The 128,234-nt window shown below is 43.1% G+C and overlaps 1 protein-coding gene across 1 annotated transcript; it reads right to left on the bottom strand.

Moving 5' to 3' along the window:
* Positions 1–25,690: 25,690 nt before the first annotated feature.
* Positions 25,691–102,974, bottom strand: LOC121556161 (kappa-type opioid receptor). The gene is made up of 6 exons (XM_045213958.1): positions 102,880–102,974; positions 54,745–54,871; positions 54,321–54,546; positions 52,564–52,569; positions 28,709–29,134; positions 25,691–25,710 (listed from the first exon to the last, which is right to left on the bottom strand). Exons 1-6 carry the CDS (start codon positions 102,972–102,974, stop codon positions 25,691–25,693), a joined length of 900 nt encoding a protein of 299 aa, XP_045069893.1.
* Between the last annotated feature and the right edge of the window lie 25,260 nt (positions 102,975–128,234).

The raw sequence follows: 128,234 nt of genomic DNA, 5'->3' as shown, positions 1-128,234 counted from the left end.
CCAAGACAAAGCAAAGCAGTATGACAAGGAAATTATAGTCCTAAAAATGCTTTCCAGTTTCACTGACTCACCCAATGATTGCAGCCCACTCGCAGGTGATGGTCGATGCATTCGTGGCAAAAGCCTATCGCTCTTTTGTTTTACTAACAATATTTGGAAATTGATCAAGTATTTTGGTAGGCTACAGCAGACAGATTAGTAATCTCTTTTCAGCAGGAGCCATTTCCTTAACAGCCTGTGTTTTCCTGCGATTGTATTTGAAATATTGCGAAAGGCCTGTTTTGTCTGCATGCCGTTTGTTCACTGACAGATTTGCCGTTCCCGACTAGGCTATGCCTTGTTGTTAGGCTACACACAATCCACAGCTAGGCTCCAAAAAAAGAAGCTATTGATCCTCTGTGGCTAAATTATAGGCCGTCTCGTGGTGTAGTAGGCTATTCTGAATGACGTCTCGTGGTGTAGTCGGCTATTCTGAATGACGTCTCGTGGTGTAGTCGGCTATTCTGAATGACGTCTCGTGGTGTAGTAGGCTATTCTGAATGACGTCTCGTGGTGTAGTCGGCTATTCTGAATGACGTCTCGTGGTGTAGTAGGCTATTCTGAATGACTTCTCGTGGTGTAGTAGGCTATTCTGAATGACTTCTCGTGGTGTAGTAGGCTATTCTGAATGACGTCTCGTGGTGTAGTCGGCTATTCTGAATGACGTCTCGTGGTGTAGTAGGCTATTCTGAATGACGTCTCGTGGTGTAGTAGGCTATTCTGAATGACGTCTCGTGGTGTAGTAGGCTATTCTGAATGACTTCTCGTGGTGTAGTAGGCTATTCTGAATGACTTCTCATGGTGTAGTCGGCTATTCTGAATGACTTCTCATGGTGTAGTCGGCTATTCTGAATGATTATAGGCCTTCTAGTGGTGTAGTCGGCTATTCTGAATGACTTCTCGTGGTGTAGTAGGCTATTCTGAATGACGTCTCGTGGTGTAGTCGACTATTCTGAATGACGTCTCGTGGTGTAGTCGGCTATTCTGAATGACGTCTCGTGGTGTAGTCGGCTATTCTGAATGACGTCTCGTGGTGTAGTCGGCTATTCTGAATGACTTCTCGTGGTGTAGTCGGCTATTCTGAATGACTTCTCGTGGTGTAGTAGGCTATTCTGAATGACGTCTCGTGGTGTAGTCGGCTATTCTGAATGACTTCTCGTGGTGTAGTCGGCTATTCTGAATGACGTCTCGTGGTGTAGTAGGCTATTCTGAATGACGTCTCGTGGTGTAGTCGGCTATTCTGAATGACTTCTCGTGGTGTAGTCGGCTATTCTGAATGACTTCTCGTGGTGTAGTAGGCTATTCTGAATGACGTCTCGTGGTGTAGTCGGCTATTCTGAATGACTTCTCGTGGTGTAGTCGGCTATTCTGAATGACGTCTCGTGGTGTAGTCGGCTATTCTGAATGACGTCTCGTGGTGTAGTCGGCTATTCTGAATGACGTCTCGTGGTGTAGTCGGCTATTCTGAATGACTTCTCGTGGTGTAGTCGGCTATTCTGAATGACGTCTCGTGGTGTAGTAGGCTATTCTGAATGACTTCTCGTGGTGTAGTCGGCTATTCTGAATGACGTCTCGTGGTGTAGTCGGCTATTCTGAATGACGTCTCATGGTGTAGTCGGCTATTCTGAATGACTTCTCGTGGTGTAGTCGGCTATTCTGAATGACGTCTCGTGGTGTAGTCGGCTATTCTGAATGACGTCTCATGGTGTAGTCGGCTATTCTGAATGACTTCTCGTGGTGTAGTCGGCTATTCTGAATGACTTCTCGTGGTGTAGTAGGCTATTCTGAATGACTTCTCATGGTGTAGTCGGCTATTCTGAATGACTTCTCGTGGTGTAGTAGGCTATTCTGAATGACTTCTCATGGTGTAGTCGGCTATTCTGAATGATTATAGGCCGTCTCGTGGTGTAGTCGGCTATTCTGAATGACGTCTCATGGTGTAGTAGGCTATTCTGAATGACGTCTCGTGGTGTAGTAGGCTATTCTGAATGACGTCTCGTGGTGTAGTAGGCTATTCTGAATGACGTCTCGTGGTGTAGTAGGCTATTCTGAATGACGTCTCGTGGTGTGGTCGGCTATTCTGAATGACTTCTCATGGTGTAGTCGGCTATTCTGAATGACGTCTCGTGGTGTAGTAGGCTATTCTGAATGACGTCTCGTGGTGTAGTCGGCTATTCTGAATGACGTCTCGTGGTGTAGTCGGCTATTCTGAATGATTTCATTTATTTCTGAACAGTAATTCTATAACTTTGGCAAATGTACCAGGGGTGCTGCAGCTCCGCTGCTGTGATTCTATAAGGAAATAAATGATGAAGTGCAACGCTGGAGAGATGACAGTTGCAGGCATGTCACCTTGTTTTTCTTGGGCACTGGGATGATGGTGGTCTCCTTTAAGCATTTACATTACATTTACATTTACATTTACATCATTTAGCAGACGCGCTTATCCAGAGCGATTTACAAATTGGTGCATTCACCTTATAGCCAGTGGGATAACCACTTTACAATATATATTTTTTTTCTTTCTTTGGGGTGGGGTAAGGTGGGGTAGAAGGATTACTTTATCCTATCCCAGGTATTCCTTAAAGAGGTGGGGTTTCAAGTGTCTCCGGAAGGTGGTGAGTGACTCCGCTGTCCTGGCGTCGTGAGGGAGATTGTTCCACCATTGGGGTGCCAGAGCAGCGAACAGTTTTGACTGGGCTGAGCGGGAACTGTGCTTCCGCAGAGGAAGGGGAGCCAGCAGGCCAGAGGTGGATGAACGCAATGCCCTCGTTTGGGTGTAGGGACTGATCAGAGCCTCAAGGTACGGAGGTGCCGTTCCCCTCACAGCTCCGTAGGCAAGCACCATGGTCTTGTAGCAGATGCGAGCTTCAACTGGAAGCCAGAGGAGTGTGCGGAGGAGCGGGGTGACGTGAGAGAACTTGGGAAGGTTGAACACCAGACGGGCTGCAGCGTTCTGGATGAGTTGTAGGGGTTTAATGGCACAGGCAGGGAGCCCAGCCAACAGCGAGTTGCAGTAATCCAGACGGGAGATGACAAGTGCCTGGATTAGGACCTGTGCCGCTTCCTGTGTACGGCAGGGTCGTACTCTCCGAATGTTGTAGAGCATGAACCTACAGGATCGGGTCACCGCCTTGATGTTAGCTGAGAACGACAGGGTGTTGTCCAGGGTCACGCCAAGGCTCTTCGCACTCTGGGAGGAGGACACAACGGAGTTGTCAACCGTGATGGCGAGATCATGGAACGGGCAGTCCTTCCCCGGGCGGAAGAGCAGCTCTGTCTTGCCGAGGTTCAGCTTGAGGTGGTGATCAAGCAGGTGGGGAGGTGGGGACTACAGCCTGGGACAGACTCGGAGAGGGAAAGCAGCTGGTTGTCCGGAGCAGCCAGAGGAGGTCAGAGACCTGGCAATGTGGTGCTAGGACAACAATCTCTCCCTCAACGTCAGCAAGACAAAGGAGCTGATCATGGACTACAGGAGGGGCAAACGCCCCATTCACATCGACAGGGCTGAGTGGAGCGGGTCGAGAGCTTCAAGTTCCTCATTGTCCACATCACTAAGGAATTAACACGGTCCACACACATTAACACAGTTGTGAAGAGGGCCCTGTGTAGCTCAGTTGGTAGAGCATGGCGCTTGCAACGCCAGGGTTGTGGGTTCAATTCCCACGGGGGGCCAGTATAAAAATAAATAGTATGCACTCACTAACTGTAAGTCGCTCTGGATAAGAGCGTCTGCTAAATGACTAAAATGTAAATGAAGAGGTCACATCAGTGCCTCTTCCCCTTCAGGATATTTGGCATGGGCCCTCAGATTCTCAAAAGGTTCTACAGCTGCACCATTGACAGCATCTTGACTGGTTGCATCACCGCCTGGTATGGCAACTGCTTGGTATCCGACCGCAAGGCGCTACAGAGGGTAGTGCGTACGGCCCAGTACATCACTGGGGCCAAGCTCCCTGCCATTCAGGACCTCTATACCAGGAGGTGTCAGAGGAAGGCCCCAAAAAATTGTCAAAGACTCCAGCCACCCAAGTCATAGATGGTTCTCTCTGCTACTGTTCTTTCTGCTAATGCACGGCAAGCGGTACCAGTCCACCAAGCTAAACAAGACTGCTAAATAGCTAATCAAATGGATACCCGGACTACCTGCATTAACACTTTTTTTAACTAACTCTCTTGCATTGACTCTACCCACACACTGACTCTATCCACACACTGACTCTATCCACACACTGACTCTATCCACACACTGACTCTATCCACACACTGACTCTATCCACACACTGACTCTATCCACACACTGACTCTATCCACACACTGACTCTATCCACACACTGATCCACACACTGACTCTATCCACACACTGACTCTATCCACACACTGACTCTATCCACACACTGATCCACACACTGACTCTATCCACACACTGACTCTATCCACACACTGACTCTATCCACACACTGACTCTACCCACACACTGACTCTACCCACACACTGACTCTATCCACACACTGACTCTATCCACACACTGACTCTATCCACACACTGACTCTACCCACACACTGACTCTATCCACACACTGACTCTATCCACACACTGACTCTATCCACACACTGACTCTATCCACACACTGACTCTATCCACACATTGACTCTACCCACACACTGACTCTATCCCACAACTGACTCTATCCACACACTGACTCTATCCACACACTGACTCTATCCACACACTGATCCACACACTGACTCTACCCACACACTGACTCTATCCACACACTGACTCTACCCACACACTGACTCTACCCACACACTGACTCTATCCACACACTGACTCTATCCACACACTGACTCTACCCACACACTGACTCTACCCACACACTGACTCTATCCACACACTGACTCTACCCACACACTGACTCTATCCACACACTGACTCTATCCACACACTGACTCTATCCACACACTGATCCACACACTGACTCTATCCACACACTGACTCTATCCACACACTGACTCTACCCACACACTGACTCTACCCACACACTGACTCTATCCACACACTGACTCTATCCACACACTGACTCTATCCACACACTGACTCTATCCACACACTGACTCTACCCACACACTGACTCTATCCACACACTGATCCACACACTGACTCTATCCACACACTGACTCTATCCACACACTGACTCTACCCACACACTGACTCTATCCACACACTGACTCTATCCACACACTGACTCTATCCACACACTCTCTATCCACACACTGACTCTACCCACACACTGACTCTACCCACACACTGACTCTATCCACACACTGACTCTATCCACACACTGACTCTATCCACACACTGATCCACACACTGACTCTATCCACACACTGACTCTATCCACACACTGACTCTATCCACACACTGACTCTATCCACACACTGACTCTATCCACACACTGACTCTACCCACACACTGACTCTATCCACACACTGACTCTATCCACACACTGACTCTATCCACACACTGACTCTACCCACACACTGACTCTATCCACACACTGACTCTATCCACACACTGACTCTATCCACACACTGACTCTATCCACACACTGACTCTATCCACACACTGACTCTATCCACACATTGACTCTACCCACACACTGACTCTATCCACACACTGACTCTATCCACACACTGACTCTATCCACACACTGACTCTATCCACACACTGATCCACACACTGACTCTACCCACACACTGACTCTATCCACACACTGACTCTATCCACACACTGACTCTATCCACACACTGACTCTATCTACACACTGACTCTATCCACACACTGATCCACACACTGACTCTATCCACACACTGACTCTACCCACACACTGACTCTATCCACACACTGACTCTATCCACACACTGACTCTACCCACATACTGACTCTATCCACACACTGACTCTACCCACACACTGACTCTATCCACACACTGACTCTATCCACACACTGACTCTATCCACACACTGACTCTACCCACACACTGACTCTACCCACACACTGACTCTACCCACACACTGACTCTATCCACACACTGATCCACACACTGACTCTATCCACACACTGACTCTATTCACACACTGACTCTATTCACACACTGACTCTATCCACACACTGACTCTATCCACACACTGACTCTATCCACACACTGACTCTATCCACACACTGACTCTACCCACACACTGACTCTATCCACACACTGACTCTATCCACACACTGACTCTACCCACATACTGCCACCACACACACACACACACACTTTCACACTCACCACATACGCTGCTGCTACTGTCTATTATCTATCCTGTTGTCTAGTCCCTTTACCCCTACCTACAGTATACTGCTGCTACTGTCTATTATCTATCCTGTTGTCTAGTCACTTTACCCCTACCTACAGTATACTGCTGCTACTGTCTATTATCTATCCTGTTGTCTAGTCCCTTTACCCCTACCTACAGTATACTGCTGCTACTGTCTATTATCTATCCTGTTGTCTAGTCACTTTACCCCTACCTACAGTATACTGCTGCTACTGTCTATTATCTATCCTGTCGACGTTCCTATTGATCCTAGACTATGGGGACATCGTCTATATCAGGGGTGTCAAACTCATTTTAGCTCAGGGGCCACATTGAGGAAATTCTATTCCCAAGTGGGCCGGACCGGAAAAATCATGGTATATATAACTTAAAAACAACAACTTCAGATTGTTTTCTTTGTTTTAATACGATCAACATACAACATAAAGCTGGAGCCTGAGGACAGTGTGTCCAAAATAGTACAAGCACAACATCACTATTAATCATAAAACACGTCAAGTTTATTTGAAAATTCTAAAGAAAAAGAACACACAAACACACAATGCCTCAGTGATTAACAGAACTGTTTCACAGATCACAGAACTATATCAGGGTGTCATTTCTCAGGCAGAAATGTAGATAAAAATAATGAAATCATGTTCCCCAAACAAGTGCAAGAACCACAGAGTCAAGAATAGGTTAAATATACAAATAAAATAAAATCAATTAAAAACAATAGCACATCAACATAAAAACATATAAACATAAAGCTGGAGCCTGAGGACAGTGTCCAAAAGCACAACATCACTATTAATCATAAAACACCTCAAGTTATTTGAAAGTTCTGAGGACAAAGAACACACAAACACACAATGCCTCAGTGATTCACAGAAGTATATCACAGATCACAGAACTATATCAGGGTGTCATTTCTCAGGCAGAAATGTAGATAAAAATAATGAAATCCTGTTCCCCAAACAAGTGCAAGAACCACAGAGTCAAGACTAGGTTAAATATACAAATAAAATAAAATCAATTAAAAACAATAGCACATCAACATAAAAACATATAAACATAAATCTGAAAGCGTTGCTCAAACTCCCGTAACAGTCCCGTTATTTTATCTTTGAACCGCTTCATGTCTGCCACATGTTGGGTCGCGCACACATTTTTCAGACAGGGGAAGTGAGCTGCATCACCACCGGCAAGTTGCGTCTCCCACAATGACAGCTTCAACTTGAAAGAACGTATGCTGTCATAATACTGCGTGGCAACTTTGTTGCGCCCTTGCAGCTGTTTGTTCAAGTTATTCAGGTGCTCTGTAACATCCAACATAAATGCAAGGTCCTGCATCCATTCTGCGGAATGAAATTCTAAAACTGGTTTGCCCTTTTCTTCCATGAACTGTTCAATTTCTTCTCGTAAATCAAAGAAATGCCTCAGCACAGCACCTCGGCTTAACCATCTTACCTCAGTGTGGTATGGCAGGCCATAGATGTGGTCTTTCTCTCTGAGACGGCTGACAAACTGACGGTGATTCAGGCTTCTGGATCGGATGAAATTAACAGTTTGGATGACCACCTTCATGACGTTATCCATCTTTAATGACTTGCAACACAAAGCCTCCTGGTGCAAAATACAGTGAAAAGTCAAAAAATCACGTCCTCCATTTGCAGATTGCACTTTCTCTCTGAACTTTGTCACAACGCCTGCTTTTTTTCCCGATCATTGAGGGCGCACCATCTGTAGCCAGGCTGACAGCGCGGGACCAGTCCACTCCGACCCTGTCCAGCGCGCCGACGAGTGTGGTAAAAATATCAGCTGCTGTCGTTGTATCTGTCATCGGCACCAACTCCACGAACTCCTCGGTGACGGTCAATGTGTCATCAACTCCGCGGATGAAAATGGCCAGTTGTGCAACATCTGTAATGTCCGTGCTTTCATCAATTACAACCGAAAACGCAATAAATGACTTTACTTTTTGCTTCAACTGGCTGTCCGAATCCACTGAAAGATCGGAAATCCTGTCTGCAACTGTGTTTCTTGTCAGGCTGATATTTGCAAAAGCCTGCCGCTTTTCAGGGCACATAGTCTCTGCTGCCTTCATCATGCATGTTTTTACAAATTCACCCTCACTAAATGGTTTTGAAGCCACTGCGATTTCATTAGCAATGAGGTAGCTAGCTTTCACTGCAGCGTCACTGATGTCTCGGCTGTGAGTAAACACAGACTGCTGTTTCTTCAGACCCGTCAACAGTTCATTCACCTTCTCTCATCTCGCTGTCCTTGAAAGTTGTCATATTTGTCGGCATGAAGACTCACATAGTGGCGACGAAGGTTATATTCTTTCAGCACTGCAACATGCTCTGAACACCAAACATACAGCTTTCCCATTCAATTCCGTGAATAAATAGGATGACCATTTTTCTTGGAACACTCTGCACTCTGCGTCCACTTTTCTCTTTTTTGACAGAGACATATTGGGGCAATGAGGGTGCCAAAGCACATAATGTTAAAAGTAGAAGCCATAATAAATATCGCGGGCAAAACAAAGTAGCTCATTGGCTGCACGTGCTTGACCTACTTGCTCTGCCCCGGTATAAACAGTTTGCTTGCTTAACACAATTGCTATTGCGCCATCCAGTGGACGCAATTGGAACAGCAGTTTATTTTATTGAAAAATTGCAGCGCATTTGTATACGTCCCGCGGGCCGGACGTTTGACACCCCTGGTCTATATGAACCAAGCTGCCACTTCATTAAAGCTGTTATATGCAGTTCATCATAGCTCTCTGCATTTTATTACAGGCGACAGGTTTAGTGCTCATCACTGTGTTCTCTACCAGGAAGTTGTTTGGCCCTTTGATGTCACGTACGTTGATACATTGCTATGTGTTCATTTATAAAGCCCTTTTACAAAAAGCCCCACTGTACCTAACATCATTACTAAACTTTAGAAATACGAGTTACCACACCTGGTCTCAGGGATGGCTAACTCTGGAAATTCCTTTGGTCTCTACTGAGTTAGGTAAATCAGATTTTAGTTTTCTTGCACCTTATTTGTGGAACAATCTTCAAAATGTTCTTAAATGTGATGTTCTGGTGCCTCTAGGGTGATTCAGAAAGTTGATTGAGGACTTTATTACTGATGAATGGGTTTGTTTTTTATGACAGTGTTTTTCTTTCTGCTTGTATTTTGTATTTATTTTGATGTGTATATTTTCTGTCATTTATGTAATTCAGGGCTCATCTGTAAAATAGTCATTGGTCTCAGTATGACTCCTGATAAAATAATAATGCTAATATATTAAACCACTAGTGAATTGATCGCGACGCCATCTGGTACAGTGTTTAATGTCCCATTGGAAGGATAAGCGTAATCGTAGGCCATCTAATTTATTTTCCAATGATTGAAGATTGGCTAATAGGATTGATGGGAGTGGCAGTTTACTCGCTCGCCGTCGGATCCTTACAAGGCACCCCGGCCTACGTCCACGATATCTCCGTCTCCTTCTCCAGCGAATGACGGGGGTTTGGGCCTTGTCGGGTGTCTTTAGGATATCCTTTGCGGCCCCTTCGTTGAAGAAAGAATCTTCGTCCAATACGAGGTGAGTAATCGCTGTCCTGATATCCAGAAGCTCTTTTTGGTTATAAGAGACGGTGGCAGAAACATTATGTACAAAATAAATTACAAATAACGCGAAAAAACACACATAATAGTACAATTGGTTAGAGGGCTGTAAAACGGCGCCATCATCTCTATGATGTGTTTTTGGTGTTAACCTGTAGACCCCAGGAAGAGTAGCTGTTAACCTGTAGACCCCAGGAAGAGTAGCTGTTAACCTGTAGACCCCAGGAAGAGTAGCTGTTAACCTGTAGACCCCAGGAAGAGTAGCTGTTAACCTGTAGACCCCAGGAAGAGTAGCTGTTAACCTGTAGACCCCAGGAAGAGTAGCTGTTAACCTGTAGACCCCAGGAAGAGTAGCTGTTAACCTGTAGACCCCAGGAAGAGTAGCTGTTAACCTGTAGACCCCAGGAAGAGTAGCTGTTAACCTGTAGACCCCAGGAAGAGTAGCTGTTAACCTGTAGACCCCAGGAAGAGTAGCTGTTAACCTGTAGACCCCAGGAAGAGTAGCTGTTGCCAAAATAACATCGAAGTGGATTTCAATAAAGCAACATCCTAAACAACTGTAATTATGAATCTGAATCAAAATAAGGGCTAATAGAGTTAGGGCTAGGGCTAGGGCTAATAGACCCTACCCCTAACCTAACCCTGGTGGAGTAGATAACCCTACCCCTAACCTAACCCTGGTGGAGTAGATAACCCTACCCCTAACCTAACCCTGGTGGAGTAGATAACCCTACCCCTAACCTAACCCTGGTGGAGTAGATAACCCCACCCCTAACCTAACCCTGGTGGAGTAGATAACCCCACCCCTAACCTAACCCTGGTGGAGTAGATAACCCCACCCCTAACCTAACCCTGGTGGAGTAGATAACCCCACCCCTAACCTAACCCTGGTGGAGTAGATAACCCCACCCCTAACCTAACCCTGGTGGAGTAGATAACCCCACCCCTAACCTAACCCTGGTGGAGTAGATAACCCCACCCCTAACCTAACCCTGGTGGAGTAGATAACCCCACCCCTAACCTAACCCTGGTGGAGTAGATAACCCCACCCCTAACCTAACCCTGGTGGAGTAGATAACCCCACCCCTAACCTAACCCTGGTGGAGTAGATAACCCCACCCCCTAACCTAACCCTGGTGGAGTAGATAACCCCACCCCTAACCTAACCCTGGTGGAGTAGATAACCCCACCCCTAACCTAACCCTGGTGGAGTAGATAACCCCACCCCTAACCTAACCCTGGTGGAGTAGATAACCCCACCCCTAACCTAACCCTGGTGGAGTAGATAACCCCACCCTAACCTAACCCTGGTGGAGTAGATAACCCCACCCCTAACCTAACCCTGGTGGAGTAGATAACCCCACCCCTAACCTAACCCTGGTGGAGTAGATAACCCCACCCCTAACCTAACCCTGGTGGAGTAGATAACCCTACCCCTAACCTAACCCTGGTGGAGTAGATAACCCTACCCCTAACCTAACCCTGGTGGAGTAGATAACCCTACCCCTAACCTAACCCTGGTGGAGTAGATAACCCTACCTGTGGTGGAGTGGTCTCTGTTGTAGATAACCCTACCTGTGGTGGAGTAGTCTCTGTTGTAGATAACCCTACCTGTGGTGGAGTAGTCTCTGTTGTAGATAACCCTACCTGTGGTGGAGTAGTCTCTGTTGTAGATAACCCTACCTGTGGTGGAGTAGTCTCTGTTGTAGATAACCCTACCTGTGGTGGAGTAGTCTCTGTTGTAGATAACCCTACCTGTGGTGGAGTAGTCTCTGTTGTAGATAACCCTACCTGTGGTGGAGTAGTCTCTGTTGTAGATAACCCTACCTGTGGTGGAGTAGTCTCTGTTGTAGATAACCCTACCTGTGGTGGAGTAGTCTCTGTTGTAGATAACCCTACCTGTGGTGGAGTAGTCTCTGTTGTAGATAACCCTACCTGTGGTGGAGTAGTCTCTGTTGTAGATAACCCTACCTGTGGTGGAGTAGTCTCTGTTGTAGATAACCCTACCTGTGGTGGAGTAGTCTCTGTTGTAGATAACCCTACCTGTGGTGGAGTAGTCTCTGTTGTAGATAACCCTACCTGTGGTGGAGTAGTCTCTGTTGTAGATAACCCTACCTGTGGTGGAGTAGTCTCTGTTGTAGATAACCCTACCTGTGGTGGAGTAGTCTCTGTTGTAGATAACCCTACCTGTGGTGGAGTAGTCTCTGTTGTAGATAACCCTACCTGTGGTGGAGTAGTCTCTGTTGTAGATAACCCTACCTGTGGTGGAGTAGTCTCTGTTGTAGATAAACCTACCTGTGGTGGAGTAGTCTCTGTTGTAGATAACCCTACCTGTGGTGGAGTAGTCTCTGTTGTAGATAACCCTACCTGTGGTGGAGTAGTCTCTGTTGTAGATAACCCTACCTGTGGTGGAGTAGTCTCTGTTGTAGATAACCCTACCTGTGGTGGAGTAGTCTCTGTTGTAGATAACCCTACCTGTGGTGGAGTAGTCTCTGTTGTAGATAACCCTACCTGTGGTGGAGTGGTCTCTGTTGTAGATAACCCTACCTGTGGTGGAGTAGTCTCTGTTGTAGATAACCCTACCTGTGGTGGAGTAGTCTCTGTTGTAGATAACCCTACCTGTGGTGGAGTAGTCTCTGTTGTAGATAACCCTACCTGTGGTGGAGTGGTCTCTGTTGTAGATAACCCTACCTGTGGTGGAGTAGTCTCTGTTGTAGATAACCCTACCTGTGGTGGAGTGGTCTCTGTTGTAGATAACCCTACCTGTGGTGGAGTGCTCTCTGTTGTAGATAACCCTACCTGTGGTGGAGTGCTCTCTGTTGTAGATAACCCTACCTGTGGTGGAGTGGTCTCTGTTGTAGATAACCCTACCTGTGGTGGAGTAGTCTCTGTTGTAGATAACCCTACCTGTGGTGGAGTGGTCTCTGTTGTAGATAACCCTACCTGTGGTGGAGTAGTCTCTGTTGTAGATAACCCTACCTGTGGTGGAGTAGTCTCTGTTGTAGATAACCCTACCTGTGGTGGAGTAGTCTCTGTTGTAGATAACCCTACCTGTGGTGGAGTAGTCTCTGTTGTAGATAACCCTACCTGTGGTGGAGTAGTCTCTGTTGTAGATAACCCTACCTGTGGTGGAGTAGTCTCTGTTGTAGATAACCCTACCTGTGGTGGAGTAGTCTCTGTTGTAGATAACCCTACCTGTGGTGGAGTAGTCTCTGTTGTAGATAACCTTACCTGTGGTGGAGTAGTCTCTGTTGTAGATAACCCTACCTGTGGTGGAGTGGTCTCTGTTGTAGATAACCCTACCTGTGGTGGAGTAGTCTCTGTTGTAGATAACCCTACCTGTGGTGGAGTGGTCTCTGTTGTAGATAACCCTACCTGTGGTGGAGTAGTCTCTGTTGTAGATAACCCTACCTGTGGTGGAGTGGTCTCTGTTGTAGATAACCCTACCTGTGGTGGAGTAGTCTCTGTTGTAGATAACCCTACCTGTGGTGGAGTAGTCTCTGTTGTAGATAACCCTACCTGTGGTGGAGTAGTCTCTGTTGTAGATAACCCTACCTGTGGTGGAGTAGTCTCTGTTGTAGATAACCCTACCTGTGGTGGAGTAGTCTCTGTTGTAGATAACCCTACCTGTGGTGGAGTAGTCTCTGTTGTAGATAACCCTACCTGTGGTGGAGTAGTCTCTGTTGTAGATAACCCTACCTGTGGTGGAGTAGTCTCTGTTGTAGATAACCCTACCTGTGGTGGAGTAGTCTCTGTTGTAGATAACCCTACCTGTGGTGGAGTAGTCTCTGTTGTAGATAACCCTACCTGTGGTGGAGTAGTCTCTGTTGTAGATAACCCTACCTGTGGTGGAGTAGTCTCTGTTGTAGATAACCCTACCTGTGGTGGAGTAGTCTCTGTTGTAGATAACCCTACCTGTGGTGGAGTGGTCTCTGTTGTAGATAACCCTACCTGTGGTGGAGTAGTCTCTGTTGTAGATAACCCTACCTGTGGTGGAGTAGTCTCTGTTGTAGATAACCCTACCTGTGGTGGAGTAGTCTCTGTTGTAGATAACCCTACCTGTGGTGGAGTGGTCTCTGTTGTAGATAACCCTACCTGTGGTGGAGTAGTCTCTGTTGTAGATAACCCTACCTGTGGTGGAGTGGTCTCTGTTGTAGATAACCCTACCTGTGGTGGAGTGGTCTCTGTTGTAGATAACCCTACCTGTGGTGGAGTGGTCTCTGTTGTAGATAACCCTACCTGTGGTGGAGTGGTCTCTGTTGTAGATAACCCTACCTGTGGTGGAGTAGTCTCTGTTGTAGATAACCCTACCTGTGGTGGAGTGGTCTCTGTTGTAGATAACCCTACCTGTGGTGGAGTAGTCTCTGTTGTAGATAACCCTACCTGTGGTGGAGTAGTCTCTGTTGTAGATAACCCTACCTGTGGTGGAGTAGTCTCTGTTGTAGATAACCCTACCTGTGGTGGAGTAGTCTCTGTTGTAGATAACCCTACCTGTGGTGGAGTAGTCTCTGTTGTAGATAACCCTACCTGTGGTGGAGTAGTCTCTGTTGTAGATAACCCTACCTGTGGTGGAGTAGTCTCTGTTGTAGATAACCCTACCTGTGGTGGAGTAGTCTCTGTTGTAGATAACCCTACCTGTGGTGGAGTAGTCTCTGTTGTAGATAACCTTACCTGTGGTGGAGTAGTCTCTGTTGTAGATAACCCTACCTGTGGTGGAGTGGTCTCTGTTGTAGATAACCCTACCTGTGGTGGAGTAGTCTCTGTTGTAGATAACCCTACCTGTGGTGGAGTGGTCTCTGTTGTAGATAACCCTACCTGTGGTGGAGTAGTCTCTGTTGTAGATAACCCTACCTGTGGTGGAGTAGTCTCTGTTGTAGATAACCCTACCTGTGGTGGAGTAGTCTCTGTTGTAGATAACCCTACCTGTGGTGGAGTAGTCTCTGTTGTACATAACCCTACCTGTGGTGGAGTAGTCTCTGTTGTAGATAACCCTACCTGTGGTGGAGTAGTCTCTGTTGTAGATAACCCTACCTGTGGTGGAGTAGTCTCTGTTGTAGATAACCCTACCTGTGGTGGAGTAGTCTCTGTTGTAGATAACCCTACCTGTGGTGGAGTAGTCTCTGTTGTAGATAACCCTACCTGTGGTGGAGTAGTCTCTGTTGTAGATAACCCTACCTGTGGTGGAGTAGTCTCTGTTGTAGATAACCCTACCTGTGGTGGAGTAGTCTCTGCAGCATTGAAGTGGTTCATTTGACAGCATGTTAATGATTCCTCTCCAAGGCTACGGGGGGCCAGTATGAAAAATAAAAATAAATAATTTATGCACTCACTAACTGTAAGTCGCTCTGGATAAGAGCGTCTGCTAAATGACTAAAATGTAAAATGTATTGTTTAAGAGCAGTTGAAGGCTACTGAAGGATTGTTGTATGGCATTGAAGCTCGTTTGGAGGTTTGTTAACACAGTGTCCAATGAAGGGCCAGATGTATACAAAATGGTGTCGTCTGCGTAGAGGTGGATCTGAGAGTCACCAGCAGCAAGAGCGACATCATTGATATACACGGAGAAAAGTGTCGGCCCAAGAATTGAACCCTGTGGCACCCCCATAGAGACTGCCATAGGTCCAGACAACAGGCCCTCCGATTTGACACACTGAACTCTATCTGAGAAGTAGTTGGTGAACCAGGCGAGGCAGTCATTTGAGAAACCAAGGCTATTTAGTCTGCCAATAAGAATGCGGTGGTTGACAGAGTCGAAAGCCTTGGCCAGGTCGATGAAGACGGCTGCACAGTACTGTCTATTATCAATCGCGGTTATAATATCGTTTAGGACCTTGAGCGTGGCTGAAGTGCACCCGTGACCAGCTCGGAAACCGGATTGCATAGCGGAGAAGGTACGGTGGTATTCGAAATGGTCGATGATCTGTTTATTAACTTGGCTTTCGAATACTTTCGAAAGGCAGGGCAGGATGGATATAGGTCTGTAGCAGTTTGGATCTAGAGTGTCACCCCCTTTGAAGAGGGGGATGACCGCGGCAGCTTTCCAATCTCTGGGGATCTCAGACGTTATGAAAGAGAGGTTGAACAGACTAGTAATAGGGGTTGCGACAATTTGGCGGCTAGTTTTAGGAAGAAAGGGTCCAGATTGTCTAGCCCAGCTGATTTGTAGGGGTCCAGATTTTGCAGCGCTTTCAAAACATCAGCTGTCTGAATTTGTGTGAAGGAGAAGCGGGGGGGCATGGGCAAGTTGCAGCAGAGGGTGCAGAGTTGGTGGCCGGGTTAGTGGTAGCCAGATGGAAAGCATGGCCAGCTGTAGCAAAATGCTTGTTGAAATTCTCGATTATTGTAGATTTATCGGTGGAGATAGTGTTTCCTAGCCTCAGTGCAGTGGGCAGCTGGGAGGAAGTGCTCTTATTCTCCATGGACTTTACAGTGTCCCAAAACTTTTTGGAGTTAGTGCTACAGGATGCAAATTTCTGTTTGAAAAAGTTAGCCTTTGCTTTCCTGACTGCTTGTGTATATTGGTTCCTAACTTCCCTGAAAAGTTGCATATCGCGGGGGCTTTTTGATGCTAATGCTGTACGCCACAGGATGTTTTTGTGCTGGTCAAGGGCAGTCAAGTCTGAGGAGAACCAGGGGCTATATCGGTTCTTAGTTCTGTATTTTTTGAATGGGGCATGTTTATTTAAGATTGAGAGGAAATTACTTTTAAGGAACAACCAGGCATCCTCTACTGACGGAATGAGATCTATATCCATCCAGGATACCTGGGCCAGGTCAATTAGGAAGGCCTCCTCGCTAAAGTGTTTTAGGGAGCGTTTGACAGTGATGAGGGGTGGTTGTTTGACCGCGGACCCGTTACGGACGCAGGCAATAAGGCAGTGATCGCTGAGATCCTGGTTGAAGACAGCTGAGGTGTATTTAGAGGGTATGTTAGTCAGGATGATATCTATGAGGGTACCCATGTTTAAGGATTTAGGGTTGTACCTGGTAGGTTCGTTGATAATTTGCGTGAGGTTGAGGGCATCTAGCTTGGATTGTAGGATGGCTGGGGTATTAAGCATATCCCAATTTAGGTCACCAAGCAGTACAAACTCAGAGGATAAATGGGGGGCAATCAATTCACATATGGTGTCCAGGGCACAGCTGGGGGCTGAGGGGGGTCTGTAGCAAGCGGCAACAGTGAGAGACTTATTTCTGGAAAGGTGGATTTTTAGAAGTAGAAGCTCAAACTGTTTGGGCACAGACCTGGATAGTATGATAGAGCTCTGCAGGCTATCTCTACAGTAGATTGCAACTCCACCCCCTTTGGCAGTTCTATCTAGACGGAAAATGTTATAGTTGGGGATGGAAATTTCAGAATTTTTTGGTGGCCTTCCTGAGCCAGGATTCAGACACTGCTAGAACATCAGGGTTGGCAGAGTGTGCTAACGCAGTGAATAACTCAAACTTAGGAAGTAGACTTCTGATATTTATGTGCAAGAAACCAAGACTTTTGCGATTACAGAAGTCAACAAATGATAGCTCCTGGGGAGTAGGAGTGATACTGGGGGCTACAGGGCCTGGGTTAGCCTCTACATCACCAGAGGAACAGAGGAGGACTAGAATAAGGATACGGCTAAAGGCTTTAAGAACTGGTCTTCTAGTGCGTTGGGTACATAGAATAAAGGGGGCAGATTTCCGGGTGTTATAGAAAAGATTCAGGGCATTATGTACAGACAAGGATATGGAAGGATATGAGTAAAGTGGAGGTAAACCTAAGCGTTAGGTAACACTGAAAGAGATAGTATCTCTAGAGGCATCAATTGAGTCGGTCTCTGAGTGTATGGGTGGAGGGACAAAAGAGCTAACTAAGGCAGGTTTAGCTAGGCTGGGGGGTCTACAGTGATATAGTACAATTAGAAATAACCGAAACAACAATAAACTAACCATGTTTGGGCTGAGGCTAAACATAAACAGGATGTAGTACCGTAAAAAGGAACAGTCCAGCAGATATCAGCTGTATAGCTGAGTTATCATAAGGTCCGGTGGTGAAGTGCTAGTGAGTAAGAGGCCACGGCTAGCGTGTGCTACGTCCGTTTTGTTGTAGCCAGCTGGTAGCGAAGAATCCGGAGTTAAAGGTCCAGTGATTCCGGCGGAAAAACTGATATGTTCTGGGTCGATAACGCGCAGTGCTGACTGGCCGAATATCCGGTGATCAAAGTCCAGTGATTAAAATTAATCCCGCGGAAAAAAATCAAATGTTCTGGGTGAAACACTGCTAGCTGTGGCTAATAGCAAGTAGCTAGTCCAGTAGCTAGTTCAGTTTAGTGAGTAAGCGTGTGCTAACGGGCCAGGGCTAGCAGATGGATGGAATCTTCGTGGTTACGTCGTAACCACATCAGACAATTTCGTCGGCAGACCAGTCGTGTAGGATCGGCGGGGCTCCGTGTCAATAGTATGTGGTCCCGTCCGGTTGATAGAGAGGTAGATAGCCGGGAGATGGGCCTAGCTCAGGTTGATTAGCCAGACCACAGCGTCCGATTTGTTGTAGCCAGCTGGTAGCGATTAATCCGGAGTTAAAGGTCCAGTGAATCAGTGATTCCGCGGAAAAACTGATATGTTCTGGGTCGATAACGCGCTGTGCAGACTGGCCGAATATCCGGTGATCAATGTCCAATGATTAAAAATTAATCCCGCGGAAAAAAATCCAATGTTCTGGGTGAAAACACCGCTAGCTGTGGCTAATAGCAAATAGCAAGTAGCTAGTTAGCTGGCTAGCTAGTTTCAACTGGAGATTCTAGATTCTAGATAAAGGTAAGTCAATAATAGAATCCGTTCCACATTGAGTGAGGCGGGTTGCAGGAAAGTATATATTTCCTGCAGTTAATAACCTACAGTTGGATGTAGTTATTTCACAATGTTATTAACCTACAGTTGGATGTAGTTATTTCACTATGTTATTAACCTACAGTTGGATGTAGTTATTTAACCTACAGTTGGATGTAGTTATTTCACCATGTTAAAAACCTACAGTTGGATGTAGTTATTTCACTATGTTATTAACCTACAGTTGGATGTAGTTATTTAACCTACAGTTGGATGTAGTTATTTCACCATGTTAATAACCTACAGTTGGATGTAGTTATTTCACAATGTTATTAACCTACAGTTGGATGTAGTTATTTCACTATGTTATTAACCTACAGTTGGATGTAGTTATTTCACCATGTTATTAACCTACAGTTGGATGTAGTTATTTAACCTACAGTTGGATGTAGTTATTTCACCATGTTAATAACCTACAGTTGGATGTAGTTATTTCACTATGTTATTAACCTACAGTTGGATGTAGTTATTTAACCTACAGTTGGATGTAGTTATTTCACCATGTTAATAACCTACAGTTGGATGTAGTTATTTCACTATGTTATTAACCTACAGTTGAATGTAGTTATTTCACTATGTTATTAACCTACAGTTGGATGTAGTTATTTCACCATGTTAATAACCTACAGTTGGATGTAGTTATTTCACCATGTTATTAACCTACAGATGGATGTAGTTATTTCACCATGTTATTAACCTACAGATGGATGTACAGTACCAGTCAAAACTTTGGACACACCTACTCATTCCAGGGTTTTACTTTATTTTGACTATTTTCTACTTTGTAGAATAATAGTAAAGACATCAAAACTATGAAATAACACATATGGAATCATGTAGTAACCAAAAAAGTGTTAAACAAATCAAAACATATTTTATATTTGAGATTCTTCAAAGTAGCCACCCTTTGCCTTGATGACAGCTTTGCACACTCTTGGCATTCTCTCAACCAGCTACACCTGGAATGCTGTTCCAACAGTCTTGAAGGAGTTCCCACATATGCTGAGCAATTGTTGGCTGCCTTTCCTTCACTCTGCGGTCAAGCTCATCCGAAACTACCTCAATTTGGTTGAGGTTGGGTGATTGTGGAGGCCAGGTCATCTGATGCAGCACTCCATCACTCTCCTTCTTGGTCAAATAGCCCTTACACAGCCTGGAGGTGTGTTTTGGGTCATTGTCCTGTTGAAAAACAAAGGATAGTCCCACTAAGCACAAACCAGATGGGATGGCGTATCGCTGCAGAATGCTGTGGTAGCTATGCTGGTTAAGTGTGCCTTGAATTCTAAATAAATCACAGACAGTGTCACCAGCAAAGCAACCCCACACCATAACACCTCCTCCTCCATGCTTCACGGTGGGAACCACACATGCGGAGATCATCCGTTCACCTACTCTGCGTCTCACAAACACACGGCGGTTGGAACCAAAAATCTCAAATTTGGACTCATCAGACCAAAGGACAGATTTCCACCGGTCTAATGTCCATTGCTCGTGTTTCTTGGCCCAAGCAAGTCTCTTCTTATTATTGGTGTCCTTTAGTAGTGGTTTCTTTGCAGCAATTCGACCATGAAGGCTCCTCTGAACAGTTGATGTTGAGATGTGTCTGTTACTTGAACTCTGTGAAGCATTTATTTGGGCTGCAATTTCTGAGGCTTGTAACTCTCTAATGAACTTATCCTCTGCAGCAGAGGTAACTCTGGGTCTTCCTTTCCTGTGGCGGTCCTCATGAGAGCCAGTTTCATCATAGCGCTTGATGGTTTTTGCGACTGCACTTGAAGAAACTTTCAAAGTTCTTGAAATGTTCCGGATTGACTGACCTTCATGTCTTAAGTAATGATGGACTGTCATTTCTCTTTGCTTATTTGAGCTGTTCTTGCCATAATATGGACTTGGTCTTATACCAAATAGGGCTATCTTCTGTGTACCACCCCTACCTTGACACAACACATCTGATTGGCTCAAATGCATTAAGAAGGAAAGAAATTCCACAAATTAACTTTTGACAAGGCACACCTGTAAATGCAAATGCATTCCAGGTGACTACCTCATGAAGCTGGTTGAGAGAATGCCAAGATTGTGCATAGCTGTAATCAAGGCAAAGGGAGGCTACTTTGAAGAAATGTGATTTGTTTAACACTTTTTTGGTTACTACATGATTCCATATCTGTTATTTCATAGTTTTGATGCCTTCACTATTATTCTACAGTGTAGAAAATAGTACAAATTAAGAAAAACCCTGGAATGAGTAGGTGTGTCCAAACTTTTGACTGGTACTGTAGTTCAAAAGGCACTCGCACATTTGAGCTATCTTTGTTGCAGGTGAGGTTAACAAGAGAATAATATGATTTCTTCTGTTTCAGCATGACAATGCCCCAGGGCACAGCGAGGTCCATACAGAAATGGTTTGTCAAGATCAGTGTGGAAGAACTTGACAGGCCTGCACAGATTACTGACCTCAACCCCATCGAACACCTTTGGGATGAATTGGATCACAACTACAACATCAGTGCCCGACCTCACTAATGCTCTTGTGGCTGAATGGAAGCAAGTCCCCGCAGCAATGTTCCAACATCTAGTGGAAAGCCTTCCCAGAAGAGTGGAGGCTGTTATAGCAGCAAAGGGGGGACCAACTCCATATTAATGGATGTGATTTTGGAATGAGATATTCGACGAGCAGGTGTCCACATACTTTTGGTCATGTAGTGTATGTAGTGGTGTTTTAGACTGGCTGGGATGCGAATACTGTCATGTATGTGTCAATGTCAGGGACAGATCAACATCTTTCTACTTGTTACCATAGCAATGTTGGTGCAGGTGCAAAGCCCCTGGATGTGGTCTTCTAATACAGCACAAAGAAAACACATTGACAATATCCTCACATTGTCTTTATTGTGTCTGTGTGGAACTATGTGTTGACATTCAAAGCTTCCAGCATACAGGTAAAGTACAACATAGTTAGTAAGCATTACATTACACACAGTGTTGCTCAATCTGCTTCTGGAGATCCACTTTGTATATTGGACTTCACCACAGGAACCACGTGGAGTGACAACTAGTTGTATCCCAAATGGCTGCCTATTCCCTATATAGTGCACTACTTTTGAACAGAGCGTTTTGGGGCTCAAAAGTAGCATACTATAAATAAAGGGAATGAAGTGCAATTTGGATGCAGCTAGTGTAGGAACACAGTGGTTCCCCAGGTCCAGGACAGAGCCACGATAACACACATCCCTTACTGCCAATACCCTACACACATCCCTTACTGTCAATACCCTACACATCCCTTACTGTCAATACCCTACACATCCCTTACTGTCAATACCCTACACATCCCTTACTGCCAATACCCTACACATCCCTTACTGTCAATACCCTACACATCCCTTACTGTCAACACCCTACACATCCCTTACTGTCAACACCCTACACATCCCTTACTGTCAACACCCTACACATCCCTTACTGTCAATACTCTACACATCCCTTACTGTCAACACCCTACACATCCCTTACTGTCAACACCCTACACATCCCTTACTGTCAACACCCTACACATCCCTTACTGTCAATACCCTACACATCCCTTACTGCCAATACCCTACACACATCCCTTACTGTCAATACCCTACACATCCCTTACTGTCAATACCCTACACATCCCTTACTGTCAACACCCTACACATCCCTTACTGTCAATACCCTACACATCCCTTACTGTCAATACCCTACACACATCCCTTACTGTCAATACTCTACACATCCCTTACTGTCAACACCCTACACATCCCTTACTGTCAATACCCTACACATCCCTTACTGCCAATACCCTACACACATCCCTTACTGTCAATACCCTACACATCCCTTACTGTCAATACCCTACACATCCCTTACTGTCAATACCCTACACACATCCCTTACTGTCAATACTCTACACATCCCTTACTGTCAATACTCTACACATGTCAAACTGGTTCAAATTCTGCTACAATAACTTCACTGATATACAACATGTTAATAGTAGAAACAGCATGATTCAATATATTCACTGATATTGACTGAAAGAAATGCATCATATTAATATGATAAAGAGTAGGAACAGAACTGGAGAGTTGAAGTAACGTAGTTCATAGTTCTGGTCCGTCAGTCTCTCAGATATAACTACTACACATATTAGTTAAGACAGTCAAAACAAACATGTCTGCTTTCTGTTCATATTATATGTTATATGTCAGGTTGTCTTTTTCCTGGAAACTATGATGGTACACAACTGAACGATGAGGTTGGTAATAATTGTCACGGAATCAGCCGAGGCTGCCCCTCCTCCTTGCTCGGGCAGGCTTCGGCGTTCGTCGTCCCCGGAGTACTAGCTGCTGCCAATCGATGTTTCGGTGTTTGTCTAGTTTGTCCTGATTGTTTGCACCTGTTTTCCATTATGTTATATTGTATTCCCTTTATAAACCCCTGTCTCTCATTGGTTATTGTGTGAGATTGTTTTCCGTTAGGTCGGCAGTGCTGGTTATATGCGTTATTTGTTCCTCCCTGTTTGGAGGTTTGTTTTGTACTTTCTTTACTGTGTTAAGTAAAGTACGTTCTGCTAGTAGTTCGGTGTCCTGCGCTTGAATTCGTTTCCCGCATACACGTCACCTTGACAATAAGAATTGTTAATAATTGTTCATGTTCTTAAAAACACCTCATTTTCAGACGTCACTGACTGACAACACCACGGGTAGAAACACCAAATATGTTCATTGTCTGAAAATGGTGCCGACAGAGAGGGCTGCCTTGCTTCTAGCTCTTAGGAAACTTTGCAGTATTTTGTTTTTTTATGAAACACAAGCATTTTGCTACACCTGCAATAACATCTGCTAAACACATGTATGTGACCAATAAAATGTGATTTGATTTTGAAACAAATGTTATATGAACAGAAATGTAAATATAGTTTTTTAAAGAAACACATTATTTTCTGTATTCTAAATCCTATAACTGTTTGTTGAGCTGCATCAAACAGAAACACCAGCCTTTATACACTGAATACAAATAAGCTCACACTGTCAAATGACTGTTTAAATTATGTTACTATTTGAATTAGTATTTTAACAGAAGCTAACAAATATATTGATTGATCCATCTAAACTTACAGTTTACAATCCATAGCATAACATTACAGTAATATGAACCCACTGAACGTTGACAACATGACCATAGATCAGGGCTCTCCAACCCTGTTCCTGGAGAGATACCACCCTGTAGGTTTTAACTCCAACCCTGTTCCTGGAGAGATACCACCCTGTAGGTTTTAACTCCAACCCTGTTCCTGGAGAGATATCACCCTGTAGGTTTTAACTCCAACCCTGTTCCTGGAGAGATACCACCCTGTAGGTTTTAACTCCAACCCTGTTCCTGGAGAGATACCACCCTGTAGGTTTTAACTCCAACCCTGTTCCTGGAGAGATACCACCCTGTAGGTTTTAACTCCAACCCTGTTCCTGGAGAGATACCACCCTGTAGGTTTTAACTCCAACCCTGTTCCTGGAGAGATACCACCCTGTAGGTTTTAACGCCAACCCTGTTCCTGGAGAGATACCCTCCTGTAGGTTTTAACTCCAACCCTGTTCCTGGAGAGATACCCTCCTGTAGGTTTTAACTCCAACCCTGTTCCTGGAGAGATACCCTCCGTTAGGTTTTCGCTCCAACCCCAGTTGTAACTAATCTGATTCAGTTTATCAACCAGCTAATTATTAGAATCAGGTGCGCTTGATTAGGGTTGGAGTGAAAACTTACAGGCTGGTCATGGCTCACATCAACACCATTATCCCAGAAACCCTAGACCCACTCCAATTTGCATACCGCTCCAACAGATCCACAGATGATGCAATCTCTATTGCACTCCACACTGCCCTTTCCCACCTGGACAAAATGAACACCTATGTGAGAATGCTATTCATTGACTACAGCTCAGCATTCAACACCATAGTGCCCTCAAAGCTCATCACTAAGCTAAAGATCCTGGGACTAAACACCTCCCTCTGCAACTGGATCCTGGACTTCCTGACGGGCCGCCCCCAGGTGGTAAGGGTAGGTAACAACACATCTGCCACACTGATCCTCAACACGGGGGCCCCTCAGGGGTGCGTGCTCAGTCCCCTCCTGTACTCCCTGTTCACCCATGACTGCATGGCCAGGCACGACTCCAACACCATCATTAAGTTTGCCGACGACACAACAGTGGTAGGCCTGATCACCGACAACGATGAGACAGCCTATAGGGAGGAGGTCAGAGACCTGGCCATGTGGTGCCAGGATAACAACCTCTCCCTCAACGTGACCAAGACAAAGGAGATGATTGTGGACTACAGGAAAAAAAGAGGACTGAGCACGCCCCCATTCTCATCGACGGTGCTGTAGTGGAACAGGTTGAGAGCTTCAAGTTCCTTGGTGTCCACATCACCAACGAACTATCATGGTCCAAACACACCAAGACAGTCGTGAAGAGGGCACGACAAAGCCTATTCCCCCTCAGGAGACTGAAAAGATTCGGCATGGGTCCTCAGATCCTCAAAAAATTATACAGCTGCACCATCGAGAGCATCCTGACTGGTTGCATCACCGCCTGGTATGGCAACTGCTTGGCCTCCGACCGCAAGGCACTACAGAGGGTAGTGCGTACGGCCCAATACATCACTGGGGCCAAGCTTCCTGCCATCCAGGACCTCTATACCAGGTGGTGTCAGAGGAAGGCCCTCAAAATTGTCAAAGACTCCAGCCACCCTAGTCATAGACTGTTCTCTCTGCTACCGCATGGCAAGCGGTACCGGAGTGCCAAGTCTAGGTCCAAAAGACTTCTCAACAGCTTCTACCCCCAAGCCATAAGACTCCTGAACAGCTAATCATGGCTACCCAGACTATTTGCACTGCCCCCCCACCCCATATTTTTACGCTGCTGCTACTCTGTTAATTATTTATGCATAGTCACTTTAACTCTACCCACATGTACATATTACTTCAACTACCTCAACTAGCCGGTGCCCCCGCACATTGACTCTGCACCGGTACCCCCCTGTATATATAGCCTCCCTACTGTTATTTTATTTTACTTCTGCTCTTTTTTTCTCAACACTTTTTTTGTTGTTGTTTTATTTTTACTTTTTTTGTTAAAAAGAAATGCACTGTTGGTTAAGGGCTGTAAGTAAGCATTTCACTGTAATGTCTGCACCTGTTATATTCGGCGCATGTGGCCAATAAAATTTGATTTGATTTGATTTGATTTGATTATCTCTGTCTGATCAGGTACACCACTAATACAGTCCTATTAATTTGATTTGATTTGATTTGAGTATGGTAGCTCTCCAGGAACAGGGTTGGAGTTAAAACCTACAGGAGGGTATCTCTCCAGGAACAGGGTTGGAGTTAAAACCTACAGGAGGGTATCTCTCCAGGAACAGGGTTGGAGTTAAAACCTACAGGAGGGTATCTCTCCAGGAACAGAGTTGGAGAGCCCTGGTCTAGATACACTGGATGGTTCCACATTGACCTTGAAATAATGAATGATCCTTAGGGACTACAGTATTTCAACTGGTCAAGCGGTCAAACGCTGTGCTTCAACATTTTAAAATGTTTTTTTTTTTAACTCAATGTGGTGTTAGTGACATCACTTCATAAAGCTGGAGAGATTATTATCTTGGTTGAAGTGGAGTAGTGTCTTTCAGAACCCTTCAGATTTAAAGACTAGTAAAGGAGCAGAAGACTGGTCTATACAAATTGACTAGTACAAAACTAATGGTTGACTTTGTGTCGCTTTTCACTCTGTACTAGCAGGAAGGGAACTAATGTTTAGTCTCAGTTAATAGAGGTGACCTACTCAGATGGCTGTAGAAAATGAGCAGGTTTTCCAGAGATCCCGGTTGGAAGATTCCCGGAATCAGGAGGAAATAAGCAAGAAATCTGAAATCTTCCAACCACCCTATCATTAGATCAGATCAGAATACTCTTTATGACTAGATCAGAAGGATGTACTGCTGTCCCTCAGATAGAAGAGATGACCTGGGTCTCTTTAGGACTGGGTCAGAAGGATGTACTGCTGTCCCTCAGATAGAAGAGGTGACCTGGGTCTCTTTAGGACTGGGTCAGAAGGATGTACTGCTGTCCCTCAGATAGAAGAGGTGACCTGGGTCTCTTTAGGACTGGGTCAGAAGGATGTACTGCTGTCCCTCAGATAGAAGAGGTGACCTGGGTCTCTTTAGGACTGGGTCAGAAGGATGTACTGCTGTCCCTCAGATAGAAGAGGTGACCTGGGTCTCTTTAGGACTAGATCAGAAGGATGTACTGCTGTCCCTCAGATAGAAGAGGTGACCTGGGTCTCTTTAGGACTGGGTCAGAAGGATGTACTGCTGTCCCTCAGATAGAAGAGGTGACCTGGGTCTCTTTATGACTAGATCAGAAGGATGTACTGCTGTCCCTCAGATAGAAGAGGTGACCTGGGTCTCTTTAGGACTGGGTCAGAAGGATGTACTGCTGTCCCTCAGATAGAAGAGGTGACCTGGGTCTCTTTAGGACTAGATCAGAAGGATGTACTGCTGTCCCTCAGATAGAAGAGGTGACCTGGGTCTCTTTAGGACTGGGTCAGAAGGATGTACTGCTGTCCCTCAGATAGAAGAGGTGACCTGGGTCTCTTTAGGACTGGGTCAGAAGGATGTACTGCTGTCCCTCAGATAGAAGAGGTGACCTGGGTCTCTTTAGGACTGGGTCAGAAGGATGTACTGCTGTCCCTCAGATAGAAGAGGTGACCTGGGTCTCTTTAGGGACTGGGTCAGAAGGATGTACTGCTGTCCCTCAGATAGAAGAGGTGACCTGGGTCTCTTTAGGACTGGGTCAGAAGGATGTACTGCTGTCCCTCAGATAGAAGAGGTGACCTGGGTCTCTTTAGGACTGGGTCAGAAGGATGTACTGCTGTCCCTCAGATAGAAGAGGTGACCTGGGTCTCTTTAGGACTAGATCAGAAGGATGTACTGCTGTCCCTCAGATAGAAGAGGTGACCTGGGTCTCTTTAGGACTAGATCAGAAGGATGTACTGCTGTCCCTCAGATAGAAGAGGTGACCTGGGTCTCTTTAGGACTAGATCAGAAGGATGTACTGCTGTCCCTCAGATAGAAGAGGTGACCTGGGTCTCTTTAGGACTAGATCAGAAGGATGTACTGCTGTCCCTCAGATAGAAGAGGTGACCTGGGTCTCTTTAGGACTGGGTCAGAAGGATGTACTGCTGTCCCTCAGATAGAAGAGGTGACCTGGGTCTCTTTATGACTAGATCAGAAGGATGTACTGCTGTCCCTCAGATAGAAGAGGTGACCTGGGTCTCTTTAGGACTAGATCAGAAGGATGTACTGCTGTCCCTCAGATAGAAGAGGTGACCTGGGTCTCTTTAGGACTGGGTCAGAAGGATGTACTGCTGTCCCTCAGATAGAAGAGGTGACCTGGGTCTCTTTATGACTGGGTCAGGTTAAGATAGAGGTGGTGAGGTGAAGATGTACTGCTCTAGAAGAACACATCAGAAGACTGTGCTGTAATACTCTCCCGGAGATAGACAATGTGATCTGTGTCAACCCGTTAGAGTCCTCTCTGCTGTAGGAGTTAAGGGAGGACTGTTCCAGCTCCACCGCTAGTCATACCAGCCTCCCCCTCCCTCTGTCCCTCCTGCCCTCTCCCCCGGGCCGTTGGTGGACAGGTGTAGCTCTTCACTCGACTCCCCCCCTGGCTGTTGCCCCCTCCCCCCCTCCCCCCCTGGCTGTTACCCCCTCCCCCCCTCCCCCCCGGGCAGCAATAGTCCCTGAAGCAGCGTTTGAAGTTCTCATCCAGGAAGGCGTAGAGAATGGGGTTGAGGCTGCTGTTGGTGTAACCCAGGGCAACGCAGAAGAAGTAGGCCGCCATGACGGGCGTGGTCTCGAGAACGTCACCGGAGGGCGCCAGCGCCTTAACCAGGATAAAGATGTGGATAGGCGTCCAGCAGACTACGAACACTGCTACCACCACCAAAACCAGCCGGGTGATCCGCCGCAGGTTCCGGTCCTTCTCCCGGGAGCCGGAGAGCAGTCGCACGCTCTTCAGACGCAGCACCATTAGGGTATAACACACACTGACGATGAGGAGGGGTGCCACGAAGCCGAAGATGAACACGCAGACCTTCATCACTCTGTCCCAGTAGATATAGGGGTCAGGGAACTGGAGGGCACACTCTGTAGTACCTAGAGATAGACAGTAATATTAACATTAACCCTAACTAACCCTAACTAACCCTAACTAACCTTAACTAACCCTAACTAACCCTAACTAACCCTAACTAACCTTAACTAACCCTAACTAACCTTAACTAACCCTAACTAACCTTAACTAACCCTAACTAACCCTAACTAACCTTAACTAACCCTAACTAACCTTAACTAACCCTAACTAACCCTAACTAACCCTAACTAACCCTAACTGACCCTAACCAACCTCAACTAACCCTAACTAACAAAAACTAACCTTAACTAACCTTAACTAACCATAACTAACCATAACTAACCTTAACTAACCCTAACTAACCTTAACTAACCTTGACTAACCTTAACTAACCCTAACTAACCTTAACTAACCCTAACTAACCTTAACTAACCATAACTAACCTTAACTAACCCTAACTAACCTTAACTAACCCTAACTAACCTTAACTAACCATAACTAACCCTAACTAACCCTAACCAACCTCAACTAACCCTGACTAACCCTAACTAACCCTAACTAACCTTAACTAACCCTAACTAACCTTAACTAACCCTAACTAACCTTCACTAACCCTAAATAACACAAACTAACCCTAAATCTAACTTCTGTATCAGTTAGACAGTGGTCTGATGTATAGACAGTGGTCTGATGTATAGACAGTGGTCTGATGTATAGACAGTGGTCTAGTGTATAGACAGTGGTCTGATGTATAGACAGTGGTCTGATGTATAGACAGTGGTCTGATGTATCAGTTAGACATTGGTCTGATGTATAGACAGTGGTCTGATGTAGAAAGATAGGTCTGGTGTATAGACAGTCGTCTGGTGTATACAATGTGGTCTGATGTATAGACAGTGTTCTGATGTATAGACAGTGGTCTGATGTTTCAGTTAGACAGTGGTATGATGTATAGACAGTGGTCTGATTTATAGACAGTGGTCTAATGTTTCAGTTAGACAGTGGTCTGATTTATAGACAGTGGTCTGATGTTTCAGTTAGACAGTGGTCTGATTTATAGACAGTAGTCTGATGTTTCAGTTAGACAGTGGTCTGATGTATAGACAGTGGTCTGATGTATAGACAGTGGTCTGATGTAGAAAGATAGGTCTGGTGTATAGACAGTGGTCTGATGTATAGACAGTGTTCTGATGTATAGACAGTGTTCTGATGTATAGACAGTGGTCTGATGTAGAAAGATAGGTCTAGTGTATAGACAGTCATCTGGTGTATACAAAGTGGTCTGATGTATAGACAGTGTTCTGATGTATAGACAGTGGTCTGATGTTTCAGTTATACAGTGGTCTGATTTATAGACAGTGGTCTGATGTTTCAGTTAGACAGTGGTCTGATATATAGACAGTGGTCTAATGTTTCAGTTAGACAGTGGTCTGATTTATAGACAGTGGTCTGATGTTTCAGTTAGACAGTTGTCTGATTTATAGACAGTGGTCTGATGTTTCAGTTAGACAGTGGTCTGATTTATAGACAGTAGTCTGATGTTTCAGTTAGACAGTGGTCTGATGTATAGACAGTGTTCTGATGTTTCAGTTAGACAGTGGTCTGATGTATCAGTTAGACAGTGTTCTGATGTATAGACAGTGGTCTGATGTTTCAGTTAGACAGTGGTATGATGTATAGACAGTGGTCTGATTTATAGACAGTGGTCTAATGTTTCAGTTAGACAGTGGTCTGATTTATAGACAGTGGTCTGATGTTTCAGTTAGACAGTGGTCTGATTTATAGACAGTAGTCTGATGTTTCAGTTAGACAGTGGTCTGATGTATAGACAGTGGTCTGATGTATAGACAGTGGTCTGATGTAGAAAGATAGGTCTGGTGTATAGACAGTGGTCTGATGTATAGACAGTGTTCTGATGTATAGACAGTGTTCTGATGTATAGACAGTGGTCTGATGTAGAAAGATAGGTCTAGTGTATAGACAGTCATCTGGTGTATACAAAGTGGTCTGATGTATAGACAGTGTTCTGATGTATAGACAGTGGTCTGATGTTTCAGTTATACAGTGGTCTGATTTATAGACAGTGGTCTGATGTTTCAGTTAGACAGTGGTCTGATATATAGACAGTGGTCTAATGTTTCAGTTAGACAGTGGTCTGATTTATAGACAGTGGTCTGATGTTTCAGTTAGACAGTTGTCTGATTTATAGACAGTGGTCTGATGTTTCAGTTAGACAGTGGTCTGATTTATAGACAGTAGTCTGATGTTTCAGTTAGACAGTGGTCTGATGTATAGACAGTGTTCTGATGTTTCAGTTAGACAGTGGTCTGATGTATCAGTTAGACAGTGGTCTGATGTATAGACAGTGGTCTGATGTAGAAAGATAGGTCTAGTGTATAGACAGTGGTCTGATGTATAGACAGTGGTCTGATGTTTCAGTTAGACAGTGGTCTGATGTATAGACAGTGGTCTGATGTATAGACAGTGGTCTGATGAATCAATTAGACAATGGTCTGATGTACAGACAGTGGTCTGATTTATAGACAGTGGTCTGATGTTTCAGTTAGACAGTGGTCTGATTTATAGACAGTGGTCTGATGTTTCAGTTAGACAGTGGTCTGATTTATAGACAGTGGTCTGATGTTTCAGTTAGACAGTGGTCTGATTTATAGACAGTAGTCTGATGTTTCAGTTAGACAGTGGTCTGATTTATAGACAGTGGTCTGATGTTTCAATTAGACAAAGGTCTGATGTATAGACAGTAGTCTGATGTATAGACAGTTGTCTGATGTATAGACAGTGGTCTGATGTATAGACAGTGGTCTGATGTATAGACAGTGGTCTAGTGTATAGACAGTGGTCTGATGTATCAGTTAGACAGTGGTCTGATGTATAGACAGTGGTCTGATGTATAGACAGTGGTCTGATGTATAGACAGTGGTTTGATGTATTGACAGTGGTCTGATGTATAGACAGTGGTCTGATATTTAGACAGTGGTCTGGTGTATAGACAGTGGTCTGATTTATAGACAGTGGTCTGATGTATAGACAGTGGTCTGATGTATAGACAGTGGTCTGATTTATAGACAGTGGGCTGATGTATAGACAGTGGTCTGATGTATAGACAGTGGTCTGATGTATCAGTTAGACAGTGGTCTGATGTATAGACAGTGGTCTGATGTATCAGTTAGACAGTGTTCTGATGTATAGACAGTGGTCTGATTTATAGACAGTGGTCTGATTTATAGACAGTGGTCTGATGTATCAGTTAGACAGTGGTCTGATGTATAGACAGTGGTCTGATGTATAGACAGTGGTCTGATGTATAGACAGTGGTCTGATGTATAGACAGTGGTCTGATTTATAGACAGTGGTCTGATTAATCAATTAGACAATGGTCTGATGTATAGACAGTGGTCTATTTATAGACAGTGGTCTGATGTTTCAGTTAGACAGTGGTCTGATTTATAGACAGTGGTCTGATGAATCAGTTAGACAGTGGTCTGATGTATGGACAGTGGTTTGATGTATCAGATAGTGGTATGGACAGTGGTCCTCTGTAGCTCAATTGGTAGAGCATGGCACTTGTAATGCCAGGGTAGTGGGTTCGGTCCCCGGGACCACCCATACGTAAAAATGTATGCACACATGACTGTAAGTCGCTTTGGATAAAAGCGTCTGCTAAATGGCATATTATTATTATTATTATTATTATTATCAGACTGACAGCAGTCTCATGTATAGACAGTGGTCTGATGAATCAGTTAGACAATGGTATGATGTATAGACAGTGGTCTGATTTATAGACAGTGGTCTGATTAATCAATTAGACAATGGTCTGATGTATAGACAGTGGTCTATTTATAGACAGTGGTCTGATGTTTCAGTTAGACAGTGGTCTGATTTATAGACAGTGGTCTGATGAATCAGTTAGACAGTGGTCTGATGTATAGACAGTGGTCTGATGTATCAGTTAGACAGTGGTCTGATATATCAGTTAGACAGTGGTCTGTTGTATAGACAGTGGTCTGATGAATCAGTTAGACCGTGGTCTGATGTATAGACAGTGGTCTGATGTATAGACAGTGGTCTGATGTATAGACAGTGGTCTGATGCATCAGTTAGACAGTGGTCTGATGTATAGACAGTGGTCTGATGTAGAAAGATAGGTCTGGTGTATAGACAGTCGTCTGGTGTATACAAAGTGGTCTGATGTATAGACAATGTTCTGACGTATAGACATTGGTATGATGTATAGACAGTGGTCTGATGTATCAGTTAGACAGTGGTCTGATGTATAGACAGTGGTCTGATGTATCAGTTAGACAGTGTTCTGATGTATAGACAGTGGTCTGATTTATAGACAGTGGTCTGATTTATAGACAATGGTCTGATGTATCAGTTAGACAGTGGTCTGATGTATAGACAGTGGTCTGATGTATAGACAGTGGTCTGATGTATAGACAGTGGTCTGATTTATAGACAGTGGTCTAATGTATGGACAGTGGTTTGATGTATCAGATAGTGGTATGGACAGTGGTCCTCTGTAGCTCAATTGGTAGAGCATGGCGCTTGTAATGCCAGGGTAGTGGGTTCGGTCCCCGGGACCACCCATACGTAAAAATGTATGCACACATGACTGTAAGTCGCTTTGGATAAAAGCGTCTGCTAAATGGCATATTATTATTATTATTATTATTATCAGACTGACAGCAGTCTCATGTATAGACAGTGGTCTGATGAATCAGTTAGACAATGGTATGATGTATAGACAGTGGTCTGATTTATAGACAGTGGTCTGATTAATCAATTAGACAATGGTCTGATGTATAGACAGTGGTCTATTTATAGACAGTGGTCTGATGTTTCAGTTAGACAGTGGTCTGATTTATAGACAGTGGTCTGATGAATCAGTTAGACAGTGGTCTGATGTATAGACAGTGGTCTGATGTATCAGTTAGACAGTGGTCTGATATATCAGTTAGACAGTGGTCTGTTGTATAGACAGTGGTCTGATGAATCAGTTAGACCGTGGTCTGATGTATAGACAGTGGTCTGATGTATAGACAGTGGTCTGATGTATAGACAGTGGTCTGATGCATCAGTTAGACAGTGGTCTGATGTATAGACAGTGGTCTGATGTAGAAAGATAGGTCTGGTGTATAGACAGTCGTCTGGTGTATACAAAGTGGTCTGATGTATAGACAATGTTCTGACGTATAGACATTGGTATGATGTATAGACAGTGGTCTGATTTATAGACAGTGGTCTGATGTATAGACATTGGTCTGATGAATCAATTAGACAATGGTCTGATGTATAGACAGTGGTCTGATTTATAGAAAGTGGTCTGATGTTTCAGTTAGACAGTGGTCTGATTTATAGACAGTGGTCTGATGAATCAGTTAGACAGTGGTCTGATGTATAGACAGTGGTCTAATGTATAGACAGTGGTCTGATTTATAGACAGTGGTCTGATGTTTCAGTTAGACAGTGGTCTGATGTATAGACAGTGGTCTGATGTATCAGTTAGACAGTGGTCTGATGTATAGACAGTGGTCTGATGTATAAATAGTGGTCTGATGTATAGACAGTGGTCTGATGTATAGACAGTGGTCTGATGTATAGACAGTGGTCTGATGAATCAGTTAGACAGTGGTCTGATGTATAGACAGTGGTCTTGTGTACAGACAGTGGTCTGATGTATAGACAATGGTAGGGTGATGTAATTGCTGGAGGTAAACATCACAGCGCAGGGATTTATTATCGGTAAATGCCACAGTGGAATGAGACTGTATGCTAAAGTCAACACTTCCAGTATGCTGAAGTCAACACAGTATGACCGAGACTGTATGCTGAAGACAATTCCGGGTTAGGGTATCTGCTGGCGTCGTGCTCGATTGCCGCTTCACCCTGGTACCTGTTTAGTAACAGTGTTTACTCGTCTGTTTTTCATTGAGTGATTGTTTTGTCCACTTTTTAGCCTACTGGGGTTTTTATGACTTTTACAACCTAGTTGGCTGCTAGACTACCTCTGAGTCTGGACTTTGCTGCTGTGATCACCTCCACATGCCTGGATTCTTCCTCTGATCACTGTTCTCCTGGTTCCTTGACCCACCTCTGGATAATTGATCTATTTTGGATTTTGGACTCTGTGTCAGATGGGTTTTGACTGTGAGTTCTAGTGCTAGCTGGTGAAGGTTGTGTTTCAGATGGGTTCTGACTGTGGATTTTAGTGCTAGTTGGTGAAGGTTGTGTTTGAGATGGGTTCTGACTGTGGTTTCTAGTGCTAGCTGGTGAAGATTGTGTTTCAGATGGGTTTTGACTGTGGGTTCTAGTGCTAGCTGGTGAAGGTTGTGTTTCAAATGGGTTCTGACTGTGGGTTCTAGTGCTTGCTGATGAAGGTTGTGTTTCAGATGGGTTCTGACTGTGGGTTCTAGTGCTAGCAGGTGAAGGTTGTGTTTCAGATGGGTTTTGACTGTGGGTTATAGTGCTAGCTGGTGAAGGTTGTGTTTCAGATGGGTTTTGACTGTGGGTTCTAGTGCTAGCTGGTGAAGGTTGTGTTTCAGATGGGTTTTGACTGTGGGTTCTAGTGCTAGCTGGTGAAGTTTGTGTTTCAGATGGGTTTTGACTGTGGGTTCTAGTGCTAGCATGTGAAGGTTGTGTTTCAGATGGGTTCTGACTGTGGGTTCTAGTGCTAGCAGGTGAAGGTTGTGTTTCAGATGGGTTTTGACTGTGGGTTCTAGTGCTAGCTGGTGAAGGTAGTGTTTCAGATGGGTTTTGACTGTGGGTTCTAGTGCTAGCTGTTGAAGGTTGTGTTTCAGATGGATTTTGACTGTGGATTCTAGTGCTAGCTGGTGAAGTTTGTGTTTCAGATGGGTTTTGACTGTGGATGCTAGTGCTAGCTGGTGAAGGTTGTGTTTCAGATGGGTTTTGACTGTGGATTCTAGTGATAGTTGGTGAAAGTTGTGTTTCAGATGGGTTTTGACTGTGGGTTCTAGTGCTAGCTGGTGAAGGTTGTGTTTCAGATGGGTTTTGACTGTGGGTTCTAGTGCTAGCTGGTGAAATTTGTGTTTCAGATGGGTTTTGACTGTGAGATCTAGTGCTAGCTGGCGAAGGTTGTGTTTCAGATTGGTTTTGACTGTGGGTTCTAGTGCTAGCTGGTGAAGGTTGTGTTTCAGATGGGTTTTGACTGTGGGATCTAGTGCTAGCTGGTGAAAGTTGTGTTTCAGATGGGTTTTGACTGTGGGATCTAGTGCTAGCTGGTGAAGGTTGTGTTTCAGATTGGTTTTGACTGTGAGATCTAGTGCTAGCTGGTGAAGGTTGTGTTTCAGATTGGTTTTGACTGTGGGTTCTAGTGCTAGCTGGTAAAGGTTGTGTTTCAGATGGGTTTTGACTGTGGGATCTAGTGCTAGCTGGTGAAAGTTGTGTTTCAGATGGGTTTTGACTGTGGGTTCTAGTGCTAGCTGGTGAAGGTTGTGTTTCAGATGGGTTTTGACTGTGGGTTCTAGTGCTAGCTGGTGAAGGTTGTGTTTCAGATGGGTATTGACTGTGGGTTCTAGTGCTAGCTGGTGAAGGTTGTGTTTCAGATGGGTTCTGACTGTGGATTCTAGTGCTAGCTGGTGAAGTTTGTGTTTCAGATGGGTTCTAACTGTGGGTTCTAGTGCTAGTTGGTGAAGGTTGTGTTTCAGATGGGTTTTGACTGTGGGTTCTAGTGCTAACTGGTGAAGGTTGTGTTTCAGATGGGTTTTGACTGTGGGTTCTAGTGCTAGCTGGTGAAGGTTGTGTTTCAGATGGGTTTTGACTGTGGGTTTTAGTGCTAGCTGGTGAAGGTTGTGTTTCAGATGGGTTCTGACTGTGGGTTCTAGTGCTAGCAGGTGAAGGTTGTGTTTCAGATGGGTTTTGACTGTGGGTTCTAGTGCTAGCTGGTGAAGGTAGTGTTTCAGATGGGTTTTGACTGTGGGTTATAGTGCTAGCTGTTGAAGGTTGTGTTTCAGATGGGTTTTGACTGTGGATTCTAGTGCTAGCTGGTGAAGTTTGTGTTTCAGATGGGTTTTGACTGTGGATGCTAGTGCTAGCTGGTGAAGGTTGTGTTTCAGATGGGTTTTGACTGTGGGTTCTAGTGCTAGTTGGTGAAAGTTGTGTTTCAGATGGGTTTTGACTGTGGGTTCTAGTGCTAGCTGGTGAAGGTTGTGTTTCAGATGGGTTCTGACTGTGGGTTCTAGTGCTAGCTGGCGAAGTTTGTGTTTCAGATGGGTTTTGACTGTGAGATCTAGTGCTAGCTGGTGAAGGTTGTGTTTCAGATTGGTTTTGACTGTGGGTTCTAGTGCTAGCTGGTGAAGGTTGTGTTTCAGATGGGTTTTGACTGTGGGATCTAGTGCTAGCTGGTGAAAGTTGTGTTTCAGATGGGTTTTGACTGTGGGTTCTAGTGCTAGCTGGTGAAGGTTGTGTTTCAGATGGGTTTTGACTGTGGGTTCTAGTGCTAAATGGTGAAGGTTGTGTTTCAGATGGGTATTGACTGTGGGTTCTAGTGCTAGCTGGTGAAGGTTGTGTTTCAGATGGATCTGACTGTGGATTCTAGTGCTAGCTGGTGAAGGTTGTGTTTCAGATGGGTTCTGACTGTGGGTTCTAGTGCTAGCTGGTGAAGGTTGTGTTTCAGATGGGTTTTGACTGTGGGTTCTAGTGCTAACTGGTGAAGGTTGTGTTTCAGATGGGTTTTGACTGTGGGTTCTAGTGCTAGCTGGTGAAGGTTGTGTTTCAGATGGGTTTTGACTGTGAATTCTAGTGTTAGCTGGTGAAGGTTGTGTTTCAGATGGGTTTTGACTGTGGGTTCTAGGGGCTAGCTGGTGAAGGTTGTGTTTCAGATGGGTTCTGACTGTGGGATCTAGTCCTAGCTGGTGAAGGTTGTGTTTCAGATTGGTTTTGACTGTGAGATCTAGTGCTAGCTGGTGAAGGTTGTGTTTCAGATTGGTTTTGACTGTGGGTTCTAGTGCTAGCTGGTAAAGGTTGTGTTTCAGATGGGTTTTGACTGTGGGATCTAGTGCTAGCTGGTGAAAGTTGTGTTTCAGATGGGTTTTGACTGTGGGTTCTAGTGCTAGCTGGTGAAGGTTGTGTTTCAGATGGGTTTTGACTGTGGGTTCTAGTGCTAGCTGGTGAAGATTGTGTTTCAGATGGGTATTGACTGTGGATTCTAGTGCTAGCTGGTGAAGGTTGTGTTTCAGATGGGTTCTGACTTTGGGTTCTAGTGCTAGCTGGTGAAGGTTGTGTTTCAGATGGGTTTTGACTGTGGGTTCTAGTGCTAACTGGTGAAGGTTGTGTTTCAGATGGGTTGTGACTGTGGGTTCTAGTGCTAGCTGGTGAAGGTTGTGTTTCAGATGGGTTTTGACTGTGGGTTCTAGTGCTAGCTGGTGAAGGTTGTGTTTCAGATGGGTTCTGACTGTGGGTTCTAGTGCTAGCAGGTGAAGGTTGTGTTTCAGATGGGTTTTGACTGTGGGTTCTAGTGCTAGCTGGTGAAGGTAGTGTTTCAGATGGGTTTTGACTGTGGGTTATAGTGCTAGCTGTTGAAGGTTGTGTTTCAGATGGGTTTTGACTGTGGATTCTAGTGCTAGCTGGTGAAGGTTGTGTTTCAGATGGGTTTTGACTGTGGATGCTAGTGCTAGCTGGTGAAGGTTGTGTTTCAGATGGGTTTTGACTGTGGATTCTAGTGCTAGTTGGTGAAAGTTGTGTTTCAGATGGGTTTTGACTGTGGGTTCTAGTACTAGCTGGTGAAGGTTGTGTTTCAGAAGGGTTCTGACTGTGGGTTCTAGTGCTAGCTGGTGAAGTTTGTGTTTCAGATGGGTTTTGACTGTGAGATCTAGTGCTAGCTGGTGAAGGTTGTGTTTCAGATTGGTTTTGACTGTGGGTTCTAGTGCTAGCTGGTGAAGGTTGTGTTTCAGATGGGTTTTGACTGTGGGATCTAGTGCTAGCTGGTGAAAGTTGTGTTTCAGATGGGTTTTGACTGTGGGTTCTAGTGCTAGCTGGTGAAGGTTGTGATTCAGATGGGTTTTGACTGTGGGTTCTAGTGCTAGCTGGTGAAGGTTGTGTTTCAGATGGGTTTTGACTGTGGGTTCTAGTGCTAGCTGGTGAAGGTTGTGTTTCAGATGGGTTTTGACTGTGGGTTCTAGTGCTAGCTGGTGAAGGTTGTGTTTCAGATGGGTTTTGACTGTGGGTTCTAGTGCTAGCTGGTGAAGTTTGTGTTTCAGATGGGTTTTGACTGTGGGTTCTAGTGCTAGCATGTGAAGGTTGTGTTTCAGATGGGTTCTGACTGTGGGTTCTAGTGCTAGCAGGTGAAGGTTGTATTTCAGATGGGTTTTGACTGTGGGTTCTAGTGCTAGCTGGTGAAGGTTGTGTTTCAGATGGGTTTTGACTGTGGGTTCTAGTGCTAGCTGTTGAAGGTTGTGTTTCAGATGGGTTTTGACTGTGGATTCTAGTGCTAGCTGGTGAAGTTTGTGTTTCAGATGGGTTTTGACTGTGGATGCTAGTGCTAGCTGGTGAAGGTTGTGTTTCAGATGGGTTTTGACTGTGGATTCTAGTGCTAGTTGGTGAAAGTTGTGTTTCAGATGGGTTTTGACTGTGGGTTCTAGTGCTAGCTGGTGAAGGTTGTGTTTCAGATGGGTTTTGACTGTGGGTTCTAGTGCTAGCTGGTGAAATTTGTGTTTCAGATGGGTTTTGACTGTGAGATCTAGTGCTAGCTGGCGAAGGTTGTGTTTCAGATTGGTTTTGACTGTGGGTTCTAGTGCTAGCTGGTGAAGGTTGTGTTTCAGATGGGTTTTGACTGTGGGATCTAGTGCTAGCTGGTGAAAGTTGTGTTTCAGATGGGTTTTGACTGTGGGATCTAGTGCTAGCTGGTGAAGGTTGTGTTTCAGATTGGTTTTGACTGTGAGATCTAGTGCTAGCTGGTGAAGGTTGTGTTTCAGATTGGTTTTGACTGTGGGTTCTAGTGCTAGCTGGTAAAAGTTGTGTTTCAGATGGGTTTTGACTGTGGGATCTAGTGCTAGCTGGTGAAAGTTGTGTTTCAGATGGGTTTTGACTGTGGGTTCTAGTGCTAGCTGGTGAAGGTTGTGTTTCAGATGGGTTTGACTGTGGGTTCTAGTGCTAGCTGGTGAAGGTTGTGTTTCAGATGGGTATTGACTGTGGGTTCTAGTGCTAGCTGGTGAAGGTTGTGTTTCAGATGGGTTCTGACTGTGGATTCTAGTGCTAGCTGGTGAAGGTTGTGTTTCAGATGGGTTCTGACTGTGGGTTCTAGTGCTAGTTGGTGAAGGTTGTGTTTCAGATGGGTTTTGACTGTGGGTTCTAGTGCTAACTGGTGAAGGTTTTGTTTCAGATGGGTTTTGACTGTGGGTTCTAGTGCTAGCTGGTGAAGGTTGTGTTTCAGATGGGTTTTGACTGTGGGTTCTAGTGCTAGCTGGTGAAGGTTGTGTTTCAGATGGGTTCTGACTGTGGGTTCTAGTGCTAGCAGGTGAAGGTTGTGTTTCAGATGGGTTTTGACTGTGGGTTCTAGTGCTAGCTGGTGAAGGTAGTGTTTCAGATGGGTTTTGACTGTGGGTTATAGTGCTAGCTGTTGAAGGTTGTGTTTCAGATGGGTTTTGACTGTGGATTCTAGTGCTAGCTGGTGAAGTTTGTGTTTCAGATGGGTTTTGACTGTGGATGCTAGTGCTAGCTGGTGAAGGTTTTGTTTCAGATGGGTTTTGACTGTGGATTCTAGTGCTAGTTGGTGAAAGTTGTGTTTCAGATGGGTTTTCACTGTGGGTTCTAGTGCTAGCTGGTGAAGGTTGTGTTTCAGATGGGTTCTGACTGTGGGTTCTAGTGCTAGCTGGCGAAGTTTGTGTTTCAGATGGGTTTTGACTGTGAGATCTAGTGCTAGCTGGTGAAGGTTGTGTTTCAGATTGGTTTTGACTGTGGGTTCTAGTGCTAGCTGGTGAAGGTTGTGTTTCAGATGGGTTTTGACTGTGGGATCTAGTGCTAGCTGGTGAAAGTTGTGTTTCAGATGGGTTTTGACTGTGGGTTCTAGTGCTAGCTGGTGAAGGTTGTGTTTCAGATGGGTTTTGACTGTGGGTTCTAGTGCTAAATGGTGAAGGTTGTGTTTCAGATGGGTATTGACTGTGGGTTCTAGTGCTAGCTGGTGAAGGTTGTGTTTCAGATGGATCTGACTGTGGATTCTAGTGCTAGCTGGTGAAGGTTGTGTTTCAGATGGGTTCTGACTGTGGGTTCTAGTGCTAGCTGGTGAAGGTTGTGTTTCAGATGGGTTTTGACTGTGGGTTCTAGTGCTAACTGGTGAAGGTTGTGTTTCAGATGGGTTTTGACTGTGGGTTCTAGTGCTAGCTGGTGAAGGTTGTGTTTCAGATGGGTTTTGACTGTGAATTCTAGTGTTAGCTGGTGAAGATTGTGTTTCAGATGGGTTTTGACTGTGGGTTCTAGGGGCTAGCTGGTGAAGGTTGTGTTTCAGATGGGTTCTGACAGTGGATTCTAGTGCTAGCTGGTGAAGGTTGTGTTTCAGATGGGTTCTGACTGTGGGTTCTAGTGCTAGCTGGTGAATGTTGTGTTTCAGATTGGTTTTGACTGTGAGATCTAGTGCTAGCTGGTGAAGGTTGTGTTTCAGATTGGTTTTGACTGTGGGTTCTAGTGCTAGCTGGTAAAGGTTGTGTTTCAGATGGGTTTTGACTGTGGGATCTAGTGCTAGCTGGTGAAAGTTGTGTTTCAGATGGGTTTTGACTGTGGGTTCTAGTGCTAGCTGGTGAAGGTTGTGTTTCAGATGGGTTTTGACTGTGGGTTCTAGTGCTAGCTGGTGAAGATTGTGTTTCAGATGGGTATTGACTGTGGGTTCTAGTGCTAGCTGGTGAAGGTTGTGTTTCAGATGGGTTCTGACTGTGGATTCTAGTGCTAGCTGGTGAAGGTTGTGTTTCAGATGGGTTCTGACTGTGGGTTCTAGTGCTAGCTGGTGAAGGTTGTGTTTCAGATGGGTTTTGACTGTGGGTTCTAGTGCTAACTGGTGAAGGTTGTGTTTCAGATGGGTTTTGACTGTGGGTTCTAGTGCTAGCTGGTGAAGGTTGTGTTTCAGATGGGTTTTGACTGTGGGTTCTAGTGCTAGCTGGTGAAGGTTGTGTTTCAGATGGGTTCTGACTGTGGGTTCTAGTGCTAGCAGGTGAAGGTTGTGTTTCAGATGGGTTTTGACTGTGGGTTCTAGTGCTAGCTGGTGAAGGTAGTGTTTCAGATGGGTTTTGACTGTGGGTTATAGTGCTAGCTGTTGAAGGTTGTGTTTCAGATGGGTTTTGACTGTGGATTCTAGTGCTAGCTGGTGAAGTTTGTGTTTCAGATGGGTTTTGACTGTGGATGCTAGTGCTAGCTGGTGAAGGTTGTGTTTCAGATGGGTTTTGACTGTGGATTCTAGTGCTAGTTGGTGAAAGTTGTGTTTCAGATCGGTTTTGACTGTGGGTTCTAGTGCTAGCTGGTGAAGGTTGTGTTTCAGATGGGTTCTGACTGTGGGTTCTAGTGCTAGCTGGTGAAGTTTGTGTTTCAGATGGGTTTTGACTGTGAGATCTAGTGCTAGCTGGTGAAAGTTGTGTTTCACATTGGTTTTGACTGTGGGTTCTAGTGCTAGCTGGTGAAGGTTGTGTTTCAGATGGGTTTTGACTGTGGGATCTAGTGCTAGCTGGTGAAAGTTGTGTTTCAGATGGGTTTTGACTGTGGGTTCTAGTGCTAGCTGTTGAAGGTTGTGTTTCAGATGGGTTTTGACTGTGGGTTCTAGTGCTAGCTGGTGAAATTTGTGTTTCAGATGGGTTTTGACTGTGAGATCTAGTGCTAGCTGGCGAAGGTTGTGTTTAAGATTGGTTTTGACTGTGGGTTCTAGTGCTAGCTGGTGAAGGTTGTGTTTCAGATGGGTTTTGACTGTGGGATCTAGTGCTAGCTGGTGAAAGTTGTGTTTCAGATGGGTTTTGACTGTGGGATCTAGTGCTAGCTGGTGAAGGTTGTGTTTCAGATTGGTTTTGACTGTGAGATCTAGTGCTAGCTGGTGAAGGTTGTGTTTCAGATTGGTTTTGACTGTGGGTTCTAGTGCTAGCTGGTAAAAGTTGTGTTTCAGATGGGTTTTGACTGTGGGATCTAGTGCTAGCTGGTGAAAGTTGTGTTTCAGATGGGTTTTGACTGTGGGTTCTAGTGCTAGCTGGTGAAGGTTGTGTTTCAGATGGGTTTGACTGTGGGTTCTAGTGCTAGCTGGTGAAGGTTGTGTTTCAGATGGGTATTGACTGTGGGTTCTAGTGCTAGCTGGTGAAGGTTGTGTTTCAGATGGGTTCTGACTGTGGATTCTAGTGCTAGCTGGTGAAGGTTGTGTTTCAGATGGGTTCTGACTGTGGGTTCTAGTGCTAGTTGGTGAAGGTTGTGTTTCAGATGGGTTTTGACTGTGGGTTCTAGTGCTAACTGGTGAAGGTTGTGTTTCAGATGGGTTTTGACTGTGGGTTCTAGTGCTAGCTGGTGAAGGTTGTGTTTCAGATGGGTTTTGACTGTGGGTTCTAGTGCTAGCTGGTGAAGGTTGTGTTTCAGATGGGTTCTGACTGTGGGTTCTAGTGCTAGCAGGTGAAGGTTGTGTTTCAGATGGGTTTTGACTGTGGGTTCTAGTGCTAGCTGGTGAAGGTAGTGTTTCAGATGGGTTTTGACTGTGGGTTATAGTGCTAGCTGTTGAAGGTTGTGTTTCAGATGGGTTTTGACTGTGGATTCTAGTGCTAGCTGGTGAAGTTTGTGTTTCAGAATGGTTTTGACTGTGGATGCTAGTGCTAGCTGGTGAAGGTTTTGTTTCAGATGGGTTTTGACTGTGGATTCTAGTGCTAGTTGGTGAAAGTTGTGTTTCAGATGGGTTTTCACTGTGGGTTCTAGTGCTAGCTGGTGAAGGTTGTGTTTCAGATGGGTTCTGACTGTGGGTTCTAGTGCTAGCTGGCGAAGTTTGTGTTTCAGATGGGTTTTGACTGTGAGATCTAGTGCTAGCTGGTGAAGGTTGTGTTTCAGATTGGTTTTGACTGTGGGTTCTAGTGCTAGCTGGTGAAGGTTGTGTTTCAGATGGGTTTTGACTGTGGGATCTAGTGCTAGCTGGTGAAAGTTGTGTTTCAGATGGGTTTTGACTGTGGGTTCTAGTGCTAGCTGGTGAAGGTTGTGTTTCAGATGGGTTTTGACTGTGGGTTCTAGTGCTAAATGGTGAAGGTTGTGTTTCAGATGGGTATTGACTGTGGGTTCTAGTGCTAGCTGGTGAAGGTTGTGTTTCAGATGGATCTGACTGTGGATTCTAGTGCTAGCTGGTGAAGGTTGTGTTTCAGATGGGTTCTGACTGTGGGTTCTAGTGCTAGCTGGTGAAGGTTGTGTTTCAGATGGGTTTTGACTGTGGGTTCTAGTGCTAACTGGTGAAGGTTGTGTTTCAGATGGGTTTTGACTGTGGGTTCTAGTGCTAACTGGTGAAGGTTGTGTTTCAGATGGGTTTTGACTGTGGGTTCTAGTGCTAGCTGGTGAAGGTTGTGTTTCAGATGGGTTTTGACTGTGAATTCTAGTGTTAGCTGGTGAAGGTTGTGTTTCAGATGGGTTTTGACTGTGGGTTCTAGGGGCTAGCTGGTGAAGGTTGTGTTTCAGATGGGTTCTGACAGTGGATTCTAGTGCTAGCTGGTGAAGGTTGTGTTTCAGATGGGTTCTGACTGTGGGTTCTAGTGCTAGCTGGTGAAGGTTGTGTTTCAGATTGGTTTTGACTGTGAGATCTAGTGCTAGCTGGTGAAGGTTGTGTTTCAGATTGGTTTTGACTGTGGGTTCTAGTGCTAGCTGGTAAAGGTTGTGTTTCAGATGGGTTTTGACTGTGGGATCTAGTGCTAGCTGGTGAAAGTTGTGTTTCAGATGGGTTTTGACTGTGGGTTCTAGTGCTAGCTGGTGAAGGTTGTGTTTCAGATGGGTTTTGACTGTGGGTTCTAGTGCTAGCTGGTGAAGATTGTGTTTCAGATGGGTATTGACTGTGGGTTCTAGTGCTAGCTGGTGAAGGTTGTGTTTCAGATGGGTTCTGACTGTGGATTCTAGTGCTAGCTGGTGAAGGTTGTGTTTCAGATGGGTTCTGACTGTGGGTTCTAGTGCTAGCTGGTGAAGGTTGTGTTTCAGATGGGTTTTGACTGTGGGTTCTAGTGCTAACTGGTGAAGGTTGTGTTTCAGATGGGTTTTGACTGTGGGTTCTAGTGCTAGCTGGTGAAGGTTGTGTTTCAGATGGGTTTTGACTGTGGGTTCTAGTGCTAGCTGGTGAAGGTTGTGTTTCAGATGGGTTCTGACTGTGGGTTCTAGTGCTAGCAGGTGAAGTTTGTGTTTCAGATGTTTTGACTGTGGGTTCTAGTGCTAGCTGGTGAAGGTAGTGTTTCAGATGGGTTTTGACTGTGGGTTCTAGTGCTAGCTGGTGAAGGTTGTGTTTCAGATGGGTTTTGACTGTGGGTTCTAGTGCTAGCTGGTGAAAGTTGTGTTTCAGATGGGTTTTGACTGTGGGTTCTAGTGCTAGCTGGTGAAGGTTGTGTTTCAGATGGGTTTTGACTGTGGGTTCTAGTGCTAGCTGGTGAAGGTTGTGTTTCAGATGGGTATTGACTGTGGGTTCTAGTGCTAGCTGGTGAAGGTTGTGTTTCAGATGGGTTCTGACTGTGGATTCTAGTGCTAGCTGGTGAAGGTTGTGTTTCAGATGGGTTCTGACTGTGGGTTCTAGTGCTAGCTGGTGAAGGTTGTGTTTCAGATGGGTTTTGACTGTGGGTTCTAGTGCTAGCTGGTGAAGGTTGTGTTTCAGATGGGTTTTGACTGTGGGTTCTAGTGCTAGCTGGTGAAGGTTGTGTTTCAGATGGGTTTTGACTGTGGGTTCTAGTGCTAGCTGGTGAAGGTTGTGTTTCAGATGGGTTCTGACTGTGGGTTCTAGTGCTAGCAGGTGAAGGTTGTGTTTCAGATGGGTTTTGACTGTGGGTTCTAGTGCTAGCTGGTGAAGGTAGTGTTTCAGATGGGTTTTGACTGTGGGTTATAGTGCTAGCTGTTGAAGGTTGTGTTTCAGATGGGTTTTGACTGTGGATTCTAGTGCTAGCTGGTGAGGCGTTGTGTTTCAGATGGGTTTTGACTGTGGATGCTAGTGCTAGCTGGTGAAGGTTGTGTTTCAGATGGTTTTGACTGTGGATTCTAGTGCTAGTTGGTGAAAGTTGTGTTTCAGATGGGTTTTGACTGTGGGTTCTAGTGCTAGCTGGTGAAGGTTGTGTTTCAGATGGGTTCTGACTGTGGGTTCTAGTGCTAGCTGGTGAAGTTTGTGTTTCAGATGGGTTTTGACTGTGGGTTCTAGTGCTAGCTGGTGAAGGTTGTGTTTCAGATTGGTTTTGACTGTGGGTTCTAGTGCTAGCTGGTGAAGGTTGTGTTTCAGATGGGTTTTGACTGTGGGATCTAGTGCTAGCTGGTGAAAGTTGTGTTTCAGATGGGTTTTGACTGTGGGTTCTAGTGCTAGCTGGTGAAGGTTGTGTTTCAGATGGGTTTTGACTGTGGGTTCTAGTGCTAGCTGGTGAAAGTTGTGTTTCAGATGGGTTTTGACTGTGGGTTCTAGTGCTAGCTGGTGAAGGTTGTGTTTCAGATGGGTTTTGACTGTGGGTTCTAGTGCTAGCTGGTGAAGGTTGTGTTTCAGATGGGTATTGACTGTGGGTTCTAGTGCTAGCTGGTGAAGGTTGTGTTTCAGATGGATCTGACTGTGGATTCTAGTGCTAGCTGGTGAAGGTTGTGTTTCAGATGGGTTCTGACTGTGGGTTCTAGTGCTAGCTGGTGAAGTTTGTGTTTCAGATGGGTTTTGACTGTGGGTTCTAGTGCTAACTGGTGAAGGTTGTGTTTCAGATGGGTTTTGACTGTGGGTTCTAGTGCTAGCTGGTGAAGGTTGTGTTTCAGATGGGTTTTGACTGTGAATTCTAGTGTTAGCTGGTGAAGGTTGTGTTTCAGATGGGTTTTGACTGTGGGTTCTAGGGGCTAGCTGGTGAAGGTTGTGTTTCAGATGGGTTCTGACTGTGGATTCTAGTGCTAGCTGGTGAAGGTTGTGTTTCAGATGGGTTCTGACTGTGGATTCTAGTGCTAGCTGGTGAAGGTTGTGTTTCAGATGGGTTCTGACTGTGGGTTCTAGTGCTAGCTGGTGAAGGTTGTATTTCAGATGGGTTCTGACTGTGGATTCTAGTGCTAGCTGGTGAAGATTGTGTTTCAGATGGGTTCTGACTGTGGATTCTAGTGCTAGCTGGTGAAGGTTGTGTTTCAGATGGGTTCTGACTGTGGGTTCTAGTGCTAGCTGGTGAAGGTTGTATTTCAGATGGGTTCTGACTGTGGATTCTAGTGCTAGCTGGTGAAGATTGTGTTTCAGATGGGTTCTGACTGTGGATTCTAGTGCTAGCTGGTGAAGGTTGTGTTTCAGATGGGTTCTGACTGTGGGTTCTAGTGCTAGCTGGTGAAGGTTGTGTTTCAGATGGGTTCTGACTGTGGATTCTAGTGCTAGCTGGTGAAGGTTGTGTTTCAGATGGGTTCTGACTGTGGGTTCTAGTGCTAGCTGGTGAAGGTTGTGTTTCAGATGGGTTTTGACTGTGGGTTCTAGTCTTAGTTGGTGAAGGTTGTGTTTCAGATGGGTTCTGACTGTGGGCTCTAGTGCTAGCTGGTGAAGGTTTTGTTTCAGATGGGTTCTGACTGTGGATTCTAGTGCTAGCTGGTGAAGATTGTGTTTCAGATGGTTTCTGACTGTGGGCTCTAGTGCTAGCTGGTTTAGAGTAGTCTAGTTGGGTTCTGGCTTGCTGCTTTACAGACGGTGGGGGTTTCTGTTTGGATTTATCTGACATTTTGTTGGATCTAAATCACTGTTATGTACCTGCCCACTGGTTATGTACCTGCCCACTGGCTCCTCTCTGTTCCTCCTGTTATGTACCTGCCCACTGGCTCCTCTCTGTTCCTCCTGTTATGTACCTGCCCACTGGTTATGTACCTGCCCACTGGTTATGTACCTGCCCACTGGCTCCTCTCTGCTCCTCGTGTTATGTACCTGCCCACTGGCTCCTCTCTGTTCCTCCTGTTATGTACCTGCCCACTGGCTCCTCTCTGCTCCTCCTGTTATGTACCTGCCCACTGGCTCCTCTCTGTTCGTCATGTACCTGCCCACTGTCTCCTCTCTGTTCGTCATGTACCTGCCCACTGGCTCCTCTCTGTTCGTCATGTTTGTGCTCTGTCCTGAATTACTATGATTTATCTCTCCCTGTTTTTTCCAGACTAAAAACTCCCTTGATCTTAATCTCCTGAATAATAACTCTGGGCTCTCCTCTGATGTCCTTATTCCTGCCGGCTCATCATGCATCCTACATAGACACCGCTACCTGCATCGTGGGGCTCATCATGCATCCTACATAGACACCGCTACCTGCATCGTGGGGCTCATCATGCATCCTACATAGACACCGCTACCTGCATCGTGGGGCTCATCATGCATCCTACATAGACACCGCTACCTGCATCATGGGGCACATCATGTATCCTACATAGACACCGCTACCTGCATCGTGGGGCTCATCATGTATCCTACATAGACACCACTACCTGCATCGTGGGGCTCATCATGCATCCTACATAGACACCGCTACCTGCATTGTGGGGCTCATCATCCATCCTACATAGACACCACTACCTGCATCATGGGGCTCATCATGCATCCTACATAAGACACCACTACCTGCATCGTGGGGCTCATCATGCATCCTACATAAGACACCGCTACCTGCATCATGGGGCTCATCATGCATCCTACATAAGACACCGCTACCTGCATCATGGGGCTCATCATGCATCCTACATAAGACACCGCTACCTGCATCATGGGGCTCATCATGCATCCTACATAAGACACCACTACCTGCATCGTGGCTCACGTTGGAACTGGTCTGTCAACTATACTACTGGTAGCAACATTAACTCTCTCTGGTCTCACTCGTATCCTGCTCCCAATCCGTCGCCTCATACTGCCTGCCCCCTCTTCATCCTACCACTATCCATAAACCCCAAGATGGCATAGCAGTGCGGTCGTGTACTCTGTGTGTGTCCGTGTAAATAGTGTGTTTTTGTATATTTTTTTTATATTTCGTACATATTTCCCTATCACACTTTTCATCCTTCTACTAAATATACTTTCCTGCAACCCGCCTCACTCAATGTGGAACGGATTCTATTATTGACTTACCTTTTATCTAGAATCTCCAGTTGAAACTAGCTAGCCAGCTAACTAGCTACTTGCTATTAGCCACCGTTAGCGGTTTACACCCAGAACATCGGATTATCTGCCAGAATAACTGAATCACTGGACATTAACACCGGATCGCAACTAGCTAGCCGCAACCGAATGGATGTTGCTGTTGGCTAATCACCACTGCCCCCGAAGCAAGCACCAGTTAGCTTTGAGCTAGCCTCAAGCCAGGCCCATATCCCGGCTACCTACCTCTCTGTCTACCGGACGGGATTAGCCAGCTAACTAGCTACTTGCTATTAGCCACCGTTAGCGGTTTTTCACCATTGTCCGTGGCCTGCACTACCTACCAGCCAGCTCTAGCCTGGACTATTATCGGCCAGTCTGCACTGTCTGCACAGCGCGTTATCGACCCAGAACATATCGGTTTTGCTGCCGGAATCACTGAATCACTGGACCTTTAACACCGGATCATCACAACTAGCTAGCTGCAACCAAATGGATGTTGTTGTTGGCTAATCAGCCTTGAGCTAGCCTCGAGTCAGGCCCATCTCCCGGCTATCTACCTCTCTGTCAACCAGACGATACCTCCTAGAGTCGACACGGAGCCCAGCCTATCCATCACGACTGGTCTGCCGACGTAATCATATGTGGTTTCAACAGGCTTCCCGTTGCGACGACCTCAAAGATCCATCTGCTAGCCCCGGCCCGCTAGCACACGCAAACAACAGCCATGCTTCCTGCTAGCCTGTGCTGTAGCACCAATTCGAACTGCTCTCGGACTCACATATTGCTGTTCACTGGACCTTATGATCACTCAGCTGCACAGATGATGCCTGCTGGACTGTTCCTTTACACGGTACCCTGTCCTGTTTATCTGTTTAGCCTCAGCCCAAACTTTCATCGCCATTACCAGTTGTTGTCTTAGCTCTCTCTAATAACACCTGTGATTGCTTTATGCCTCTCTCCCATGTAAATATGCCTTGCCTATTGCTATTCCAGTTAGTTCTTATTATACAATTTCACTGTAAAGCGGTAGGTAGAGGATGCCTGGTTGTTCTTTAAAAGTGCTTTCCTCTCAATCTAAAATAAAATTCAGAACTAAGAACAGATATAGCCCCTGGTTCTCCTCAGACTTGACTGCCCTTGACCAGCACAAAAACATCCTGTGGCGTACTGCATTAGCATCGAATAGCCCCCGCGATATGCAACTTTTCAGGGAAGTTAGGAACCAATATACACAAGCAGTTAGGAAAACAAAGGCTAGCTTTTTCAAACAGAAATGTGCATCCTGTAGCACTAACTCCAAAATGTTTTGGGACACTGTAAAGTCCATGGAGAATAAGAGCACTTCCTCCCAGCTGCCCACTGCACTGAGGCTATGAAACACTATCACCACAATAATCTACAATAAGCGAGAATTTCAACAAGCATTTTGCTACGGCTGGTCATGCTTTCCACCTGGCTACCACTACCCCGGTCACCAACTCTGCACCCTCTGCTGCAACTTGCCCATGCCCCCCCCCGCTTCTCCTTCACACAAATTCAGACAGCTGATGTTCTGAGAGAGCTGCAAAATCTGGACCCCTACAAATCATCTGGCCTAGACAATCTGGACCCTTTCTTTCTAAAATTAGCCGCCAAAATTGTCGCGACCCCTATTACTAGCCTGTTCAACCTCTCTTTCGTAACGTCTGAGATCCCCAGAGATTGGAAAGCTGCCGCGGTCATCCCCCTCTTCAAAGGGGGTGACACTCTAGATCCAAACTGTTACAGACCTATATCCATCCTGCCCTGCCTTTCGAACGTTTTTGAAAGCCAAGTTAACAAACAGATCACCGACCATTTCGAATCACACCGTACCTTCTCCACTATGCAATCCGGTTTACGAGCTGGTCATGGGTGCACCTCAGCCACGCTCAAGGTCCTAAACGGTATTATAACCGCAATCGATAATAGACAGTACTGTGCAGCCGTCTTCATCGACCTGGCCAAGGCTTTCGACTCTGTCAACCACCGTGATTCTCAGATCCACCGCTACGCAGACGACACCATTTTGTATACATCTGGCCTTTCATTGGACACTGTGTTAACAAACCTCCAAACGAGCTTCAATGCCATACAACACTCCTTCCATAGCCTCCAACTGCTCTTAAACACTAGTAAAACTAAATGCATGCTCTTCAATCGAACGCTGTTTGCACCCGCCCACCCGACTAGAATCACTACTCTCGGCGGGTCTGACCTAGAATATGTGGACAACTACAAATACCTAGGTGTCTGGTTAGACTGTAAACTCTCCTTCCAGACTCACATTAAGCATCTCCAATCCAAAGTTAAATCTAGAATCGGCTTCCTATTTCGCAACAAAGCCTCCTTCACTCATGCTGCCAAACATGCCCTCATAAAACTATGTAGTCTATCACAGTGCCATCCGTTTTGTCACCAAAGCCCCATATACTACCCACCACTGTGACCTGTACGCTCTTGTTGGCTGGTCCTCACTACATGTTCGTCGCCAAACCCACTGGCTCCAGGCCATCTATAAATCACTACTAGGCAAATCCCCGCCTTATCTTAGCTCATTGGTCACCATAGCAGCACCCACCCGTAGTATGCGCTCCAGCAGGTATATCTCACTGGTCATCCCCAAAGCCAACACCTCCTTTGGCCGCCATTCCTTCCAGTTCTCTGCTGCCAATGACTGAAACGAACTGCAAAAATCTCTGAAGCTGGAGACTCTTATCTCCCTCACTAACTTTAAGCATCAGTTGTCAGAGCACCTTACCGATCACTGCACCTGTACACAGCCCATCTGAAATTAGCCCACCCAACTACCTCATCCCCATATTGTTATTTATTTTGCTCATTTGCACCCCAGTATCTCTATTTGCATATCATTCCAGTGTTAATACTAATTGTAATTATTTTGCACTATGGCCTATTTATTGCCTTACCTCCATAACTTACTACATTTGCACACACTGTATATATATTTTCTATTGTGTTATTGACTGTACGTTTTGTTTACCCCATATGTAACTCTGTGTTGTTGTTTTTATCACACTGCTTTGCTTTATCTTGGCCAGGTCGCAGTTGTATATAATATATAAATATAACAAGTTGTAAATGAGAACTTGTTCGCAACTGGCTTACTTGGTTAAATAAAGGTGACTTTTTTTTGTACAAAAATAAATAAACTCACCTCTCAGTCTCACAGTACTAACTTTGCTCTCCTCAACACTCGAGCAAGCTAGTCTTCCTCCTCCTAACTGAAACCTGGCAACAACCTGGTGATTTATTTTCTCTTAACCAAGCTACTCCTGCTGGTCATGTCTACCTGTGTCACCCCGCTCCACCTCGCTGTACTGTACAACTCTACAATCTAAATAACTGAACTGTCTCTCTCTACGGTCTCCTCATTTCAATACATTGCCTATAAATCATCCTGCTCCATGACCCCTATCCTTGTGTACCGTCCTCCTAAAGCTAATGAATCGTTCCTGTCTGAGCTACTCACCATAGCTGTCCACTCTCCCCCTGCTGTGGGTAGAGTGGTTAAGAGCGTTGTGCCAGTACACGAAAGGTCGCTGGTTCTAATCCCCGAGCCGACTAGGTGAAAAATCGGCCGATGTGCCCTTGAGCAAGGCACTGAACCCTAATTGCTCCTGTAAGTCGCTCTGGATAAGAGCGTCTGCTAAATTACTAAAATGTCAAATGTAATGCTGTCTGTTGCTTGGCGATGTGAATATTCACATGGACTCATCAAACTCAAAACTTTCCTCTGATTTCATTGCAGTTCTGGACTGTTTCAATATTACCCAACATGTCAATGTTCCCAGTCACATCAAGGGACATATACAAGACCTCATCTGCTCTGTTGACCTCAACCTCCTCCCTGTTCCCAGTGTCTGACCTCAACCTAACTCATATGACCTCCTCCCTGTTCCCAGTGTCTGACCTCAACCTAACTCATATGACCTCCTCCCTATTCCCAGTGTCTGACCTCAACCTAACTCATATGACCTCCTCCCTATTCCCAGTGTCTGACCTCAACCTGACTCATATGACCTCCTCCCTATTCCCAGTGTCTGACCTCAACCTGACTCATATGACCTCCTCCCTATTCCCAGTGTCTGACCTCAACCTGACTCATATGACCTCCTCCCTATTCCCAGTGTCTGACCTCAACCTGACTCATATGACCTCCTCCCTATTCCCAGTGTCTGACCTCAACCTGACTCATATGACCTCCTCCCTATTCCCAGTGTCTGACCTCAACCTGACTCATATGACCTCCTCCCTATTCCCAGTGTCTGACCTCAACCTGACTCATATGACCTCCTCCCTGTTCCCAGTGTCTGACCTCAACCTGACTCATATGACCTCCTCCCTGTTCCCAGTGTCTGACCTCAACCTGACTCATATGACCTCCTCCCTATTCCCAGTGTCTGACCTCAAGCTTCAGTGACAGGACCTTCAGACCAGCTATTCTACAGCAAGTCTAACAGTTGAAAAGCGCTATCTAAGTGCCTTGTATTATTATTATTGATCAGGTTCTGTCTGTCCTGCCTGTGTTCCAGACAGCAGATTGACCAATCAGGAAGCTTTATACAGCTTATTGACCAATCAGAAAGCTTTATACAGCTTATTGACCAATCAGCATCTTTCAGTGGCTGAGTGGAACAGATCCATTATATGTATTTGTCACCTTAAAACACAAATAACCAATAATGGACATCTCCTTCTCATACTAAGCCTCTACTCCTCGACAGACATAATCCCACATCGACCCCTAAATCCTAAACCATACGCACTGACAGGATTCAATAGGTAATCAACATGACTGTGTGTGCGTGCGTGCGTGTGTGTGTGTGTATGTGTGTGTGTGTGTGTGTGTGTGTGTGTGTGTGTGTGTGTGTGTGTGTGTGTGTGTGTGTGTGTGTGCATGTGTGTACCGTTGTTGTTCTGTGTGCTGCCCAGCACCAGAGCAGGGATACCGGCAGCGGAGGATGAAACCCAGATGAGAATGTTGATGATCTTCGCTTTCACAGGAGTTCTAAAGTCCAGAGCCTTGACCGGGTGACACACAGCTACATATCGATCCACTGACATCATGGTCAGAGTGAAGATGCTGGTGAACATGTTGTAGTAGTCTATACTGATAAACACCTTACACACCACCTGGAGGAGAGGATCATTATTTTCCATAGAAATGTGCTTTATGCCATTTAAAATCAGCTCACCACAGGACAGGCAGAGTAGGTTATCTACCAGACATTATGCTATTGAGGTACAGTATTCTGCCACCTCTCCAAAAGGCCAGGAGTTGAGCAGGTAGTCAGGACTCTGGAAGATTTAGAAGTTAGGGGTTAGGGTTACCTCTCCAAAGGGCCAGGAGTTGATCAGGTAGTCAGTACTCTGGAAAGGCATGGTGGTGGTCACGAGGGCATCGGCTACAGCCAGATTAAAGATGTAGATGTTGGTGGCCGTATTCATCTTAGTGTACCTGATCAGACAGAGATAATAGGACTTTATTAGTGGTGTACCTGATCAGACAGAGATAATAGGACTATATTAGTGGTGTACCTGATCAGACAGAGATAATCAAATCAAATCAAATCAAATCTAAATGTATTGGCCACATGCGCCGAATACAACAGGTGCAGACATTACAGTGAAATGCTTACTTACAGCCCTTAACCAACAGTACATTTCTTTTTAACAAAAAAGTAAAATAAAACAACAACAAAAAAGTGTTGAGAAAAAAGAGCAGAAGTAAAATAAAATAACAGTAGGGGAGGCTATATATACAGGGGGTACCGGTGCAGGAGTCAATGTGCGGGGGGCACCGGCTAGTTGAGGTAGTTGAGGTAATATGTACATGTGGGTAGAGTTAAAGTGACTATGCATAAATAGTTAACAGAGTAGCAGCAGCGTAAAAATATGGGGTGGGGGGGCAGTGCAAATAGTCCGGGTAGCCATGATTAGCTGTTCAGAGTCTTATGGCTTGGGGGTAGAAGCTGTTGAGAAGTCTTTTGGACCTAGACTTGGCACTCCGGGTACCGCTTGCCGTGCGGTAGCAGAGAGAACAGTCTATGACTAGGGTGGCTGGAGTCTTTGACAATTTTGAGGGCCTTCCTCTGACACCGCCTGGTATAGAGGTGCTGGATGGCAGGAAGCTTGGCCCCAGTGATGTACTGGGCCGTCACGCACTACCCTCTGTAGTGCCTTGCGGTCGGAGGCCAAGCAGTTGCCATACCAGGCGGTGATGCAACCAGTCAGGATGCTCTCGATGGTGCAGCTGTAGAATTTTTTGAGGATCTGAGGACCCATGCCAAATCTTTTCAGTCTCCTGAGGGGGAATAGGCTTTGTCGTGCCCTCTTCACGACTGTCTTGGTGTGTTTGGACCATGATAGTTTGTTGGTGATGTGCACACCAAGGAACTTGAAGCTCTCAACCTGTTCCACGAAAGCCCCGTCGATGAGAATGGGGGCGTGCTCAGTCCTCTTTTTTTTCCTGTAGTCCACAATCATCTCCTTTGTCTTGGTCACGTTGAGGGAGAGGTTGTTGTCCTGGCACCACACGGCCAGGTCTCTGACCTCCTCCCTATAGGCTGTCTCATCGTTGTCGGTGATCAGGCCTACCACTGTTGTGTCGTCGGCAAACTTAATGATGGTGTTGGAGTCGTGCCTGGCCATGCAGTCATGGGTGAACAGGGAGTACAGGAGGGGACTGAGCACGCACCCCTGAGGGGCCCCTGTGTTGAGGATCAGTGTGGCAGATGTGTTGTTACCTATCCTTACCACCTGGGGGCGGCCCGTCAGGAAGTCCAGGATCCAGTTGCAGAGGGAGGTGTTTAGTCCCAGGATCCTTAGCTTAGTGATGAGCTTAGAGGGCACTATGGTGTTGAATGCTGAGCTGTAGTCAATGAATAGCATTCTCACGTAGGTGTTCCTCTTGTCCAGGTGGGAAAGGGCAGTGTGGAGTGCAATAGAGATTGCATCATCTGTGGATCTGTTGGGGCGGTATGCAAATTGGAGTGGGTCTAGGGTTTCTGGGATAATGCTGCTGATGTGAGCCGTGACCAGCTTTTCAAAGCACTTCATGGCTACAGACGTCAGTGCTACGGGTCGGTAGTCATTTAGGCAGGTTATCTTAGAGTCCTTGGGCACGGGGACTATGGTGGTCTGCTTGAAACATGTTGGTATTACAGACTCAGTCAGGGACATGTTGAAAATGTCAGTGAAGACACTTGCCAGTTGGTCAGCACATGCTCGGAGTACACGTCCTGGTAATCCGTCTGGCCCTGCGGCCTTGTGAATGTTGACCTGCTTAAAAGTCTTACTCACATCGAGCTACGGAGAGCGTGATCACATAGTCATCCGGAACAGCTGGTGCTCTCATGCATGCTTCAGTGTTGCTTGCCTCGAAGCGAGCATAGAAGTGGTTTAGCTCGTCTGGTAGGCTTGTGTCACTGGGCAGCTCGCGGCTGTGCTTCCCTTTGTAGTCTGTAATAGTTTTCAAGCCCTGCCACATCCGACGAGCGTCAGAGCCAGTGTAGTACGATTCAATCTTAGTCCTGTATTGACTCTTTGCCTGTTTGATGGTTCGTCGGAGGGCATAGCGGGATTTCTTATAAGCATCCGGGTTAGAGTCCCGCTCCTTGAAAGCGGCAGCTCTACCCTTTAGCTCAGTGCGGATGTTTCCTGTAATCCATGGCTTCTGGTTGGGGGTATGTACGTCACGGTCACTGTGGGGGACGACATCATCGATGCATTTATTGATGAAGCCAGTGACTGATGTGGTGTACTCCTCAATGCTGTCTGAAGAATCCCGGAACATGTTCCAGTCTGTGCTAGCAAAACAGTCCTGTAGCTTAGCATCTGCGTCATCTGACCACTTTTTTATTAACCGAGTCACTGGTGCTTCCTGCTTTAGTTTTGCTTATAAGCAGGAATCAGGAGGATAGAGTTATGGTCAGATTTGCCAAATGGAGGGCGAGGGAGAGCTTTGTATGCGTCTCTGTGTGTGGAGTAAAGGTGGTCCAGAGTTTTTTTTCCTCTGGTTGCACATTTAATATGCTGGCAGAAATTAGGTAGAACGGATTTAAGTTTCCCTGCATTAAAGTCCCCGGCCACTAGGAGCGCTGCATCTGGATGAGCGTTTTCCTGTTGATTTATGGCCTTATACAACTCATTCAGTGCAATCTTAATGCCAGCATTGATTTGTGGTGGTAAATAGACAGCTATGAAAAATATAGATGAAAACTCTCTTGGTAAATAGTGTGGTCTACAGCTTATCATAAGATACTCTACCTCAGGCGAGCAAAACCTCGAGACTTCCTTAGTATTTGATTTTGTGCACCAGCTGTTGTTTACAAATATACACAGACCACCACCCCTTGTCTTACCGGAGTCTGCAGTTCTGTCCTGTCGATGTAGCGTATAGCCCGCTAGCTGTATGTTATCCATGTCGTCATTCAGCCACGACTCAGTGAAACATAATATATTACAGTTTTTAATGTCCCGTTGATAGGATAACCGTAATCTTAGGTCATCCAATTTGTTCTCCAATGATTGAAGATTGGCTAATAGGATTGATGGGAGCGGCAGTTTACTCGCTCGCAGTCGGATCCTTACAAGGCACCCCGACCTACGTCCACGATATCTCCGTCTCTTCCTCATGCGAATGACGGGGATTTGGGCCTTGTCGGGTGTCTGTATGATATCCTTCACGGCCGCCTCGTTGAAGAAAAAATATTCGTCCAATACGAGGTGAGTAATCGCTGTCCTGATATCCAGAAGCTCTTTTTGGTTATAAGAGACGATGGCAGAAACATTATGTACAAAATAAATTACAAATAACGCGGAAAAACACACATAATAGTACAATTGGTTAGAGGGCTGTAAAACGGCAGCCATCTTCTCCGGCGCTGTTCGTCACAATAATAGGATCAGACAGAGATAATAGGACTTTATTAGTGGTGTACCTGATCAGACAGAGATAATAGGACTGGGGGGGGGGGGGGGATATACAGAAGATAGCCCTATTTGGTAAAAGACCAAGTCCATATTATGGCAAGAACAGCTCAAATAAGCAAAGAGAAACGACAGTCCATCATTACTTTAAGACATGAAGGTCAGTCAACACGGAAAATGTCAAGAACTTTTAACGTTTCTTCAAGTGCAGTCGCAAAAACCATCAAGTGCTATGATAAAACTGGCTCTCATGAGGACCGCCACAGGAATGGAAGACCCAGTCTTATCTCTGCTGCAGAGGATAAGTTCATTAGAGTTACCAGCCTCAGAAATTGCAGCCCAAATAAATGCTTCACAGAGTTCAAGTAACAGACACATCTCAACATCAACTGTTCAGAGGAGACTGTGTGAATCAGGCCTTCATGGTCGAATTGCTGCAAAGAAACCACTACTAAAGGACACCAATAATAAGAAGAGACCTGCTTGGGCCAAGAAACGTGAGCAATGGACATTAGACCGGTGGAAATGTGTACTTTGGTCTGGAGTCCAAATTGGAGATTTTTGGTTCCAACCGCTGTGTCTTTGTGAGACGTGGTGTGGGTGAACGTATGATCTCCACATGTGTAGTTCCCACCGTAAAGCATGGAGGAGGAGGTGTTATGGTGTGTTTTTTTTTGCTGGTGACACTGTCTGTGATTTATTTAGAATTCAAGGCCTACTTATCCATCACGGCTACCACAACATTCTACAGTGATACGCCCTCCCATCTGGTTTGGGCTTAATGGGACAATCATTTGTTTTTCAACAGGACAATGACCCAACACACCTCCAGGCTGTGTAAGGGCTATTTTACAAAGAAGGAGAGAGATGGAGTGCTGCATCAGATGACCTGGCCTCCACAATCCCCCAACCTCAACCCAATTGAGATGGTTTGGGATGAGTCGGACTGCAGAGTGAAAGAAAATCAGCCAACAAGTGCTCAGCACTATAGTTTGTTAACAAGAAATGTGTTGAGTGGTTGAAAAACTAGTTTTAATGACTCCAACCTAAGTGTATGTAAACTTCCGACTTCAACTGTATATATATATATATATATATATATATATATATATATATTGGGATGTATAGACAATATGGACAGTATATGGATAGAATATATAGTATATCTGAAGAATAGTATATGTACAGCAATAGTTAAATAGGATAGTCTTTGACTAGAATACAGTATATACATATGACGTGGATACAACAGTATGTAAACATTAAACAGACTAGTCTTCCATGTCTATGTACATAGGGCAGCAGTCTCTAAGGTGCATGGTAGAGTAACCAGGTGGTAGCCGTCTTGTGGGGCAGACCGCACTACCCTCTGGAGAGCCCTGTGGTTGTGGACGGTGCAGTTGCCGTACCAGGTGGTGATGCAGCCCGACAGAATGCTCTCAATGGTGAATCTGTAAAAGTTTGTGAGGGTCTTATGGGCCAAGCCAAATTTATTCAGCCTGCTGAGGTTGAAGAGGCGCTGTTGTGCCTTCTTCACCACACTGTCTGTGTAGATGGACCATTTCAGATTGTCAGTGACGTGTGCGGAGGTACCTTCTCTACTGCGGTCCTGTCGATGTGGATTGGGGCGTGCTCCCTCTGCTGTCTCCTGAAGTCCATGATCAGCTCCTTCATTTTGTTGATGTTGAGGGAGAGGTTATTTTCCTGGCACCCCTCTGCCAGGGCACTCACCTCCTTCCTGTATGCTGTCTCGTCGTTGTTGGTAATCAGGCCTACCACTGTTGTGTCGTCTGCAAACTTGATGATTGAGTTGGAGACGTAAGTGGCCATGCAGTCACGGATGAACAGGGAGTACAGAAGGGGGCTGAGTATGCACCCTTGTGGGGGGATCGTAGTGGAGGTGTTGTTGCCTACCTTCACCACCTGGGGGCGGCCCGTCAGGAAGTCAAGGACCCAGTTGCACAGGGCGGGGTTCAGACCCAGGGCCCCAAGCTGAATGATGAGCTTGGAGGGTACTATGGTATTCAAGGTTGAGCTGCAGTCAATGAACAGCATTCTTACATACAGTGGGGAGAACAAGTATTTGATACACTGCCGATTTTGCAGGTTTTCCTACTTACAAAGCATGTAGAGGTCTGTAATTTTTATCATATGTACACTTCAACTGTGAGAGACGGAATCTAAAACAAAGATCCAGAAAATCACATTGTATGATTTTTAAGTAATTAATTTGCATTTTATTGCATGACATAAGTATTTGATCACCTACCAACCATTAAAAATTCCGGCTCTCACAGACCTGTTAGTTTTTCTTTAAGAAGCCCTCCTGTTCTCCACTCATTACCTGTATTAACTGCACCTGTTTGAACTCGTTACCTGTATAAAAGACACCTTTCCACACACTCAATCAAACAGACTCCAACCTCTCCACAATGGCCAAGACCAGAGAGCTGTGTAAGGACATCAGAGATAAAATTGTAGACCTGCACAAGACTGGGATGGGCTACAGGACAATAGGCAAGCAGCTTGGTGAGAAGGCAACAACTGTTGGCGCAATTATTAGAAAATGGAAGAAGTTCAAGATGACGGTCAATCACCCCTTGGTCTGGGGCTCCATGCAAGATCTCACCTCGTGGGGTATCAATGATCATGAGGAAGGTGAGGGATCAGCCCAGAACTACTTGGCAGGACCTGGTCAATGACCTGAAGAGAGCTGGGACCACAGTCTCAAAGAAAACCATTAGTAACACACTACGCCGTCATGGATTAAAATCCTGCAGCGCATGCAAGGTCCCCCTGCTCAAGCCAGCGCACGTCCAGGCCCGTCTGATGTTTGCCAATGACCATCTGGATGATCCAGTGGAGGAATTGAAGAAGGTCATGTGGTCTGATGAGACAAAAATAGAGCTTTTTGGTCTAAACTCCACTCGCCGTGTTTGGAGGAAGAAGAATGATGAGTACAACCCCAAGAACACCATCCCAACCGTGAAGCATGAAGGTGGAAACATCATTCTTTGGGGATGCTTTTCTGCAAAGGGGACAGGATGACTGCACCGTATTGAGGGGAGGATGGATGGGGCCATGTATCTTAAGATATTGGCCAACAACCTCCTTCCCTCAGTAAGAGCATTGAAGATGGGTCGTGGCTGGGTCTTCCAGCATGACAACGACCCGAAACACACAGCCAGGGCAACTAAGGAGTGGCTCCGTAAGAAGCATCTCAAGGTCCTGGAGTGGCCTAGCCAGTCTCCAGACCTGAACCCAATAGAAAATCTTTGGAGGGAGCTGAAAGTCCGTATTGCCCAGCGACAGCCCCGAAACCTGAAGGATCTGGAGAAGGTCTGTATGGAGGAGTGGGCCAAAATCCCTGCTGCAGTGTCTGCAAACCTGGTCAAGACCTACAGGAAACGTATGATCTCTGTAATTGCAAACAAAGGTTTCTGTACCAAATATTAAGTTCTGCTTTTCTGATGTATCAAATACTTATGTCATGCAATAAAATGCAAATTAATTACTTAGAAATCATACAATGTGATTTTCTGGATCTTTGTTTTAGATTCCGTCTCTCACAGTTGAAGTGTACATATTATAAAAATTACAGACCTCTACATGCTTTGTAAGTAGGAAAACCTGCAAAATCGGCAGAGTATCAAATACTTGTTCTCCCCACTGTAGGTATTCCTCTAGTCCAGATGGGATAGGGCAGTGTGCAGTGCGATGGCGGTTGTGTCATCCGTGGATCTATTGGGGCGGTAAGCAAATTGTAGTGTGTCTAGGGTGTCGGGTAATGTGGAGGTGATATGATCCTTAACTAACCTCTCAAAGCACTTCATGATGACAGAGGTGAGTGCTATGGGGCGATAGTCATTTAGTTCAGTTACCTTTGCTTTCTTGGGTACAGGAACAATGTGGCCATCTTGAAGCATGTGGGGACAGCAGACTGGGATAGGATAGATTTAATATGTCCGTAAACACTCCAGCCAGCTGGTCTGCGCATGCTCTGAGGATGCGGCTAGGGATGCCGTCTGGGCCGGCAGCCTTGCGAGGGTTAACACGCTTAAATGTCTTACTCACGTCGGCCATGGAGAACGAGAGCCCACAGTCCTCGGAAGCAGAGGTGGCCCGCGTCGGTGGCACTGTGTTTCACTTGAAGTGGGCGAAGAAGTTGTTTAACTTGTCTGGGAGCAAGACATCTATGTCCGCGACGTGGCTGGTTTTCTAATCCGTGATTCTCTGGAGTCTCTGCCACATACGTCTTGTGTCTGAGCCATTGAATTATGATAGAAGAATTTGGGAATGACTAATTATTACACTCCACTTTGTGAAATGTGTTAGAATCATGAGACTATAATCTAATAATGTGTGTAGGACCAGTAAAGATTATGACATTGTGTTACTATTTAGCAATGTGAGTAGGAGTTAGGCCAGACAACGAAGGAGAAGAAGGTCTGTTAGGCTAGACAACTTGTGACAACTGTGAAACCAAGATAAGGAAATAGGCCTCCCAATTTAGGGAGGGGAGGAAACCGTTGGGCTTGGAAGAGAGTATGAAACATGTTGCAGGATATGAGAATTATTTATATGTGTACAGGGGAAAAACACAGGCCGCCTAAAGTGGGGTGGGACTTTTCCTCTGATGTGTGTGTATAAAAGATGGACTCTGAACTTGAGAGGGCAGAGCGCTCTCAATGAATAAACCCACTGACCAGCAATTAAGGGGTCTTTGTCTAATTAATTTAAACTAGAGATTTACACCTCTGGGAATTATTCAAAGATTTTAGAAGTGTTTGACTTCAACCATTGAGATAACAAAATTCTCGTGACAAATTACAACTCCGCTTTGTCTCTGTACTGACGTTTTGCCTGTTTGATTGCCTTACGGAGGGCATAGATACACGGTTTGTATTCAACCATATTCCCAGTCTGGGATATATCTCTCTGGAAGGAGATCCTCGATCTGAGCTCGTCTACTTTATTGTCCAGGGACTGAACATTAGCGAGTAATATACTCGGAAGCGGTGGGTGGTATGCACGCTTCCTGAGTCGGACTAAGTCTACTCCAAATTCCTGTTCTCCACCAGTGGCGTCTTAGAGCAGTCCCTGGGATAAGTGGAATTGCCTTGAGGGGTACGAACAAAGGGTCCAATTCAGGAAAGTCGTATTTCTGGTCGAAATGCTGGTGAGTTACCGCCGCTCTAATATCCAGAAGTTCTTTCCGGCTGTATGAAATAATGCAAAAGGACATTCTGAGCTATAATGTGAGAAATAACAAACAAAAAACTCAAAGTTGCTTCGGAGCCATGAACAGGGCGACGCCATTTTGAACCTTTGTTTAACCAAAAATGTGTTTGGAGTTACCTTTGAGTTACCATTGCTATTCGAACTTCCGGGATGGTTATAAGGCCCTCCCCCGCCCTCCTTTCGGCAAATCTGACCATGATTCCATTTTGCTCCTCCCTTCCTATAGGCAGAAACTCAAACAGGAAGTACGGGTACAGGACATTACAAGGCTGATTCCGACCATTCTGCGACAGGTACCGGGAGCTGACGCTGTTGTAGTCCATGTGGGGTCAAACGACATCAGGAGGGCTAGCTCAGAACTTTTAGATTTTAAAGAACTGATTCTAGCACTGAAAGATTCCAAAAAGTGGCCAATCATTTCAGTTCCGGTACTATCGTTGGCCTCAGGTGTGAAAGATTCAGCAGGCTACTGGAATTACACACCTAGCTAAAAGATTACTCTGTTGGAATCACTTTTATAGATAACTTTGACACCTTCTGGTCCATCGAAATAATCTTGGCTCCTGGACTCTGTCCATGCATTACAAGGCTGTGTTGAGACAATGACTTATCAATGACCCAAGACCAGCTCATTTAATCCCTACAATTGTGACACTGAGTTGTCATAATGCTCCATCAAATGTACATTATCCCAGGGGCGTTGTCAGACACAATGTAAGTTACTTAATTTACTGCCCTGAATACCTCTGTTGATCCTACAGCTATTGTAGGGCGGCAGGTAGCTTAGTGGGTAAGAGCGTTGTGCCAGTTACCGAAAGGTCGCTGGTTCTAATCCCCGAGCCGACTAGGTGAAAAATCTGTCGATGTGCCCTTAAGCAAGGCACTTAACCCTAATTGCTCCTGTAAGTCGCTCTGGATAAGAGCGTCTGCTAAATGACTAAAATGTAAATGTAAAAATATTGTATGCAGTAATCATGCACCAAAGCTACACTGAGGCGGTGTGCCCTAGTAGGAAGTCCACTGTGTGCAGCTCACTGTGCACTATCCATAATAAACCCCATGCAGAGTTGCTGCTGCCTTGGCAGGAACTAATGGGGATCCATAATAAACCCCAGGAAGAGTAGCTGCTGCCTTGGCAGGAACTAATGGGGATCCATAATAAACCCCAGGAAGAGTAGCTGCTGCCTTGGCAGGAACTAATGGGGATCCATAATAATCCCCAGGAAGAGTAGCTGCTGCCTTGGCAGGAACTAATGGGGATCCATAATAATCCCCAGGAAGAGTAGCTGCTGCCTTGGCAGGAACTAATGGGGATTCTTAATAAATAGAAATGCGGGCCCTGTATCTGTTTGGACACACGTACTAATTCAAGGGTTTTTCTTTATTTTTACTATTTTCTACATTGCAGAATAATAGTGAAGACATCAAAACTATGAAATAACACATATGGAATCATGTAGTAACCAAAAAAAAGTGTTAAACAAATCAAAATATATTATATATTTGAGATTCTTCAAATAGCCACCCTTTGCCTTGAAGATAGCTCTGCACACGCTTGTCATTCTCTCAACCAGCTTCATGAGGTAGTCACCTGGAATGCATTTCAATTAACAGGTTTGCCTTCTTAAAAGTTAATTTGTGGAATTTCTTTCCTTCTTAATGTGTTTCAGCCAATTAGGTGTGTTGTGACAAGGTAGTGGGGTATACAGAAGATAGCCCTATTTGGTAAAAGACCAAGTCCATATTATGGAATGAAAAGCTCAAATAAGCAAAGAGAAATGACAGTCCATCATTACTTGAAGGTCAGTCAATTCAGAACATTTCAAGAACTTTGAAAGTTTCTTCAAGTGCAGTCGCAAAAACCATCAAGCGCTATGATGAAACTGGCTCTCATGAGGACCGCCACAAGAAAGGAAGATCAGAGTTAACTCTGCTGCAGAGGATATGTGCATTAGAGTTACCACCCTCAGAAATTGCAGCCCAAATAAATGCTTCACAGAGTTCAAGTAACAGACACATCTCAACATCAACTATTCAGAGGAGACTACGTGAATCAGGCCTTCATGTTCGAATTGCTGAAAAGATACCACTACTAAAGGATACCAATAAGAAGAAGAGACCTGCTTGGGCCAAGAAAAACGAGCAATGGACATTAGACCGATGGAAATGTGTCCTTTGGTCTGGAGTCCAAATTTGATATTTAAGACTGTTGGAAAAGCATTCCAGGTGAAGCTGGTTGAGAGAATGCCAAGAGTGTGCAAAGCTGTCATCAAGGCAAAGGGTGGCTATTTGAAGAATCTCAAATATAAAATATGTTTTGATTTGTTCAACACTTTTTTGGTTACGACATCATTCCATTAGTGTTATTTCATAGTTTTGATGTCTTCACTATTATTCTACAATGTAGAAAATAGTAAAAAATAAAGAAAAACCCTTGAATGAGTAGATGTGTCCAAAGTTTTGACTGGTACTGTATATCTTTATTTATTTAAATCTGTATCTCCGTCTTTTCTTCAGGGATTTGGGCCTGGTCCGGTAGCAGCAGTAAATCCTTCATGTCCAACTCGTTAAAGAAAAAATCTTTGTCCAGCTCGAGGTGAGTAATTGCTGTTCTGATATCCAGAAGCTCTTGTCGGTCATAAGAGACGATGACAGAAACATTATGTACAAAATAAGTTACAAACAATGCGAAAAAACATACAAAATAGCACAATTGGTTAGGAGCCCATAAAGCGGCAGCCATCCACTCCAGCACAATTGACATATGCTCACACAGAACACATACACACATTTTGTTACGTTACAGCCTTATTCTAAAATTGATTAAATAATTTTTTCCCCTTATGAATCTACACACAATACCCCATAATGACAAAGCAAAAACTGGTTTTATATGAAAGAAAGCCAGAAAATATTACATTTACATAAGTATTCAGACCCTTTACTCAGTACATTGTTGAAACACCTTTGGTAGTGATTACATATTGATCTACCATTCCAGCAATCTACCATTTTACCAAACTACAAATGTATCTCTGCACAAAATCTACCATTCTACTAATACACCATTCTAACAATCTACCATTCTACTAATCTACCATTCTATCAATCTACCAATCTACCAAACTACCAATCTACCATTCTACTAATCTACCATTCAAAAAATCTACCAATCAATCATTCAAACAATCTACCAATATAATAATCTACCATACTACTAATCTACCATTCTACCATTCTACCAATCTACTATTCTATCAATCTACCAATCTACCAAACTACCAATCTACCATTCTACTAATCTACCATTCAAAAAATCTACCAATCAATCATTCAAATAATCTACCAATATAATAATCTACCATACTACTAATCTACCATTATACCATTCTACCAATCTACTATTCTACCATTCTACCAATATACCATTCTAACATTCAACCAGTATACCAATCAACCAATCTACCATTCTACTAATCTACCATTCTACTAGTCTACCATACTATTAATCCACCATTCTACCAATCTACCATTCTACAAATCTATCATTCCACCATTCCACAAATCTACCAATCTACCATTCTACCAATCTACCATTCTACCAATCTATAATTCCACAATTCCACAAATCTACCAATCTACCATACCTTAATCTACCATTCTACCATCCTAGCAATATACCATTCTACTAATCTACCATGCTACTTATTTACCATTCCACCAACCTACCAATATACCATTCCAACAATCTACCAATCTACCATTCAACTAATCTACCATTATACTAATCTACCATTCTAACAATCTACCATTCTACCAATCTACTATTCTACCATTCTAATAATCTACCAATCTACCATTCTACCAATCTACCATTTTACCAAACTACAAATCTATCTCTGTACAAAATCTACCATTCTACTAATTCACCAATCTAACAATCTACCATTCTACTAATCTACCATTCTATCAATCTACCAAACTACCAATCTATCAATCTACGAATCTACTAACATATTAATCTACCATTGTACCAATCTAACATTCTACCACTCCACCATTCTACCAATCTACCATTCTACCCTTCCACCAATCTAACATTCAAACAATCTACCAATATAATAATTTACAACACCACTAATCTACCAATCTACCATTCTATCAATCTACAATTCTACCAAACTACCAATCTATCAATCTATTAATCTACCATTGTACCAATCTACCAATCTACCATTCAACTAATCTACCATTCAACTAATCTACCATTCTACCAATCTACCATTCTACTAACCTACCATTCTACTAATCTACCATTCTACTAATCTACCATTCTACAATCTACTATTCCACTAATTTACTAACATACCATTCTACAAATTTACTAACCTACAATTCTACCAATCTACATCTCTACCATTCTATTAATCCACCATTCTACAATCTACCATTCTACTAATCCAACATTCTAACAATCTACCTAACCTACTAACCTAAAATTAGAACAGTCTACCATTCTACAAATCTACCAATCTACCAAACTACCAATCTATCAATCTGTCAATCTACTAAAATATTAATCTACCATTGTACCAATCTACCATTCTACCACTCCACCATTCTACCAATCTGCCATTCTACCATTCTACCAATCTACAAATCGACCATTCTACCCTTCCACCAATCTACCATTCAAACAATCTACCAATATAATAATCTACCACACCACTAATCTACCATTCTATCAATCTACAATTCTACCAAACTACCAATCTATCAATCTACCATTGTACCAATCTACCAATCTACCATTCAACTAATCTACCATTATACTAATCTACCATTCTAACAATCTACCATTATACTAATCTACTAATCTACCATTCTAACAATCTACCATTCTACTAATCTACCATTCTATCAATCTACCAATCTACCAAACTACCAATCTATCAATCTATGAATCTACTAACATATTAATCAACCACTGTACCAATCTACCATTCTACCACTCCACCATTCTACCAATCTGCCATTCTACCATTCTACCAATCTACAAATCGACCATTCTACCCTTCCACCAATCTACCAATCAAACAATCTACCAATATAATAATCTACCACACCACTAATCTACCATTCTATCAATCTACAATTCTACCAAACTACCAATCTATCAATCTACCATTGTACCAATCTACCAATCTACCATTCAACTAATCTACCATTATACTAATCTACCATTCTACCAATCTACCATTCTACCTCCCTACCATCCTACTAATCTACCATTCTACTAATCTACCATTCTACCATTCTAAAATCTACTATTCCACTAATTTACTAACATACCATTCTACGAATTTACTAACTTACAATTCTACCAATCTACCTCCCTACCATTCTATTAATCCACCATTCTACAATCTACCATTCTACTAATCCACCATTCTAACAATCTACCTAACCTACTAACCTAAAATTAGAACAGTCTACCATTCTACAATCTACCAATCTACCAAACTACCAATCTTTCAATCTGTCAATCTACTAAAATATTAATCTACCATTCTACCAATCTACCATCCTACCAATCTACCATTCAACTAATCTACCATTATACTAATCTACCAATCTACCATTCTAACAATCTACCATTCTAACAATCTACCATTTTACCAATCTACCATTCTACCAATCTACCATTCAACTAATCTACCATTATAGTAATCTACCAATCTACCATTATATCAATCTACCAATCTACCATTCTAACAATCTACCATTTTACAAACTACAAATCTATCTCTGTACAACATCTACCATTCTACTAATCCACCATTCTAACAATCTACCATTCAACTAATCTACCATTCTACCATACTACTATTCTACCATTCTACCAATCTGCCATTCTACTAATCTACCATTCTACTAGTCTACCATACTATTAATCTACCATTCTACCAATCTACCATTCTACAAATCTATCATTCCACCATTCCACGAATCTACCAATCTACCATTCTACCAATCTACCATTCTACCATTCTACCAATCTATAATTCCACCATTCCACAAATCTACCAATCTACCATACCTTAATCTACCATTCTACCATTCGCCAATATACCATTCTATCATCATTCCAATCTACCATTCTACCAATCGTGGTCCTTTGTAGTCCTCTGTATCTCAATTGGTAGAGCATGGCGCTTGTAACGCCAGGGTAGTGGGTTCAATCCCTGGGACCAACCATACGTAAAAATGTATGCACACATGACTGTAAGTAGCTTTGGATAAAAGTGTATGCTAAATGGCATATTATTATATATGATTATAATCGACCATTCTACAAATCTATCAGTCCACCATTCCAAGAATCTACCAATCTACCATTCCACCAATCTACCATTCTACCATCCTATCAATATACCATTCTACTAATCTACCATTCCACCAACCTACCAATATACCATACTACCAATACACCACACTACATTTCTACCAATCCTACCATTCTACCAATCTACCATTCTAACAATCTACCATTTTACCAAACTACAAATCTATCTCGGTACAAAATCTACCATTCTACTAATCCACCATTCTAACAATCTACCATTCTATGAATCTACCATTCTATCAATCTACCAATCTACCAAACTACCAATCTATCAATCTACAAATCCACTAACACATTAATCTACCATTCTACCAATCTACCATTCTACCAATCTACCATTCTACTAATCTACCATTCAAACAATCTACCAATCTATCAATCTACAATTCTACCAAACTAATAATATATCAATCTATAAACCTACCATTGTACCACTCCACCATTCTACCAATCTGACATTCTACCATTCTACCCTTCCACCAATCTACCATTCAAACAATCTACCAATATAATAATCTACCACACTACTAATCTACCATTCTACCATTCTACCAATCTACTATTCTACCATTCTACCAATCTACCATTCTAACATTCAACCAGTATACTAATCTACCAATCTACCATTCTACTAATCTGCTAACCTTCCATTTTAATAATCTACCATTCTACAAATCTACCATTCTATCTATCTACAATTCTACTAATCTACTAACCTACCATTCATCCAATCTACTATTCCACCAATCTACCATTCCACAAATCTACCAATCTACTAATCTACCATACTACCAATATACCATGCTACCATTCTACTATTCTACCAATCTATCAATCTACCATTCAAACAATCTACTAATCTAAAATTCTACAAATCCACCATTCTATCAATCTACCATTTTTATCAAACTACAAATCTATCTCTCCGCTAATCTACTAAAATATGAATCTACCATTCTACCAAATGACCATTCTACCATTATACCATTCTACTAATCTACCATTCTACTAATCCACCATTCTAACAATCTACCATTCTACTAATCCACCATTCTAACAATCTACCATCACACTAATCCACCATTCTAACAATATACCATTCTATCAATCTACCAAACTACCAATCTATCAATCTATCAATCTACTAACATATTAATCTACCATTCTACCATTCTACCAATCTACCAATCTACCAATCTACCAATCTATCAATTTATCAATCTACTAACATATCAATCTACCATTCTACCATTCTACCATTCTAACAATCTACCAATCTATCAATCTACAATTCTACCAAACTACCAATCTATCAATCTATTAATCTACTATTGTACCAATCTACCAATCTACCATTCAACTAATTTACCATTATACTAATCAACCATTCTATCAATCTAAGATTCTACTAACCTACCATTCTACCATTCTACCAATCTACCATTCTACTAACCTACCATTCTACCATTCTATTAATCTACCATTTTACTAATCTACCATTCTACAATCTACTATTCTACTAATTTACTAACATACCATTCCACGAATTTACTAACCTACAATTCTACCAATCTACCTCTCTCCATTCTACTAATCCACCATTCTACAAATCTACCTAACCTACTAACCTAAAATTCAAACAATCTACCATTCTACCAGTCTACCAAACTACCAATCTATCAATCTATCAATCTACTAAAATAGTAATCTACCATTCTATCAATCTACCATTCTTCCAATCTACAATTCTACAAATCTATCATACTACTAATCTACCACTGTACCATCCTACCAATCTTCCAATCTGCCATTCTACCACTCTACCAATCTACCATTCCACCAATCTACCAATATTCCATTCTATCAATCTACCATTTTAGCAAACTACCAATCTATCACTCTAACAATCTAATAATATATTAATCTATCTTTATACCTATCTACCAATCTCCCAATCTACCATTCTACTAATTTACTAATCTACCATTCTACCGATCTACCATTCCACCAAACTACCATTCTACAAATCTATTATACTACTAATCTACCATTGTCCCATCCTACCAATCTACCAATCTACCAATCTACCATTCTACCAATCTACCATTCTACCAAACTACCATTCTACAAATCTATTATACTACTAATCTACCATTGTACCATCCTACCAATCTACCATTATACCACTCTACCAATCTACCATTCCACGATCTACCACTCTACCATTCCACCAATCTACCAATATACCATTCTATCAATCTACTATTTTAGCAAACTACCAATCTATCACTCTAATAATCTAATAATATATTAATCTACCTTTATACCTATCTACCAATCTCCCAATCTACCATTCTACTAATTTACTAATCTACCATTCTACCATTCTACCAATCTACCATTCCACCAAACTACCATTCTACAAATCTATTATACTACTAATCTACCATTGTACCATCCTACCAATCTACCAATCTAACATTCTACCAATCTACCATTCTATCTATCGACAATTCTACAAATCTATCATACTACTAATCTACCACTGTACCATTCTACCAATCTTCCAATCGGCCATTCTACCACTCTACCAATCTACCATTCCACCAATCTACCATTCTACCATTCTACCAATCTACCATTCCACCAAACTACCATTCTACAAATCTATTATACTACTAATCTACCATTGTACCATCCTACCAATCTACCAATCTACCGTTCTACCAATCTACCATTCTACCTAACTACCATTCTACAAATCTATTATACTACTAATCTACCACTATACCATCCTACCAATCTTCCAATCTGCCATTCTACCACTCTACCAATCTAACATTTTAACATTCAACCAGTATACTAATCTACCAATCTACCATTCTACTAATCTGCTAACCTTCCATTTTAATAATCTACCATTCTACACATCTACCATTCTATCTATCTACAATTCTACTAATCTACTAACCTACCATTCATCCAATCTACTATTCCACCAATCTACCATTCCACAAATCTACCAATCTACTAATCTACCATACTAATCTACCATTCCACAAATCTACCAATCTACTAATCTACCATACAACCAATATACCATGCTACCATTCTACTATTCTACCAATCTATCAATCTACCATTCAAACAATCTACTAATCTAAAATTCTACAAATCCACCATTCTATCAATCTACCATTTTTATCAAACTACAAATCTATCTCTCCACTAATCTACTAAAATATGAATCTACCATTCTACCAAACGACCATTATACCATTCTACCATTCTACAAATATACCATTCTACTAATCCACCATTCTAACAATCTACCATTCTACTATTCCAACATTCTAACAATCTACCATTCCACTAATCCACCATTCTAACAATTGCCATTCTATCAATCTACCAAACTACCAATCTCTCAATCTACCAATCTACTAAAATAATAATCTACCATTCTACCATTCTAACAATCTACCAATCTACCAATCTATCAATTTAACAATCTACTAACATATCAATCTACCATTCTACCATTCTAAAAATCTACCAATCTATCAATCTACAATTCTACCAAACTACCAATGTATCAATCTATTAATCTACTATTGTACCAATCTACCAATCTACCATTAAACTAATCAACCATTCTACCAATCTACCATTCTACTAACCTACCATTCTACCATTCTATTAATTTACCAATTTACTAATCTACCATTCTACAATCTACTATTCTACTAATTTACTAACATACCATTCTACGAATTTACTAACCTACAATTCTACCATTCTACCTCTCTCCATTCTACTAATCCACCATTCTACAAATCTACCTAACCTACTAACCTAAAATTCAAACAATCTACCATTCTACCAATCTACCAAACTACCAATCTATCAATCTATCAATATACTAAAATATTAATCTACCATTCTATCAATCTACCATTCTTCCAATCTACAATTCTACAAATCTATCATACTACTAATCTACCACTGTACCATCCTAGCAATCTTCCAATCTGCCATTCTACCACTCTACCAATCTACCATTCCACCAATCTACCAATATTCCATTCTATCAATCTACCATTTTAGCAAACTACCAATCTATCACTCTAACAATCTAATAATATATTAATCTACCTTTATACCTATCTACCAATCTCCCAATATACCATTCTACTAATTTACTAATCTACCATTCTACCAATCTACCATTCCACCAAACTACCATTCTACAAATCTATTATACTACTAATCTACCATTGTACCATCCTACCAATCTACCAATCTACCATTCTACCATTCTACCAATCTACCATTCTACCAAACTACCATTCTACAAATCTATTATACTACTAATCTACCATTGTACCATCCTACCAATCTACCATTATACCACTCTACCAATCTACCATTCCACTACTCTACCAATCTACCATTCCACCAATCTACCAATATTCCATTCTATCAATCTACCATTTTAGCAAACTACCAATCTATCACTCTAACAATCTAATAATATATTAATCTACCTTTATACCTATCTACCAATCTCCCAATATACCATTCTACTAATTTACTAATCTACCATTCTACCGATCTACCATTCCACCAAACTACCATTCTACAAATCTATTATACTACTAATCTACCATTGTCCCATCCTACCAATCTACCAATCTACCAATCTACCATTCTACCAATCTACCATTCTACCAAACTACCATTCTACAAATCTATTATACTACTAATCTACCATTGTACCATCCTACCAATCTACCATTATACCACTCTACCAATCTACCATTCCACGATCTACCACTCTACCATTCCACCAATCTACCAATATACCATTCTATCAATCTACTATTTTTAGCAAACTACCAATCTATCACTCTAATAATCTAATAATATATTAATCTACCTTTATACCTATCTACCAATCTCCCAATCTACCATTCTACTAATTTACTAATCTACCATTCTACCATTCTACCAATCTACCATTCCACCAAACTACCATTCTACAAATCTATTATACTACTAATATACCATGCTACCATTCTACTATTCTACCAATCTATCAATCTACCATTCAAACAATCTACTAATCTAAAATTCTACAAATCCACCATTCTATCAATCTACCATTTTTATCAAACTACAAATCTATCTCTCCACTAATCTACTAAAATATGAATCTACCATTCTACCAAACGACCATTATACCATTCTACCATTCTACAAATATACCATTCTACTAATCCACCATTCTAACAATCTACCATTCTACTATTCCAACATTCTAACAATCTACCATTCCACTAATCCACCATTCTAACAATTGTCGTTCTATCAATCTACCAAACTACCAATCTCTCAATCTACCAATCTACTAAAATAATAATCTACCATTCTACCATTCCTAACAATCTACCAATCTACCAATCTATCAATTTAACAATCTACTAACATATCAATCTACCATTCTACCATTCTAAAATCTACCAATCTATCAATCTACAATTCTACCAAACTACCAATGTATCAATCTATTAATCTACTATTGTACCAATCTACCAATCTACCATTAAACTAATCAACCATTCTACCAATCTACCATTCTACTAACCTACCATTCTACCATTCTATTAATTTACCAATTTACTAATCTACCATTCTACAATCTACTATTCTACTAATTTACTAACATACCATTCTACGAATTTACTAACCTACAATTCTACCATTCTACCTCTCTCCATTCTACTAATCCACCATTCTACAAATCTACCTAACCTACTAACCTAAAATTCAAACAATCTACCATTCTACCAATCTACCAAACTACCAATCTATCAATCTATCAATATACTAAAATATTAATCTACCATTCTATCAATCTACCATTCTTCCAATCTACAATTCTACAAATCTATCATACTACTAATCTACCACTGTACCATCCTAGCAATCTTCCAATCTGCCATTCTACCACTCTACCAATCTACCATTCCACCAATCTACCAATATTCCATTCTATCAATCTACCATTTTAGCAAACTACCAATCTATCACTCTAACAATCTAATAATATATTAATCTACCTTTATACCTATCTACCAATCTCCCAATCTACCATTCTACTAATTTACTAATCTACCATTCTACCAATCTACCATTCCACCAAACTACCATTCTACAAATCTATTATACTACTAATCTACTATTGTACCATCATACCAATCTACCAATCTACCATTCTACCAATCTACCATTCTACCAAACTACCATTCTACAAATCTATTATACTACTAATCTACCATTGTACCATCCTACCAATCTACCATTATACCACTCTACCAATCTACCATTCCACCGATCTACCACTCTACCATTCCACCATTAAACCAATCTACCCTTCCACCAATCTACCATTCTACTAATCTACCATTCTACTAATCTACCAATCTAGCGTTCTACCAATCTAGTATTCTACTATTTTACTAACCTACCATTCTACCATACTACTAATTTACTAACATACAATTCTACCTTTCTGCCAATTTACTAATCTACCATTCTAACAATCTACCATTCCACCAATCTATCATTCTACTAATCTATCATACTACTAATCTACCATCCTACCAATCTACCAATCTTCCAATCTAGCATTCTACCAATCTTCCAATCTACCATTCCAAGATCTACCACTCTACCAATCTACCATTCTACAAATCTATCATTCCACCATGCCATGAATCTACCAATCTACCATTTTACGATTCTACTGATCTACCATTCTACTAATCTTCCATACCTTAATCTACCATTCTATCATTCTATCAATCTACCATTCTACTAATCTACTAACATACCATTCTACCATTCTTCGAATTTACTAATCTACCATTCTACCAATCTACCATTCTATCATTCTACCTTTCTACCAATATACCTTTCTACCAATTTACTAATTTAACAATCTACCAATCTACCAATCTTCCAACATACCTTTCTACCAATTTACTAATCTAACATTCTACCAATCTACCATTTTACCATTCTACCACTCACCAATCTACCATTCTACTGATCTACCATTCTACTAATATACCATACTACTAATCTACCATTCTACCTTTCTACAATCTACCAATCTACCAATTTAAGATTCCACCATTCCACAAATCTACCATTCTAACAATCTACGAATCATTCAATCTACTAATCTACAATTCTAACAATCCAACATTCTATCAATATACAATTTTACCAAACGACCATTCTATCACTGTACTAATCTAAGAAAACATGAATCTGCCAATCTATCAATCTACCATTACACTGATCTACCATTCCACAAATCTCCATTCAGAAAAATCTACCAATCTCCCACCCTAAGAATCTATCATTATACCAATCTACCATTCTACCAATTTACCATTCTATCATTCTACAATTATACTAGCCTACCATTCTAAGAATGTGCTAATTTACAATCATATTTATCTACCGTTCTAACAATTTACCAATCTACCATTCTACTAATCTACCATACCTTAACCTACCATTCTACCATTCTATCAATCTACCATTCTACTAATCTACTAACCTAACATTCTACCATTCTACGAATTTCATAATCTACCATTCTACCAATCTACCATTCTATCATTCTACTACTATCTACTACTATCTACTATTCTATCTATCTATATTATATCTTACTACACCTTTATTAGGAGTGATTGAGGTAGCTGTGTTGGTGTAATAGTATCTACATGCAGCAGTGTGAAGAATAGTAGCCTAAATTACATCATAAAAAGGTGTGAAAGAAAGTAGCCAAAAGTGAATCATTTCACGTTTGAATCATTTCACGTGGTCCTCTGTAGCTCAGCTGGTAGAGCACGGCGCTTGTAAGGCCAGGGTAGTGGGTTCGATCCCCGGGACCACCTATACACAAAAATGTATGCACACATGACTGTAAGTCGCTTTGGATAAAAGCGTCTGCTAAATGGCAAAAAAAAGAAAAAAAAAAAAAGAAGTGGAATCCGCCTATGTTGAAAACGAAATCGCCCTGTTTTGGAACGGTTATTCTAATATCCGAACGGACGTTAATATTCGATTACTTGGGAGAGTATTCATTTTTGTAAATTTAATTTTAAAAAATGATCTATGTGACATTGCTACATAGCCTACCATTACATTCTGCATTTTAATAAAACAAACGTTTTCTGACAGTTTTTATGAGCCCGCCCCATTAAAAAAGACACTACGGTAGCCTACACACTTGTGTAGCAAGTAAAGTGGGAGATTTCTAATCTATGCAAAATGGAGTTACATTTACAGAATTAAATTGGCTAAATGAGAAGGAGTATTTGTATTTATTATGGATCCCCAAGCTGCTCTTCCTGGGGTCCAGCGAAATTAAGGCAGTCATACATTTTTAAAACATTTACAATACATTCATAACAGATTTCACAACATATTAAGTGTGTGCCCTCAGGCCATTACCATATCTCTATAACACAAAATCCATGTGTACATGTGTGTATAGTGTGTATGTTATCGTGTGTTTATGTTTGTGTTACTTCACAGTACCCGCTGTTCCATAAGGTGTATTTTTATCTGTTTTTTAAATCACATTTACTGCTGGCATGACTTACTTGATGTGGAATAGAGTTCCATGTGTCATGGCTCTATGTAGTACTGTGCGCCTCCCATAGTCTGTTCTTGACTTGGGGACTGTGAAGAGACCTCTGGTGGCATGTCTTGTGGGGTATGCATGGGTGTCCGAGCTGTGTGCCAGTAGTTCAAACAGACAGCTCGGAGCATTCAACATGTTAATACCTCTCACAAATACAAGTAGTGATGAAGTCAATCCTCTCCACCACTTTGAGCCAGGAGAGATTGACATGCATATTATTAATGTTAGCTCTCCGTGTACATTTAAGGGCCAGCCGTGCTGCCCTGTTCTGAGCCTTTGTAATTTTCTGAGGTCCCTCTTTGTGGCACCTGACCACACGACTGGACAGTAGTCCAGGTGCGACAAAACTAGGGCCTGTAGGACCTGCCTTGTTGATAGTGCTGTTAAGAATGCAGAGCAGCGCTTAATTATAGACAGACTTCTACCCATCCTAGCTACTGTTGTATCAAAATGTTTTGACCATGACCGTTTATAATCCAGGGATACTCCAAGCAATTTAGTCACCTCAACTTGCTCAATTTCCACATTATTCATTACAAGATTTAGTTGAGGTTTAGGGTTTAATAAATGGTTTGGCTTTACTCAAAGCCAGTGGCATGTCGTTAGTAAAGATTGAAAAAAGTAAGGGGCCTAGACAGCTGCCCTGGGGAATTCCTGATTCTACCTAGATTACGTTGGAGAGGCTTCCATTAAAGAACACCCTCTGTGTTCTGTTAGACAGGTAACTCTTTATCCACAATATAGCAGGGGGTGTAAAGCCATAACACATAGGTTTTTCCAGCAACAGACTATGATCGATAATGTCAAAAGTGGTTATCCCACTGGCTATAAGGTGAATGCACCAATTTGTAAGTCGCTCTGGATAAGAGCGTCTGCTAAATGACGTAAATGTAATGTAAATGTATCTACCAAACTACTAATCTACCATTCTACCGTTCTACAATTCCAGCATTCTAATAATCTATCATCCTACCAATCTACCATTCTACCACTCCACCAATCTACCATTCTACTGATCTACCATTCTACTAATATACCATACTACTAATCTACCATACTACTAATCTACCATTCTACTTATCTATCAATTTAAGATTCCACCATTCCACAAATCTACCATTCTAACAATCTACGAAACATTCAATCCACTAATCTACAATTATACCAATCCAACATTATATAATAATAATAATATAATATTTAGCAGACGCTTTTATCCAAAGCGACTTACAGTCATGCGTGCATACATTTATGTGTATGGGTGGTCCCGGGGTTCGAACCCACTACCTTGGCGTTACAAGCGCCGTGCTCTACCAGCTGAGCTACAGATCTACCAATTTACCAAGATCTACCAATTTACCAAACTACCAATCTATCACTCTACTGTTCTAAGAAAATATGAATCTACCATTCTACCTATCTGCCATTCTACCAATCTATCATTATACCAATCTACCATTCTAGAAATCTACCATTCAAAAAAATCTACCAATCTCCCACCCTAAGAATCTACCATTCTACCAATTTACCATTCTACCATTCTACCAATCTACCATTCTACCATTCTATTAATCTACCATTCTAAAAATCTACCATTCTACCATTCTACTAATCTACCATTCTAAAAATCTACCAATCTTCTAATCTACAATTCTACCAATCTACCAATCTACCATTCTATCAATCTACCATTCTACTAACCTATCATTCTACCAATCTACTATTCTACCATTCTACAATTCTACCAATCTACCATTCTACCATTCTACCATTCAACCAGTCTACCAAACTGCTAACCTACCATTCTACCGATTTACAAATCTACCATTCTACTAATCTACAATTCTACCAATCTACCTTTCTACCATTCTACTAATCTACTAACATACCATTCATCCAATCTGCCATTCCAACAATCTACCATTCCACCAACCTACCATTCTACTAATCTACCATACCTCTAATCTACGATTCTACCATCCTACCAATATACCATACTACAGATCTACCATTCTACCAATCTACCAATCTACTAATCTAAAATTCTACAAATCCACCATTCTATTAATCTACCATTTTACCAAACTACCAATCTATCACTCTACTAATCTAAGATATATGAATCTACCAATCTACCAAACTACCATTATACCATTATACCAATCTACCAATCTACCATTCTTCTAATCCACCATTCTATCAATCTACCATTCTACTAATCTACCATTCTAACAATCTATATAATCTACTAACCTAAAATTCTAACAATCTACCACTCTATATATCTACCCATCCACCAATCTACATATCTATCAGTCTACTAATCTACTAACATATTAATCTACCATTCTACTAATCTACCATTCTATCAATCTACAATTCTAACAAACTACCAATCTGTCAATCTATTACTCTACCATTTTATCAATCTACCATTCTACCAATCTACCATTCTACTAATCTACCTTTCTACGAATCTACCATTCTATCAATCTACCATTCCACGATCTATCACTCTACCAATCTACCATTTCACCAATCTACAATCTACCATTCTATCAATCTACAAATCTACCATTCTATCAATCTACCAATCTACCACTCCACCAATATACCATTCTACTGACCTACCAGTCTACTTATATACCATCCTTCTAATCTACCATTCTACTATTCTACCAATCTACCATTCTACCATTCTACTAATCTACCATACCTTAATCTACCATTCTACCATTCTATCAAGCTACCATTCTACCGTTCTAACAATCTACTATTTTACGAATTTACTAACCTACCATTCTACCATTCTACGAATTTACTAACCTACAATTCTATCAATCTACCTTTTTACCAAGTTACTAACCTACCAATCTACCATTCTACCAATCTACCATTCCACCAATCTACCATTCCAACATTCTAATAATCTATCATACCACTAATCTACCATCCTACCAATCTACCAATCTGCCAATCTACCAATCTACCATTCTACTATTTTACCGATCTACCACTCTACCAATCTTCCAATTTACCGTTCCACCAATCTACCAATCTACCATTATACCAATCTACCATTCTACAAATCTACCTTTCAAAAAAGCCTACTAATCTTCCACCCTAAGACTCTATCATTCTACCAATTTACCATTCTACCATTCTAGCAATCTACAATTCTGCAATTCTACAAATACACTAGCCTAACATTCTAATAATGTGATAATCTACAATTCTACTATTCTAACTTAATAACAATCTACCAATCTACCAATCTACTAATCTACAATTCTACGAATCTAGCAATTTTCCATTCTACCATTCTACTAATATACCACTCCACCATTCTACCAATCTACCATTCTACCAATCTACAATTCTACTAATCTACCAATCGACAAATCTACCATTCCACCAAACTACCATTCTACTAATCTACCATACCACTAATCTACCATTCTACCATCATACCAATATGCCATTCTACCAATCTACCATTCCTCCAACCTACCAATATACCATTCCAACAATCTATCAATCTACCAATCTACCAATCTACTGTTCTACCATTCTATCAATCTACCATTCCACCAATCTACCATTCCAACATTCTAATAATCTATCATACCACTAATCTACCATCCTACCAATCTACCAATCTTCCAATCTACCACTCACCAATCTACCATTCTACTGATCTACCATTCTACTAATATACCATACTACTAATCTACCATTCTACCTTTCTACAATCTACCAATCTACCAATTTAAGATTCCACCATTCCACAAATCTACCATTCTAACAATCTACGAATCATTCAATCTACTAATCTACAATTCTAACAATCCAACATTCTATCAATATACAATTTTACCAAACGACCATTCTATCACTGTACTAATCTAAGAAAACATGAATCTGCCAATCTATCAATCTACCATTACACTGATCTACCATTCCACAAATCTCCGTTCAGAAAAATCTACCAATCTCCACCCTAAGAATCTATCATTATACCAATCTACCATTCTACCAATTTACCATTCTATCATTCTACAAATATACTAGCCTACCATTCTAAGAATGTGCTAATTTACAATCATATTTATCTACCGTTCTAACAATTTACCAATCTACCATTCTACTAATCTACCATACCTTAACCTACCATTCTACCATTCTATCAATCTACCATTCTACTAATCTACTAACCTAACATTCTACTATTTTACCGATCTACCACTCTACCAATCTTCCAATTTACCGTTCCACCAATCTACCAAACTACCATTTCACCAATCTACAATCTACCATTCTATCAATCTACAAATCTACCATTCTATCAATCTACCAATCTACCACTCCACCAATATACCATTCTACTGACCTACCAGTCTACTTATATACCATCCTTCTAATCTACCATTCTACTATTCTACCAATCTACCATACCTTAATCTACCATTCTACCATTCTATCAAGCTACCATTCTACCGTTCTAACAATCTACTATTTTACGAATTTACTAACCTACCATTCTACCATTCTACGAATTTACTAACCTACAATTCTATCAATCTACCTTTTTACCAAGTTACTAACCTACCAATCTACCATTCTACCAATCTACCATTCCACCAATCTACCATTCCAACATTCTAATAATCTATCATACCACTAATCTACCATCCTACCAATCTACCAATCTTCCAATCTACCACTCACCAATCTACTATTTTACCGATCTACCACTCTACCAATCTTCCAATTTACCGTTCCACCAATCTACCAATCTACCATTATGCCAATCTACCATTCTACAAATCTACCTTTCAAAAAAGCCTACTAATCTTCCACCCTAAGACTCTACCATTCTACCAATCTATCATTCTACCAGTTTACCATTCTACCATTCTAGCAATCTACAATTCTGCAATTCTACAAATACACTAGCCTAACATTCTAATAATGTGATAATCTACAATTCTACTATTCTAACTTAATAACAATCTACCAATCTACCAATCTACTAATCTACAATTCTACGAATCTAGCAATTTTCCATTCTACCATTCTACTAATATACCACTCCACCATTCTACCAATCTACCATTCTACCAATCTACAATTCTACTAATCTACCAATCGACAAATCTACCATTCCACCAAACTACCATTCTACTAATCTACCATACCACTAATCTACCATTCTACCATCATACCAATATGCCATTCTACCAATCTACCATTCCTCCAACCTACCAATATACCATTCCAACAATCTACCAATCTACCAATCTACTGTTCTACCATTCTACCAATCTACCATTCCACCAATCTACCATTCCAACATTCTAATAATCTATCATACCACTAATCTACCATCCTACCAATCTACCAATCTTCCAATCTACCACTCACCAATCTACCATTCTACTGATCTACCATTCTACTAATATACCATACTACTAATCTACCATTCTACCTTTCTACAATCTACCAATCTACCAATTTAAGATTCCACCATTCCACAAATCTACCATTCTAACAATCTCACGAATCATTCAATCTACTAATCTGCAATTCTAACAATCCAACATTCTATCAATATACAATTTTTACCAAACGACCATTCTATCACTGTACTAATCTAAGAAAACATGAATCTGCCAATCTATCAATCTACCATTACACTGATCTACCATTCCACAAATCTCCAATCAGAAAAATCTACCAATCTCCCACCCTAAGAATATATCATTATACCAATCTACCATTCTACCAATTTACCATTCTATCATTCTACAAATATACTAGCCTACCATTCTAAGAATGTGCTAATTTACAATCATATTTATCTACCGTTCTAACAATTTACCAATCTACCATTCTACTAATCTACCATACCTTAACCTACCATTCTACCATTCTATCAATCTACCATTCTACTAATCTACTAACCTAACATTCTACTATTTTACCGATCTACCACTCTACCAATCTTCCAATTTACCGTTCCACCAATCTTCCAATCTACCATTTCACCAATCTACAATCTACCATTCTATCAATCTACAAATCTACCATTCTATCAATCTACCAATCTACCACTCCACCAATATACCATTCTACTGACCTACCAGTCTACTTATATACCATCCTTCTAATCTACCATTCTACTATTCTACCAATCTACCATTCTACCATTCTACTAATCTACCATACCTTAATCTACCATTCTACCATTCTATCAAGCTACCATTCTACCGTTCTAACAATCTACTATTTTACGAATTTACTAACCTACCATTCTACCATTCTACGAATTTACTAACCTACAATTCTATCAATCTACCTTTTTACCAAGTTACTAACCTACCAATCTACCATTCTACCAATCTACCATTCCACCAATCTACCATTCCAACATTTTAATAATCTATCATACCACTAATCTACCATCCTACCAATCTACCAATCTGCCAATCTACCAATCTACCGTTCTACTATTTTACCGATCTACCACTCTACCAATCTTCCAATTTACCGTTCCACCAATCTACCAATCTACCATTATACCAATCTACCATTCTACAAATCTACCTTTCAAAAAAGCCTACTAATTTTCCACCCTAAGACTCTACCATTCTACCAATCTATCATTCTACCAGTTTACCATTCTACCATTCTAGCAATCTACAATTCTGCAATTCTACAAATACACTAGCCTAACATTCTAATAATGTGATAATCTACAATTCTACTATTCTAACTTAATAACAATCTACCAATCTACCAATCTACTAATCTACAATTCTACGAATCTAGCAATTTTCCATTCTACCATTCTACTAATATACCACTCCACCATTCTACCAATCTACCATTCTACCAATCTACAATTCTACTAATCTACCAATCGACAAATCTACCATTCCACCAAACTACCATTCTACTAATCTACCATACCACTAATCTACCATTCTACCATCATACCAATATGCCATTCTACCAATCTACCATTCCTACAACCTACCAATATACCATTCCAACAATCTATCAATCTACCAATCTACCAATCTACTGTTCTACCATTCTATCAATCTACCATTCCACCAATCTACCATTCCAACATTCTAATAATCTATCATACCACTAATCTACCATCCTACCAATCTACCAATCTTCCAATCTACCACTCACCAATCTACCATTCTACTGATCTACCATTCTACTAATATACCATACTACTAATCTACCATTCTACCTTTCTACAATCTACCAATCTACCAATTTAAGATTCCACCATTCCACAAATCTACCATTCTAACAATCTACGAATCATTCAATCTACTAATCTACAATTCTAACAATCCAACATTCTATCAATATACAATTTTACCAAACGACCATTCTATCACTGTACTAATCTAAGAAAACATGAATCTGCCAATCTATCAATCTACCATTACACTGATCTACCATTCCACAAATCTCCATTCAGAAAAATCTACCAATCTCCCACCCTAAGAATCTATCATTATACCAATCTACCATTCTACCAATTTACCATTCTATCATTCTACAATTATACTAGCCTACCATTCTAAGAATGTGCTAATTTACAATCATATTTATCTACCGTTCTAACAATTTACCAATCTACCATTCTACTAATCTACCATACCTTAACCTACCATTCTACCATTCTATCAATCTACCATTCTACTAATCTACTAACCTAACATTCTACCATTCTACGAATTTCATAATCTACCATTCTACCAATCTACCATTCTATCATTCTACTACTATCTACTACTATCTACTATTCTATCTATCTATATTATATCTTACTACACCTTTATTAGGGAGTGATTGAGGTAGCTGTGTTGGTGTAATAGTATCTACATGCAGCAGTGTGAAGAATAGTAGCCTAAATTACATCATAAAAAGGTGTGAAAGAAAGTAGCCAAAAGTGAATCATTTCACGTTTGAATCATTTCACGTGGTCCTCTGTAGCTCAGCTGGTAGAGCACGGCGCTTGTAAGGCCAGGGTAGTGGGTTCGATCCCGGGACCACCTATACACAAAAATGTATGCACACATGACTGTAAGTCGCTTTGGATAAAAGCGTCTGCTAAATGGCAAAAAAAAGAAAAAAAAAAAAAGAAGTGGAATCCGCCTATGTTGAAAACGAAATCGCCCTGTTTTGGAACGGTTATTCTAATATCCGAACGGACGTTAATATTCGATTACTTGGGAGAGTATTCATTTTTGTAAATTTAATTTTAAAAAATGATCTATGTGACATTGCTACATAGCCTACCATTACATTCTGCATTTTAATAAAACAAACGTTTTCTGACAGTTTTTATGAGCCCGCCCCATTAAAAAGACACTACGGTAGCCTACACACTTGTGTAGCAAGTAAAGTGGGAGATTTCTAATCTATGCAAAATGGAGTTACATTTACAGAATTAAATTGGCTAAATGAGAAGGAGTATTTGTATTTATTATGGATCCCCAAGCTGCTCTTCCTGGGGTCCAGCGAAATTAAGGCAGTCATACATTTTTAAAACATTTACAATACATTCATAACAGATTTCACAACATATTAAGTGTGTGCCCTCAGGCCATTACCATATCTCTATAACACAAAATCCATGTGTACATGTGTGTATAGTGTGTATGTTATCGTGTGTTTATGTTTGTGTTACTTCACAGTACCCGCTGTTCCATAAGGTGTATTTTTATCTGTTTTTTAAATCACATTTTACTGCTGGCATGACTTACTTGATGTGGAATAGAGTTCCATGTGTCATGGCTCTATGTAGTACTGTGCGCCTCCCATAGTCTGTTCTTGACTTGGGGACTGTGAAGAGACCTCTGGTGGCATGTCTTGTGGGGTATGCATGGGTGTCCGAGCTGTGTGCCAGTAGTTCAAACAGACAGCTCGGAGCATTCAACATGTTAATACCTCTCACAAATACAAGTAGTGATGAAGTCAATCCTCTCCACCACTTTGAGCCAGGAGAGATTGACATGCATATTATTAATGTTAGCTCTCCGTGTACATTTAAGGGCCAGCCGTGCTGCCCTGTTCTGAGCCTTTGTAATTTTCTGAGGTCCCTCTTTGTGGCACCTGACCACACGACTGGACAGTAGTCCAGGTGCGACAAAACTAGGGCCTGTAGGACCTGCCTTGTTGATAGTGCTGTTAAGAATGCAGAGCAGCGCTTAATTATAGACAGACTTCTACCCATCCTAGCTACTGTTGTATCAAAATGTTTTGACCATGACCGTTTATAATCCAGGGATACTCCAAGCAATTTAGTCACCTCAACTTGCTCAATTTCCACATTATTCATTACAAGATTTAGTTGAGGTTTAGGGTTTAATAAATGGTTTGGCTTTACTCAAAGCCAGTGGCATGTCGTTAGTAAAGATTGAAAAAAGTAAGGGGCCTAGACAGCTGCCCTGGGGAATTCCTGATTCTACCTAGATTACGTTGGAGAGGCTTCCATTAAAGAACACCCTCTGTGTTCTGTTAGACAGGTAACTCTTTATCCACAATATAGCAGGGGTGTAAAGCCATAACACATAGGTTTTTCCAGCAACAGACTATGATCGATAATGTCAAAAGTGGTTATCCCACTGGCTATAAGGTGAATGCACCAATTTGTAAGTCGCTCTGGATAAGAGCGTCTGCTAAATGACGTAAATGTAATGTAAATGTATCTACCAAACTACTAATCTACCATTCTACCGTTCTACAATTCCAGCATTCTAATAATCTATCATCCTACCAATCTACCATTCTACCACTCCACCAATCTACCATTCTACTGATCTACCATTCTACTAATATACCATACTACTAATCTACCATACTACTAATCTACCATTCTACTTATCTATCAATTTAAGATTCCACCATTCCACAAATCTACCATTCTAACAATCTACGAAACATTCAATCCACTAATCTACAATTATACCAATCCAACATTATATAATAATAATAATATAATAATATGCCATTTAGCAGACGCTTTTATCCAAAGCGACTTACAGTCATGCGTGCATAAACTTTTGTGTATGGGTGGTCCCGGGGTTCGAACCCACTACCTTGGCGTTACAAGCGCCGTGCTCTACCAGCTGAGCTACAGATCTACCAATTTACCAAGATCTACCAATTTACCAAACTACCAATCTATCACTCTACTATTCTAAGAAAATATGAATCTACCATTCTACCTATCTGCCATTCTACCAATCTATCATTATACCAATCTACCATTCTACAAATCTACCATTCAAAAAAATCTACCAATCTCCCACCCTAAGAATCTACCATTCTACCAATTTACCATTCTACCATTCTACCAATCTACCATTCTACCATTCTATTAATCTACCATTCTAAAAATCTACCATTCTACCATTCTACTAATCTACCATTCTAAAAATCTACCAATCTTCTAATCTACAATTCTACCAATCTACCAATCTACCATTCTATCAATCTACCATTCTACTAACCTACCATTCTACCAATCTACTATTCTACCATTCTACAATTCTACCAATCTACCATTCTACCATTCTACCATTCAACCAGTCTACCAAACTGCTAACCTACCATTCTACCGATTTACAAATCTACCATTCTACTAATCTACAATTCTACCAATCTACCTTTCTACCATTCTACGAATCTACTAACCTACCATTCATCCAATCTGCCATTCCAACAATCTACCATTCTACCAATCTACTATTCTCCATTCTATCAATCTACCATTCTACTAATCTAAAATTCTACAAATCCACCATTCTATTAATCTACCATTTTACCAAACTACCAATCTATCACTCTACTAATCTAAGATATATGAATCTACCAATCTACCAAACTACCATTATACCATTATACAAATCTACCAATCTACCATTCTTCTAATCCACCATTCTATCAATCTACCATTCTACTAATCTACCATTCTAACAATCTATATAATCTACTAACCTAAAATTCTAACAATCTACCACTCTATATATCTACCCATCCACCAATCTACATATCTATCAATCTACTAATCTACTAACATATTAATCTACCATTCTACTAATCTACCATTCTATCAATCTACAATTCTAACAAACTACCAATCTGTCAATCTATTACTCTACCATTTTATCAATCTACCATTCTACCAATCTACCATTCAACTAATCTACCTTTCTACGAATCTACCATTCTATCAATCTACCATTCCACGATCTATCACTCTACCAATCTACCATTTCACCAATCTACAATCTACCATTCTATCAATCTACAAATCTACCATTCTATCAATCTACCAATCTACCAATCTACCATTCTATCAATCTACCAATCTACCCTTCTACCACTCCACCAATCTACCATTCTACAGATCTACCATTCTACTAAAATACCATACTACTAATCTACCATACTACTAATCTACCATTCTACCTATCTATCAATTTAAGATTCCACAATTCCACAAATCTACCATTCTAAAAATCTACGAATCATTCAATCAACTAATCCACAATTCTCCTAATCCAACATTCTATCAATCCACCATTTTACCAAACCACCAATCTATCACTCTACTAATCTAAGAAAATATGAATCTACCATTCTACCTATCTGCCATTCTACTAAACTACCATTATACCAATCTACCATTCTACAAATCTACCTTTCAAAAAAACCTACTAATCTTCCACCCTAAGAATCTACCATTCTACCAATCTATCATTCTACCAATTTACCATTCTACCATTCTAGCAATCTACCATTCTGCAATTCTACAAATACACTAGCCTAACATTCTAATAATGTGATAATCTACAATTCTACTATTCTACCATTCTAAAAATCTACCAATCTACTAATCTACAATTCTACGAATCTAGCAATTTTCCATTCTACCATTCTACTAATATACCACTCCACCATTCTACCAATCTACCATTCTACCAATCTACAATTCTACTAATCTACCAATCGACAAATCTACCATTCCACCAAACTACCTTTCTACTAATCTACCATACCATTAATCTACCATTCTACCATCATACCAATATGCCATTCTACCAATCTACCATTCCTCCAACCTACCAATATACCATTCCAACAATCTACCAATCTACCAATCTACTGTTCTACCATTCTACCAATCTACCATTCCAGCAATCTACCATTCCAACATTCTAATAATCTATCATACCACTAATCTACCATCCTACCAATCTACCAATCTACCATTCTACTATTTTACCGATCTACCACTCTACCAATCTTCCAATTTACCGTTACACCAATCTACCACTATACCATTCTATCAATCTACCAATCTACCCTTCTACCACTCCACCAATCTACCATTCTACAGATCTACCATTCTACTAATATACCATACTACTAATCTACCATACTACTAATCTACCATTCTACCTATCTATCAATTTAAGATTCCACCATTCCACAAATCTACCATTCTAATAATCTACGAATCATTCAATCAACTAATCCACAATTCTGCCAATCCACCATTCTATCAATCCACCATTTTACCAAACTACCAATCTATCACTCTACTAATCTAAGAAAATATGAATCTACCATTCTACCTATCTGCCATTCTACCAAACTACCATTATACCAATCTACCATTCTACCAATCTATCATTCTACCAATTTACCATTCTACCATTCTAGCAATCTACCGTTCTGCAATTCTACAAATACACTAGCCTAACATTCTAATAATGTGATAATCTACAATTCTACTATTCTCACTTAATAACAATCTACCAATCTACCATTCTACTAATCTACTATTCTAAAAATCTACCAATCTACTAATCTACAATTCTACGAATATAGCAATTTTCCATTCTACCATTCTTCTAATATACCAATCCACCATTCTACCAATCTACCATTCTACCAATCTACAATTCTACTAATCTACCAATCGACAAATCTACCATTCCACCAAACTACCATTCTACTAATCTACCATACCACTAATCTACCATTCTACCATCATACCAATATGCCATTCTACCAATCTACCATTCCTCCAACCTACCAATATACCATTCCAACAATCTACCAATCTACCAATCTACTGTTCTACCATTCTACCAATCTACCATTCTACTAATCTACCATTCTAACAATCTACTAATGTAAAATTCTACCAATCCACCATTCTATCAATCTACCATTTTACCAAACTACCAATCTATCACTCTACTAATCTAAGAATATATGTATCTACCATTCTACCTATCTACCATTCTACCATTTTACCAATCTACCATTCTAACAATCTACCATTCTACTAATCTACCATTCCAACAATCTACCAATCTCTCATCCTAATAATCTACCATTCTACCAATATACATTCTACCAATTTACCATTCTACCATTCTACAATTCTACTAATCTACCCTTCTACCATTCTACCAATCTACTAACCTACCATTCTACCATTGTAACAAATTACTAATCTACCATTATACCAATCTCAATTCAACAACTCTACCATTCCACTAATCTACCATACTATTAATCGACCATTCTACCATCCTACCAATCTACCAATCTACAATTCTACCGATCTATCATTCCACCATTCCAAGAATCTACCAATCTACCAATCCACCATTCCACCAATCTACCATTCTACCATTCTACCGTTCTACCAATCTACTATTCTACTAATTTACTAACCTACCATTCTACGAATGTACTAACCTACCATTCTACCAATCTACCAATCTACCATTCCACCAATCTACCATTCCAACATTCTAACAATCTATCATACTACTAATCTACCATTCTACCATCCTACCAATCTACCAATCTACCATTCTACAAATCTACCAATCTTCCATTCCACCGATCTACCACTCTACCATTCTAAAATTCTACCAATCTACCATTCTACCAGACTACCATACTATTAATCTAAAATTCTACCAATCTACCAATCTACCATTCCACAAATCTAGCAATCTACCATGCTATCAATCCACCAATCTACCATTCTACTATTCTACTGATCTACCATTATACTAATCTCCCATACCTTAATCTACCATTCTACCATTCTACCAAATTACCTTTCTAACAATCTACCAATCTACCAATCTACCAATGTACAATTCTACCAATCCACCATTCTATCAATCTACCATTTTACCAAACTACCAATCTATCACTCTACTAATCTAAGAATATATGAATCTACCATTCTACCTATCTACCATCATACCTATCTACCATTATACCAATTCCTTCCACCTCATGGTTTGGTTTTTGCTCTGACATGCACTGTCAACTGTGGGACCTTATATAGACAGGTGTGTGCCTTTCCAAATCATGTCCAATCAATTGAATTTACCACAGTTGGATTCCAATCAAGTTATAGAAACATCTCAAGGATGATCAACGGAAACAGGATGCACCTGAGCTCAATTTCAAATCTCATAGCAAAGGGTCAGAATATTTATGTAAATAAGGTATTTCTTTTTTTTATTTGTTAATACATTTGCAAAAATTTATAAAAACCTGTTTTCGCTTTGTCATTATGGGGTATTATGTGTAGATTGATGAGGATTTTTTTTAAATAAGGCTGTAACGTAACAAAATGTGGAAAAAGTCAAGGGGTCTGAATACTTTCCGAAGGCACTCTACTTCCTACCCCTGAACATTGACTCGGTACCGGTTCTCCTTGTATATAGCCTTGTTACTGTTATTTTATTGTGTTACTATTTCCTGTTTTTATTTGGCAAATCTTTCTTTCATTTTAACTCTGCATTGTTGGAAGTAAACATTTCACAGTAAAGTCTACACCTGTTGTATTCGCCGCATGTGACAAATACATTATATTTTTATTTTTGATTTGATTTTAACTGACATTTACTCCTGAGGTACTGACCTGTTGTACCCTCTATAACCACTGTGATTATTATTTGACCCTGCTGGTCATCTATGAATATCTTGAAGAACAATCTGGCCTTAATGGCCATGTACTGTTATAATCTCCACCCGGCACAGCCAGAAGGGGACTGGCCACCCCTCAGAGCCTGGTTCCTCTCTAGGTTTCTTCCTAGTTTCCTGCCCTTCTAGGGAGTTTTTCCTAGCCACCGTGCTTCTGCATTGCTTGCTGTTTGGGGTTTTAGGCTGGGTTTCTGTATAAGCACTTTGTGATATCTGTTGATGTAAAAAGGGCTTTATAAATACATTTGATTGATTGATGAGTGCTGAGTCTTTTATTACAGAGGCAGAGCTACGCCAATCATACGGTTTGAATAAAGTATGTGTTCCTATAGCAACTCAATCACACAGTTTGAATAAAGTATGTGTTCCTATAGCAACTCAATCATACAGTTTGAATAAAGTATGTGTTCCTATAGCAACTCAATCATACGGTTTGAATAAAGTATGTGTTCCTATAGCAACTCAATCATACGGTTTGAATAAAGTATGTGTTCCTATAGCAACTCAATCATACAGTTTGAATAAAGTATGTGTTCCTATAGCAACTCAATCATACGGTTTGAATAAAGTATGTGTTCCTATAGCAACTCAATCATACGGTTTGAATAAAGTATGTGTTCCTATAGCAACTCAATCATACAGTTTGAATAAAGTATGTGTTCCTATAGCAACTCAATCATACAGTTTGAATAAAGTATGTGTTCCTATTGCAACTCAATCATACGGTTTGAATAAAGTATGTGTTCCTATAGCAACTCAATCATACAGTTTGAATAAAGTATGTGTTCCTATAGCAACTCAATCATACAGTTTGAATAAAGTATGTGTTCCTATTGCAACTCAATCATACGGTTTGAATAAAGTATGTGTTCCTATTGCAACTCAATCATACGGTTTGAATAAAGTATGTGTTCCTATAGCAACTCAATCATACGGTTTGAATAAAGTATGTGTTCCTATAGCAACTCAATCATACAGTTTGAATAAAGTATGTGTTCCTATTGCAACTCAATCATACGGTTTGAATAAAGTGTGTTCCTATAGAAACTCAATCATACGGTTTGAAAAAAGTATGTGTTCCTATTGCAACTCAATCATACGGTTTGAATAAAGTATGTGTTCCTATAGCAACTCAATCATACAGTTTGAATAAAGTATGTGTTCCTATAGCAACTCAATCATACGGTTTGAATAAAGTATGTGTTCCTATATGTCACGGTTTCGGCTGGGGCGGCTCCTCCTCCTTGTTCGGGCAGGTTTCGCCGGTCGTCGTCTCCGGAGTTCTAGCTGCCACCGCTCTATGTTTCTTGTTTGTTTGGTTTTGTCTGTTAGTCACACCTGTTTTGTGTTAGGTCTCATTTAGCACCCTATTTAGTTTCCTTGTTGTTAGGTTAGTGTTGTGTGTAATTGTTCGTGTCGTGGTTGCGCTACCCGTGTCGGTACGCTATTTTCCTTAGTTTCCTCCTTGTGTGTTAGGAGAGTTTACGCACCTGTGTGTGCGCTCGCATTTACGCCTGTGTACGTCCTTTTGCCTCCGGGCTGTTTTGGATCTATTTTTGTGCTTAAGTAAAGTCTTGTTGGACTTATCCTCTGCTGCCTGCGCCTGATTCTACACCACACCAATACACAGCAACGTGACAGAATTACACACCTTGACATGGAATCAGCAGGAGCACCCGTCGACCCCATGGAGGAGCGTCTCCTTGGTCAAGAGCACCGGATCAACCGAATCGGGCACGCCTTGGAGGGCGTCATGGACACCCTTCGTCGATGGGAGACCAGCGGGGTTCCCACAGCCCCACCTATCGCACCATCACCACCGGACAGCCAGCCCGTCCATCGACCGGAACCCAGTGGGATTCGGCTCTCGCTCCCGAGGGCGTACGACGGCACCGCTGCCGGGTGTCAGGGGTTCCTCTTACAAGTGGAGCTCTACATTGCCACCATACACCCGGCGCCCTCGGGATACGAGGCGTCTCCGCCCTCATCTCCTGTCTCACCGGCAAGGCGTTGGAGTGGGCCAACGCCGAATGGAGGGGAATAGACGCCGCCACAGTCACCTATGCGGAGTTCTCCCGGCTGCTTCCGTGCGGTCTTCGACCATCCACCAGAGGGGAGAGCGGCGGGGAACGTCTATTCCACCTCCGACAGGGGATGAGGAGCGCTCAGGCGTTGCGCTGGAGTTCCGGGACTCTAGTGGCTGATGCGGGGTGGAATGAGAGGGCCCTCATAGACCACTTCAGATGTAGCCTTCGGGAGGACGTCCGCAGGGAGTTAGCCTGCAGGGACACTACACTAACATTTGACCAGCTGGTGGACATGGCCATTCGACTGGACAACCTGCTGGCGACCCGCGGACGTCCCAGGTGGGGGCCCCCCATTCCACCCTCCAGCGCCTCCGAGCAGTGTCCGATGGAGCTTGGAGGTGCTGGCGCTAGAGGGAGAAGAGGTAGGAGCCCGAGGGGGGCAGTCTCCTGCACCAAGTGTGGGCGCGGAGGGCACACCGCGGCTAGGGTGCTGGGGGAGGGTCCCCTGGTGAGGGAGAGAGCAGGTCATACAGTGGGGAGTCCACCCAGGTGAGTAGGCGCCCTACTTACCCAGAGCTTTCTGTCGTACACATTACCTTACCTGTTTGTTTCCCACAGGTTGCACCTCGGTCCCAGCATAAGGCGCTAGTCGATTCAGGCGCAGCTGGGAATTTGTAGATCGGAGATTCTGTGTTAAGTTAGGGATTCCCCCTCCTTCCAGTCGAAAAACCCTTTCCTGTACATGCCCTAGATAGTCGTCCGTTAGGATCTGGGTTGATTGGGGAGGTCACAGCGCCACTTAGGATGATGACGCAGGGGGTCATGAGGAGACGATTCAACTCTATCTGATCGACTCTCCTGCGTATCCGGTGGTACTGGGGCTTCCCTGGTTGATGACCCATGATCCTACTATTTCGTGGCGAGAGAAGGCTCTTAAAGGGTGGTCTGCTCAGTGTGAGGGGTTATGTCTGGGTGTTTCCGTAGGGGCGACCTCGGTGGAGAGTCCGAACCAGATGCCAGCACTGCACATTCCTCCTGAGTATGAGGATTTGGCGCTCGTGTTCAGTAAGACCAGAGTGGCACAGTTGCCACCCCTCATAGACAGGGGGATTGTGCGATAGACCTCCAGACAGGAGCAGCGCTCCGCGGAGCCATGTGTATCCTTTGTCACAGGAGGAGAAAAGGGGCAATGGAGACTTACATTGCCGAGTCTCTGAGACAGGGATACATACGGTCCTCCACTTCTCCCGCGTCCTCGAGCTTCTTTTTTGTGAAGAAAAAGGATGGAGGTTTGCGTCCGTGTATTGATTACCGCGGTCTCAATCAGGTGACGGTGAAGTACAGCTATCCACTTCCTCTGATTGGGACCATGACGGAGTCCTTACACGGGGCAAGGTTCTTCACAAAATTGGATCTCAGGAGCGCATATAACTTGGTGCGCATTAGGGAGGGCGATGAGTGGAAGACAGCATTTAGTACTACCTCCGGCCATTACGAGTATCTTGTCATGCCATATGGGTTAATGAATGCTCCATCAGTCTTCCAATCGTTTGTAGACGAACTTTTCCGGGACATGCAGGCGCAGGGAGTAGTGGTGTACATAGATGATATTCTTGTGTACAGTGCTACTCGGGCCGAGCATGTAGCCCTGGTGCGCAGGGTATTGAGGAGACTGTTGGAGCATGACCTGTATGTCAAAGCTGAGAAATGTCTGTTCTTCCAGGAGTCAGTTTCCTTTTGGGTTACCAGTTGTCTGCGTCAGGGGTGAGAATTGAGGTGGACCGAGTGTCCGCCCCGTGCGTAATTGGCAAACCCCAACTACGGTTAAAGAGGTGCAGCGGTTCTTGGGTTTTTGCGAATTACTACCGGAGGTTTATCCGGGGTTTTGGACAGGTGGCAGCTCCATAACGCTCTCTTCTGAAGGGGGGTCCGGTGCGCTTGCAGTGGTCAGCTGAGGCGGACAGGGCCTTTGGGAGACTGAAGGACCTGTTTACCTCGGCGCCGGTGTTGGCGCACCCGGATCCCACTTTACCCTTCCAAGTTGAGGTGGACGCGTCTGAGGCCGGTATCGGGGCAGTTCTTTCTCAACGATCCGGTACATCACCTAAGCTCCGCCCCCTGTGCTTTTTATTCTAAGAAGCTCAGTCCGAGCGGAGCGGAATTATGACGTAGGGGACAGGGAGCTGTTAGCCGTAGTACAGGCCCTAAAGGTGTGGAGGCATTGGCTTGAGGGGGCTCAGCACCCTTTCCTCATTCTGACCGACCATCGTAACCTGGAATACATTCGGGCAGCTAGGAGACTGAATCCTCGCCAGGCTCGATGGACTATGTTTCTCGCCCGGTTTGTGTTCAAGATCACTTACATCCCTGGGTCCCAGAACGGGAAGGCAGATGCTCTGTCCCGTCGGTATGACACGGAGGAGAGGTGCGTGGAGTCCATTCCCATACTACCGGAGTCTTGTCTGGTGGCACCGGTGGTGTGGGAGGTCGATGCGGAGATCGAGCAGGCGTTGCGCACCGAGCCTAGTCCTCCACAGTGTCCGTGGGTCGGGTGTACGTCCCGCTCGAGGTCCGGGATCGGCTGATTTATTGGGCTCACACGCCCCTCCTCTGGACATCCGGGTATTGGCCGGACAGTGCACTGCCTTAGTACGAAGTACTGGTGGCCAACGTTAGCCAGGGATGTGAGGGTTTATGTCTCCTCCTGCTCAGTGTGTGCCCAGTGTAAGGCGCCCAGACACTTGCCCAGGGGTAAATTACAGCCCCTGCCCGTTCCACAACGACCCTGGTCTCACCTCTCGGTGGATTTTGTTACCGATCTTCCCCTCCTCACAGGGGAATACCACCATCCTGGTCGTTGTGGATCGGTTCTCGAAGGCCTGTCGTCTCCTTCCCATGCCGGGTCTTCCTACGGCCCTACAGACCGCTGAGGCTCTATTTACTCACGTCTTCCGGCATTACGGGGTGCCCGAGGATATAGTGTCCGATCGAGGCCCCCAGTTTACCTCCAGAGTCTGGAGAGCATTTATGGAACGTTTGGGGGTCTCGGTGAGCCTTACCTCGGGTTACCACCCGGAGAGTAATGGGCAGGTTGAACGAGTCAACCAGGATGTGGGTAGGTTTCTGAGGTCATATTGTCAGGGCCGGCCGGAGGAGTGGGCGAGATATGTGCCCTGGGCCGAGATGGCACAGAACTCTCTCCGCCACTCCTCCACCCAACTAACCCCTTTCCAGTGTGTATTAGGGTACCAGCCGGTTCTGACACCGTGGCATGAGAGCCAGATCGAGGCCCCCGCTGTGGATTAGTGGGTGCGGCGCTCGGAGGAGACGTGGGACGCTGCACACGTCCATCTGCAGCGTGCCATACGTCGACAGAAGACGAGCGCCGACCTACACCGCAGTGAGGGCCAGTGTACGCACCTGGAGATCGAGTCTGGCTCTCAACCAGAAACCTGCCCCTCCGCCTGCCCTGCCGGAAGCTGGGTCGGCGGTTTGTGGGGCCTTTTAAAGTCCTGAGGAGATTGAACGAGGTGAGTTACAGGTTAGAACTACCTATTGATTACAAGAATATTAACCCCTCGTTCCATGTGTCTCTCCTCAGGCCGGGTGGTAGCTGGTCCACTCCAGGACTTTGAGATTGAGGAGACTCCTCCGCCCCCGTTGGACATCGAGGGGGCTCCGGCGACACGGTTCGGACCATCCTGGATTCGAGACGCCGGATGGGGGGTCTCCAATATCTCGTGGAGTGGGAGGGGTACGGTCCGGAGGAGCGGTGCTGGGTGCCAAGTAGGGACATTCTGGATCCGTCCCTGATGACCGAATTCCATCGTGGTCATCCTGCGCGCCCTGCTCCGCGTCCCCCTGGTCGTCCCCGAGGCCGGAGGCGGCGCGCGGCTGGAGCCAAGGGGGGGGTACTGTCACGGTTTCGGCCGGGGCGGCTCCTCCTCCTTGTTCGGGCAGGTTTCGCCGGTCGTCGTCTCCGGAGTTCTAGCTGCCACCGCTCTATGTTTCTTGTTTGTTTGGTTTTGTCTGTTAGTCACACCTGTTTTGTGTTAGGTCTCATTTAGCACCCTATTTAGTTTCCTTGTTGTTAGGTTAGTGTTGTGTGTAATTGTTCGTGTCGTGGTTGCGCTACCCGTGTCGGTACGCTATTTTCCTTAGTTTCCTCCTTGTGTGTTAGGAAAGTTTACGCACCTGTGTGTGCGCTCGCATTTACGCCTGTGTGTGTCCTTTTGCCTCCGGGCTGTTTTGGATCTATTTTTGTGCTTAAGTAAAGTCTTGTTGGACTTATCCTCTGCTGCCTGCGCCTGATTCTACACCACACCAATACACAGCAACGTGACACTATAGCAACTCAATCATACGGTTTGAATAAAGTATGTGTTCCTATAGCAACTCAATCATACGGTTTGAATAAAGTATGTGTTCCTATTGCAACTCAATCATACGGTTTGAATAAAGTATGTGTTCCTATAGCAACTCAATCATACGGTTTGAATAAAGTATGTGTTCCTATTGCAACTCAATCATACGGTTTGAATAAAGTATGTGTTCCTATAGCAACTCAATCATACGGTTTGAATAAACTATGTGTTCCTATAGCAACTCAATCATACGGTTTGAATAAAGTATGTGTTCCTATAGCTACTCAATCATACAGTTTGAATAAAGTATGTGTTCCTATAGCAACTCAATCATACGGTTTGAATAAAGTATGTGTTCCTATAGCAACTCAATCATACGGTTTGAATAAAGTATGTGTTCCTATAGCAACTCAATCATACGGTTTGAATAAAGTATGTGTTCCTATTGCAACTCAATCATACGGTTTGAATAAAGTATGTGTTCCTATAGCAACTCAATCATACGGTTTGAATAAAGTATGTGTTCCTATAGCAACTCAATCATACGGTTTGAATAAAGTATGTGTTCCTATTGCAACTCAATCATACGGTTTGAATAAAGTATGTGTTCCTATAGCAACTCAATCATACGGTTTGAAAAAAGTATGTGTTCCTATTGCAACTCAATCATACGGTTTGAATAAAGTATGTGTTCCTATAGCAACTCAATCATACAGTTTGAATAAAGTATGTGTTCCTATAGCAACTCAATCATACGGTTTGAATAAAGTATGTGTTCCTATAGCAACTCAATCATACGGTTTGAATAAAGTATGTGTTCCTATAGCAACTCAATCATACGGTTTGAATAAAGTATGTGTTCCTATTGCAACTCAATCATACGGTTTGAATAAAGTATGTGTTCCTATAGCAACTCAATCATACAGTTTGAATAAAGTATGTGTTCCTATAGCAACTCAATCATACGGTTTGAATAAAGTATGTGTTCCTATGTCTTCCTGTTTTCTGATCCTTTACTTCCTGCCCTTGAACTTTCAACTCCTCACTATGATCTCTCTCTCTCTTCCTCCCTTTCTTCCTCCATCTCTCTCTCTCTTCCTCCCTCTCTCCCTTCCTGTCTCTCTCTCTCTTCCTCCCTCCCTCTCTCCCTTCCTCCCTCTCTCCCTTCCTCTCTCTCTTGCTCCCTCTCTCCCTTCCTTCCTCTCTCCCTTCCTCCCTCTCTTCCTCCCTCTCTCTCTCTCTTCCTCCCTCTCTCCCTTCCTCTCTCTCTCTCTTCCTCCCTCTCTCCCTTCCGCTCTCTCTCTTCCTCTCTCTCTCTCTTCCTCCCTCTCTCCCTTCCTCCCTCTCTCCCTTCCTCTCTCTCTCTCCATCTCCCTCTCTCCCTTCCTTCCTCTCTCCCTTCCTCCCTCTCTTCCTCCCTCTCTCCCTTCCTCCCTCTCTCTATCTCTTCCTCTCTCTCGCTCTTCCTCCCTCTCTCCCTTCCTCTCTCTCTCTCTTCCTCCCTCTCTCCCTTCCTCTCTCTCACTCTTCCTCCCTCTCTTCCTCCCTCTCTCCCTTCCTCCCTCCCTGGCATTACAGTGAGGAATAGGATCTTACGGAGGGGATCAATGAATGATACATTTCCACTATAACAATCTACCATTCTACCATTCTACCAATCTACCGTTATACTAATCTACCATTCTACCAATCTACCGTTCTATTAATCTACCATTCTATTAATCTACCAATAATTTAACCTACCATTCTATTAATCTACCATTCTATTAATCTACCATTCTATTAATCTACCATTCTAATAATCTACCATTCTACTAATCTACCAATCATCACCTCTAGAATCCTGACGGATTCTGATGCAAAAAAAAGGCATCAAGGATCCAGAGAACCACATTATCATATCCATTTCACACACAGACGCACATGCACACGCGTGCACGCACACTGACAGTGAAAAATTATTAAATGTGAAATGAATCAGAATCTAAATCTGTATTTTAACAGTTTTGGCTCTGAATGTGTTCCACTTGGGGGCGCAAAGGAATGTCCACAAACTTCAAACACACAGCATCTCAGTATCGTGCGCTAAACTCAGACAACTCCATGGCATGTCATTGAATCACTGGAGCAGTTGAAAGTTAAACCGGAACCAACACTATCACACAACGTCCTCATAGTAATGCAGCATAGTAGGGCCTAGTCGCTTATTGGCGAATTCTTTCAATAGTGATTCATATAGATTATACCTCCCGAGTGGCGCAGCGGTCTAAGGCACCACATCTCAGTGCTAGAGGTGTCACTACAGACCCTGGTTCGATTCCAGGCTGTATCACAACCCGGCCCTGATTGGGAGTCCCACAGGGCAGTGCACAATTGGCCCAGCATTGTCCGGGGTAGCCCGTCATTGTAAATAAGAATTTGTTCTTAACTGACTTTAAAAAAAAGAAAAAAAAAAGAAATACAATTAAAACACCTAACCATGGTCCAGCACTGGGTTAAAAACTCCCACGGCTGCATGCTTGGATCTGTGCTAAAGTAGCGATGCCTTCATCTAGATGCATGACATAGCCTATAACCACTAACTTACTCCACATGGACCATACAGGAAAGGGACAGGAGAAGACTCACCTGGTCAGAACAGGTGACTAACAGACAGGTAAGGGACAGGAGTAGACTAACCTGGTCAGAACATCCTAGACTCACCTGATGATGACAAACATGACCAGACAGTTTCCAACCAGTCCGACCACAAACACTACAGAGTACATCACTGCTATAATAGGGATGATGGGCGACATGGGCTCCGGGTCCCCCAGCCAGCTGCCGTTAGCCGTGTAGTTGAACAGCTCCGGGAAACCGGGCTGCCCTGTGAAGTTGGGGAGGCAGTCCTCGGGGCGACCGGATGGGCACTGGTCCTGCTTGAAGATCTGCACCACTCCTTTACTGTCCTGGGAACCGGCGCTGGCCATGGTGCTGAAACCAACCGGGCCAGAGGAGAAACACGAACTGAATGTTACACTGATGATTAAAGTGTTATTCTAAAACGGTGTGTTGTTGCAATAATTAACATGACATTTGCATGTTGAGGTGTTTGTACAAGTTTCAATATAGGCTATAGGCTATTTATCAGAAGATAATATTTTCAACAGAAAAACGTTCAAGGACAAGGACACGTTTTTACATCTTAGTCATTTAGCAGACGCTCTTTAGCGACTTACAGTTAGTGAGTGCATACATTTTTTCATACTGGCCCCAATTGGAAAACGAACCCACAACCCTGGCGTTGCAAACGCCATGCTCTACCAACTGAGCCCTGCTCTACCAACTGAGCCCTGCTCTACCAACTGAGCCCTGCTCTACCAACTGAGCCCTGCTCTACCAACTGAGCCCTGCTCTACCAACTGAGCCCTGCTCTACCAACTGAACCCTGCTCTACCAACTGAGCCATGCCCTACCAACTCAGCTACAGGAGGCTTGGACACCCATCATTCAAATAACATAAATCTTACCTTTGATAACTCCCTCTTTTAAAGTTGACTGGAGAAATCTGTCTTTTCCAGAAAAGAACCGGTTACCCTGGTAGTGCTAGCTATCCTGGTATCACCCGCTCTCAATCTGATTTCCCCGCATGGACTCACCACTGACTTCCCCGGTGGCGCGCTCCAAGCCTCAGGCGCTTGCAGTGAGTGACATCAGAGCTGAGAGAAGACGAGCCTTCCTAGACACACAGAGACACACGGCTATATGCAGCAAGCAAAACTGAAAAGATGGTAGTTTCCAATATGTAGTCTAAATCTGCATTCATTCTTCCCCAATGCAATTTTAATATGAGTTAATTAATTCTTCCTCAATCAATTTATATTAATCCCCCAGCCGTAAGTAGAGCGCAAGCACAAAAACATATCTCCTTTGTTAAATTAAACTATGTAACTATATAGTAACACTGTTTTATCATTGATAATAGCCTACACGTCTGTAAGCACAATAACATATCTCTTTTGTATACCCAATTAAACTATGTAACTATGTAGTAATACTGTTTTATTGTTGATAATAGCCTACACGTCTGTATATTTATCCAGTGATATTTAATGACTAGTTCAATATTCAGTAATCTCCTCATCAACCAACCAGCCTGTGTGTTTGCAACCTAAGGCTGAGGAAAGACAGAGACAGAGCACATGTTCAGGTTGACAGGATGTCTTCACCATGCAGCCCCATGCCTTCTGTAACATATAACCTGTGTCTTTACCATGTGGACCTCACTCAGTAACTCTACCTGATCTAGATTCTAGAAGACAGTATGGAGGATTGGATTAGTTGATTCTAGAAGACAGTTTGGAGGATTGGATTAGTTGATTCTAGAAGACAGTTTGGAGGATTGGATTAGTTGATTCTAGAAGACAGTTTGGAGGATTGGATTAGTTGATTCTAGAAGACAGTTTGGAGGATTGGATTAGTTGATTCTAGAAGACAGTTTGGAGGATTGGATTAGTTGATTCTAGAAGACAGTTTGGAGGATTGGATTAGTTGATTCTAGAAGACAGTTTGGAGGATTGGATTAGTTGATTCTAGAAGACAGTTTGGAGGATTGGATTAGTTGATTCTAGAAGACAGTTTGGAGGATTGGATTAGTTGATTCTAGAAGACAGTTTGGAGGATTGGATTAGTTGATTCTAGAAGACAGTTTGGAGGATTGGATTAGTTGATTCTAGAAGACAGTTTGGAGGATTGGATTAGTTGATTCTAGAAGACAGTTTGGAGGATTGGATTAGTTGAATCTAGAAGACAGTTTGGAGGATTGGATTAGTTGAATCTAGAAGACAGTTTGGAGGATTGGATTAGTTGATTCTAGAAGACAGTTTGGAGGATTGGATTAGTTGATTCTAGAAGACAGTTTGGAGGATTGGATTAGTTGATTCTAGAAGACAGTTTGGAGGATTGGATTAGTTGATTCTAGAAGACAGTTTGGAGGATTGGATTAGTTGATTCTAGAAGACAGTTTGGAGGATTGGATTAGTTGATTCTAGAAGACAGTTTGGAGGATTGGATTAGTTGAATCTAGAAGACAGTTTGGAGGATTGGATTAGTTGAATCTAGAAGACAGTTTGGAGGATTGGATTAGTTGATTCTAGAAGACAGTTTGGAGGATTGGATTAGTTGATTCTAGAAGACAGTTTGGAGGATTGGATTAGTTGATTCTAGAAGACAGTTTGGAGGATTGGATTAGTTGATTCTAGAAGACAGTTTGGAGGATTGGATTAGTTGATTCTAGAAGACAGTTTGGAGGATTGGATTAGTTGAATCTAGAAGACAGTTTGGAGGAGTGGAGGAGTGGAGGTGTTGATTCTAGAAAACAGTATGGAGGAGTGGAGGAGTGGAGGTTTTGATTCTAGAAGACAGTATGGACGAGTGAAGGTGTTGATTCTAGAAGACAGTATGGAGGAGTGGAGGGAGTGGAGGTGTTGATTCTAGAAAACAGTATGGAGGAGTGGAGGAGTGGAGGTGTTGATTCTAGAAAACAGTATGGAGGAGTGGAGGAGTGGAGGTTTTGATTCTAGAAGACAGTATGGACGCAGTGAAGGTGTTGATTCTAGAAGACAGTATGGAGGAGTGGAGGGAGTGGAGGTGTTGATTCTAGAAAACAGTATGGAGGAGTGGAGGAGTGGAGGTGTTGATTCTAGAAAACAGTATGGAGGGAGTGGAGGAGTGGAGGTTTTGATTCTAGAAGACAGTATGGACGAGTGAAGGTGTTGATTCTAGAAGACAGTATGGAGGAGTGGAGGGAGTGGAGGTGTTGATTCTAGAAAACAGTATGGAGGAGTGGAGGAGTGGAGGTGTTGATTCTAGAAGACAGTATGGAGGAGTGGAGGGAGTGGAGGTGTTGATTCTAGAAAACAGTATGGAGGAGTGGAGGAGTGGAGGTGTTGATTCTAGAAAACAGTATGGAGGAGTGGAGGTGTGATTGTGTTGATTCTAGAAGACAGTATGGAGGATTGGAGGAGAGTTGTTGATTCTAGAAGACAGTATGGAGGAGTGGAGGTGTTTATTCTAGAAGACAGTATGGAGGAGTGGAGGAGTGGAGGTGTTGATTCTAGAAGACAGTATGGAGGAGTGGAGGAGTGGAGGTTTTGATTCTAGAAGACAGTATGGAGGAGTGGAGGGAGTGGAGGTGTTGATTCTAGAAAACAGTATGGAGGAGTGGAGGAGTGGAGGTGTTGATTCTAGAAAACAGTATGGAGGAGTGGAGGAGTGGAGGTTTTGATTCTAGAAGACAGTATGGACGAGTGAAGGTGTTGATTCTAGAAGACAGTATGGAGGAGTGGAGGGAGTGGAGGTGTTGATTCTAGAAAACAGTATGGAGGAGTGGAGGAGTGGAGGTGTTGATTCTAGAAAACAGTATGGAGGAGTGGAGGAGTGGAGGTTTTGATTCTAGAAGACAGTATGGACGAGTGAAGGTGTTGATTCTAGAAGACAGTATGGAGGAGTGGAGGGAGTGGAGGTGTTGATTCTAGAAAACAGTATGGAGGAGTGGAGGAGTGGAGGTGTTGATTCTAGAAGACAGTATGGAGGAGTGGAGGGAGTGGAGGTGTTGATTCTAGAAAACAGTATGGAGGAGTGGAGGAGTGGAGGTGTTGATTCTAGAAAACAGTATGGAGGAGTGGAGGTGTGATTGTGTTGATTCTAGAAGACAGTATGGAGGATTGGAGGAGAGTTGTTGATTCTAGAAGACAGTATGGAGGAGTGGAGGTGTTTATTCTAGAAGACAGTATGGAGGAGTGGAGGAGTGGAGGTGTTGATTCTAGAAGACAGTATGGAGGAGTGGAGGAGTGGAGGTTTTGATTCTAGAAGACAGTATGGAGGAGTGGAGGGAGTGGAGGTGTTGATTCTAGAAAACAGTATGGAGGAGTGGAGGAGTGGAGGTGTTGATTCTAGAAAACAGTATGGAGGAGTGGAGGAGTGGAGGTTTTGATTCTAGAAGACAGTATGGACGAGTGAAGGTGTTGATTCTAGAAGACAGTATGGAGGAGTGGAGGTGTTGATTCTAGAAGACAGTATGGAGGAGTGGAGGAGTGGAGGTGTTGATTCTAGAAGACAGTATGGACGAGTGAAGGTGTTGATTCTAGAAGACAGTATGGAGGAGTGGAGGGAGTGGAGGTGTTGATTCTAGAAAACAGTATGGAGGAGTGGAGGAGTGGAGGTGTTGATTCTAGAAGACAGTATGGAGGAGTGGAGGGAGTGGAGGTGTTGATTCTACAAGACAGTATGGAGGAGTGGAGGAGTGGAGGTGTTGATTCAGAGCTGTGTGTAAGTTGACTATGCAAACAATTTGGGATTTTCAACACATTGATGTTTCTTATATAAAGAACTCTTAGCCAAGAGAGACTATAGTATATATATCAGTATATATATCAGCCCTCTGATTACAATGAAGAGCAAGACGTGCTGCTCTGTTCTGGGCCAGCTGCAGCTTAACTAGGTCTTTCCTTGCAGCACTCGACCACACGACTGGACAATAATCAAGATAAGATCAAACTAGAGCCTGCAGAACTTGCTTTTTGGAGTGTGGTGTCAAAAAAGCAGAGCATCTCTTTATTACGGACAGACCTCTCCCCATCTTTACAACCATTGAATCTATATGTTTTGACCATGACAGTTTACAATCTAAGGTAACACCAGGTAATTTAGTCTCCTCAACTTGTTCAACAGCCACACCATTCATTGCCAGATTCAGCGGAGCTCTAGAACTTAGAATGTTTTGTACCAAATACAATGCTCTTAGTTGCAGGACCAGTTATTTACTGGCCACCCATTCCAAAACAGACAGCAACTCTTTGTTAAGGGTTTCAGTGACTTATTTAGTTGTGGTTGCTGATGCGTATATGGTTGAATCATCAGCATACATGGACACACATGCTTTGTGTAATGCCAGTGGCAGGTCATTGGTAAAAATAGAAAAGAGTAGAGGGACTAGAGAGCTGCCCTGTGGTACACCACACTTTACATGTTTGACATTAGAGAAGCTTCCATTAAAGAAAACCCTTTGAGTTCTATTAGATAGATAGCTCTATGGTGGTTGAAAAGCCATAACACATACGTTTTTTCAACAACAGGTTATGGTCAATAATATCAAAGTCTGCACTGAAATCTAACAGTACAGCTTCCACAATCTTCTTATTATCAATTTCTTTCAACCAATCATCAGTCATTTGTGTCAGTGCAGTACATGTTTAGTGCCCTTCCCTATAAGCATGCTGAAAGTCTGTTGTTAATTTGTTTACAGAGAAATAGCATTGCATTTGGTCAAACCCAATGTTTTCCAACAGTTTTGCTAAGAGCTGGCAGCAATCTGATAGGTCTGCTGTTAGAACCAGTAAAGGATGCTTTACCACTCTTGGGTAGCGGAATTACTTTGGCTTCCCTCCAGGCCTGAGGACAAAGACTTTCCTCTAGGCTCAGATTAAAGATATGACAGATAGGAGTGGCTATAGAGTCAGCTACCATCCTCAGTAGCTTTCCATTTAAGTTGCCAATGCCAGGAGGTTTGTCATTATTGATCGATAACAATAACTTTTCCACCTCGCCCACACTAACTTTTCAAAATTCAAACTACATTCCTAACTGCTTTGTTTTATTTGGGGATTGGTTTTCTACGTTTTATTGTACAGCTGGAGCATGTATTGTGAAATGTTATATAATGATGTTCATTAGAGTTGTCGTGAGTTAAATGGGACACTTCACACTCACAGGCTGTAACTACTCAGAGCAAATATGGCTAATGATTATGTAAACATCATCTCTTGGAATATAAATGGTTGTGGTAACCAAGTGAAGAGGAAAAAGATTTTGACATATTTAAAATCAAAACAGGCGGATATTGTGTTCATACAGGAATCACATTTAACAGATACAGAGGCACTGAAGTTTAGAGGAGGCTGGTTTGCCGAAGTTTATCATAGCTCATTTAATTCCAAACAAAATGGGGTCGTTATTCTGATAAGCAAAATACTTAATTTTGTAATGTTGAAGCAACACTGATGAGTTTGTCAGGCTCATCTGCATTGAGGCTCTTATAAATGGGATTCAGGTAGTGTTATGCAGCATATATGCTCCCAACAAGGAGGACCCTGATTGTTTTAAATGAGGTCAACATTATACTGGGAAATATGGAGGGGCAGATCGTCCTTGCTGGAGACTTTAGCCAAGTGATGGACAATATGATTGATAGAAGTACATTTAAAGGTAACTCCATGCCAAAGGATAGACTTGCAATACATATGCTAGCAGAAGATATGAGCCTTACAGACATATGGAGATTAGTCCATCCTAATGATAGAGAATATACTATTTTCTTCCACTGTCATAAGACACACTCCAGAGTAGATTTCTTCTTGATATCTAATTTCATGGTTAATAATGTGATTGATTGGTCCCATTGTCCTCACAGATCATGCTATAGTAGAGTTACATGTTGATATAAACTCTGACAATGTGAGGAAGGGTAGATTTAGACTCAACACCATGCTATTACAAGATGAGATATTTAGCCAATCACTAGCAGATGATCTTAGATCCTTTTTTGAGATCAACATAGGCGCAACTGAAAAGGTTTCCACAGTTTGGGAAAACTCGAATCAAATCAAATCAAATCAAATTGTATTTGTCACATACATGTGTTTAGCAGATGTTATTGCAGGTGTAGCAAAATGCTTGTGCTTCTAGCTCTGACAGTGCAGTAATATCTAACAAGTAATATCTAACAATTTCACAACATATCCCCAATACACACAAATCAAAGTAAAGAATGGAATTTAAGAATATATAATTTACATATGGACAAGCAATGACAGAGCGGCATGGACTAAGATACAGTAGAATATTATAGAATACAGTATATACATAGGAGATGAGTAGTGCAAGATATGTAAACATTATTAAAGCAACTAGTGTTCCATTTCTTAAAGTGGCCAGTGATTTCAATAGGCAGCAGCAGCCTCTAATGTGCTAGTGATGGCTATTTACCAGTCTGATGGCCTTGAGATAGAAGCTGTTTTTCATTCTCTCGGTCCCAGCTTTGATGCACCTGTACTGACCTCGCTTTCTGGATGATAGCGGGGATAATAGGCAGTGGCTCAGGTGGTTGATGTCCTTGATGATCTTTTTGGCCTTCCTGTGACATCGGGTGCTGTAGGTGTCCTGGAGGGCGGGTAGTTTGCCCCGGTGATGCGTTCGGCAGACCGCACCACCCTCTGGAGAACCCTGCGGTTGCGGCCGGTGCAGTTGTCGTACCAGGCGGTGATACAGCCCGACAGGATGCTCTCAATTGTGCATCTGTGGAAGTTTGTGAGGGTTTTAGGTGCCAAGCCAAATTTCTTCAGCCTCCTGAGGTTGAAGAGGCTCTGTTGCGCCTTCTTCACCACACTGTCTGCGTGGGTGGACCATTTCAGTTTGTCAGTGATGTGTATGCCAAGGAACTTGAAGCTTTCCACCTTCTCTGGTCACCTGAGTGGCGCAGTGGTCTAAGGCACTGCATCGCAGTGCTAGCTGTGCCACTAGAGATCCTGGTTTGAATCCAGGCTCTGTCGTAGCTGGCCGCGACCGGGAGACCCATGGGGCGGCGCACAATTGGCCCAGGGTAGGGGAGGGAATGGCCGGCAGGGATGTCGCTCAGTTGGTAGAGCATGGCGTTTGCAACGCCAGGGTTGTGGGTTTGATTCCCAAGAGGGGTCAGTATGAAAAAAAGAATGTATGCACACACTAACTGTAAGTCGCTCTGGATAAGAGCGTCTGCTAAATGACTGTAATGTAATTCTCCACTGCGGTCCCATCGATGTGGATAGGGGGGTGCACCCTCTGCTGTTTCCTGAAGTCCATGATCATCTCCTTTGTTTTGTTGAGTGAGAGGTTATTTTCCTGGCACCACACTCCCAGAGCCCTCACCTCCTCCCTGTAGGTTGTCTCGTCATTGTTGGTAATCAAGCCCACTACTGTTGTGTCGTCTGCAAACTTGATGATTGAGTTGGAGGCATGCTTGGCCACACAGTTATGGGTGAACAGGAGGTATAAAGCATATATTAGAGGGAAAATAATAGCAAATTAATCCAAAAATAAGAGAGAAGGGGCTGAAGCAGTAAAAAGATTAGTGGGGGGGGGGCAGTGAATATAGTCCGGGTAGCCATGATTAGCTGTTCAGGAGTCTTATGGCTTGGGGGTAGAAGCTGTTAAGTAGCCTTTTGTACCTAGACTTGGCGCTCCGGTACCGCTTGCCGTGCGGTAGCAGAGAGAACAGTCTACAATTAGGGTGGCTGGAGTCTGATAATTTTTAGGGCCTTCCTCTGACACAGCCTGGTATAGAGGTCCTGGATGGCAGGAAGCTTGGCCCCAGTGATGTACTGGGCCATACGCACTACCCTCTGTAGTGCCTTGCGGTCGGAGGCCGAGCAGTTGCCATACCAGGCGGTGATGCAACCAGTCAAGATGCTCTCGATGGTGCAGCTGTAGAACTTTTTGAGGATCTGAGGACCCATGCCAAATCTTTTCAGTCTCCTGAGGGGGAATAGGCTTTGTCATGCCCTCTTCACAACTGTCTTGGTGTGTTTGGACCATGATAGTTTGTTGGTGATGTGGACACCAAGGAACTTGAAGCTCTCAACCTGTTCCACTACAGCCCCGTCGATGAGAATGGGGGCGTGCTCAGTCCTCTTTTTTTTCCTGTAGTCCACAATCATCTCCTTTGTCTTGAGCACGTTGAGGGAGAGGTCGTTATCCTGGCATCACACGGCCAGGTCTCTGGCCTCCTCCCTATAGGCTGTGTCATCATTGTCGGTGATCAGGCCTACCACTGTTGTGTCGTCTGCAAACTTAATGATGGTGTTGGAGTCGTGCCTGGTGGGTGAACAGGGAGTACAGGAGGGGACTGAGCACGCACCCCTGAGGGGCCCCCGTGTTGAGGATCAGCGTGGCAGATGTGTTGTTACCTACCCTTACCACCTGGGGGCGGCCCGTCAGGAAGTCCAGGATCCAGTTGCAGAGGGAGGTGTTTAGTCCCAGGGTCCTTAGCTTAGTGATGAGCTTTGAGGGCTCTATGGTGTTGAACGCTGAGCTGTAGTCAGTGAATAGCATTCTCACGTAGGTGTTCCTCTTGTCCAGGTGGGAAAGGGCAGTGTGGAGTGCAATAGAGATTGCATCATCTGTGGATCTGTTGGGGCGGTATGCAAATTGGAGTGGGTCTAGGGTTTCTGGGATAATGGTGTTGATGTGAGCCATGACCAGCCTTTCAAAGCACTTCATGGCTACAGACGTGAGTGCTACGGGTCGGTAGTCATTTAGGCAGGTTATCTTAGTGTTCTTGGCCACAGGGACTATGGTGGTCTGCTTGAAACATGTTGGTATTACAGACTCAGTCAGGGACATGTTGAAAATGTCAGTGAAGACACTTGCCAGTTGGTCAGTGCATGCTCGGAGTACATGTCCTGGTAATTCTGGCCGTGCGGCCATGTGAATGTTGACCTGCTTAAAAGTCTTACTCACATCGGATACAGAGAGCGTGATCACATAGTTATCCGGAACAGCTGATGCTCTCATGCATGCTTCAGTGTTGCTTGCCTCAAAGCGAGCATAGAAGTGATTGAGCTCGTCTGGTAGGCTTGTGTCACTGGGCAGCTCGCGGCTGTGCTTCCCTTTGTAGTCTGTCATAGTTCGCAAGCCCTGCCACATCCGACGAGCATCAGAGCCGGTGTAGTACGATTCAATCTTAGTCCTGTATTGACTCTTTGCCTGTTTGATGGCTCGTCGGAGGGCATAGCAGGATTTCTTATAAGCGTCCGGGTTAGAGTCCCGCTCCTTGAAGGCGGCAGCTCTACCCTTTAGCTCAGTGCGGATGTTGCCTGTAACCCATGGCTTCTGGTTGGAGTACGTACGTACGGTCACTGTGGGGACGACGTCATCGATGCACTTATTGATGAAGCCAGTGACTGATGTGGTGCACTCCTCAATGCCATTGGAAGAATCCCGGAACATATTCCAGTCTGTGCTAGCAAAACAGTCCTGTAGCTTAGCATCTGCGTCATCTGACCACTTTTTTATTAACCGAGTCACTGGTGCTTCCTGCTTTAGTTTTTGCTTATAAGCAGGAATCAGGAGGATAGAGTTATGGTCAGATTTGCCAAATGGAGGACGTGGGAGAGCTTTGTACGCGTCTCTGTGTGTGAAGTAAAGGTGGTCTAGAGTTTTTTCCCTCTGGTTGCACATTTAACATGATGGTAGAAATTAGGTGGAACAGATTTAAGTTTCCCTGCATTAAAGTCCCCGGCCACTAGGAGCGCTGCCTCTGGATGAGCATTTTCCTGTTTACTTATGGCCTTATACAGCTCATTGAGTGCAATCTTATGGCAGGTAGCTTAGTGGTTAAGAGCGTAGTGCCAGTTACCGATAGGTCGCTGGTTCTAATCCCCGAGCCGACTAGGTGAAAAATCTGTCGATGTGCCCTTGAGCAAGGCACTTAACCCTAATTGCTCCTGTAAGTCGCTCTGGATAAGAGCGTCTGCTAAATGACAAAAATATAATAATACAAAAATAAAAAATCTTAGTGCCTGAATCGGTTTGTGGTGGTAAATAGACAGCTTCGAAAAATATAGATGAAAACTCTCTTGGTAAATAGTGTGGTCTACAGCTTATCATGAGATACTCTACCTCAGGCGAGCAAAACCTCGAGACTTCCTTAATATTAGATTTTGTGCATCAGCTGTTTTTTACAAATATATACAGACTGCCACCCCTTGTCTTACCGGAGTCAGCCGTTCTATCCTGCCGATGTAGCGTATAGCTCGCTAGCTGTATGTTACCCATGTCGTCGTTCAGCCACGACTCTGTGAAACATAAGATATTACAGTTTTTAATGTCCCGTTGGTAGGATAACCGTAATCTTAGGTCGTCTAATTTATTTTCAAATGATTGAACATTGGCTGATTAGATTGATGGAAGAGGCAGTTTACTCACTCGCCGTCGGATCCTTACAAGGCACCTCGACTTACGTCCACGATATCTCCGTCTCTTTCTCATGCAAATGACGGGGATTTGGGCCTTGTCGAGTGTCTGTGGGATATCCTTCACGTCCGACTCGTTGAAGAAAAAATCTTTGTCCAATACGAGGTGAGTAATCGCTGTCCTGATATCCAGAAGCTCTTTTTGGTTATAAGAGACGGTGGCAGAAACATTATGTACAGAATAAATTACAAATAACGCGAAAAAACACACATAATAGTACAATTGGTTAGAGGGCTGTAAAACGGCAGCCATCTTCTTCGGCGCCTCCCTTTTTCTGGGTCTACAAGGCCTTGATTGCACATTTCAAACTGCCTGCAAATTGAAATTTCAGTTGCATGAAATGTATAACAAAAAGGCAGAATATGTTTAGACTTTAGAACCAGGTTTTATGAGGGAGGTGAAAAGACAGGCCGGCTACTAGCAAGACAATAAAAAATGCAGAACACTTAATTCCAGCAATTAAGAATGGCATAAACGAGATAAACAGTGTGTTACAACGTATTTATGAAGATGTATATACATCCTCCTGTTCATCAAGCCCCATAGATACTTTTTTGTCTGGTATAGAATTACCTAGATTATCAGATAGCCAGGTAGAGGACCTGGACTGTACTATAACAGAAGAGGAGGTTAGAGCCGCAATTGTATGTATGAGAGCAGGGAAATCACCTGGTCTGGATGGCCTTCCTGTAGAATATTATAAAAAGCATATTGACATTCTTGTACCTGTATTGACAGCGGTTTACCAGGAGGCATTTCAAAATGGCTCCCTTCCGGACACCTTTAATGAGGCTTTGATATCGCTGATCCCTAAAAAGGATAGAGATAATACAGAACCTGGGAAATGTAGAGCTATCAGGCTCCTTAATGTGGATTGTAAGATTCTTCCTAAGACCCTTGCGATACGCTTAGAGTAGGCACTACCGAATATTATACAAAGTGACCAAGTAGGATTTATTAAGAACAGGACCTCAACTGATAATATGAGGAGGCTCTTACATCTCATGTGGTTAAACCGCTCAAATATAGTTCCTACCGCTGCCGTCTCCGTAGATGCTGAGAAGGCATTTGATAGGGTAGAGTGGGCTTTTCTCTTAAGAACCCTAGAAAAATGTGGTTTTGGACCTGACTTTTGTAAACGGATAGTGGTCCTCTATTCCAATCCTAAAGCAACAGTACTTATGAATGGAAATATGTCTCCTTTCTTTAGTCTTTCTAGAGGCACAAGGCAGGGTTGCTCACTCTCCCCTCTCCTGTTTACCATAGTTTTAGAGCCTCTTGCGACAATGATAAGAACAGATCCAGAACAGATCCAGAACAGATCCAGAACAGATCCAGAACAGATCCAGAACAGATCCAGAAATTACATGGAGGAGGGAAAGAACATAAGCTGCTAATGTATGAGATGATAACCCCTAACCCTACTGACTAACCCTAACCCCTAACCCCTAACCCCTAACCCCTAACCCCTAACCCTAACCCTACTGCTGGTCTCTGATCCTCTTCAGTCTAATGTATGAGATGATAACCCTAACCCTACTGCTGGTCTCTGATCCTCTTCAGTCTAATGTATGAGATGATAACCCTAACCCTACTGCTGGTCTCTGATCCTCTTCAGTCTAATGTATGAGATGATAACCCTAACCCTACTGCTGGTCTCTGATCCTCTTCAGTCTAATGTACGAGATGATAACCCTAACCCTACTGCTGGTCTCTGATCCTCTTCAGTCTAATGTATGAGATGATAACCCTAACCTCTACTGATGGTCTCTGATCCTCTTCAGTCTAATGTACGAGATGATAACCCTAACCCTACTGATGGTCTCTGATCCTCTTCAGTCTAATGTATGAGATGATAACCCTAACCCTACTGCTGGTCTCTGATCCTCTTCTACTGCTGGTCTCTGATCCTCTTCTACTGCTGGTCTCTGATCCTCTTCAGTCTAATGTATGAGATGATAACCCTAACCCTACTGCTGGTCTCTGATCCTCTTCAGTCTAATGTATGAGATGATAACCCTAACCCTACTGCTGGTCTCTGATCCTCTTCAGTCTAATGTACGAGATGATAACCCTAACCCTACTGCTGGTCTCTGATCCTCTTCTCTCAGTCTAATGTATGAGATGATAACCCTAACCCTACTGATGGTCTCTGATCCTCTTCTACTGCTGGTCTCTGATCCTCTTCAGTCTAATGTATGAGATGATAACCCTAACCCTACTGCTGGTCTCTGATCCTCTTCTACTGCTGGTCTCTGATCCTCTTCAGTCTAATGTATGAGATGATAACCCTAACCCTACTGCTGGTCTCTGATCCTCTTCAGTCTAATGTATGAGATGATAACCCTAACCCTACTGCTGGTCTCTGATCCTCTTCAGTCTAATGTATGAGATGATAACCCTAACCCTACTGCTGGTCTCTGATCCTCTTCTACTGCTGGTCTCTGATCCTCTTCAGTCTAATGTATGAGATGATAACCCTAACCCTACTGCTGGTCTCTGATCCTCTTCAGTCTAATGTATGAGATGATAACCCTAACCCTACTGCTGGTCTCTGATCCTCTTCAGTCTAATGTATGAGATGATAACCCTAACCCTACTGCTGGTCTCTGATCCTCTTCTACTGCTGGTCTCTGATCCTCTTCAGTCTAATGTATGAGATGATAACCCTAACCCTACTGCTGGTCTCTGATCCTCTTCAGTCTAATGTATGAGATGATAACCCTAACCCTACTGCTGGTCTCTGATCCTCTTCAGTCTAATGTACGAGATGATAACCCTAACCCTACTTCTGGTCTCTGATCCTCTTCCTTCTAATGTATGAGATGATAACCCTAACCCTACTGCTGGTCTCTGATCCTCTTCTACTGCTGGTCTCTGATCCTCTTCAGTCTAATGTATGAGATGATAACCCTAACCCTACTGCTGGTCTCTGATCCTCTTCAGTCTAATGTATGAGATGATAACCCTAACCCTACTGCTGGTCTCTGATGCTCTTCAGTCTAATGTATGAGATGATAACCCTAACCCTACTGCTGGTCTCTGATCCTCTTCAGTCTAATGTATGAGATGATAACCCTAACCCTACTGCTGGTCTCTGATCCTCTTCTACTGATGGTCTCTGATCCTCTTCAGTCTAATGTATGAGATGATAACCCTAACCCTACTGCTGGTCTCTGATGCTCTTCAGTCTAATGTATGAGATGATAACCCTAACCCTACTGCTGGTCTCTGATCCTCTTCTACTGATGGTCTCTGATCCTCTTCAGTCTAATGTATGAGATGATAACCCTAACCCTACTGCTGGTCTCTGATCCTCTTCTACTGCTGGTCTCTGTCCTCTTCAGTCTAATGTATGAGATGATAACCTTAACCCTACTGCTGGTCTCTGATCCTCTTCGTCTAATGTTACCCTACTGCTGGTCTCTGATCCTCTTCAGTCTAATGTATGAGATGATAACCCTAACCCTACTGCTGGTCTCTGATCCTCTTCAGTCTAATGTATGAGATGATAACCCCTAACCCTACTGCTGGTCTCTGATCCTCTTCTGCTGGTCTCTGATCCTCTTCAGTCTAATGTATGAGATGATAACCCTAACCCTACTGCTGGTCTCTGATCCTCTTCAGTCTAATGTATGAGATGATAACCCTAACCCTACTGCTGGTCTCTGATCCTCTTCTACTGCTGGTCTCTGATCCTCTTCAGTCTAATGTATGAGATGATAACCCTAACCCTTCTGCTGGTCTCTGATCCTCTTCTACTGCTGGTCTCTGATCGTCTTCGGTCTAATGTATGAGATGATAACCCTAACCCTACTGCTGGTCTCTGATCCTCTTCAGTCTAATGTATGAGATGATAACCCTAACCCTACTTCTGGTCTCTGATCCTCTTCCTTCTAATGTATGAGATGATAACCCTAACCCTACTTCTGGTCTCTGATCCTCTTCCTTCTAATGTATGAGATGATAACCCTAACCCTACTGCTGGTCTCTGATCCTCTTCCTTCTAATGTATGAGATGATAACCCTAACCCTACTTCTGGTCTCTGATCCTCTTCCTTCTAATGTATGAGATGATAACCCTAACCCTACTTCTGGTCTCTGATCCTCTTCCTTCTAATGTATGAGATGATAACCCTAACCCTACTGCTGGTCTCTGATCCTCTTCTACTGCTGGTCTCTGATCCTCTTCAGTCTAATGTATGAGATGATAACCCTAACCCTACTGCTGGTCTCTGATCCTCTTCAGTCTAATGTATGAGATGATAACCCTAACCCTACTGCTGGTCTCTGATCCTCTTCAGTCTAATGTATGAGATGATAACCCTAACTACTGCTGGTCTCTGATCCTCTTCAGTCTAATGTATGAGATGATAACCTAACCCTACTGCTGGTCTCTGATCCTCTTCTACTGATGGTCTCTGATCCTCTTCAGTCTAATGTATGAGATGATATTCTACTGCTGGTCTCTGATCCTCTTCAGTCTAATGTATGAGATGATATTCTACTGCTGGTCTCTGATCCTCTTCAGTCTAATGTATGAGATGATATTCTACTGCTGGTCTCTGATCCTCTTCAGTCTAATGTATGAGATGATAACCCTAACCCTACTGCTGGTCTCTGATCCTCTTCCAGTCTAATGTATGAGATGATAACCCTAACCCTACTGCGGTCTCTGATCCTCTTCAGTCTAATGTATGAGATGATAACCCTAACCCTACTGCTGGTCTCTGATCCTCTTCTACTGCTGGTCTCTGATCCTCTTCAGTCTAATGTATGAGATGATAACCCTAACCCTACTGCTGGTCTCTGATCCTCTTCAGTCTAATGTATGAGATGATAACCCTAACCCTACTGCTGGTCTCTGATCCTCTTAAGTCTAATGTATGAGATGATAACCCTAACCCTACTGCTGGTCTCTGATCCTCTTCAGTCTAATGTATGAGATGATAACCCTAACCCTACTGCTGGTCTCTGATCCTCTTCAGTCTAATGTATGAGATGATAACCCTAACCCTACTGCTGGTCTCTGATCCTCTTCAGTCTAATGTATGAGATGATAACCCCTAACCCTACTGCTGGTCTCTGATCCTCTTCTACTGATGGTCTCTGATCCTCTTCAGTCTAATGTATGAGATGATAACCCTAACCCTACTGCTGGTCTCTGATCCTCTTCTACTGCTGGTCTCTGATCCTCTTCAGTCTAATGTATGAGATGATAACCCTAACCCTACTGCTGGTCTCTGATCCTCTTCAGTCTAATGTATGAGATGATAACCCTAACCCTACTGCTGGTCTCTGATCCTCTTCTACTGCTGGTCTCTGATCCTCTTCTACTGCTGGTCTCTGATCCTCTTCAGTCTAATGTATGAGATGATAACCCTAACCCTACTGCTGGTCTCTGATCCTCTTCTACTGCTGGTCTCTGATCCTCTTCAGTCTAATGTATGAGATGATAACCCTAACCCTACTGCTGGTCTCTGATCCTCTTCTACTGCTGGTCTCTGATCCTCTTCAGTCTAATGTATGAGATGATAACCCTAACCCTACTGCTGGTCTCTGATCCTCTTCTACTGCTGGTCTCTGATCCTCTTCAGTCTAATGTATGAGATGATAACCCTAACCCTACTGCTGGTCTCTGATCCTCTTCAGTCTAATGTATGAGATGATAACCCTAACCCTACTGCTGGTCTCTCATCCTCTTCTACTGCTGGTCTCTGATCCTCTTCAGTCTAATGTATGAGATGATAACCCTAACCCTACTGCTGGTCTCTGATCCTCTTCAGTCTAATGTATGAGATGATAACCCTAACCCTACTGCTGGTCTCTGATCCTCTTCAGTCTAATGTATGAGATGATAACCCTAACCCTACTTCTGGTCTCTGATCCTCTTCCTTCTAATGTATGAGATGATAACCCTAACCCTACTGCTGGTCTCTGATCCTCTTCTACTGCTGGTCTCTGATCCTCTTCAGTCTAATGTATGAGATGATAACCCCTAACCCTACTGCTGGTCTCTGATCCTCTTCTACTGCTGGTCTCTGATCCTCTTCAGTCTAATGTATGAGATGATAACCCCTAACCCTACTGCTGGTCTCTGATCCTCTTCAGTCTAATGTATGAGATGATAACCTAACCCTACTGCTGGTCTCTGATCCTCTTCAGTCTAATGTATGAGATGATAACCCTAACCCTACTGCTGGTCTCTGATCCTCTTCTACTGCTGGTCTCTGATCCTCTTCAGTCTAATGTATGAGATGATAACCCTAACCCTACTGCTGGTCTCTGATCCTCTTCAGTCTAATGTATGAGATGATAACCCTAACCCTACTGCTGGTCTCTGATCCTCTTCTACTGCTGGTCTCTGATCCTCTTCAGTCTAATGTATGAGATGATAACCCTAACCCTACTGCTGGTCTCTGATCCTCTTCTACTGATGGTCTCTGATCCTCTTCAGTCTAATGTATGAGATGATAACCCTAACCCTACTGCTGGTCTCTGATCCTCTTCAGTCTAATGTATGAGATGATAACCCTAACCCTACTGCTGGTCTCTGATCCTCTTCAGTCTAATGTATGAGATGATAACCCTAACCCTACTGCTGGTCTCTGATCCTCTTCTACTGCTGGTCTCTGATCCTCTTCAGTCTAATGTATGAGATGATAACCCTAACCCTACTGCTGGTCTCTGATCCTCTTCTACTGCTGGTCTCTGATCCTCTTCAGTCTAATGTATGAGATGATAACCCTAACCCTACTGCTGGTCTCTGATCCTCTTCAGTCTAATGTATGAGATGATAACCCTAACCCTACTGCTGGTCTCTGATCCTCTTCTACTGATGGTCTCTGATCCTCTTCAGTCTAATGTATGAGATGATAACCCTAACCCTACTGCTGGTCTCTGATCCTCTTCTACTGCTGGTCTCTGATCCTCTTCAGTCTAATGTATGAGATGATAACCCTAACCCTACTGCTGGTCTCTGATCCTCTTCAGTCTAATGTATGAGATGATAACCCTAACCCTACTGCTGGTCTCTGATCCTCTTCAGTCTAATGTATGAGATGATAACCCTAACCCTACTGCTGGTCTCTGATCCTCTTCAGTCTAATGTATGAGATGATAACCCTAACCCTACTGCTGGTCTCTGATCCTCTTCAGTCTAATGTATGAGATGATAACCCTAACCCTACTGCTGGTCTCTGATCCTCTTCTACTGCTGGTCTCTGATCCTCTTCAGTCTAATGTATGAGATGATAACCCTAACCCTACTGCTGGTCTCTGATCCTCTTCAGTCTAATGTATGAGATGATAACCCTAACCCTACTGCTGGTCTCTGATCCTCTTCAGTCTAATGTATGAGATGATAACCCTAACCCTACTGCTGGTCTCTGATCCTCTTCTACTGCTGGTCTCTGATCCTCTTCAGTCTAATGTATGAGATGATAACCCTAACCCTACTGCTGGTCTCTGATCCTCTTCAGTCTAATGTATGAGATGATAACCCTAACCCTACTGCTGGTCTCTGATCCTCTTCTACTGATGGTCTCTGATCCTCTTCATTCTAATGTATGAGATGATAACCCTAACCCTACTGCTGGTCTCTGATCCTCTTCAGTCTAATGTATGAGATGATAACCCTAACCCTACTGCTGGTCTCTGATCCTCTTCTACTGCTGGTCTCTGATCCTCTTCAGTCTAATGTATGAGATGATAACCCTAACCCTACTGCTGGTCTCTGATCCTCTTCAGTCTAATGTATGAGATGATAACCCTAACCCTACTGCTGGTCTCTGATCCTCTTCTACTGATGGTCTCTGATCCTCTTCAGTCTAATGTATGAGATGATAACCCTAACCCTACTGCTGGTCTCTGATCCTCTTCTACTGCTGGTCTCTGATCCTCTTCAGTCTAATGTATGAGATGATAACCCTAACCCTACTGCTGGTCTCTGATCCTCTTCTACTGATGGTCTCTGATCCTCTTCAGTCTAATGTATGAGATGATAACCCTAACCCTACTGCTGGTCTCTGATCCTCTTCAGTCTAATGTATGAGATGATAACCCTAACCCTACTGCTGGTCTCTGATCCTCTTCTACTGCTGGTCTCTGATCCTCTTCAGTCTAATGTATGAGATGATAACCCTAACCCTACTGCTGGTCTCTGATCCTCTTCTACTGATGGTCTCTGATCCTCTTCAGTCTAATGTATGAGATGATAACCCTAACCCTACTGCTGGTCTCTGATCCTCTTCTACTGATGGTCTCTGATCCTCTTCAGTCTAATGTATGAGATGATAACCCTAACCCTACTGCTGGTCTCTGATCCTCTTCAGTCTAATGTATGAGATGATAACCCTAACCCTACTGCTGGTCTCTGATCCTCTTCAGTCTAATGTATGAGATGATAACCCTAACCCTACTGCTGGTCTCTGATCCTCTTCTACTGCTGGTCTCTGATCCTCTTCAGTCTAATGTATGAGATGATAACCCTAACCCTACTGCTGGTCTCTGATCCTCTTCAGTCTAATGTATGAGATGATATTCTACTGCTGGTCTCTGATCCTCTTCAGTCTAATGTATGAGATGATAACCCTAACCCTACTGCTGGTCTCTGATCCTCTTCAGTCTAATGTATGAGATGATAACCCTAACCCTACTGCTGGTCTCTGATCCTCTTCAGTCTAATGTATGAGATGATAACCCTAACCCTACTGCTGGTCTCTGATCCTCTTCAGTCTAATGTATGAGATGATAACCCTAACCCTACTGCTGGTCTCTGATCCTCTTCTACTGCTGGTCTCTGATCCTCTTCAGTCTAATGTACGAGATGATAACCCTAACCCTACTGCTGGTCTCTGATCCTCTTCAGTCTAATGTATGAGATGATAACCCTAACCCTACTGCTGGTCTCTGATCCTCTTCAGTCTAATGTATGAGATGATAACCCTAACCCTACTGCTGGTCTCTGATCCTCTTCAGTCTAATGTATGAGATGATAACCCTAACCCTACTGCTGGTCTCTGATCCTCTTCAGTCTAATGTATGAGATGATAACCCTAACCCTACTGCTGGTCTCTGATCCTCTTCTACTGCTGGTCTCTGATCCTCTTCAGTCTAATGTATGAGATGATAACCTAACCCTACTGCTGGTCTCTGATCCTCTTCTACTGCTGGTCTCTGATCCTCTTCAGTCTAATGTATGAGATGATAACCCTAACCCTACTGCTGGTCTCTGATCCTCTTCTACTGCTGGTCTCTGATCCTCTTCAGTCTAATGTATGAGATGATAACCCTAACCCTACTGCTGGTCTCTGATCCTCTTCTACTGCTGGTCTCTGATCCTCTTCAGTCTAATGTATGAGATGATATTCTACTGCTGGTCTCTGATCCTCTTCAGTCTAATGTATGAGATGATATTCTACTGCTGGTCTCTGATCCTCTTCAGTCTAATGTATGAGATGATATTCTACTGCTGGTCTCTGATCCTCTTCAGTCTAATGTATGAGATGATAACCCTAACCCTACTGCTGGTCTCTGATCCTCTTCAGTCTAATGTATGAGATGATAACCCTAACCCTACTGCGGTCTCTGATCCTCTTCCGGTCTCTGATCCTCCAGTCTAATGTATGAGATGATAACCCTAACCCTACTGCTGGTCTCTGATCCTCTTCTACTGCTGGTCTCTGATCCTCTTCAGTCTAATGTATGAGATGATAACCCTAACCCTACTGCTGGTCTCTGATCCTCTTCAGTCTAATGTATGAGATGATAACCCTAACCCTACTGCTGGTCTCTGATCCTCTTCTACTGCTGGTCTCTGATCCTCTTCAGTCTAATGTATGAGATGATAACCTCAACTCCTACTGCTGTTCTCTGATCCTCTTCAGTCTAATGTATGAGATGATAACCCTAACCCTACTGCTGTTCTCTGATCCTCTTCAGTCTAATGTATGAGATGATAACCCTAACCCTACTGCTGGTCTCTGATCCTCTTCCCCAGTCTAATGTATGAGATGATAACCCTAACCCTACTGCTGGTCTCTGATCCTCTTCTACTGCTGGTCTCTGATCCTCTTCAGTCTAATGTATGAGATGATAACCCTAACCCTACTGCTGGTCTCTGATCCTCTTCAGTCTAATGTATGAGATGATAACCCTAACCCTACTGCTGGTCTCTGATCCTCTTCTACTGATGGTCTCTGATCCTCTTCAGTCTAATGTATGAGATGATAACCCTAACCCTACTGCTGGTCTCTGATCCTCTTCTACTGCTGGTCTCTGATCCTCTTCAGTCTAATGTATGAGATGATAACCCTAACCCTACTGCTGGTCTCTGATCCTCTTCAGTCTAATGTATGAGATGATAAACCTACCTACTGCTGGTCTCTGATCCTCTTCAGTCTAATGTATGAGATGATAACCCTAACCCTACTGCTGGTCTCTGATCCTCTTCAGTCTAATGTATGAGATGATAACCCTAACCCTACTGCTGGTCTCTGATCCTCTTCTACTGATGGTCTCTGATCCTCTTCAGTCTATTGTATGAGATGATAACCCTAACCCTACTGCTGGTCTCTGATCCTCTTCAGTCTAATGTATGAGATGATAACCCTAACCCTACTGCTGGTCTCTGATCCTCTTCCACTGCTGGTCTCTGATCCTCTTCAGTCTAATGTATGAGATGATAACCCTAACCCTACTGCTGGTCTCTGATCCTCTTCTACTGCTGGTCTCTGATCGTCTTCGGTCTAATGTATGAGATGATAACCCTAACCCTACTGCTGGTCTCTGATCCTCTTCAGTCTAATGTATGAGATGATATTCTACTGCTGGTCTCTGATCCTCTTCAGTCTAATGTATGAGATGATAACCCTAACCCTACTTCTGGTCTCTGATCCTCTTCCTTCTAATGTATGAGATGATAACCCTAACCCTACTGCTGGTCTCTGATCCTCTTCTACTGCTGGTCTCTGATCCTCTTCAGTCTAATGTATGAGATGATAACCCTAACCCTACTGCTGGTCTCTGATCCTCTTCTACTGCTGTCTCTGATCCTCTTCAGTCTAATGTACGAGATGATAACCCTAACCCTACTGCTGGTCTCTGATCCTCTTCTACTGCTGGTCTCTGATCCTCTTCAGTCTAATGTATGAGATGATAACCCTAACCCTACTGCTGTTCTCTGATCCTCTTCAGTCTAATGTATGAGATGATAACCCTAACCCTACTGCTGGTCTCTGATCCTCTTCTACTGCTGGTCTCTGATCCTCTTCAGTCTAATGTATGAGATGATAACCCTAACCCCTACTGCTGGTCTCTGATCCTCTTCAGTCTAATGTATGAGATGATAACCCTAACCCTACTGCTGGTCTCTGATCCTCTTCAGTCTAATGTATGAGATGATAACCCTAACCCTACTGCTGGTCTCTGATCCTCTTCTACTGCTGGTCTCTGATCCTCTTCAGTCTAATGTATGAGATGATAACCCTAACCCTACTGCTGGTCTCTGATCCTCTTCTACTGCTGGTCTCTGATCCTCTTCAGTCTAATGTATGAGATGATAACCCTAACCCTACTGCTGGTCTCTGATCCTCTTCAGTCTAATGTATGAGATGATAACCCTAACCCTACTGCTGGTCTCTGATCCTCTTCCTACTGCTGGTCTCTGATCCTCTTCAGTCTAATGTATGAGATGATAACCCTAACCCTACTGCTGGTCTCTGATCCTCTTCTACTGCTGGTCTCTGATCCTCTTCAGTCTAATGTACGAGATGATAACCCTAACCCTACTGCTGGTCTCTGATCCTCTTCTACTGCTGGTCTCTGATCCTCTTCAGTCTAATGTATGAGATGATAACCCTAACCCTACTGCTGGTCTCTGATCCTCTTCAGTCTAATGTATGAGATGATAACCCTAACCCTACTGCTGGTCTCTGATCCTCTTCTACTGCTGGTCTCTGATCCTCTTCAGTCTAATGTATGAGATGATAACCCTAACCCTACTGCTGGTCTCTGATCCTCTTCAGTCTAATGTATGAGATGATAACCCTAACCCTACTGCTGGTCTCTGATCCTCTTCTACTGCTGGTCTCTGATCCTCTTCAGTCTAATGTACGAGATGATAACCCTAACCCTACTGCTGGTCTCTGATCCTCTTCAGTCTAATGTATGAGATGATAACCCTAACCCTACTGCTGGTCTCTGATCCTCTTCTACTGATGGTCTCTGATCCTCTTCAGTCTAATGTATGAGATGATAACCCTAACCCTACTGCTGGTCTCTGATCCTCTTCTACTGCTGGTCTCTGATCCTCTTCAGTCTAATGTATGAGATGATATTCTACTGCTGGTCTCTGATCCTCTTCAGTCTATTGTATGAGATGATATTCTACTGCTGGTCTCTGATCCTCTTCAGTCTAATGTATGAGATGATAACCCTAACCCTACTGCTGGTCTCTGATCCTCTTCACTGTGGTCTCTGATCCCAGTCTAATGTATGAGATGATAACCCTAACCCTACTGCTGGTCTCTGATCCTCTTCTACTGCTGGTCTCTGATCCTCTTCAGTCTAATGTATGAGATGATAACCCTAACCCTACTGCTGGTCTCTGATCCTCTTCAGTCTAATGTATGAGATGATAACCCTAACCCTACTGCTGGTCTCTGATCCTCTTCTACTGCTGGTCTCTGATCCTCTTCAGTCTAATGTATGAGATGATAACCCTAACCCTACTGCTGGTCTCTGATCCTCTTCAGTCTAATGTATGAGATGATAACCCTAACCCTACTGCTGGTCTCTGATCCTCTTCTACTGCTGGTCTCTGATCCTCTTCAGTCTAATGTATGAGATGATAACCCTAACCCTACTGCTGGTCTCTGATCCTCTTCAGTCTAATGTATGAGATGATAACCCTAACCCTACTGCTGGTCTCTGATCCTCTTCTACTGCTGGTCTCTGATCCTCTTCAGTCTAATGTATGAGATGATAACCCTAACCCTACTGCTGGTCTCTGATCCTCTTCTACTGCTGGTCTCTGATCCTCTTCAGTCTAATGTATGAGATGATAACCCTAACCCTACTGCTGGTCTCTGATCCTCTTCTACTGCTGGTCTCTGATGCTCTTCAGTCTAATGTATGAGATGATAACCCTAACCCTACTGCTGTTCTCTGATCCTCTTCAGTCTAATGTATGAGATGATAACCCTAACCCTACTGCTGGTCTCTGAACCTCTTCTACTGATGGTCTCTGATCCTCTTCAGTCTAATGTATGAGATGATAACCCTAACCCTACTGCTGGTCTCTGATCCTCTTCTAGTCTAATGTATGAGATGATAACCCTAACCCTACTGCTGGTCTCTGATCCTCTTCAGTCTAATGTATGAGATGATAACCCTAACCCTACTGCTGGTCTCTGATCCTCTTCAGTCTAATGTATGAGATGATATTCTACTGCTGGTCTCTGATCCTCTTCAGTCTAATGTATGAGATGATAACCCTAACCCTACTGCTGGTCTCTGATCCTCTTCAGTCTAATGTATGAGATGATAACCCTAACCCTACTGCTGGTCTCTGATCCTCTTCAGTCTAATGTATGAGATGATAACCCTAACCCTACTGCTGGTCTCTGATCCTCTTCTACTGCTGGTCTCTGATCCTCTTAGTCTAATGTATGAGATGATAACCCTAACCCTACTGCTGGTCTCTGATCCTCTTCAGTCTAATGTATGAGATGATAACCCTAACCCTACTGCTGGTCTCTGATCCTCTTCAGTCTAATGTATGAGATGATAACCCTAACCCTACTGCTGGTCTCTGATCCTCTTCAGTCTAATGTATGAGATGATAACCCTAACCCTACTGCTGGTCTCTGATCCTCTTCTGTCTAATGTATGAGATGATAACCCTAACCCTACTGCTGGTCTCTGATCCTCTTCTACTGCTGGTCTCTGATCCTCTTCAGTCTAATGTATGAGATGATAACCCTAACCCTACTGCTGGTCTCTGATCCTCT

This window comes from Coregonus clupeaformis, unplaced genomic scaffold (genome assembly GCF_020615455.1).
Source record: "Coregonus clupeaformis isolate EN_2021a unplaced genomic scaffold, ASM2061545v1 scaf0178, whole genome shotgun sequence".
In the NCBI taxonomy this organism is placed as follows: Eukaryota; Metazoa; Chordata; class Actinopteri; order Salmoniformes; family Salmonidae; genus Coregonus; species Coregonus clupeaformis.
The sequence above is the reverse complement of the archived record's forward strand: the minus strand, read 5'-3'. Positions and strand labels throughout refer to the sequence as shown.

Excerpts from the sequence above, each read along its gene's own strand:
- LOC121556161 (XM_045213958.1), bottom strand. The coding sequence starts at position 102,974 with ATGTCGCCCATCATCCCTATTATAGCAGTGATGTACTCTGTAGTGTTT. Across the intron at positions 54,547-54,744 it reads ACTCCTGGCCCTTTGGAGAG|GTGGTGTGTAAGGTGTTTAT; the intron begins GTAACCCTAACC and ends CCTCTCCTCCAG. Across the intron at positions 25,711-28,708 it reads CTGCTTCAGGGACTATTGCT|TACCGCTTGCCATGCGGTAG; the intron begins GCCCGGGGGGGA and ends TTGGCACTCCGG.